General features: G+C 48.3%; 2 protein-coding genes and 1 long non-coding RNA gene across 3 annotated transcripts in view; 2 read left to right on the top strand and 1 right to left on the bottom strand.

Annotated features, from left to right (window-relative positions):
• Nucleotides 1-2485, top strand: part of LOC144161669 (uncharacterized) — a 4287-nt gene extending 1802 nt beyond the window's left edge. Inside the window, exon 2 of the mRNA XM_077692294.1 lies at nucleotides 1-2485. This exon is cut by the window's left edge and continues 353 nt beyond it. Within this exon, the coding sequence (XP_077548420.1) occupies nucleotides 1-2459 (2459 nt within the window). The 3' untranslated portion in view covers nucleotides 2460-2485.
• Nucleotides 2486-5797: 3312 nt separating this feature from the next.
• Nucleotides 5798-22386, top strand: LOC144162802 (E3 ubiquitin-protein ligase KCMF1-like). Its single transcript, XM_077693462.1, has 2 exons — nucleotides 5798-5955; nucleotides 20784-22386. The coding sequence occupies exons 1-2, from the start codon at nucleotides 5936-5938 to the stop codon at nucleotides 21937-21939; spliced, it is 1176 nt and encodes a 391-aa protein (XP_077549588.1). The 5' UTR covers nucleotides 5798-5935; the 3' UTR covers nucleotides 21940-22386.
• Nucleotides 22387-48315: 25929 nt separating this feature from the next.
• Nucleotides 48316-130374, bottom strand: LOC144162016 (uncharacterized). Its single transcript, XR_013320571.1, has 5 exons — nucleotides 130168-130374; nucleotides 96601-96752; nucleotides 74414-74523; nucleotides 50733-50816; nucleotides 48316-48467 (listed from the first exon to the last, which is right to left on the bottom strand). It is a non-coding gene; the product is annotated as an uncharacterized LOC144162016 (long non-coding RNA).
• Nucleotides 130375-144179: the final 13805 nt, after the last annotated feature.

Here is a 144179-nt window from a genome sequence, read left to right as displayed (position 1 = left end):
ACCCAGAATATCAGGGAACGGAAAACGCCGAAATAGACCGGGACATTGAAGAATGGGAGGTACGAAACGTCATGCAAGACCTCAATAGAAGATCGGCGGCGGGACCCGACCGAGTAAGCAACAAGGCACTACGAAACCTCAACGACGCAACGGTCGTGGCACTGACAGAGTACTTCAACAAATGTTGGAGGGCCGGAAAGCTACCGCGCCGATGGAAGGAAGCCAAAACGATTCTAATACCGAAGCCGGGCAAACCACCCGGCGTCGAGAACCTAAGACCGATATCGTTGACGTCGTGTGTAGGCAAACTGCTCGAACACGTACTCATGAACAGGTGGCAACACTACCTCGAAGAAGCAGAACTATACCCGGACTCGCTCATCGGGTTTCGGAGTAAGCTAGGGACCCAAGACGCTATGCTACAGCTCAAGAGAGAGATCGTAGACTACGACATAAACACCAACGACAACAGAGCAATACTGGGCTTGGAACTGCAGAGTGCCTTCGATAAAGTTCGGCACTCGGCGATCCTTGCCCAGGTATCGCGCCTGAATCTGGGAAAAAGATCGTTCAACTACATCAGAGACTTCCTTACCGACCGCACAACCCGAATCTGCGCGGGAGACCTACAACTACCAGAGAAGACACTAGGCAGCGAGGGAACGCCGCAGGGAGCGGTAATCTCACCGCTGCTCTTTAACCTAGTAATGATCGGGGTCGCCAACCGACTGCAGAGCGTCGAAGGGGTACGACATACAGTCTACGCCGACGACGTAACGCTATGGGTCACCGGCGGAAGCGACGGCCACATCGAGAGCAAACTACAAGAAGCACTGGAAGCAGTAGAAGACCAGCTGAGGGGCTCAGGACTGGTATGCTCCCCCGCAAAGTCGGAACTCCTAGTGATCCCGCCCAAGGGAGCGAGGCGCAACAAGCAGCCCACCAGAGACGGCGACAATATAACAGTAAGAACACAGGGGGGACACACCATTCCCCAAGTAAGCAGGATCAGAGTCCTAGGAATGCTCATCGAACGCAGTAGGGTCAACGGAGAGACGGTCTCCAAACTCGACGCCAAGACCGGCGCGGCGATGCGACTCATAAGAAGAGTGTCGAGCAGAAGAGGTGGGATGAAAGAGGAACGACTCGTAAGACTCGTTCAATCCTTCGTGGTCAGCCACGTCGCATACGTCGCCGCCTTTCACAATTGGCGGCAGTGCGAGCGGAAGAAAGTCGACGCGATGCTGCGCAAGGCATACAAGTCGGCGTTGGGGCTCCTAGGAGGCACGAGCACGCAGAAGCTCGAAGCCCTCGGACTCCACAACAGCCTGGAGGAAATAGCGGAAGCCCAGCAGACGGCGCAGTTCATAAGACTATCGGAAACCAAGACTGGCAGAGAAATACTACGACAACTAGGCGTCAGCGTCAGAGAAGATCTGCAGACGGGGGAGCAGATACCGCGGGAGACGAGCAAACGCATCGTCGTAAGCCCGATCCCACGGAACATGAACCCAACGTTCAACAAGGAAAGAAGACAAGCACGGGCTAAAGCGCTGATAGCACTTCACTCAAACGACGAAGGGGCGGTATTCGTGGACGCGGCCAGCTACAAAAACATCAACGGCGTCTTCAGCGTCAGCGTGGTCGAAGCCAAGACCGGCGAGACCAGGCTTGCGGCAAGTGTGAAGACCAAGTCGCCGAACCAAGCCGAGGAAGTGGCGGTGGCACTCGCCATCGCGGACCCAAGAACAAAGACGGTGCTGTGTGATTCGCGAACGGCAGTGCGCAATTTTGCGAAGAACCGGGTGAGCTGTGCGGCCGCGCGTATTCTACGCAAGGCCGAAACCAACAGCGACAACGACGGTGTGGTAATTAAGTGGTTCCCCGCACACGCGGGCGAAGGGGTGGCGAGCTCGCTGGGGCTCGCCAACCACAACGAGACGGCCAACGCCGTGGCGCGAGGATTAGCCGGCCGTGCCACGGGAACGACGGTCGCCGACGAAGTGGATCGCCCCGACAAGGACACCATGACCAGTTACAGCGAGGTGATCTCATGGTATAGACTAGGAAGACGAACGATGGCCCTGCCTCACCCCGGGCTGACTAGGGAAGAGGCGGTTGTGCTCCGTCAACTACAGACAAACTCAGTGATTACCCCAGTGCTAGCCAAGCACCTGTGGCCGGAGGTTTATGTGACTGATGTGTGCAGACTGTGCGGGAAGGAGCGGGCCACGCTGGCCCACATCCTAAAAGACTGCATAAGCGCGAACAATGCCAACAATGCCGACGTTCTCCCGCCCCACATAGAGGAGGCGAAGAGATCCAACGACTACGGCGTGCAACGCAAGGCCGTCCAGCAGATTCTAGCGGCCGTCGAGAGGCAGCGACCGGACGGGCCGGAGGCAGAAAGGGGGAACCCGAGTACGCCGAAGACCACCGGGAGCGACTCTCGCCGCTAAGAAGACGTCCGGCCTCGTCGACCCAAGACTCCATTCGAAGAGGGTGGGGTAGGGGTTACTGCAGGAAGCTTAATAAAGTTGTTTTCTCTCTCTCTCTCTCCCACAATCTAAAGAAAATTGGCGGGCGAGCCAATATCAAAGTTGTGTTTTCTGCGCCGGACAAATTGACTAAACTGTGTAAAGCCAGCAATCCTTTTAGAAAACCTCCCCTCCAATGTGCCAAAAAGCACGATACTAAATATGTCAAATGCGTGGGAAATGTTGTCTATGAAATACCCCTTTTATGTGGAAAACGGTACATAGGGCAGACGGGACGCTGCTTGAACGATAGGCTTCGTGAACACTGCGCTAATGTGAGGAATGGGAGTAGCGGATGGCTGGAGCACCACTGCAGCACGTGCGAGTGGGAAGGGGGGTGTGAAGCGGATTTTCAAAAATGTGTTGTAATCAGGAAAAAAGAGAAAAAATAACTCGCGATATCATAGAAGCAGATATGATAGATCGCTTAAAAGCAAACTGCGTAAGCACGCCTTCTGTATCATTGTGCGAAAAATAAATTTGTTTTTTACGGGATGTGTAAACGTGCGCATGCGCGATACTTCCTTGTGGTGAGAGCAAGTGTATAAAAGGGGTTCTTTCCGAAATACATTCTGTTGAAAGCTCGCGCTTGTGCTTCTGTATTCTCTCTTCGTCCTCGTCTTGTTAGCGCGTTTTGTCTCATTAGGCACGTGTAGCGGCCGTGTCCGCAAATTGAGCATGAGCTAGTACTTACAAAAATTAAAGGAGGCTCACACCACCGCATGCAATCTCCCTTCGGGTACGTAATATGCTAAAGCATGCGGCCTCCAGTGTTCACCTCAAAAATCAGAGCTCCTTGTCGTCCGCCTGCGCGCCAAACAACACATCAAGGAAGACACTCAAATACTCCCTGATGACCAGGCCATCACTCTAAGCCCCATCATCAAGATCCTGGGCCTGCATCTTCAGTCCAACGCCAAGAGTGACGATCCTTGCAGTGTCTCAAACACAGCATCAATCAAATCATACCCATGATCACGTAGTGTCCACCAAAAAGTGAGGCCTCAAGGAGGTCAAGACCCTTCGAATAATTCAAGCTTTTGTCCTCTAGAGAATCACTTACGTCACCCCCTCTCTTCTTCTCGGCAAAGAGAACATAAACATGACTGATACAATGATTACATATGTGATTAAGCGGGCCGTTGGTCTTCTTATGAGTGCGTCCACGGAGAGGCTGCTTAGGATGGGGCTCCACTACGCGGTATAGGATCTTACGGATGGCCATCTTTCTAACCAGAAGTTCCGATTGAACAGAACTGCACTAGGTCGCCGCATCCTTCCCCAGATTGGCTGGGCAGCGCAAAATGTCAGTCCACGTGATGTACTCCCGGGCTCTTGGCGACGAGAACTAAGATGATCCCTTCTTTACCTAGAAATATGAACCCCTTACGCCACGATTGTCGCCGACAAGCACGGGATCAAGTGCTCAGCACCACCCTCGGAAGGGATCATGCAGTTATCTACACAGACGCCTCCTAACCTCGAGGGTAGCAGTGCACCATCATCGTGGCTACCACCAGAACCAACCTCCTTGCGTGTGCCTCACTCAAGATCCAAGGCATGACGGCAGCAGGAGAGGCAGCCATCGCCTTGGCTCTCGCTCAACCATGGGTTCCGAAGGTAGTAACCGATTCCGAACTAGCCTAGCAGAATTACCATCGGGGTTAGTGTCCCGAGCTGCACTGCGTCTGCAAAAAAACTGCCCAACCGGTTCCATTCAGCTCATCTAGACGCCTGCTCACACGTCCACGGAGGGCAACGAATACGCCCACCAACAGGCCTGCGCTTTTACCCCCCCCCCTTCATGGTATAGAGCTGCACGAGGACAGTCACTCGCTTGCCACGTTCAGGGACATAACCCAGCATTATCGCCTTCCCCTACCTTGCCGACCCCTGAACTTTCAACGGAACAACTACCCTACGGCTCATACCATCCGACGCGTCTTTCTTCAATGATCGCTACGACGCTAAATGTAAATTTTGCTCACAAGTAGAAACACTACGCCACATAATCGAGGTGTGCGACTTTAGCCCTGAGCACCCTCCTCTCTTCCCGTCAACTACCCAACAAGAGCAATGGAAGATGCTGCTGTCCAGCCCCTCTCTGCCTACCTATCTTTAGCTAGTGGTCAGAGCTCAGGCGGCACGGAGTGCATATGGGCTCCAGTGAAAAAGGAACCACTCCCCTGGAACGCCCTTTGGGCCATTTAGAAACCTGGATAAAAGTATTTCCTCGTCCTTTTCTTCCTCCATCTCTTGCCGATTTCGTCGCCTCTGTCGGCGGCGGCAGAGACGGAGAAGTGAGATGGTCTAACTCCGGGTTTTGGCTTCCTTTAATTTTCTAAAAAAAAGTTTCCACTCATGTGTTTCCCCAATACAACTCAATCAAACACCGTTCATGACTCATGCATTGATTTAACCTTAGCAAAGATTATCTCTTTGAATTAATAAAGGGTGTGGTTAAGTGCATCTCACTTGTCTCTGGTTTCATTATTTGTAGAGCCACATGAGTGAATTTAAGTGATGTCGCATGGGTAATTGTTGTTGGAGCCGCTTACGGCTTTGCTTTCCAAGCACATCATTCACAGGGTGGATTGGCGTGCTTTTTTTTTTTCGTGCGTGGCTGGAGCCTTTATGCGGCATTTCGAACGCGCTACCAATGCCTCTTCTGACTGCACCAATGCGGTGACCTGCCTCTCAACTTCACATCTTTACTCTGGTAAATCCACACAGTCACGTGAAGCCAGCTAAAAGTGCGGTCAAGTCGACCAATGGGTGTATCTTTCAGGCTATGCCCACCGCATCAAAGAGAGCTACGAATAGGATTAGCAGAAAGGGGGACACATGTGAAAGACAACAACAATGTTTTCTTAAATGTCTGCCAGTGCGCCGGTCTTATCAGAATGCCGCCCAGTCCACTAGCAGATACCTAAGATTTCTGCCGATAACGGCGTTGCTGCTTTTGCCGTGTGTACGGCGCTTTACTAATCTGACATATTACTGTAAACAGGCCGCAAACAGATTAGCCTGGAATAAGTGACGTTTTGCACATAAAATTGCGGCTTGATTATAAGACTGCGTGTCAGTCCGTGGCCGGCTAATCAAATAAACGCAAGAGAATAAATCAAAATGATGCAGCCCAACGCTTGGATAAGAATGACTCAGTAAGACACAAAACTTAAGTAACGCATGCGAGTGAAGGACGACGAAATGGCTTACATTATCAGCATTGATGCTCCGATGTGGGCGTTTTGCTACGAATGAACAGGCAATGAACTGCGCATGGGCTGTCAACACATTGATACCCACGCACGGCCTCGAGCGCGGGCGGTTTTTAGTTGCCGCTGTCTTCACTGGGACCCAGGGTGTTCGAAGGCTTTGTAGAGAACCCGGAAACCATGCAGGGAACGGCTGCCCGGTGAGCAAGTTATTTTACGTTACTAGCCTTGTATATGCACATATCAGGCCATTGCGCTTAAGACCGAGGGCCGAGTGTTCCTTGTGGCTAGGTCGGATAGGATACTCAGCACCCTGGAATGGACGTCAATGAATAATGCACACAACACATCCCGTAGTACTGCCGGCAGTGGCTTAACGCACGACCGCACATTATCTTCAGCATCGATTACGAGAAGCTGTTTCGCTTCATGGCGTGGAGGTACTGCCTCCAACTTGTGTCTCGGGGTTCAAATTTACAATATTCCAGAATAGTTTTATTTTACCCAGTTTTATCCTGGCTAGCATTTCTACTGCCATCACTTGAGTTACATTTCTACGCATTGTTTTTCTTAGTTTGTGGTTTGTTTTAGGCCGCTTTAAGCTCAATGCAGGCAAGGCACTACTCCCCACTTCGAGAACTCATTTGTTTCGTAGCATTCGTTGGCTTTTTATACTTACGCATGCTACTTTTGGGAGGCTGGTGGCAAATGACACTTTTTAGGTCACTGCCACGGCAGCAGGCAAGAAAATATTGTTGATATTCTGTAACTACCAAAGTCGTCCGTATGGCTATTCGGGTTAGATTACACGACGCCGCGGGCACAGTCTCACCCGAAGACAAAAGTAAACGTGGCAAAAAGGCTTGTAAAACTTGCAAGCCTCCCTTTGCGTTACCTTGGACATGTCAGTAGGACTGCGGACGAGCAGTTTAATTTTCCTAGTGAATGTGAACTGTCATGGCTGTGAAGCTATGGTGAATGTAACGCTAACTCGATCCACTGATGAAAAAAAAATTATTTTTAGTTTTGCCGGAAACCGTAGTCAATCGCACGCTGACTGGTTCCCTCGCGATGTAACGCTTTCTTTTTGGTTTTGAGTAAAACCTGTAATTCATCACACGCTGAGCCGGTCCATTAATGCCAGAGCACCATATCTTAACGTTACCCAAAAGCCGTGATCAGTCACCTCCGCTGAGTGTACAGGGGGAATTAAAAGAAATACGAACAACGGACCACACAGCCTCCGACGCATTGCGCACCGTCTGGCTGCACTGTCAGTAAACTGCGCGCATTCGTAGTTCTTTCAGGGCGTTTGAGAGTGTGGCGTACTGTTAGGGGAAATGCTCGATAAAGAAGCGACACCGGTCATTTATTTTGAGGCGCCTTTTTATGCTCTGTCGCCACTGAGCACCCTGTTATCTAGTACTTTAGGGAGCCAAGCGCGCAGCAGGCTGATTGCAGCTAGCATGATGCCCTTCAAAGATCATCCTGCTTAGTGGCGACACAGCGGGAAAATGCACCTCGAAGTAAACAACTGGCGTCGCTTCTTGATCAAGCATTTCTTATAAATGTAGGCCACACTCTCAAATGCTCTCAAAGAAGTGCGCATGCGCGCAGTTTGTTGATTTGACAGCCAGACGGTGCGGCATGCGTTGGAGGCTGTGTGCTCCGTTGTTCGCATTTCTTTTAATCCCCTCTGTACGTTTAATAGACGCTATGGTAAAACAATTTATCATTTGCACCCTCCAATAAAGAAGTGCGTGTGTCTTCGCATTTTTGGAAACAGAGTAAAGAGTAGCGTTACTGCTAGTTAATGCGCAATATTGTTAATGTTTTCGACATGAGCCATGAGCTTCGCGCAATTATTGACAGAAAAAAAGACAAGCTTGGAGTGGAGGCTTTACTTCACTCGAACACAAAACGTGTGGCGCTCAATGGGGTTCCCTATGTTCAGCATTTTTTTGGTCCTTTAAGTCGCGTTTGTAAACACCTAGTTCAAACAATGTTACAGAAAAAACAGTGCAGTAATGTGGGCTTAGTCGGTTTCTTGAGAATTGAAACATATTTATTGACAGCGCAGTAAGTACTCGGCTCAAAGCAGAGGACTCACAGCATCAGCGCTGGTCCTGTGTCGTGGCCTTTAGTCTAGTCTTTAATGCACAATTTTTAATGTTTCACACACACAAAAAAACACGCATCGTAATGAAGAGCTACGATCCACTCGAACAAAAAACGTTTGCCTTTCGGCCGCATTTATATATGTAGCACTTATGAGGTTTGTGCAGCCGTATTTGTAAACTTCTCGTGAGTGATTCGACTCTAACGTCTTTTCAAGTGCTGTGCACTTAAGGGCTGAGCTTGTCGTAGCTCGTCCGCGGTCACGCTGTCTAGCCACCGAAGCCACATGGCGTTACGCACCCAAACAGAGACTTGGAAAATATACCCGCTTGTCCCTCGATCCAGCCTTCCGGACAAACGTTTAGAGGCTACTGGAACAAGAGTCATGATGGGAAACAGTGCAAAACAAGACTTGGACAAGAAAGACTACGGAGGTTTATAAGAACTGTTCAAGAGGTTTAGATATATATCAGAGGTTTATATATTAACAAGAGGTTTATATAAGAACTGTTCAAAACTAGTGGAACCGCTGGCACTGGTCATACATGCCCCCGTTATAGTTAGCGGGAAGGAAACTGCAGGTACAGGCGCTCCGATGACACGATGCGCGCGCTGAAAGCATAGCCTCACTCGGTAGGCACAGCGCATGCGTGATGCTTCGCGCAGCCCACGGTAGGCAGCTCGGATAGTACGGCGGCCACGCGCACCCGTGTTCACCCTGAGCGAGCTCACCGCTGTACATTTGAGGAAAAATATATGTACTTAACCGGCAGTCCCGGCGTTCATTTCGTTAGAATTGCTCGTTGGGTCGGTTTTTGCGATACTAAGCGAAAAAAGTGGCCGTGGAAGAAAAAATGGTCGCGTATCTGCTCCTTTCGTTGCAAATGTCGTCAAAAGACGATAGTCTTTGTAAGAAAATGCCCCCCTTTGCTTTCCCGCTCACCTGTCATGCTGTTCCTGTACCGTACGTACGCTCATCCGAAGGTAAACACAGTAAAGGTTTGCGCAAGGCTATTTGAATTTACCGCATTCCACTGCTACAGGCCGGGTTCCCCAATGCCAGCGCTGCAGTACGGTGGAGGCGCGCGTGAATGGAGGCGGCCGACTACAAGCTTTATAGAACCGCGTGGCCGTGCTCCACGTGCGTTCCAATCAAAACGTGGAACCTAGCTAGTAGAACCTTTCGTTGCTGTTGCCGCGTGATTTTTCATTTGCCGCCAGGAGGCGGCGGTTTTCTGCAGTAGATGTAGAATATCATTTGTTGTCGAAAAACCAAGCATCCATGAATTTTTTAATAAAAAACACTGTAAATATCTCTTGTGTACTAATTCTCTGTCTTATATTTGCGTAATGTCTTGTTCAACAAAGTTGACAAGTATAAACATATAAACCGGGCTCAGACGTTTACATTTGGCTGTGAGTATATACGACTATTGCGCAGTAAGCATTTTACTTTCGCCGGGTGGCTGAATCGAGTTACAGACAGACAGACAGACAGACAGACAGACAGACAGACCAAAATTTCTGGGTTTAAGTATCCCAGGAAAGACTATCGTCTTTAAAAAAAGACGCATTCACAATGGCGCAGTAAGGCTAGAGCCCGTACAGGGGGCATCAAAAGAAAGGGGAACAACGGAGCGCACAGCCTCCGACTCTAGCTGCACCATCTGGCTGCAAAGTCAGTAAACTGCGCGCATGCGCACTTCTTCGAGAACGTTTCAGAGTGTGGCCTATGTTTAATAGAAATGCTTGTTCAAGAAGTGACGCCGGTCGCTTACATTGAGGCGCCTTTTCACGCTGCGTCGCCACTGAGCAGGCCGATCGTTTAAGGACATCACTCTAGCTGCAATCAGCCTGCTGCGCGCTTGGCTGCCGAATGTAGTAGATAACAGTATGCTCAGTGGCGACAGAGCATAAAAATACGCCTCAAAACAAAATGACCCACGCCGCTTCTTTAACGAGTATTTCCCCTAACAGATGGAGGCGAAAAGCAAAAACGCCCGTGTGTACGAGTTTTCGGCGCACGTTAAAGATCCCCAGGTGGTCAAAATTAATCCGGAGCCCTCTACTACGGCGCGCCTCATCGCCTGCGTTGCGTCGGCGCGTTAAACCCTACAATCAATCATTTCCCCTAACAGTAAGTGGGCCGCGCTATACAGCGCTCTTAAAGAACTACGCATGCGCGCAGTTTACTGACAGTACAGCTAGACGGTGCGGCATGCGTCGGAGGATGTGTGCTCCGTTCGTATTTCTTTTAATACCCCATGTACGAGATGAAAGCAAGCCCAAAGAGAACCGAACTCCCGCTCCTCATGTTACAGGCAGAAAACCTGCCAGCACTGCGACCGCGGCAAAATTGAATTGCATTGAACAAACCTCTATTCAATTCATCAAGAGGAGTGAGACAGAGACGGCAAAATCGTGAGGGGTTGTGGCAAAGAGCGGAAAACAGCGCCACAGCCCCATGGAAAATCACGGGTGTCTACTTCCGGCAGCTTTCACGTTGTGTGGAACTACTTCAATATTTTTAGATATTAGCACGCCCGTCGTAACCGCTGCAGCTTGGTTTCTAGAGCACGTCACTTACAAATTACGCTTATTGGGCTTTGCCACCGCAAACTATTGCAAGAAGGGCGTGATCTAAATACCCGACCACGGACCAACCGGACATTCAATTTCCTGGCTCACACTTCCGGGTTTGCCTTTATTCCACGGGAATTTTCCAGTTATAACGCGCACACCGGCTAGCCACGGCCAATATTCTATTTCTTATCCAGTGAACCAAAGGCTGTATTTTTGTTCTCGGAATAGATTGTGTTGGTATATCTCATCGTCTGCTCAATATTTATTTCAGTTTACTTTGGTGCGTAAAGTATGCACTATCGTGATAAATTGAAATACAAACAACAGAGCACATGTCTTTCAGTAAATGCAGCGCATCCTGGTGACGCGGTGCGTTTTCGCGTGCGAACAAGTTACGAGAGTTCGTGACCAACCTTGATATGGAAAAACTATCGTATTTCCATCTTTTGTTCGCCGCTCCGCACGAAAGCAAAAATTAAATTAAAAAAAGGAATATAGCTGCGTGCGCCGTTTTCACTCATCGCAGCAATGAAGTTAGATAACGCTTACATGATCGGGCGCCGAACGCGGTGGGAAGACAAACCAAAACGCTCACACGCCGAACGACGCCGTTTCCCTATCAGCGTTCGAGACTCGTAACTTGTTAGCACTGCGCATACCCTTCTCGTAGCCAGGATGCGCGGCAGGTACTGAAAGCCACGCGCTCCATTTTTTTTCGTATTTCAATTGATCACGATAGCACGTGCTCCGAAATTGATCAGAAAAAAGTTAGAGTAAAATTTTGTCTTACTTCGTTCATTGTTTCCACTCCTAAGGTGAAGAGCCTTGCCGTGACCACTACTTGTGTGGCTAGAAGCGTGTGTGATAGACGTCGAAGTGGCATGCTATGACAGCAACAGATGAAACTCATTGATAAGCCAAGTGGGCGTTTATATTAAATGTTGTGTCATATCAATAGTACCAGCTCTCGAACGCCTATTTGCACTTCTTATTTTCTCTGTTACAAATATAAGACTGCCGTTCGCCTTTTTTTGCGCTGGATTGCATAAGGCGGTATCGTTTCTGGAACGGTTGTTGGCAAGCCCGTTCTAATTAAGGTTCAGGTGTTCGCAATAATTTTCCCTGATTAAAGAGACACATTTAGTGCCCCATCCTGCAGTAAAACCGTCGTCGTTATGCAGCAAAAAAAATGGCCGCTGCTCTAAAGAGAGAGAAAAAAAAAATTACACAATCTTCCCATAGGGGAACCCTGAGTAGTATGCGAAGCAGCCATGGGGTCGATTCAAGTGCCCATTAGTTTTCAGTTCGTCTTTTCCGTTAAGTTGAGGTACGTAGCTACCTTTATATTTACCGTTTGGTTTCCATGGTAACTAGCACTTTTTTCACTTACTGGAACTACGAAATGGGAAATTGCGTTGACCCCATGGCTATTTCACATACTACTCAGGGTTCCCCTACGGGAAGATGGTGTAATTTTATTGGAGGGGGGGGGGGTGTTAGAAAGGAGAGGCATTAAAGACAGAGAGAGAGAGAGAGAGAGAGAGAGAGAGAGAGAGAGAGAGAGAGGCATTGTAAGTGGTATGAGTTTCTCTTTATTTAGGCATTATCATCATCATGTTCAACGTAGGTGACGTCGAGCTGTGGTTGGCATTTCGCTTTGATTATGACCGCCTTATGGTCTGTGAAGTCTAAAGTCAAGGGCTGTTGTAGTGGATGAACCATAAAGTTGCTGAAGATGAGGTCTATGCACGTTCCCCGGGTGGCTGTGGGCTGTTGTAATCACGGCCCGCCGAGACTCGCCGACGCACGCCGCTGCCGACGACGATGAAACGTCGAAGGCGCATGAAGCGTGCTCGTCTCGTGCCGCCCCAGGAAGACACCGGCAACGCTGTTGCTCCAGGAGCCATTAAAGGGCAAGACACCACCGGGCCTTCAGCAAGCCGAGCATGCGCAGTGGGGGTGTGGACGGCGCAACAACAAGGGAGGAAAATAGCCCCGACCATGAGATGCTTCGCATCTAAGAGAGAGAGAGAGATAGAGAGAATAAACTTTCGTTATTGAGAAAAAAAATTAAAATGGAATCTTCGGGGTGGCTTCCCTAGTCCAGGACGCCTTGAGCTCGGGCCGCGTCCACAGCTTTCTCGACCAGCTGACGCTGATCCTCGAGGGTGGAGCTGGCCAAGGCTCTCTCCCAAAGCTCATGGGTGAGATAGGGATGGGGGCGGGGAAGCGGAGCTTGGTCGCAGCCTCCTACAATATGATAGTGTCCCGGGGGCCTCGCAGAAGCGGCACTGCGGGGGGAAACAGGTAGGGGCCAAAATGTGACTTCTGGTGGGGTGGGGGAAAGTATTCGTTTGAAGGGCACGTAGGAGTCGCTCCAGATCTCTGGGGAGTTGTTTGTGTGCTGGGGGGTAATGCTTTCGCTCTAGTCGGTAGTGTAGCGTGATTTCTCGGTACGTGACCATCAGGTGCATGCGCTCGGGCTCACTTCCGGCAACAGCGGCTCGGCGGGATGGCTCTCGAGCCAGGAGATGGGCGGTCTCCTTGCCAGGAACGTCGAGATGAGCGGGGGCCCAGATGATCTTGATGGAACGGATTGGGGGGCGTTGTGCAAGAATCTTGAGGGTTGTGCGGTGGATTCTTCCGTTAGCGAAATTTCGGCACGCCTGCTGCGAGTCCGTGATGATGACAGTAGCTGTGGTTTGACTCACGGCGAGGGCGACGGCCGCTTCCTCTGCTTGCAATGGGTTGTGGTGTGGTATAGTGAGACTGGTATGGTGGTGTTTATTCATGACTACAACAACGGTCGTGGCCTGAATCTCTGGGTATGTGGCAGCATCCGTGTAGGCCGTGTCGGATTCGTTTCCGTATCGCCTCGAAATGGGTCTCGCTCTGGCCTCTCGTCTCGCCACGTGGTGCACAGGGTTCATGTTGCGCGGTAGAGGGGGAACAATGACGCATTGGCGGATTGTGTGTGGGATGCTTCTTAGGTCAGGAGGTGAGTGTTGAAGTGGGACTGAAAGTCCCAGGCGGGAGAGAATGGCTCTGTCCGCTTCTCTGGCTCCCAGTCGCACTCTTTGGCTTGAGAGGTGGGCCTCGATTAATTCTTTGCGGTGTTATGGATTCCAAGCTGGAGAAGTCGGTCTCTGGAGGTGCTTGCTGGGAGTCCGATGGCTTGCTTGTAGGCTTTCCGGATTATCGTATCTACTTTCTTGAGTTCTGCCGCGGACAGAAGAGCATACGTTATAGCGTAGGTGATCCGGGATATTATGAACGCTTGGACTAGTCGAAGCGTGTCTGCCTCCCCCATACCTCGCGTTTTGGAGGCAATGCGTCTGATCATGTGGGTTACTTGTTCTGTGGTGTGTTTTAACTTGTTGATTAGAATGGAGGATGTGCGGTCTGCTTGAAATGTCATGCCAAGGATCTTGATGTGTTGAGAGGGGCTGATGGTATGGCGGTCCATGCGGATTTTGATCGTCGGAGATCCAGGTGTTTGGTTTTTTTGGCGGGAGAACAGTAGCAGTTCAGACTTCTGGGGGGCACAACTAAGACCGCACGATTGGGCGTAGTGGTTCACTACATCCGCCGCCATTTGCAAACGGTTCTCAACCTCTCCTATCGATCCTTCCTTCTCTCCTTCTCTTCTAAACGACATACCGGGTATCCGGCACGGCATCTAAAAGAAAACACGTGTGTTGTTCGACGGGATTTAAACCCGGACTGGAAGGTAGGTAGAAAACAAAGACCTCCACAGCAGCAGCTGAAAGCGCGACCATTGCTCTATACCAGCACGTTGCGAACGGTAAAACAAATGTTGTCGTTGTGGTTCCTATCTTTGCAGCACATGCCCACTTCAGAAGTTGACCAGGGATCGGGCAGTATGAGGGGATAATGCGCGCATTTCTCAAAATTAAAGGGAATAAACAACTCACAATGACGGAACAAAATAACCGTATGAAAGACACAGCCCCGACTCACAAGTAAAGTTCTCAACACAACGCAGCGCCTCGTCATGGCACGCACCTAGACAAAGGGAAAAGAAAAAAAAGAGCAGCCACCTATGATTTCTGCCGGTGAAGGTTAACAGATTTCTAAACACGGGAGCGCCACACACGGGAGCACTCTTCCACATTAAAGATAGCATCCAACTAGAACAGAATAGGGGTAAGTGACAAAACACATTGCACACGAAAGCAACACGGGCAACCAAAAGTTTGTTGGGAGTTAAGCTAGTAACTCTAAGAAATGCATTTCGTTTTTCTGTTTTTTGGAAGGGATAATGAGGCTAGGCTCTCTTTCGCCAAGTCGCCAATCGTCACCAAGTATATGAATTTTTGCTTCCTCCAAATGGTTCGTGAAATCTTGGAGGCAAAACAATTCGTAGACCTGGCACCTTCTAATTGTGATCTACGCTATGATCGCAACTGCCAATGTTTGAAGCCGTTTTTTGTGGTTCTACTAGCCGTTTCGAAGGTTTCGTGTTCCATCTGTGGATGGAAGTATCACCGTCGTTCCTGGGCACTGAAAATACATTGATTGATTGATTGATTGATTGATTGATTGATTGATTGATTGATTGATTTATTGATTTATTGATTTATTGATTTATTGATTTATTGATTTATTGATTGATTGATTGATTGATTGATTGATTGATTGATTGATTGATTGATTGATTGATTGATTGATTGATTGATTGATTGATTGATTGATTGATTGATTGATTATTAGACACAAAGGGACGTAATATCGACGCTCGCAGTCGCCAACCAAATGCTCGCAAATTCTATCAGCTGGGAATGGCTTACGAGATTCCCAGACACAAAAATATTTAACTCATTAGTAATAGTGGAAACAGACTGAAGTTTTATAACGGCAGTCTCACTCCAGCAATCGTAAGCTTTTTGCAGTAGGCCGCCGGGAAAATCGTAGGCGCATAAAACAGCGATCTGGGATCCCTCGATGGTTTACCGCCAACGACGAGGGCACTGCATATTCTTCATTACTTCCACGACTGCCATTCAGTTTCATCGGCGCTGCTTTTTTTTAATTAAAATCGTATCCCGCACGCTGACCAGTCTAACGAAACTGTCAACAACCGCTTAATTCACGCGGCACACACAGCCTATCCATTGCGTTCGCAGGCCCTGAAGGCATGGCCGTGTTGGAAACCGAAAGAACTTCGTTCCCGGCGTGCAATTAGAGTAAGAATGTGCCCAGTTCATGAACCACGAGTTCGTATGCGACATCACGAAGTCACCGTATCTCCGTGACAACTACAGGCCCGTCTGCTCGGCTGCCCCCCACGTGGTGTGGGAAGTACCCACGAGGGCGGCACCAGTGTTCTGTTTCAGGCTCCCTGCAGACACGTTGCACCACACAGAGGCCGCTGTGGGCGCAGCACTTTCCCTACTGAAGTTGTCTACAGCACACCCTAGGGCATGGATAAAGGAGCGGCGATTTCTCGAGCAGTTATCACCCACTGCCTGCAGCATGCCGTGCCAACAATCTGTGGCGTTGACACTGAGACACGGTGTAAAGAAAGACGGCCCTGATAAATGCATCGGTTCCTCCCGACCATTTGTATTATATGCAGTCTGAATGGTCAGCTACAATAGCCGCGACTGTCGTATTGTCGCCTGCACCACTTAAGCTGTTCGTTCTTCTCGGCCTTGTTACCGCCAACGTTACCAACGTTACCAAAGATGCCTTCTTTGTGTGGGCGCCCGTGCGTGACTCGTGATAATACCGGCTGTTTGTGTCTCGGACAGGGCACCGATACTTATGTAACATGAAGGCTACAAACCGAGCCCTTAATGTGCCTGCCATCTTTCACAGCAGAAATGACCCCCCGAACCACCAGGATACAGAAAACAGCGCTGCTGAACACTGTAGACATTACAACGATACCCTACACAGACCTCAAGCCACACATAAGACAACACCTGCGCAGAACATGGCAAACACACTGGGATGAACAGACAAACAACAAACTACATGTAATAAAGCCACACTTGGGACGGTACACAGCTGACTCACACAACAGACACAGGGAAGTCGCCTTGGGTAGGCTGCGGATAGGGCACACCCATGCAACGCACTCGTATCTGCTGACGGGATATTCTAGACCCCAGTGCAGCAGTGCGGAGAGGCCCTATCCGTAGTACACATACTAATCACATGCAAGGCACTTCACACAACACGACATAAACACTTCAGAGAACTCTACAGACAACATGTCCCACTACATCCATCGCTGTTTCTAGGTGACGATGCCATTGTTTCCGTGAAACGTGTGTTTGAGTATTTGTCGGACGTTAAGTTTTTTTACCTCATTTCCTATCACGCATAATCAAATCTGGCCATATATACACCAGCCATCACCATTATCTTTAATTGATTTTACTATGTTCGGTTGACACGTTTTTTTTTTTACCTACCTTTTACTGGTAACCACTTCACTTCATTAAATAACCTTTTCTCTGGCGCTCTTTGCCGTTGGCTTTACGCCATTAAACACTTACCATCATCAAAACAGCGCTGCTGCTTCGAGGCAAGGATCAGCGCAACGTGCCTATACTCTGTGCCCTTATCTGGTGACACTTGCCGAGCCCAAGCGACAAGCCCGCCGAGACGACGAGAAACATTTCATACTATCCTCCATCGCCCTTTGTTGGTGTTTACAACCGCTTTGCTGGACATCCACTTTTGCAGGGTGGGGTGGCGACCAATATTTTTTTCATTATTTGCCCTCCTCGCATCAGCACCGACCACTTTTACTCAGAGAACCTGCAATACATAATTTAGTGCTCAAGGGCACTAAATTATGGGCACAGGGAAGCTCGTCGTAAAACGTCGGTTTTACGAAAAAACGTCGGTAAAACGTGATAAAACGTCCTCTCCACAGGCTTTGCGGCTCTTGGTCGGTACCATGGGCGTCAGCACGGGGTGCAAAAGAGGCACTTCCCCCCCCCCCCTCCCAAGCCAAACCAGCACAATTGCCCTTTTCCTCCGCCATTTACCTCTCCCCCCCCCACTACAATGGGTTTGCCCCTCCAGACAATCCTGCCAACGCCCGTGGTCGGTACATCGACAGAGCGCGGTGTGGCTACACACAGAAGACAAATAGACCGGAATGGGAGTAAATGGCTTGTCGCGGTGCGGCTGCACACACAAGACAAATACACCGGAATGGGAGTAAATGGCTTGTCGCATAACTCGGTACCAATTCGGAGTTTTCAAAACACCTTCCAATGGGAGTTTCGCCTTACTCCCATTATTTCCGCAGATTTTTCAGTAGCATATGGGAGTTTCATTTTACTGCCACTACACTTAGAGTTTTCAGGGGTACCATTGGGAGTGTATTATTTCCTCCAACTGGGAGTTTTCAGGGGGCGCGTATGGAGCAGTGTTGGCCTGCATTCGAGGTAATTTTTTTTGTTTTTGTGCGTTTGATATAAGCGCTGTAGAGGAATTTATTACTGTATTTTGGAGCTCTTAATGAGCGCACAGACCACATTTTAATTTCTCGTTTAGGATTACGTATCTTTTTGTCTTTTTCCGCTTCAAACGTTGAATTCCGAAACGTTGAAAGTTTGTTTTCTGCACACAGTCAATTTATTGCATAAAAATTACATAAACACGATATTCGTGTGAACACGTTAATAACACAATAAAAAAGACAATCAACAAAATACCTACATCGAGAAAACAAGGTATCTTGGTGAGAACTTTATCTACTACAACACTCCTCGACGAAAAAAAAAATGTAAGCCCTTTGCAAACAGTGACGTCAGCACGTCGTCGATGCGCTGCTTGCTTCCACTTGCCTCCCAAACGCTGACGTTGCCGCGTTTCTTGGCACGTTCCCCAGAAAGCCACAGTGGCACATGCATTACAGGGATAACAAAACGCTTAAATCTACAGCGACAACAAATAGACGCATATTGGGCATCTGACCTGAAAAAAAATATAAAGAAACGGCATTGTAATGATGCCGCATTTTTCACTGTAGTGTCCAACTTTCTGTAATGGCTGAATGTTTATTCAAAACTACGCAAAATTGCGCTTCCGTCCGAGACACCTGCGCTCACTGAATGGTCAAAACGAAGTGCTGTTTCAAAGGGGAGCGCGACCCTTGTGGCGAGCAACTTCTGAAAATGCTTCTTTTCCCTCTTTTCCTCGCGTGTACTGTTCTGGGAGCGAGTTTCAGGTTTTACCACCCGCACTGCCACTCTCGGTCGGTGTGACGCCTGCGCCCCCCCCCCCCCCCTTTCTTCAAAAAAATAAAATAAAATAAGCAGTCGTCCGTCGACTCTACAGAATTCTCCCTCGAATGGCTTTTGCTGGTTATAGTTACACGCGCCTAGCGTGCGGAGAGCTCCCACGGGGCCCCCACCTTCCCCCTTTTTAGTGAAAGCAATTAATAACCGGCGGCACGCGGCAGTCACCCTCCTCGTGGCAGGCGCAGCGAGCAACGCGGCCGCCCTGCAGCGTTTGACCGGACTTCACCTTCGCCTGACAAACAGCCTAACAAAAACACGTAATAACCGCTCACACTGCGCACACTTGTCATTCTGCTCACGAGTATGAACGAGTGAGTGTTCTGCTCGAGAGCCACGCAAACAGGCATTGCTTTCGCACCGTCCGGCCTCCCAATGACGACCCGGGCATGGTGCCCTCTCTCAGCACAACGCCTCTCACCTCCACTGGCGCAGAATCACCCGTGCAGTGACACAAGAGGTACGATGAGTTTATTTGACACTACAAAGGGCACAACAAATCTCCCGAAATGTTGGTTACTATAAAAACGTGAAAATCTTACCTCCAACCACCTCGCAGAGGCACAACCGCGTTGTTTTTAACGAGCCACTCTCCGTTAGCGATCACTGCATTTAGGCCTCGCGTCGGCTCGCTGGGGTACTCCGTCGAGTAGAAGGTCGGTGACTCGGAGACGACGTTTCAGTGTGTCTCACGGTATTCTAGTCTGGTTCCACAATGTTCGCAACGAGCCTCGGTTGTCGGGAAGCACTTCACATCCATTCATGCGGCCGCAAGTTCATAGCGACAATATATTTTTGGGGACGCTAGAGCTCTCACGACACCAACTGGCAGCCATTTTGTAAGGAGGCGTAAAGGAGGAAGGGGTGAAGGAGTAGGAGGAGGCGTGAGTTTTTAAGGCTCCCATTAGGACAAACGTGTACGTTTTGTGAAGAGGTATATTCGTGGTAAATGCGCCTATTTACGACGGCTCGTGGCCCCCGGTGTAAAGTGGCAGTTTTTCCACCATCATACTGCCACACGTGGGAGCAGAACGCCTGCCGTGAGGAGTTTAAAAGACTTATTTCAGCCACAAAACTCCCATTGAGGCTAACTTGTGTTTTGTGTCTAGCTTTGAGGACAACTTTGTAATGTGTGTGTCCGCTTGGCAGAATCTTGGTCTTTTCTGTGTCTTTGGTCTTCTTGCGTGTGTCCAGAAGTTTTGCTGTGAAGTCGTAGACAAATTTCATGGCACTTTGCTTCAAAAATATTAATGAAGATTGTGCTACTTTACGGTGCAAGCGGGGCTGGACAACGAATCCAAACTAGTGCATGCCACTAAACACGATTGGCGTTAGCAAAGGTGAAGCGAGCGCAACAAACTAAAAACGATAGCAGGTACTTTACGATTAACTACAAACTTAGGAACCCTACAGTTTTTTTCATGCAAACAAATTTTGGGCTGTCCATCCCACAATGACATATTGCTTCTGGAATGGCAGAAGATTGGCGGATTCACATTACTTGCTTTAAAACTGCGACTATTAGCTACCCATCGTGGCTGCCGAGACAAAACTTTTTATGGTTGTGTAGTCATTTGAGCGCTCAAACGTCGTATAATTTGCATTTATAAAAATCGAGTTCGAGCCATTTCCTGTTACCATACGCCTTCCTTTAAAGCCCGTGTATTGACCTCACGCGGGAGGGAATTCAATGCTCATAGTTCTCCGATGAGCAACCTATTACAGGTAAATAAAATTCCGCCTAATTGTAGTCGTTTTCGTTGCCTAGTGAGGTATTAAATTTTTTCGAAGGTTACATTGAGGGCTACTTACCATTCGCGAAAAAGCTGCTTTCTTTCCAAACGTTCGAGTTTGCGGACGCAGTACGCGGCTAAGCCATGCTTATGGAGAGGAATACAGCGGCACAAAGCTTCATTGTAAAAACTCTGAATTGGGTCGTTTCTCTTGCCTTGCTATGCTTCCATCTCTCTTTCATGTCGCGTCACGCCTTGCACCGGCAAATCTGATTCTCTGAACACCTTTCTTTCTACCGTTTCATCCAGGACACATTTTCACGACGGGGTGACCTGCAACGCGTGCTCACGGTCCAACTTCCGAGGCAAGCGCTACAAGTGCCTCAACTGCTACCACTACAACCTCTGCGAGACATGTTATGACGCGGGAGCTCACGATCAGTTCCACAAACTCGAGCACGCCATGCAGTGCATACTGACCGCGATGGACTATAACCTCTACTTCGGCGGGGAAACGGCAACCCAGCCACAGTCGTTCACCTGTCCCATGTGCGCCACAATGGGATACACGCTTAATCAGCTCGGGACTCACGTGTGGTCCCAGCACAGCGGAAACGACCTTCACGTGGTGTGTCCGGTGTGCGCAGCGACTTCCGGCGGAGACCCGATCAACCTGAGGGGAGACTTGGCCACACACCTTACTTTCGACCACGCGACTAGCCTAGGCCACATGCTTGACCAGCCGCCTCGGCGGAGCCTTCAGCGAGCCGCTTTGACAGGCGTGCTCGGCAACGTAGAAGCCCCTGCTCGAGCTCTGCTTCCGCAAAGGCCGCCTCCGACAGCGAGCGCCCCACATGCTTCATCACCCGACGTGCAATCAGTAGGCACACTCACAGGCATGCTGTCCCGGATGTCGACAGGACCACTCGCCACATCGACACTGGCAGCGTCTCGCGCCGCAGTGGCTGAAATTGAAAGGATTAGAACGAGACTTCAAATTGCCCGGCAGGCGTTTCAGCGGCGGTCCCGTCCTCCTGCCCAGGAACCTCGACCGGCCCTCGAGCTCCCGTTGGAGCCCTTGCCAGAACCGGTTCCTGTGGCTCCTGAGCCGACCGTGGTCGAACCGCCAGCTACCGATACCTGTCGCTTCTTTCTCGCCGCGCTCACCGAGCCCCGTCTCCGCCATTCCCAGCAGCGGGCACTGGAATCGGAACGTGCTGACCGCAGCTTGTTTGTCCAAGAGCTCTTGCTCAGTGCGCTGTCCGAGCAGGCTCCGGCAGCTGCTCAAGGGCAGCGATGTGAGCCCGGGCCTACCGCAGCTGCATCGCGCGGTGACGATGAGGTTCCGGCAACCGGTCCAGTGCCAACAGCTGCGGCGAGCTCGGAGAACACTGCATCAACAAGCCCAGAGTCCGTGGACCCAGAGCCCACCGGGGTCACAGACCAGGAGCTTACTCCACCCTAAAGTCGGGGGCCCGCTGCGGCCAGAAGCTTTGGGCTCAGTGCACCTACTAGTCCCGAACCAACTGCTGGCACCAGGTCTGGACACGCTGCGGCCACAAGCCCGAGACATATTTCTAGCTCTGGCCACACACATACTGCAAGCGCTGTTCCAACAGCGGCCTCAACTTTGGACGCCACTGCATGTAAACGAGTGACCCAGGTCATCGAGGCTGACTAAGATTGTGGTCCTGTGGACAGCTGGGGTGTAGTTGCAGTTTTAACTCTGTTTTATTTTAGAACAAGGCCAGGCCATTTTACACCCCTGTGGTAGCATGTTGGTTGCCGGGCCGCTTCCTTTCAGCTTCCTCCACTCTACTGTTTTTATCAAAGCTTTCCTCTGTGCTGTCCGAAGGAAATAAAGCGCTATCACCTTTTGCAAGCTTATGGCTTGCAGATGAACGGGTATCAATTCTCTCGTGCTGACACTGTTATCTTGTCATGGTAATACTAGGAACTCCGGGAGTCAACATTTCCGTAGTATGGCAATATCGAGGCGTGGTCAGGCTTTTGTTTGTCTGAGTAAGACATCACGAATGCTCACATGGGACGCAACTATTTGACGTGAACAGCCAAGCGCTGCCGACACTCAAGGTTAGAATCCTTGTGCATTCTCGTAAAAAAACGACACCAGTGCAACATCTCAGGGCAACTAAAAGTACTTGCTTTGGCACTGCTCAGATATCAGTGGTGAGTCACATTCAGATATAAATTACCTACGTATACAGGGAAATGAAAGCGGGATGCGCTCGGTTATTGTCTTAAATGAGCATAAATATTAAAAAAGATAGATTACGGTATCGATAGACTACGGTGCCGGGAATCGGAACACACCATTCTCTCGACTAAGTTGCACCGCATAATGTGCCCCTCCGTATATTGTTTTCGTAGTTCCCTTTTGCATTGTTTCACGGAAAAGCGTGTGCAACATACGGTGTCATCAGGGTGCTTGAATTTATCTAACTACACTTGAGCACCTAACTAAAAGCTTAGCAAGCTTCCTAAAGCGATGCTGTGTGCAGCTTCGTTCGAATGACTGAGTCGTATCTGGCCTCCGCAAAGCAAAACGCTTCGGCGCGAAGCCAACTTTCTCGTGACGGCTTTCGAGATCCTAAATAAACCACGAATGCGAAGTGTAATTGCGGTTTATTAAAAAGCTTTCTTTGTCCTGACAACGAACATTCCAGATAATAAGGAAGACACCCTCCGGCGGCGTCATAGATACGTCGAAGAGTCACTTTTGTGTGAATGGTGACCAGCGACCTGACCCACCGCCAAGAGATGACAGGGTGACTGTAGAGGGGCCTTCAGTTTCCTTTCATTAAATCGCTTGAATATCACTTGCAGTAAACCGTTATATTAGAAGTTATATTTTCGACGTTTTTTTTTTAAGTAAACTAAAAGCGCGGTTCGCGGGTGAAATGAAGCTGTGCGACGTGATTGATTGCGGGGCCTAACGCGCCGGCGCTTCACCGGTGATGAAGATTGCTGTAATGGAGGGCTCCGGATTAATTTTACTCTACTGGGGATCTTTAACCCGCGCCGAAATCTCGAAGACACGGGCGTATTTGCTCTTCGCCTCCATCAGAAAAGCGGCCGCCGCGGACGGGAATCGAGCCCGCGTCCGAAGCTGTGTGACTAACCAGAGGCTATTTCCTCCAAATTGAACAGTTTTATTTTAGTTATGACCTCTGTAACAAGCCACCGCGAGAACGTGTACAGCAATTGACCGAGGTGACGACTCTGATTATGTTGAGAGAAATTTACTTGCCAGAATTAGTTCACCTTGCAGTTTTGAACATTTTATGCTTGTTTGCTTCAATAAAAAGAGCTTCATCGTGGGAGTATAGTTACCGGAAAATTATCCCTAATCTATCTACGGTGCGAACGTCGTTTGCCAAACGAGCTCGATAAAAAACACAAAACACTGCTGACTGGGATGCATTCGAAATGAGTGCAGGAAACAAGAACACGATAGTTTGTAATTTTCGGTTTAGCGTGCCTCTCAGATAGCCACCCTAAATAAACTGGTAAGAACAACAGTTTTATTCTAGAAAACAAAGACTAGGTTGCTCGTTTCACGTAAGCTGCGTGACGCTTCTGGGATGGCATAGAAGTGGCGGAGTCATGTTATTAGGGGGTGGGGCTGTTGCCGTCTCCTGCTGTCGTCGTAATTGTTGTAGTTGTAATCATTGTTTTATGTAGTCACGGTACTAAAACAAGAACGTAACGCCTACTAAAAAAAAACACCGAGACAATCGTTCACGCCTCGCGCTAAAGAGCTTCGTGCTTCAAAGACAAGTATTTTACAGAAAAACTATGTCTAACCCCAACGGTTGCATCTCCGTTGGCAAAAATTCCAACGAGTCAAGAATACTTATACACTGCATGCTTCGCCTCTCCCCAGGTTTTACGTTAGTGGACATTGTCCGGAATCTTTTGCGGTAAAACGTCGAGTGATAGCTATCTATGATACGTGCTTACATTAAATTTCGGACGATTATCTAAGCGTCTCAGCCGTTGAACATGATTTTATTTAGTTTCAGGTTAATCTTCGGACAGAGAATATCTTCATTGTTTGAGGGGCCCTGATGAAAGACAAGGACACTGAGTGAGGGATGATTGATGATATATCATAGTTCAAGATTACGCGGTTTGTGCAAGTTTGTGTGGTCACAAATTACTTGAATCGTTCGGATCATTTGGAAGTTTATGGTTCCCTGGAGATCATGTAGTGGTTCGTACGTTTCGTGAAGAGGCACGTGTGCGAAGAATGTTTGTCAGTGTTCGAGCCAGGTTATCCCACCAGCTTGCATAGGTCACCGGATAGTGCATATTCCTTTGCTTTCTCTAGCGATGACAGGTCTTCTCGAACGCGTTGCAAATGCGCTGCTTCGGCTGCAGGTGAATAACCTAGTTCCAACAGTGGCTCACGATTAGTAGGGAAGTGTGTGCAGTGGCATAGCAAATGCTATACATTAGGAATGCGTTATCGTCACAACACGGGTAGCGTTGGATGTGGAGCTCTCTCCGCGGGCACATTCTGGAACTACATGTCAGGTTAAAGTACAGCAGTTTTCTGTAATCGCACTGTAAAAAGCCATGGGTTGGCAGCGGGCGGCAATTCCCAAGTTTTTACAACTTCACGGTGAAACGGTTTGTTGCAAGAAGTGAAAATAGGCATAATGATAACTTTTACCCCTGGCAAAATGTATTCTCAGCATTGTATTTGCGTTTGAAAATGACGAAAGTGAAGCCGATCGGTGAAGCAGGTCGATGTAAGCTTCGTCTGTGTGAGCTGCCTTTCCACAGTGAAGCTTACTGTTAACGAACACTATAGGAATGACGGAAGAAGGAGAGGCCGACAGTGATCGAGCCGTGCACGTCAAGAGTAAGCGCGTTGCCCATAAGGACCTCGAATTGCACAGGGCGGAAAACGTAGACGTTGGCGTGGCTATAATCGCGCTGGACGCTTCCTCCTTGCGACGGGGATGTTTGAGCGGGAGTTTGTGGCCTACCAATTCGGCACCGGTTGTGCGGTGTGTGATGAATTGTGGTTTGCCGTGGATCTCATTCCCGTAACAATGGTAACCAACAAACAGCTCCGCCGGTCATCAACCTTCGCAGAGTAAAATGGTACTGAATTTTTTAAGATATTTTAACTAGGTGGATAGCCATAGATCATTCGAAAGAAAGGTGGTTTCACTGCAGACCGTTTTGGCGAGCGTACACCGGAAATGACTCAGGGTATCGCAATATGCAGCTTCAGTGTGAAGCGGGTGTACGTAAGTTTTATTAAATATTTCCGAACACCGTGTATTACAACTGACGCCTAAGATTATATAATTTCGCCAACTAACTCACTTGTCATAAACCTTAACTTTACTGTGTATAATAAAGAATGAGAAATTTCTGTCCGCTGTGTAGACACGAGGTCCTATGGGTAAAGTATGGGGATAGAAACCGTCTGTAACTCGTGTGTTGTGGGACCTATTCAAGAAGTACTTGCTTGACGTTGTATAGGCATGCACAGGAGACCGAATAGGAAAGGGTGCAAGGGAGCAATGGTACTCTCTGACTACTTGGGAAGGCCGCAAAATTTGTCATACCTATGTGAAAATATAGAGATAGAATGAGTGACGTCACGTAGATCTCCTGCCTGTACATTCTCATCCGACCGACCATGACGAGACTGCCTCTGGTCGATTGTTGGAAATCACTAGTTCACTAATCTCAAAAAGATCATGAAGACAAAATGCAAGTTTGGTTCATTTGGAGGCTTGCCTCATCGAAATAACACTGACAGCAGTTTTAACGCAAACTTCACTCAAATAGGCTGTGTAATTAAGAGAACCGAGAATGGGCATGCGGCACCCTAGATACTTTTCGGCACTGAGCCAACGACCTACTGCGGGCAGTTTGTTGCGATTGGCTGATGCCGACAAATTTCAAAGCAAACAAAACAGGAATTATAAGCTTGCAGAACGAGCTGTTGGGGCTTAAATTTAGTGCGCTTTATTTTTATAGAAGAATGTTGGGCTAAGCGATGTTATTTACGATAGAACACGCAAACTATAGTATAAGTGTGTAGGCGCCCACTATGCCTGCCGAAACTGCGCAGCCGTCGAGAGCATTGGCGTTGTCTGCCAGGACACCGGCCAATTGGCAGACGCAACACGGCCACTTACGTGACCCTCCCTCTCGATTCGTACACAATGTTTTGAAACAAGATTACCGTCAGCCGTAACAATAGAACAGGTACAAGTGCAGTTTAAAAAAACCTGTTCGGAAAGGGGTCGTTCAGCGGTACGCTTGCGCCATCTATGAAGGCAGACGGTAACCAGGCTAATAAAAAATGTTTTTGCAGTGGGCAGCAGTTAAGTGCAAGGAACATTGACTCCAGCCTCACCTCAAAGCCGCCGAGGAATGGAGAACTCATTGTACGTCTGCCAAGGTTAAACTGACCATAAAGTTCTGTACGCAAAGTTACTGAGAAGGATGCTAAATCAACACATTACAAGCAAGCATCTTGTGTTTCCTGCCCTCCGTGTACTGCGCCCTTAAAATACAGTTCTGTGTAGCGCATTCCTTAGGCATAGCTGCCAAACCACGTTCACAGTGTGGATTGCGGGCAATTTTTGTCCGATATAGTTCGTGAGCTACAGAGCATTCGCAAGAAAGTTGGCTCGGCTGGAAAGCTTTTGAGCCATAGGTTGAGGGTGCAGTAGTACACTGCTTCGCTGTGCAAACATGGGATACGTGTGCTACTCTCATAAAACGGTAACGGTATCTCCAACACTCGGGGAAAAGCTCTGGATTTATGTAAACACGTCGCCTCTTGTACGCATGCGTCGCCGTCGTTTGACGTGCATCGTCATCCCAGATATGCCACACACTCGGTGAAGAACGGCTGGCGCGTATGTATCCTCACCCGAAGAAACATCACCGCAATTCAACATACATTGTCGACAGATACACATGACCACATTCTCACTGAGCTAGTCCCTGAGAAAACCAAGCATAAAAGTATATTTGTCCTTAAAATCTACTGCCACCCGAAAAGCAAGGCTTCAGGCTTAGCCGACTTTTCTTCGGCTAGCAAAACGTTTAGCAGGCTCCATCCGAGTTATCGTAGTGGGGGACGTAAACGCAGCACATCAAGAATGGGACTACAGGTATCAAAACAAACGTGGTAGGGAGCCTTGAGATATCATGGACGAAATGGACATCCGCTGGCCTTTTCTCTGAGGCAGTGCGAGAGGGAGTACCAGTGCTCCTCAGCACGTTTGAAGCTTCACCTACCTCAGTCCATGATTGAATGGACCGAATCCTGTGGAGTAGCGATGGCGCTTGGCGTTAGCCCAGCAGCACTGGCAGCATTAAAGGGCTTGCGGTCTTCTCAGTTACAATCGCAGCCAGGCACGTAGGCAGGGGGGGGGGGGGGGCAGGGGGGCCCGGACCCCCCCGCCCCCTTCCCGAAATTCGTCCAGTCGTACAATTTCTTCGAAAAACGTTAGAAAGCGACAGGTTCCTTTCCCCAAGCAATTGCGCGCAGTCACGCAGCTGTTTCGCATGCGCAGGAAAACGGGAAAAAATAATGTTACTTTCGCTGATTTTTTAAATAAAGATACGTCGTCAGAGATAAACAGAAATAAGTCAAAAGTAAGTCGTCAGAGATAAAAAGAAATTATCAACCGTAGTATTACTAAAAAGCTACGCTTATTCCGGCTATTATCCCACAGCTAAATAGGACTTTATTTTGTAAGGCCGCATAACTTTCCACAGACTTAAAATAAAGCGGAATTAAGAGCAAGAGCATGTTGTTGCGACTGTGGGGTATCGTGGTCGAAGTGGACGAGGTTGGTGTCGTGCCGGGGCAGTCATCAGGACCAAGTCGATCGAGAACGAAAGCTTTATACTAGTATTTACATGTTCACGGTCTGAGTGAACAGGCATTGCGTTCCTGGTGGCGCGAGATTAAATAGACTTTGCTTGGCCAATCCCTGTTCTCCCTGTCTCCACGCTATGGTCAGGAGGCACCAATCAGGAAAAATTCCGAAAAGGTCAAAATGCACGCACGCGCGCGCAAACACACTGAAGGGGCATCTTTCCCCCTCTCGTAGCTGAAAGTCTGTCGCCTCCGGGGGCGCTTTCTGCGGAAGGTCGACGTCCCTGGGACCACCAATATCGAAGTCCCGGAAAAACGTCTCCTCCATTCCCACGTTCTGGGACTCGTTGAACAACAGCTTCTCGGGCGTCGGCCACATGCCGCCAATGAGGGAAACCGTCAGCACGCAGCACGCCGACGAAAGGGAGATGCCGCCCAGGGCTTTTGTCATCACCTGTGGTCGTTAGGGCCGCATTCGGCCCGCAGAGAGTATGGGTGCTCGAAGTCGCCGACAAGCGGATTAGCCACCGCAGCACGGATCGCCGCCGTGAGGTGGTGGCAACTTGGGGAGTATTCAAGTGCTTTGTTTGACTGATAGCTGCGCGGCGTGGGAACACGCACGCGTACGGCTTTGCTTTGCCGCAGACGCAGAGTTTTTCCGCGACCTGACGGCGGAAGCTAACCGAAACCTAAGAAAAGGGGACTTATGTCTGAAAAGCGACGTCTTGACGACCCATTAACCCGTTCGACCCCGCTGGCGCCTCTGCGAACGGCAAGCACCCGCGTGGCGGAAGGAGTAAACAGGAATGAGCGGAAATGCGGCTCTCCAGTAAGTGTACAGGGGCGGCGTCGTCTCCTCTTACTTTGTGCATGTGACCGCCTAAGTACGGCGGTAACTTCGCGACTGATTGCATCTTTAGTGGATGCACAACATGCCAAAGAAAGCAAAGTGCGATATTAGTTCTCAGCTGGGTGACTCCGTTGAATGCCGCGCCTCTGGGACGCGTCGTCGGCGCCCGGAAGTTCGTTTCAGCTGCAAGTCGGCGTGAGCAGTTCATATCTCTCCAAGTAGGACTCTCGACTGTCCGCAGTTTGAATTCGACGAACGGACTTGCTGGGGTCCGCCGAAGAGGGAGAAGGGAGGGCGACTCCTCGGCGCTCCTTCCCAGGTATGTATATAGAGGCATGTTCGCCGCGGGCTGGCAAAGCGAGGCATGATTCAGCCGATTCAGCACCTCTGTTCGGTGCTCCTTCAGACCAAGCAAATTTGTGTCGGGGCGCTCTGGCGCAACAGAACGCAGCCATGGGAAAAGAAGGTGCCAGCCAGGGTTCAACTTCAACGGCCAGGAAGCGACCAGGACAAACGATGAAATTGACAAGCTTCTTTGCTAAAGTTCCAAAGGTGGGTCCTGTGTTTCTAATTGTCTTTGCTGGTTACGCCCGCTTTAGCGAAGCGGCAACTTAGTAATTCCCAGCTTGTGAGCTTCTGAGCAATACTATGATACTGGTTTTGCCATAAATGTATATTTCTGAGATGATTATTTAAACACGATGCATCTGCCGAGGAGTGCAATTTTCCTCATATAGCGCGAGTGCAGTCATGGCTTTAAATATCTTGTATACTTGCTACAGGTATGACTGCACGACGCTTTTTTGTTTTCTTATCACTACAACCATGCCACTTTCTAATCGGGCCATCAGGAATGATGTCTCCATGACCGCAAACGATGGACCCGTTACGCCATCCGTAAAACACGCATTCTATTCCAGCCCAGACAGCCGAATTTACTCCAGTATAACGCAAACCAAATTTTTGCAGTTTCAATATAAAAATGATCTTGAACGTATTGGTAGCAGATTTTAAAAATAATACTGTACTATGCTCCTATGTTGACGATTGAAAAAGAAGACAAAGATGGAGAGACATGTACAGTTCGCCCCTCTTTGATTGAGCAGTTTTTCTCCTGGCAGTTAAATTTATTGTATTATACAGTTCGCGTGTTAATTCAAGGTCTTTTACCTTGACAGTTCCATCTCCACAGATGGCAAAAAGTCCGCTAGTGCGTTTGTGTTCGAGGCACGAATATCTGCTTTTGCGCTACTTACAGTCACCACGACGTCGGGCACGCAAAAACACGCGACGCAGCTGTATTCAACATGCTAAAGGTCTTTTCTTACACGACAGTTTTCATAATGAAAGCGGTGCACCACCGTTTACAGTTCATTGGAACACTAAACGACTGTTCGCGTACTCGCAAAAATAATCTCTGTCGCTTTTACGTAATGACAATGAGTCGATGACACTCCATTTGAACCCTTCGATGAGATCATGGGAGGCTGTTACAAAACCCGCGAACGTGGTTGCGGTTCAATATTCGGTTTCAAAGTGCAAGCAATTTTTGGACTTGTATAAATTGGAGAAAAGGTGCGCATTAGATTGGAGTAAGTTCAGTTCTAATAGCGAACCGCTAGGGAATGAAAAGGGTTCAATGCCATGATAATGATAAGACTGCGATTTCGCACCTTAGACTACAGATGACTTCCACAGGACTACAACGTCAATTCTATAAAATCGGGTTTGAATTAACGAGACTCGACTGCATCTAGTCTAAATCAAAGAGCACTATACACAGGCACATATGGCGTGAAAAATGAAATGTATTGAATGTACGGATACTCGGACTCATTTTTATTTAGGGTGCTTGTAAAAGCGGAACTTGGCATAAGTCCTACGACAATAATTAATTGAAACATGAAGTAAAAACTATTGTCAAAAAACTTATGTATTATTATTTTTTATTTCTATCTTGCATCTAGGAAGGCAGCCTTCTTTTATCAGAAGGCGGCTCTACCTCCGAAAACGTCACAGTACCTGCAGACTTGGATGCCGAGAGAACGGATGACTGCGAGGACAGTGTAGAAATGGTCAGCCTTCTTTTTCACAATAATATCGGAATGTTTGTCAATAACACTGACATACCCGATGACATCCGAGAACGGATATACTCTAACGTATGGCTGCCAACCCCGAGCTACAAGTTTGAAATCTCGGTCGGAAAAAACGGGAAAAGGCGCACGTTTCAGTTTCACTGGCTGCAGCGATATGAGTGGCTTGCATTTTCTCATGTGCGGAAGGGAGCTTTCTGCAAAACCTGCGTACTTTTTTTGTCGTAAGAGCGGAGCGGGTAAAGGCTCTCACCAGACATGTAAGAACCTCGTAACAGTTTACGAACCTCGGAACAGTTTACGTAACAGTTTACGAAGTGGAAGGATGCCCTTGAGACATTCGAGAATCATGCACGGACTGAATACCACAAGACGGCAACGGTTGACGCCGAATGCTTTCTCAGAGCCGCCAGAGGAAAATCAAGCTGTGTCCACGTACAGCTTAATCAGCAAGCAAAGGGCGAGCTCGAAGACAACAAGGCAAAGTGTCGCGCGATTGTCGAGACAGTTTTACTGTGCGGCCGTCAACACCTCGCGCTGAGAGGTGACAAGGATTCGGGGTGTCTTTCTCTTGAGGAACCCTTACAGAACGACGGCAACTTCAGGGCGCTCCTACGTTATAGAGCGAATGGCTTAGACATCATTTTGACCAATCACATTCGCACAGCAGGCAGTAATGCTCTTTACTCCATCCCGCACATTCAAAATGAAATTATTTCGATAATTGGTAAGCTTACACAAGATAAAATTGTAAGACAGGTAACCCAGGCCGGATTTTTTTCGGTGCTGGCAAATGAAACAACGGATGTATCACCAACCGAGCAATTCTCTTTGAGTGTACGCTACGTCGATCCTACTACTTCAAGCATTCGGGAATATTTCCTCTGCTTCGTACCTGTTGACGACGTCAGTGCGTCTAGCCTGGCTGACACACTGAAAAAGGAGCTGCTGAATCTTGGCCTGCACTTGGACATGATGAGAGGGCAAGGATACGATGGAGCAGCAGCGATGAGTGGCGCATTCAACGGCATGCAGGCGCTCATCCGGAACGACTTCCCAACGGCGTTGTACACGCATTGCTCGTCGCACTCCCTGAACCTTTGTTTGAGCGACACCTCAGCTGTCCAAGACATTCGACGGGCCTTTTGGAACAATTAGTGAGGTGTGCATTTTCTTTCGGCTATCACCCAAAAGGACAGTGGTCCTGAAAAAACATCTGGAAGCGTCTACAAAGTCTTTCCGCCGGCTGCGCCGATATTGTGAAACAAGGTGGGTGGAACGTCATGACTCAGTCGCCTTGTTTGGAGAAGCCCTTTCTGAGATAGTTCACTCACTTGAAGAGTTCATGGACACCTCCCCTGATAAAGCAACAGCGTCCACCACTCATTGCCTCCATCAGCGAATCTGTTCACTCAACTTTCTTTTATGCCTCGCTTTTAGTGAGACATTCCTAGGCCTCACACACCACTTGTCTGTGTATCTGCAGAGCCCAGCTATTGACATGAGCGTCGCCTTGGAGCAGGTTGACCTGATGCTGACTGAACTCGAAGAGATGGGCACTAACGCGGAGGCAGAATTCCACAAAATATTTTCTCTATGTCAAGATAGAGCGGCGGAGTTCGGAGTGAAGTGCGAGATTTCACGGGTGGTAGGAACACAGAGATACCGGGCAAACTACCATTGTAGTTCTGCGGAAGAGTACTACAGGCGAGCCACGTTCATTCCATACATAAATGACCTGAACGCTTCCCTCAAACGGCGCTTTGCAAACCATCGGAAAACACTGCAACGTTTGCTATTTGTATTGCCAAAGCACGCCTCCAAGCGCAAATTTGAATCTGTGCAGCCGGCCTTCGATTTTTACCTCAGAGATATGACAAAAACGCTTATCCTTACACTAAAAGGTGAATGGGAAATCTGGAAAACTAAATGGCAAGCCATGCAAGAGGAAGAACTTCCCCGCTTTGCGACGGACGCTTTAGCTGAATGCGACAAAAGCCTCTTCCCGAACGTTCACACACTCCTCAAGATATAGGCAACGCTCCCAGTGACTACAGCTGCTGCAGAACGCAGCTTCTCGACACTGAAAAGAGTGAAAACATATTTGACGAACCGGACGGCTGAAGAGCGGCTTAATGGCCAGGCCCTTATGTCCATTCACCGGATGCAAGTCAGGGTCGACGAAGTTATCGCTGTGTTTATGGAGAAACCACGACGTTTGAAAATTGCAGCGTGAACCGCTCTTTTCGGCCAAGCTACGTGTTCGTTTTTTTTTTCTTTTGCATTGACTTTTACTATATAGTAAAACAATCGCAATGCCTTTCTTTAAAATTGCTTGCTGTAGAAACAAATGTTAGCATTTTGCATCTTTTGTGATTATGAAAGAATCCGTGTTTTCGTTCTTTGTGTTCAATAAAACTAGTTTCCCAAATATGCCTGTTTTTGTTTAAGAATTGCTGTAATAAAATGGCTCACGTTCTTCTTGCCGGCCTGTTGTTGAGACACCGAGTGAGAATTCGGGTAGAGAAAACGTCCGACAATTTATTTTATTTGCTGCACATCTCCCTGAGTAGGCGCCTGATTCCGTTGCATCCCCCCCTTTTTTTGTCACTCCTCTTTTCGTCACTGTCTCTGTACGGCCCTTCTTGGTGGAGATTATTTGGATGGAAAGTGCACACGCACTATCTTTATTGCAGTGTCAAAAACTTGCTTTCCATCTCGTGTTAACTCGCCTCTTTCGCTGCATTCCCCTTTGTTGTCGTTCTCTTCTAATAATTACGTGCCTTCTATATTTCTGGGAAATTGTTTTTGTTTTTTTGCCATGTAAAGAGCTTGTTTCGAACAGTTAGGCCTTGGGGCCCCCCCGAAAAAAAATCCTGGCTACGTACCTGATCACAGCTTGTACGTCAATCCGATTTCACCATGAACCAGGGTGCGCTTGCTACTTTGTCATAATAGTGGATTATCGAGCGAATACCGGTACTGGTGAACAACACAAAGCGGCCGCAAATTTCAGCGGCAAAAATTTCACCGATGGTATGGCTGCAGGACGGCAAGGAAGAGAGCGAACACGCAAGAACACCGCCCTAGGTTGCACGTGGGGAGTTGTTTCCTTTCAAGGCCAACATTCCGCGTGGCCAGTTTAGTAGGTCGCGAAAAAACTCCCGGCCATCTCTACTAACGTGAAACCTGGGTAGGGGCGAAGCATCCAGTGTGCGTGCTTGTTTCCCACAGGAAAATCCCTGCTACTAAGCAATGACAGACAGAAGACGGTTTTGCTTCAACTGTACAGTCAAACCCGACTATAACGAACCCGGATAGAGAAAATTATGCTATATATCGAACAAAATAAATCAGTTACGGAAAAACACGGGAAACGTATTCCTTATAACGAACTTCACATCTGATATATCGAAGTTCGCGTGCCTAGAATGGCCGCCAAAATGCATGGTCTCGGAGCGGCGATTGAGATGTTGATTGTCCGCGACCACTGAGCAAAGGCCGCGACTGAGACATTCCGCCTCGTATGGAGTGACATGACGCCCGACACTTTCCGTAACTGTTTCCGACGAGCGGAACTCACGACGGAACCCGCCCAGTCAGTGAGTCCGGACCAAGACGGCAGCTCGGCAATGTTCTCGATGCTGTGCCGAAAGTAGTGTCCTTCCAAGATTTCCTGAGTGCCGACGACGACGTTGCCGGCACTGTAAGCCCCTCGGACGCGGGCGCCCTCAGCAGCCCCGTCGTAATGCTGATGAAAAGCATCGAGGAGGCAGAGGATGTCGCGAGTGAAAGCCGTCTGACGCTTAATGAAGTGCTTTCGGAAGTCGATGTCCTCCGCCAATATTTTTTTCGATATTGAAGGACACGGACTCGAACTGGTGCAAAAAATGTCTCGTGTAAAGAATGCTGTGCCAGTTGACGCTGCCAAAACGAAAGGGAAAACAAAAATCACCGCTTTCTTATTTTGGGAAGTCGGCAGTTACGGAGTTAAGGCGGAAAGTAGCTTTATTATTCGCAATAATTTGATTCTTTTGTGTATGGTAATGATATATTTTATTTTGTTCGTTTCTGCATGCGGGGATGGCAAGGAGATTCCCGTGTATTTCGAACTCGTAACAATGAACTCGTTATAGGCGGGTTCAGCTATATCGAACTATTGGATATATCGAACTAATCGTGGCACATATTGCAGTTCGCTATAACCGGATTTGACTGTATACATATGTACATTTATTATTTACAATCAGAAATCGCGTAGCGAATCCCGGTAGGTATGCATAGTGTATTCCTTGGGTTCCTCACCCTCGTCCGACTGCTCCTGGTGTTGATAAGGCTCCCAGCACCTCCAAGTCATAGATCGTGCCGAGTTCAGGTAGAAATATACAGTTTTGCTGTTAAAGCCTCGGGTCTTTGAAGGAGGAAGTGCTCTAGCGTGAGGCGCTGGTAAGCGAATGTCCCGATGTGTTCTTTTAGTGCGCGTTATGTTCTAGCTCGATGCACTGGAAAACGAGTGTACCGGTGCTTTAGTACCGTGACTACACGAGACGGCGGTGACGACGACGACAGGAGACGCCGACAGCCTGAGCCCCTAACTTGCTTCGCCCCTAAAATAGCAGAGTGATGTGGCGCACCACGTGACGACTACCTCCATGCAGGTCAGGGGTCATGTTGAACGGTATGGGGGAGGGTACCAAATCTGGAGCCTGGAGGTGTACTGATGGCGACAAAATCTGGAGAAAATCAGAGAATTGTACACCAATGCGCAGCATTGTTATGCCACTTGCCCTGAGTGATTTCTTCACAGCCAAATATGGGTATGGGTGCGGAAAGACATTGGGTTACTCTGTTATTTTTAAGTTTTCTTTTGTTTCTTTTCGCCAAAGACGTCATTTTATAACATTATAGCGATGAGGTGCCTTTACTTCACCAAATATGTTTTTTTTTGTTCTGAAGGTAAAAGGCGTACTGCAGAGTTGGGCCATTTACGCTATTTTTCATTAGAGTTTGCAAACTACTTTTCTTTAGCATTCCACTTTTTGACGATATGCGGAAGATGCATTTTTTTGTCAACATCTCGGAGAAAACTTTAGTTGCTTTTTATTTTTTTGGTTTTTAGAAGCTCCTTCGAAACAATTATCTTCATTTACGCTAAATAATGACTAACGATGTTACTCTTGCCAAATCTGAATTTTTAGTTGCGGAGTACCTTAGGACCGCACAATGTCCGTCCGTGTACCTGCGCACAGCAATTACAATCGCAAAAAACCCACAGAGGCACCGGCAGGATTCTAGGCTGTTTTTGGTAGACCAGACAGAGTTATTGTCAGACGTCTTACCCATTGGCCTGCGACCGTGAGTTGGTACCCGATAGTCAAACGGCTTACTCCCTCGCCTGTAACGGTACGGAGTGCCTAATGCCCTCCAAATGTCAGTCCTCGTCCATCCGTGCGCACACCACCATCAAGCGAAAATCAAGCGAAATTCGATTTGAGCCCTGAGTTGCAGTTTCATTTAGGGAATAATCAGGGTACAACTCACGGCTCAAATCGAATGACGCTCGGGGCGCAAATCGGTTGTCACTCGGGGCGCAACTGGGATGTCTCCTCAGTCCAATGGAAGGCGACATCATTACGGGTGAGGCAGGTTGAGGATGCCACGATGTTTGAAAAGTTTTCTACAAACATCCGGTAATAGGAAGAAAGGCCTAGAAATCGTCTAAAAGCCTTTTGTCCGCAGGGGTCTGAAATTTAGTCACCGCTGCTATCTTGTCAGGATCGGGCTTGACGCCGGCGTGGCTGACAACAAGGCCCAAGAAAAGTAGCTCCTGGTATCTAAAATTACATTTTTCCGCTTTCAGCGTGAGACCGGCCGATCAAATGGCGTGAAGAACGGAAGATAGCCGTCGCAAATGTTACTCAAATGTGGGTGCAAACACGATGACATCGTCGAGATAAACTAAGCTCGTCTGCCACTTCAAGTCGGATAAAACAGTGTCCATCATCCTTTGAAATGTGGCAGGTGTGGAACACAGCCCAAAAGGGAGAACCTTAAACTCATACAGACCTTCTCGCGGTCGCGCTCATCAACCTCGATTTGCCAATACCCACTTTTCAAATCCATCGATGAAAATTAACGAGCGTGACGAAGCCTGTCGAGGGAGTCGTCGATCCGCGGCAGCGAGTACACGTCCATTTTTGTGACTTGGTTCAGCTTCCTGTAGTCTACGCAGAGTCGCAACGTGCCGTTCTTCTTTTTTTGCTAAAACCTCGGGGGACGCCCACCGACCCCGAGATGGCTGGATGACGTTGTCTCGCAACATCTGTTCTACTTGGCTTCGGATGGCGTCGCACTCTTTGGTAGATAAACGATACGGTTTTTGGCGTCTCACAGCGTCGGCAGTAATGATGCGATGCTTCGTCAGTGGTGTATGACGCACAGAAGACTATGAACAAAAACAGTCTTTGAAGCTTATTAGCAACTCACGAAGGGCTCGTTGCTCCGCGTGCGGCAAGCTCGAATTCATGTCATGGATAGGATCAGGATCACTTTCATCAGGTTCAGTGCCTTCTGATACAAGACAGTCACCGTTGCCCGCGATTTCTTCGAAGTAAGCAACGGCGGCACCCTTAGTGATGTGGTGGTGTTCCTTGCCAAAATTTGTCAGAAATTATTCCGCACGGCCCTCGGTGAGGTGCAGCATGCTTCGAGCAACTGCGATGTCGTGATCCAGCAGGAGGGCGTCCATACGCTCGGCGATACCATCGATGGTACAGCGGACATCACACATCACAGAAACTATCCTGCAGGAGCGCGGCGGTACGTTCCTATCATCGTCGATATCATGCAAAGGCGAACGGTGTACTCCATGTTCTCGACGGCAATGGCTCGTGGCAAATTTAATAGAGTGCTACCCTACGTTGATTACTGCGTTGTGCTCACTTGAGAAGTCAATTCCTAGAATTAAATCCTTTCAGCACTCGGGGAGGACGACAAAATTTGCGATGAACTAGCAGTCCCCGATACCAATCCTGGCGGTGCATTTCCCCACAGGCGTCATCAGGTGACCACCAGCCGATCTAATCTGTAGCCCGAACCACGGTGTCTTCACTTTTCTTAGGCGATCAGCGAGTGTTTGGCTAACAACGGAGTAGTCCGCACCACTGTCGGCTCAGTCACTTGGTGCCGGTCTATGCAGATTAAAATGTCTGCACTGGCAGTTTCGCCGGTACCTTTTCTATTCGCCGTTCGATCAGACGGTGACGTCGTGGCTCCGGTTGGCGGAATCGTGGGTACCGTCGGCAAGGTCGCGTGTTCTGCTGGGTACGCTGCGTATTCTGTCGACGAGGTCATCGTGTTGTATCGGCGAGGTCGTGTGTTCGGTCGGCGGCGTAGTCGGTTCACGAAGGTCTTGCAAAGGTATGCCGGTAGCAACCTTCCCTCCTGAGGTTGCGGCGCCTAGTTTCCTCGCCCAGGGCTGGGGGATCTTCCACGTGGCGGTCCTCGGTGGTCTCGACGGTCAGTTGACGAGCCTGTAGACAGTGACTGTGAACATGGGAGGATCAGCGGGGGAGGGGATTGTGAACGTCGGAGGTTCGGCGAAGGACTTTGTCTGGCAGCGAGGTAAGCTTCGATTTCTGGAGGTCTTTGGCCAAAGCGAGGTCGGGAGGCGGCGGGTGAAAAGCCACGAAGCGCAATTTTGCGGTACGGGCAACGGCGGCAAACGTTACCTGCTTCGCCACAATGATAGAACAGTGGCTGGTTGTCATGGCGCCACACGTTCGTCTTGCGCACCTGCGTTCCATATGAATTCTGTTGTTGGGACCGAGATTACAAGCAGAATCTGCTCTCTGGAGTCGGGGGTCGGTTCGAAGCGACAGGGGCGGCCGTGGTTTGGTTGCGATGGGCAGCTGGTGACGGAGAGCTGTTACATAACTCACTCATGGCGGTTATATCTGCTGCTCCACGATCTAGAGCGCTTGTCGGTTCTCTTGGTGAACCACACCAGCAACCGAGGCCGGCGCAGGTTTCAGCCCACCAATGCCACTCCATTGCAGCTCTTTTCGTGCACTTGAGCGAATGGTGTCCCGAAGGGCTGTGTCGTTGGCCATATTTGTTAGGGAGCCAGCAGTACCGGATGAAATGTCTTTCACGCGGTTGTACCGCCGGCATCTCTCTTGCAGGGCTCGCTTGATGGCTGTTGCCTCTTTGCCGAAGTCTTTCACCGTGCGAGGAGGGTTTCGTACGAGACCGGCGAAGAGCTGTTCTTTGACACCGCGCATCAGGTAGCACAGCTTCCTCGGTCCCGAAATTTCATGGTCTGCCCTCTTGAACAACCGCGCCAAGTCCTCCGAAAACATATTCACGGTTTCATTGGGTTTCTGAATCCGCGACTCAAAAGCCAGTGTGCATGGTCCCGACGGTCTGTGGTGGCGAACGTTTCTAGAAGCTCCTGCCGGAATTCGTCCCACGTAGACAACCTCGCCTCGCGGTTCTCGAACCACGTCCTTGCACCGTGTTCGAGTGAGTAATAGACATGACGCAGCTTTTGACGAGAGTCCCACTGGTTGAACGATGCGAAATGCTCAAACTGCTCCAGCCAGCGTCCTCAAAACACCTCACCGTGCAAGATGGCCGGAGTACGTGGCTGTTGGAGAGTTACCTGGGGGATAAGTGCATGCGCCATTCCTGGGGTTCCGGGCTTGACGTCTAGGTGCGGTGAAGTTAAGGTAACCGCACTCTGGAGACATTACACGTTGCCGGTGTCCAGCCCGATGGATAGGTGGACAGGGCGAGGCCGTTCCGGACTGGCCGAAGGGGTCCTTTGCATGGGGTAGTCGTAAATCGCACCGCCACCAAATATTTGCGTCGCGATAAGGTAAAGATTCGACGAATATTGGACGATGAAGCAGCGATGTATTTAATGATGAACTATGTACAACCGGCCATGGCAACTCAAGCTGAGCCAGCGCACCCACTGCTTCATCGTCGTCATCGTGGATCCTCTGGAGCTATGGGCCAGTGTCCTGTTTCTGCTTACCGTAACAATATGTTGAGGCCCATGCCCGTCATATAGGACATTGCGACATAGTTTCCGCGCTGAAAATAGATGAACACAAGAAAGAGGACAGGACAGGCGCTTCCAACATTGCATCGGACATTGCTGTTTACTTGTTGGATTGCAGTATTTTGAGCTGCTAAGCTGAGCATTTCTTGAATAACGTTTGTGCAGTAGGCACGCTAGCACCCGATGAGCAGCTACTATGTTTTTTTCTGGCCGTATTATGCAACGGAAATGTGTGGTCGTGCTGAAGACCGGTCTGCTATTTTACCTTGCGAAATGGTTTTACGGTTCACAATAAAAAATTCAGTTTGTTTCATTTCTTTATTACGTATATTACTTCGCTTTTAATTCACATTAGATTTTCTACGGGCGTCACCGTCGCACAGGCATATGAAGCTTACGGTGAAGCGTTATAGTACGTCATGAAACAATACTTTCTCCCTAGAAATGGTCAGCATCATCATTATCATCATCATCATAATCATAAACCTACTAAGGTCCACTGCAGGACGAAGGCCTCTCCCAATGACCTCAAACCACTCCTGTCCTGCTCTGCTCGAGTCCACAGTTTACCCTCGAATTTCTCTATTTTATCCGGTTTATCCTATCTGTTTCTGAAGTCAAAAACATGTGACCAGGAGGTCATGTTGACTCCTAAAGTATGGCTAATGCACGATCACAAATATCGTTGGAAGCTATGGGCGTCTTACACGGCAAAACCAAAAACGAAACTAGTTCGAACTCTCCGAAAATAAACCACAATAACTTCATTCCGACACATGTTCCGAATTGCACACAAGTATTTCCTAAAAGACATGCTTTACACAATCGCACGTGCGCAGGAATGAACTCTAAAATCTTGGTCGTCGTGACGCGAACTCAATCAGTTTCCGTCATTTCGCGTTACTGCTGCAGTTGTTGCGGCCACCGCAGACCTCGCAGGGTATTCTTTCCTTCTTTAGGGGTTTAAAACTTAAATACGGTATCACCGACTGCATAAATGAAGAAAACCATGTTTATTTGTATCTGTCTATACAACGCAAACACAAACACAAGTTCAACAGATAAAAAAGCGGTAAGTTGCAACTTAGCAATGAATTAACCAGGGTGTGTAGTATTCTTAAAATTCCACCTCGATTGTTTTTTCTTGGATTGTGCAATCTTCACAGTAATCTTCGTGGGCTCCACTTTTGCCAAGCAGTTCAATGATTGGCGAAAAATGGAGAAAGTCACACATCACTGCGATGATTCGGTGCGGAGCTCAGAATAGGCAAACGGTATTATGGCCTTTGCAAACATTGATATTAGAAAAGTATTTATATAACATTCTCCTCTTAAACCATTTTATCGCTTGAATATGGCAGGTCAGTGCACGAATAAGGTACTGTGCTAGTGAAATGAAGTTTAGGCTTGTTTCCGGCAACGACAGTCGCCTTTTCCAAGTAAAAAGAAGGCAGGAGAACGATAAAGTCGCAAAATGAAAAACGTATATGTACCTAGAGTGGCACACATGTGCAAATCGAGTGCTGCGCGAAGTCTCACAGTATCTTTTGCTCACACATTTCCAGTTTCAACTGAATTTCAACACTTCGAAACTGTTTGTCTTCTTCAGATCCCTTCTCGCCTTCCGCCCATGTCCTACACTACAAGTGTACAATAATGAACGGCTTTATTTGAAACAACGAGCGACAGAGTAACAGGGCTGGTTGCCGATGCTGAACCGATTCGATTATGCATTCTGCTGTCTGTCGAGCTGATTTTGTCTGCACGTTTATTCCCGCAAAGCTTAACTTGTACCAAGTTTTCTAGTGCGCCGCCCAACTCAGTATAAGATAGATCATGCCTTGATTTCAACGAAAATGGCAAGTGCAAGAAGTTTATTTTTCTAGCCTACGAGTAATTATAAAAATATGATTTTCTGACGACAAACTTTAGAGAGAGAGAGCTCTTTATTAGATGAAAGCATAGAGGTTTGCCGGCATGTTCCCGCCTGCATGCTACTCTGCGGGGATGGGGAGAAGGCAGTAAAGGCCCTAAAAGAAGTAGGGCAGAAGAAAGAGGGGAAAAGAAGAGATTAAAAGAAAAAGTGAACACGAAGCTTTGCGTGGTGACTTAAAAGTCCACACGATCTCACATGTAAAGTTCTAAATTGTCTCTACGAGGACGATTCCGTGTAAATAGTCAAATAAAGCAACCAAAACTTTTCTCTGGGACGATGGAGAGGGCCAGGGTCCAAGGAGACCTTTCAAAGATATAGATGCGTTGTTGAGGCACTCAATCTTTTCTGCGAGGTGATTTCTTTCTTGGATGTATGCCAGACACTCTAGAAGGACGTGCTCTACTGCTTCGGGCAATCCACAATTATCGCAATAGGGGTTTGCAGTTAGACCGAGGCAATGGCGGTAAGAGTTCGTGAGCGCTGCGTTGAGACGCAACCCGTGGTACAGGGTTTCAAGCTTACGTGGAATCCGCTCTGGTAGCCTCATTCTGAGTCCAGGGTCTATATGGCGCAGGAAAGGGTGCCGAGTTTCAGGACAAGACCAGAGGCGGCTTCGCTCGTCTAAGGCAAGCTCCTTCGCTAGCGCCACGGCCTCATGTTTTGTGAAAAAAATCTTTCTTACGTTTCGCAGCTGTAGGCCTCTCCGAGCTGCCTCATCCGCTTTCTCGTTGTCGAGAATGCCGCAATGTGCAGACATCCATTGTAGGGTCACTCGGTGACCGGTGACGTAGGCGAGAAGGTGCAGGTACGTGACGTCACGGGATACATGCTCGTGAAGGCTGAAGCAGCTGGCACGCCGTAAGGTTTGCAATGCCGCCTTCGAGTCCGTGAATATAGCCCATTCGGCTGGTGGCTGACGAAGAATGTAGCGCAGGGCTTGTTTAAGTGCATGGAGCTCAGCAGACGTGGATGATGTTCGTTCCAGGCGGTAGGACAAGGCTTTGCCGGTTGACGAAATGAAGGCGTAGTTGAGCCGTCAGTAAAAAAGTGGGCCATATGTGAATATCGGGCATTGATGTAGGCAAGCGCGAGTTGTAGGAGGCAAAATTGTGGCAGAGTTTTCTTGGAGTTGAGACCAGGTATGCTAATGATTATGCAAAGGGGTGAGAGAGTCCAGGGAGGGAAATCAGACGGCGTGGTTTCTCGTGCTTGAGGGGTTACAGAAATGTTTATAGAGTTTATCGCTTCTGCGAAGCTGGAATTTTCGTTGCTCTGTACATTACGGGCCACGACATTGGTTTGTGAGTGCAACCGATGCTTCAGGTATATTCGAACTGTTTCCTGCAGCCGGAGAACATCCAAGGGCAAGCAATCAGCCTCCGCAACTGTACCAGTGCACGAAGTGCCCTTAGGCAGACTAAGACAGGCACGCAGACAATTATTTCTTGCTCCGTCAAGCTGCTTTTTGCTTGAAGTCGACAGCCGCTGTAAAACTGGTAGGCTGTAACGTAGCATGCCATCGACATAAGCCTTGCAGAGCAGCACCATCGATCGACAGTCACTTCCCCAGCGACTGCCAGCAAGGTACCCAATAACTTGCGACACTGCAGAAACTCGAGTACGTAGTCTGTGGACCTCAGGGGCCCACGAGAAGTTCCTGTCCAGAGTTATCCCGAGGTATCTTTGGGTGCGCACATAATGCAGTCGATGACCCCCAAGGATTAACCGGAATTGAGTCATCCGCTTGCGGGTGAATGCCATGGCTACTCTTTTTTCAGGCGATAGACGGAGACACTTGGGCGCAAGGTAGTCAGATATATTTTTTAGAGCTTTCTGGAGCCTCGTTTGTGTATGGCGACGAGACCTTGCTGCACTCCAAATGCAAATGTCATCGGCGTAAATTGTTAATTTCACGCCAGGAGGCAGGGCACGCTTTAAGTTGATTAGCACAATGTTGAACAGCAGAGGGCTCTAAAGTGCTCCTCTCGGTACTCCTTTCTCGATAATGTGACACGAAGTAGGGCCTTCCGGTGTACTCATAAAAACTTGTCGTCGTTCCGTGTAGCTTGAAACCCATGCATACAGCCTCCCACCAAAACCAATACCACCAAGGGACTCAAGAATGGCTGTATGAAAAACCGAATCAAATGCAGCCTTTATGTCTAAAAAGAGCACAGTTGGTATGTGCCCGCGGTGTAATTCTTGTTCTAGTGACGCCACAAGAGCAAGGATGCTATCGATGGCAGACCGGTTTTGACAGAAGCCATTCATCTCAGGCGGATAAAGCTTCCTGCTTTCGATGTGCCAGTTCATTCTTTTAAAGTTCATTTTTTCCATAAGTTTTCCTATACAGCTTAGTAGGGCTATGGGATGAAAAGATTCGTATCGAGTTGGTTGTTTTCCGAGTTTTAAGATGGCTGTAATTTTGGCTGTTTTTCATTCTGCAGGTACAGTACCACGCAGCCAGGTTGCGTTGTAATACTCCAGAAGGCCTAAGCGCGAGTGATGAGAGAGGTGGGAAACTGCTTCATATGTTATGCCGTCGTAACCTGGAGAACACCGTTTCTTCACGTTTGAGATGGCCGTGTTCAACTCGCCTATCGAAAATGGAAGGTCCAGGGCGGGCAGAGAGGTTGGTGGCGCTGCGTCAGGAACACGCTGAGGAGACACTTGAGGCGTAGACATCGTAGACAGGAGCCTACAATACCCTTCAGCCGCTTCTTTCTGGGAAATTCCCTCGTGTAGTGACAGCGCCCTGAATGGAAATAGCTGCTGGCTGTCTTTCCGCATGCCCTTTAGGAACCGCCATATCCGGGGGAGAGGCTGGTGCACATCTAATTTAGTGCAGAAATCGCGCCACCGTTGTCGACTTAACTTTTCCAAGTAGCGTCTCACAAGTCTTTGAGCTTTGCGAGCCTGCCTCAGATCCTCTAATTCTTTTGTACGGCGAGCCTTCCGCTCAGCGCGCCTACGGATAGCACGCAGCCGTTTGTATTCTTCGTCTTTGTTGACATATAAGCGCCTCCTCACACGCGCGAGGACTCTTTCAGACAACTAGCCATAGTTGGTATTATAATTTGTCGGAGGTTGTGGCGGTGAACTCCTCGTCGACGCGGTTCTTGAAAACTTCCCAGTCTGTGCGCGTGAATTTTATTTCACGTCTAGATACAGCTACGTCTTGGTAAGATATTAAAATTGGGAAGTGATCGCTGCCTGGTGTCTCCAGGTCAGTTCAACAAGTAAACTTTGGGATGAAGCTGTTGGAGCCAAACGAAAGATCAATGCAGCTGCTGAGTGTGGGATTGTTTAGATAAGTAATGCTGCCGTCATTTAGTGGTTCAATACCCCTTTTTGTAAGTAGTTCCGCAAGCCTTGCTGCACGAGAATTTGTTCGTGCACTTCCCTGTATTTCTTTGTGGGCGTTGAAGTCTCCACAGATTATATGGGGTGGGCATGTACTAGCGATAACGTTTTCAAGCCTGCGAACATCAAAGGCTGCACCTGGTTCCGGGGCAATCTTTACGTGTATTTAGTGATGGAACGATACTGTGTGTGAGGAACCCAGCGGATTAGGCCTTGACAAATTTCCGTACCCAAAACGAAACTTTATTGCTTGTTTTATTGAGAGACGATTTTGCTGAAATTGACCAGTGCATCGCGGGACAATACGCTACCGTTTGTGCTGCTGAGCCCGAGGTCGCGGGTTAGATTTCCGGCCACGGCGGCCGCTTTTCAGATGTAGGCGAAAAGTGAAAACGCCCGTGAGTTCGAGATTTCGGCGCACGCTAAAGATCCCCAGGTAGTCAAAATTAATCCGGAGTCCTCCTCTACGGGACGCCTCATCGCCTGTGGAGCGTCGCCGCATTAAACCCAACAACCAATCAATCAAGCAATCAATCAATACGATAACGGGAAACAGGTTACATGGACGCAAAACTGAGTCCTACATGCATACGACTAACAAAATTGTCAAAACGGTCAGTCAAGATTGATGGGGCAAAATTTTACACAACTGATTCAAACCCGTTCCTATCCGCTTTATTCGAATCAGCGCACTAAACTTATCTTTTTTGTTGGGCCTTTCGTGTCGGTGGATCTTTCATCTCAATGGACATTCAGGCTCGATTGGACCTTCCATCTCGGTGAATCTTTCGTCTGGTTGTACATTCAGGATCGATTGGATCTTCCGTCTCGGCGGATCTGTCGTCTCGGCGATCACGTGACGGGTTGGACCTTCCGACTCGGTGGATCTTTCGTCTCGTTCGACATTCAGAACACTAGTGCACCCAAGGGAGCATTATCGTGCGCTTTCTGCCACCAAAAAAGCTGTGATTTTGTGTACGTGCACGGTTTACCTTGTGTCTACTACTGGGACCAAGGTAGCGCGTTTTGGTGGGATAGCAGACTCGCAGTTATAGTGTTATTACTTTTGCTTTGCAATTTCTCGATCTAAGACTGCTCAGAAGCATTAGTCAGTGACACCTGTAGAGAACCCGGGCACCCGCAGCTAAACAGCTCCAGACGTGTCTTGTCTGTGATCTGGGCGATGACCTGTTCCTTTATCGCCCAATTAACTTTCTTACTCACCTGTATATATTTTCCTAGGATGCTTCAGGAGATGAGTGAGCACGAACTGGTCCTATCCTTCCTGCTATTTTAGCCCAGTTTATCTTTATGTTGTTATCATTTAGTTCTTTAGCGATGTGGCATATGATCCTCCTCAATTTCTAGTCCCTTCAGAAGAACTGAGGAGGTGAAGGAGTAAACTTTATTTGCACCAGAAATTAGATCGTATCTGAAATACGGTGATAAAAGTTCTCAGATAAGAAGTCCCTGGCACTCGCTGGCCCTTTCGATGAGCCTAAGTTGAACAGCGGGGTCTGGGTTGGCTAATATGCCTTCCCACTGCTTATTGCTGCTGGAGGGGTTGGGGTGAGAGAAGGGGGGAGCGCGCCCGGATTAGGTGGTAATGTGTGCAGGGTTGGAGACAGTACTTGCAGTTGGCGGAGTAGGAGGTGGAGTGGATGGCGTGGAGGAGGGTGCCTGTGGGTATGCATTCATATGAAGGAGGTGGCAATGAATGGCGTTATGGTGACCTTGTTGTGGGGCGAAGGTAGGATAAGGCGTTTGAGGCGGTAGCTGTCGGTATGTCTTTATGTGTCTGAGGCACGGTGTGGTCTTCTTCTGACGGTGACAGTGAGGTTGTAAAGGTGAATTATCGTTATTAATGCGTGCGGGAAGCAGCATGAGCTTATGTCTCCAGATACGCATGCCCCTGGGTCCAGGGAATTGAGAGGTTAGGGTGATTTTGGGTGGATTTAATGACTCGGAGTACTAAGGGAGCAAGGCGTTTGGCGGCATAATGAGGGTGACAGGCTGCTTCAGAATCCGTGACTACAGCGAGGAAGTCTTGAGTTGTAGTGGCTGTGAGGGGTATGGACGTTTCTGGTGCGGTTGTGGATTCATTGGCTATTAATGTTGCGGAAGTCAGTCTATCTCCTTGGTGGTCTACAGTGGTGACCGCGAAAGCTTGTTTACAGTGATACTTGGCTGCGTTAACGTATCGGATATGTTGGGGATTATCTTGGAGCATCTTGAGAAACATTCGAATGCGTGCTTTTTGGTGTCCTTAGTTATGAATGGGGTGCACAGTTTCGGGGATTTGGGTGATGGAGACATAAGTGTGGAGGTCCAGTGGGATGCGTTCGAGGTGGTTTTCGGTGTCCAGAAGTTGAGAGCAAGGCGGCGGCAGAGGACATGACAGCCAGTGTGTGTGCGTCAACTTCAGCAGTTCAGAAGTATCTTTATCTTTTGTTTATTTGTTTACTTTCCTGATGTCACCTCCTCCCACCTTTTTTTTGTGCCATGTTCATCACTTTTCACAAGCCTGACAAACTTCTGTGATGCTTCTTAATTTATAGGGTAGCGAAACAGCCATGTCAATGTTTCGTTGTAAATAACAGAAACTTCACAATAACAAAGAAGAAAAAATTCAGCTCAGAGCTTTATTTTTTTGTTCAGTTAAATTTACACAACTACTGTTATAAAATACCTCTAATGGGTAGCGAGTGCTGCAACTGATGTTAAACATTCTTGCGCATTCTGGTGGCATGGTACCGTTAGCTCCATCAGTGATGAAAACAAGGCACCCCCAACCTGAAAAAGTAATAAAATGACAATGTCTCTCTCCCATAATGCGTGCAAAAGAGGCATTTAGTTACTATTGCGTGATTATCAGCAATTAATTTGTTTAGAACACTTCCAGAAACCTCAAATTATCACAATTGAACTACATGTATGCAAGCTGCAAGTTGCCAATAGCACAAAAATTAGTACAAAGGTCCGCCACAGAAGAAGGCCACGTGAAGAAAAAAGCTGTCTCCACTCAACGGGAAAGCTGTCGGAAGTGCAGAGCAATGATTCGCCATAATGGGCTGTGGCGCCGTTATCCGCTCACTGATACCACCCATTACGCTCTTCGCCGTCCTGCCTCACTTCTCTCCTGATGAAGTGAACGGAGGTTTGTCCGACGCATTTGCAGTTTCACGCCTTCGCACTGCTTGCGCGCCCTCAAGTGCTTGGTTGTCATCCCGCACGGGCCGGCGCCTTATGGCGAATGTTGGAATGCGCCATTTGTTTCTTGCAATGCCACTTCTTCCGCTTGCTATCGTAAAAACCAACCTCACGAGCGTTTCTAACAAAACGAACGCGGGGCTGCCGATAAATTACGTATATTTTGCCTCAAATCTATCTACAGTTTTCTTTGCGCTAAACAACGGGGAGATATACGACAGGCGCCAGCGCTTCACGAGTTTCGAGCGGTTATGACTTTATAAACCACTTGTTTTACGGTGCTTGTCTGGGACGCTGTGACGACGGCTACGCCGTGGGGATCTACTTGGATCCGGAATCTCGCTGCGCCGCCTCATTCCGGCAGTCGCTTGACATCAGAGTGTTACAATGAGGTGCAACGATAAGGTGAACCCCTAAAATTCTCTACACTTAAAACAGAATAAGGAGGCCCAAAGCACGCGGCACCAAGGTCATTAGCCCGTTGTACAGCGCTAGCGGTCAAGTGCAAGGCGACGGCCACCCGCCGCGGTGGCTCAGTGGCTAAGGCGTTGCGCTGCTGAGCACGAGGTCGCGGGTTCGATTCCCGGCCGCGGCGGCCGCTTTTCTGATGGAGGCGAAAAGCAAAAACGTCCGTGTGTACGAGATTTCGGCGCACGTTAAAGATCCCCAGGTGGTCAAAATTAATCCGGAGCACTCCACTACGGCGCTTCTCATCGCCTGCGTTGCGTCGGCGCGTTAAACCCCACAATCAAATCAAAATCAAGGCGACCGCCAATCGGAAGCAGCCAGAGCCGCGGCGGCGAAGTATGCGAACCCGGGATGGACAAACAACAGAAAGGCCCTGTTGAGCGAGGTCGATACACATGGCTGTCGAGCGTCCGGAACCGTACACGTACCACTGGTCAATCAACAACGGCAACTGCTATGCCTTTCCATCGACAACCAATTCGTCTCTCGCGGCCTCGAAAGAGAACAGCGACGCGTTCAAGAGAGCTGCATTCGGAACTCGGGCAGAAGCTCAGAACATGTCGTATCACCGTGGACCCGGGCGGGTGACCTGGCCGCGCAACATAGCACGCCACGACTGTGCTCCGGGGATAAGAAATACCTCAGGGATGAACCGGTGGCAGTGACAAACACATACTATGAATTTCACCTTTACTTTAACTCGGTCATTTTTTCCAAAGCATAGCCCTGCTTTACCTTTTTGGGTCTTTTGTCTGCGCCTGCTGTGTTTATATCTTGTTGTTTTGCGTGACATAAACGTACAGTCTCGTTCGGTTGTTTCTTCTCTTTAGTTATTATTGTTTAATGACGGACAAAGTTTTGGAATTTGTGAAAATATGAATTGATGTAGTATTCTTTCCTGTACCAGGAGAACATCAGAGCTCCGTTAGTACTACAAAGTTTCCCAACTACCTTAGTGGAGGAAATCATGTGATAATTTTCTAACATCGTGAAACAACGTTTCGCGGTTATATGAATAAAACCAGCTGTTTTCTATTATTCAAACACTTTCTCCGTGTGTCACACGATCTCGATCTTCAAACAAATTTCTATTGCCGATATTTATGCTCGAAAAAGTCATACATTTGCATGATTTTTTTCTCAGTATCGCCGCGTTGGCAAAAACTTTCAAGTGGGTGGGTGCGAACACACTCAGTATAATTTTGAAAGACCTTATGTTTTTTTATCTATAAAGTTTTATTTCTGCGAAGTTTTGTCAGCTGTGTTGTTCGTCATGCCGGATTGAAAATTATTGATTTGATTTGTACAGAAAATTATCGGTAAGTAGTATGTTTGCCATCGGGAGGTTTTAACGCAGTTGCACAAACAATTTAGACCTACCTGCTTTTCCCGGAGGCACACGAAAAACTGAACAGTTTTGATAATCTGAGTAGATAAGAGTAACATTTACTCCACCTTCCAATCCTAAAAGAATAAGAAAACATACGTTAAAATATGCCTCCATCCAACTTTAAAAGCATGAATACGGTAAGGAGAATTCAACTGTTTACAAAGACATGTCGGAATTTAAGCGATAAAAAGCGAGTAAAACTGGCGAAAAAAGCGGGCTCTAATGTTCGCTATGAATCCGGCTTCACAGCAAATCTCTGGGTATCAAATGCAACCAGTTTCCCCAATGCACTATACCTACTGGTTTTACCAAATAGAAGTAAATAAAGTTCAAAAATCCTAAATCGTATTTCAGAACTTCTTCCACCGCTGCTAAAAATTGAAATGGGGATAAAAGGCTGGCCGTAGTGCAGGGCTCCGGATTAATTTCTGCGCCCTGGGGATTTTTAACAAGCACCCAAATCTCCGCACAAGGGTGTTTTAGCTTTTCGCCTCCACCTGAAAAGCGGCCAGTGCGACTAGAAATGAACGCCAGTCATTGAGCTCATGAGCACAGCCCCTTAGGCATTAGGCCACAGCAGTGGGGATGCTCCTCGTACCGCCGTCGTCATCCGGAGTGCTGACTTTTGGTTGCCTTCGAAAAGCACTTTCTAAGCCGATAAAACCACGTGACCGATACATTGACTGCCTGACACTTATTTTTAACGACCTGCCAAAGCTACTAGAACTGGAGACTTCCAATTTGGCAGCACATTCCTATAACGACGTAAGGGCTGGATGGGCGGGAGTTTGGGAAATTTAACTTGTATCAGACGAAAAAATGGAAATTGTTTGTGTTTTCGAAAATTTCTGAGCACCTCTTTCGCCCCTGCGCATATTGAAGTTTTTTAATGTATGTAGCCTGTAAGGTTCTCAAAAATAGCCTGGCGGTTTGCCCTAGGCAGCACTCATGGTATGAATCTGCATTTCGGAACAAGTGGTTTTTTTAAGATTCCCCCAAAAATCAGTCACTGGTTGATACATTCAATTGATCTTTGCTAATAACGTAAACTCCCAAAACAACGCATTTTTTTAAGAATTTTGTCCTGCGACGCCTCTAAAACGGCAAAAAAGATTTTTTTTTTAAATTACATGCCTGATGAGCCGAAAAGTCGCCACAGGTGATGTCAACGCCAAGCCAAACTGTTTGTCTGAACGGCTTCAAATTTCACGAGCAAATACTGGTTATGGCGTAGGAGCTGAAAGAGTAAACAGCGCTGAAATGTTTTTTTTTTTCGGAAATGCCTTTTTATCGCACGCCAGTTCAGATATTAAACAGGTTTGCGTTGACAGAGGTGATTTATACATAAATGCGTGAGCCCTTCATACCCTTCCCTTGCGTTTGCATTCCCTTTTTTATACTGCACATGGTGTCAAAAATTGATGTTTGGCTTCAGCGAAATCTGCATATTTTTGTGGTTCCTGTTCCTAATTGTTGCTGTGATTACGTTGTCCTTTTTACATGTGTTTGTTTTATCTGCTACATAATTATAAGTGTAAAGTATGTGCTCGCTTGTTTTGTGTATCCCAGATTACGTTCATTTTTGTGTTTCGTTGAGTCATAATTATTGTCTATATTTCTGGATAATATTGATTATACGTGAAGAATTTCATGTCTTGTATTTCATTTGTAATCATTGTAGTTTTTCTAGTTTGTGCATTTCTGCAACTAGTTGTTCATTTGCTATATTGTATATGATAAATCACCCCCCTCTCTCCCTCCATAATACCCTCCTGTGAAGGGGCCCTTAAGGGTATTCTAAATAAATAAATAATACGTGAATTAATTTATAAATAAATAAATAAATAAATAAATAAATATACAGACTATCTTAAAAGATTTCGCCATACAGACACCCTTTAAAAACAATCAGGATTTTGAGAAAATTACGTGGTTTTACAGATTTCCTCAGTGGCTCTGCAACACAATGATATAAAATTCAAATCCCCTTTGTTTAACGACGACGGTGGCTGACACGCGACGCTTTTTTGCGACAGAAAATCAAATGGTAAAATGCCAAATTCAAAGCCGCAGCAATCAAAATCAAAGTGTCTGTGATCAAAGTGCCAACCACTTGAGAGTCAAAGTCCAAACGTCAACGATCAAAATTCAAACTGCCTGCGCGATAAGGCCCAAACTCAGATGGCAGGTATCGAATCCATCACGAGAAAGCTAAGCGCCCACCCCATCATCCCCGTTAGACCATTGTCATCTGGAACTCATTGTCCACTTCAATTTAGTCAAAGTCGAAAGCCAACGCCCGCGCAACGGCCCCAAAGGAAATGATGAGCGGCGCGATTGCGGCGATGGCGCCATCGGATATACGTTGGCTTCATAACGCAAGCGACCAAGATTCGATTCCGGCCACAGGAAGCGTTATTTGTTGTTTCACCATCATCAATATCATTCCGTGCCCTCCCATTGTGTAAAATTAGATTTTCTGCCGTGTTTTCTGCAGTGCGTTTCGGTTACGACACCGCCATCAGTGAGAGCAAGGAAGCTTATCTTAATTATACACTTCGTTTTCGCTTACAAATTCTACCCGAACAAAGACCTAAAAAATAATTTGACAATTTTGTTTTAAAAAAAGCGTAGATGGGTGAGCGGGATTTTTCCCATTACAGTGGTGTAATGACTTAAGGGCAATCCCCGCAATGAAGCCCAAGATAAGAAAGTCGAAGAAGAAAAGACGGAGAGCTGCGGTGCGAAGACACCGGGCATCCGCGCGCTCTGGAAGCCTTGTCCATGTCCCTTAGCTGTGCCGCCACTTGCTGAACGTCTCAGCCAGGCGTTCGCTTCCTACGCGGGGTTTTGGTCAGTTTTAGGTTATTTTGTCACCTCTTTCTTTTTAGGGGCGAAGCTCCTTAAGGCGTGGGTCTGTCCATCCTCGACGTATGTATGTAGCCACCTCTAGTTTAGTTCTAGGATTGTTTACTAGATGGCGTGGCTACCTCTAGTTTAGTTCTTGGATTGTTTACTAGATGGCGGTACTTGTATATGATGAAAAGATGCGCTTGGATTGTTTACTAGATGGCGTGGCTACCTCTAGTTTAGTTCTTGGATTGTTTACTAGATGGCGGGGAGCGTTGTAATAAAATCCGTTCGCTGTTGGCGCGCGCTCGGAGTCGCCCGATGGATAAGGCTGCAGATGTGCGAGCCCGCGAGGCAGAAGCGCTCCGTGAAGCTGCGCGACGCCGCCGCCAAGATGCTGCCGTAAGAGAGCGGGAGGCCGAAGCGTGTCGTCTGGCTGCGCGACGACGCCGCCAAGATCCCAGCGTTCGAGAACGAGAGGCCCAAGCGTCACAGCAACGGCGCGAGGACCCTGCCGTACGCGAAGCGGCACGGCCCGCGGCGCGAAGAGGATCTCCAAAACGTCAGATAACGGGAAGCGGCGAGAAAGCGCGCGTATCGGCAGGCAGACCCCGATGCAGTGAGAGCTCGTGGGGCGTCTGCAAAACGCATCAGGCGAGCTCGGCCCCAAGGTGCTGACGCGCGGTTTAAGCGAGACTTTCTGGACGTTACGTTCGGACACAGATGTAGTGGGCGAACTTTCACTGAAGAGTCACGGTTTTACCGATGATTTCCCCTCAGGAGCTTCGCCCACTCATCATCATTCACCCCGTGGATATGCTGTGAATTTTTTTTCACCCGTTTTTTCAGGTTGTACTGAGGGTGGGCGCTATTGTGCCGAATGGCGACTAACTCTCCTGGCCGGGGGTCTTCCCTTTCCCCTTGTCGGCCAGTCTTACACCGCAGAAGCTTTCTTTGCAGGCTTTCCTCCGCCACGGGGTTAACGACATCCCTGTGGCTCTTGTTCCCACGAATGGGGGCGCAATACGGCACAACAATCCCGGAAAATGCAAGGCGCCCTTCGTGCTGCTACGGAGCGCTACCAGAAAATCACCAGCGTGGGTCCCTTAGGGAAAGGAGGCGCCGTGATCCAATCGCCTGACAAAGAGTGCGTGCAGGACGTACTGCAGTGTTCAACCTTTGCCCCTTTCCCGGTGAGCCCATTTGGCCTGCACATCTTGCCTGCTCGAGGGCATCATTCACGGAGTTTACCCAGATATGTCCGTGTCAGATATGCTTCAGTAGTTTGCTTCGGCTGGTGTCATTACTGTGCATCGCTTTAGCCGAGTGGAGAACGATGTCCACTATCCGACCGAGCCAGCATTGTCACCTTCACTGGTGTGCCTGTCTCTGGGGAGTTAAAGGCATTGCGTCTAATCTTCAAGGTGAGCCGATTTCCTTTCGCCCACTACAGTGCCGAAAATATTGGCGATTCAGCCACAGTGTTGGGGGCTGTAAGTCGTCCGCTGGTTGTTGTACTTGTGGAGGCGATCACCACCCTGCTCCATGCCAGACAGATCTGGAAACTTGCTGCCTATGTGGAAACTCACACCGTGCGGACTACTCCAACTCTCCGGTTCGAGCACAAGACGTGAAAATCCTTAAGATAATTGAAAAGCGCCGGTTTATGCGGAGTGAGGCGATGGCTGTAGTTGAAGATAGATCGTCAGGCTATGTCTCAGTTATGGCACGTGGACCCGCTACGGTGGACGCATCTCTTGTTGATTTGATCGCGTCAGCAATCGAAAAAAGTCAGTCCAAGCTGATGGATTTCTACTAGCATGCTATGGCACAGCTCCTAACAGCTCATGCAGCACACATCACACAGTCTGTGTTTGCGTTGTGTGGCATAGCTGTGGAAACCGATTTAGCATGTGGTTTCAATACTATGGCTGTTGGGTCACTCAACCAACCACCTTTGGATGAGGTTGATCCCGCCTGAGGTTGATCCCGCCTTATTGTACTGGAGGGAACTTAGCTGGCTTCTGGTAGGCCATTGAGATTCCAGAATTACCGAACGTTCCGTTTAGACCGTCCAACTAAAGAAGGGGTATTGCTAACTTAAGTATCCCCTCAATTTTGCCGTAAAGCCCATATTTCATTTCGATTAATATGCGTGGAATCGAAAATTCTGGCAGTGACGTTTAACCTTCCAGGTTGCGTTGCATTTTCTATAGTAACGCGTACTTTCCGGGTGGATTAACTTCCACCTCTTCACTCGATGCTGTCGTGTCGGCGTGTGAAAAGCGAGTTGTTCTTTGTGGGGATTTCAATTCGCACCACGTATCATGGGGTTTCCGCACAGATTCCTGTAGCACGCGTCTTTGCGGCTGGATGCGGGACAACAATTCGTACTGTCTTAACGCTGGATCTGCGAACTTTTTTCGATGGCAGACAAGTTTTGTTCTTGATTTGACCTTCTCTACCCCGGGAAGTATATCTTCATGGTGTACTTGGGACCAGGCTACAAGTAGTGATCACATCCCAATTACATATGAGTTTTTATGCCCTTCCAACCCACCGCGAGCCCAAATAGTTCGGAATATAAATTTTCATCACATTGAAAAGGAAATAAAGGCAGCACTTAGCTTTATTCCGTCGGGAGACGAGGACCTCCGGGCCGGTCAAGTGACATCAATCCTTTCAGAATCTCTTAAAAAATCCCACTTTATTGTTTGTTCACATAAAGATGGCGGCTCTAGTCCATGGTGAAATGAAGAATGGACTCGTGCGCATAGTCAGAGAGAAGCGGCTTGGAAGAAAGTTCTTAAAAACCAATGGCCATCCAATTGGTCCAGTTTCCGGCTGCCATATCCAAGCGGATTGTATTGAAACCAAAAGAAAATTATAACACCGAAAAGTTTGCCTCTCTATCAAAGTCCACAAATAGGCGCACGTTCCATAGATTCCTTCGTTCAAGGTCGTACAAGATCAGGATAACGGCAAGTCAATCGTTCAGTCAACAAGTGAATCTATGGGAACATTGGAACGAATTGCATGGGAACTGGAATCTCGTTTTTCTTCTCCTTTTGTGTGCAAGGTTTCAAATGAAGGCTTTACTCCTGTGACAAGGGCTGAATTAGCTGATATTGTTTTGCAGCTGTCTGAGTCTGCTCTAGGGTCAGATGGCGTTACGGTGCCAACGCTAAAATTTCTGTTTGAGGAGCCTCCTGATGATTTGCTAAACATTGTCAACATGTCGTTAAAATACAGCTAGATACCATCGGAATGTAAACTTGCTAAGATAGTACCATTGTTGAAAAACTAAAGTTTGGGCTTCACCGAAGACAACATTAGGCCGATTTCATTGACTCGTAACCTGGTAAAGCTGGTTGAAAGGTTATTGCATGGTCAGCCTATGCGGTTTATGAATAGTAATCGCATTCTAAGCCCCGTCCAAATTGGCTTCAGACTTGGGAATTCTATTTGGAAGGCCCACGTTGACATCGAGAGCCTTAATAAAATAGCTCGTCGACTACAACATGTCAGTTCACTTGTAACCCTAGATATAGCAAAGGCCTACGACAGCGTGGAATACAGCACGTTGATGTCACCTCTTGCATCTAGCGAGATTCCAGGGTGCATCCGATCCTGGATTGGTGAGTTTTTAAAGGGAAGGAAATTCTTTTGTTCTAAGGGTGGTTTATCGACATCCCAGTATCACAAATTTCGTAGAATTCCTCGGGGATAAGTTCTTTCTCCTGTTATTTTTAACTTGCTCGTAAGTTCTATCCCAATGTAGAACGGCATATCGGCTTATGTGTATGCCGATGATATTTCTTTTTTCTCGTCTGATAGGGACATCCAAGCGTTGTATCAGAGACTGCAGGACTAGGTGGTTGTCCTAGATAATTGGCTCAGCACGTTACACCTCTCGCTAAATGTCAGGAAATGTGCCGTTATAGCATTTCCCTGCAATAACCTTATATCAATATGTCTAACATACTGCTTGCAATCCATCCCTCAGGTCACGGAAATGAAATATTTGGGTGTAATTCATGACGACAACCTCACATGGGGTCCTCTAATTTTTCACATTGCTGCCAAAGGTGAAAAAGCTGCTGGAGTGCTGCGTAGGCTATGCAATCATAAATTCGGTATGCGTAGAGACGCCCTGCTAATGATTTATCGTTGCCATGGTCGCCTTGTAATGGAATTTGGTTGCGTGTTATTTTCTGCCTGCGCGACGTACAAACTTCATCCCCTATTTCTGATTGAGAGATTGCCTTTGCGTTGATGTTTAGGGTTGCCAAAGTACGTAGCTAACTCTGTATTGTTGAGGCGCGGTTGCCTTCACTTCTGTATTGATTTAAATTGCTAACTGTAATAACATTTCTAAAAACTGTTTGAATCTCCATTGTACGAGGCTCAACAAATTTTCCTCGCGACGCCTGACCTTTTTCGAGTATTTACGTGGCCCCGATTTGAGCTTCCTCAATTGGATTGCGTACAGGCATGGCTGCAGCCTTTTCATGCAAATCTTTTTCTACTACAGCCTTATTCTGATCATTTGTCGCCTGTCGACATAAGCTTGGACATTTTTCCTCCGTATGCGAAAGAATTGCCGGCCCGATTACTCAACAATTTACTTGAAGATCATTTGGCTACTTTTCATACCCATGTATTCATTGCCACAGATGGCTCGCAAAGTGATGAGAAGGCTGGGGTAGGAATATATTCTTAGTCTCTAGATTGGTCCTTCACAATCATGCGGCCAGACTATACCCCAATTTTTCAGGCAGAATTATTGGCGGTAATCTTAGCCCTTAATAAACTATAGCATAGATTTGCGGGGGTGGTTACCCTTTCGGATTCTCTCTCCGTGTGCACCGCTTTAACAAATGATAAAGATTCTTCCCTTCTCGGGTCATTCCGTTCATTTGTTCCTTACCAGCTTCGCGGGATCCGGTTAGTGTGGGTCCCTGGTCACGCAGGGATAATCGTGAATTAACTGGCAGACCATTTAGCCAATTTCGCTCTTGGGGGTCCTGCCGTCGTGAATTGCCCAATTGACAGTTTTCTGTTGGGGGCGAGGTTCAGGCGCCTTCAAGTTTTACAATTAATTGGCAGCATGCCCTTCGTTCATACTCCGACTATATTCACCTCTCTCCCTTATGGAAGCTTAAATTGGGGGAATCACGTAAATGTGAGGTGGCAATCACAAAATTTCGCTGCAGAGTCCCCCCTTTAAATGTTATCCACAAAAAGCTAGTCAAGGTGTATCTCCTCAATGCCCTTTCTGCAAAGTCCCCGAAACTATAAAACACTTTCTTTTAAATTGCCGCAGCTTTTCCTCGATGCGACGCACGCACCTTGAATACACGTTAATTCGTCCAAATCTCCCATTACTTAACTGTTATTTTTTCCCTGGGTGCTAGCGTATTGGTCTAGGATATGGCCACAGAAGTGTTGTAATCACCTTTCACTCCTTTGTTGCGGCGACAGGCCGGATGCCCTGTTCGACAGCTATGTCTTCATTCGTAATTTTTTTCTTCGCAATCCTGTTCTATCCAACGATTTTTTTTTCTCTCAATCTTTTTCACGTACTTCACTTTTTTTTTCTCTCTAATGTAAACCTCTAATATAAACCTCTCTCGTGATGACGCTACTACCTTTCGACGACTACAGACTAAATCCTACCCACATAACACCCTGCTATATGCCATGTATCCCACCCTATACCCTGCAACATGCAAATCCTGCCCCCCAACCAGGCACCCTGTGCCACATTTTATGGGAGTGCCAGAAACCCCCTTCCCTCACCCCTAACCCCAACCCTACCTATGAGCAGTGGGTGGAGCTGCTGACCAGCTCCTACCTTCCACACCAGCGACGATTGGTGGAGAGGGCACGGATGGCCAGCATAGCCCAAGGCATCCCGGACTAAGGAAGCCTCCCACCGAGCGGGTGCCCTAACATCAGCACCTGGTCTCCAATAAAGTTTATTCATCATAATCTAGTATAAACCGGGTTACAGCCTAATCATTACAGGCAGCTTCTTTGCCAATCCCCCGAGTGAGTACGCGCCATGACTTAAGGATCCAACCAACCAACCGGGTTCCGGAACAGAAAAGCCAGAGATGCCTCGAACCAAGGCACCGACGTCGCTACACAAACCTGTGCGAGATCAGGCCGACTATGCATCGGCTCCAGTCGCCCGACGCACCGCCAACCCAAGCCTTGGCCGCTCCAGCGACGACGGGCACATGTCTTCTGGAAGCGGCCTCGAGCCGTGGTACTACGTTACGACTGCCCCCACGAAGACGACGTTTTCGAATCGTATCGCACATCATCGAAACGACAGAGCGTCTACAGCTTCCACCTCTCCACTGCAACTCTGTCCTTTCAATTCAGCGCCCGTCATTGGGTAGACCGGTTTATGAACTCTTTGTGTGGCACCGTGTAGATTATAGAAGGAGATTAATCAATAGACCTCAGGACGTGATTCTGTTTTTCTCATTAGCTCTTCTTTTTCTTGTGGGGCTTTGTTTGCTGTGCTTTGTTTATTTACGGATGTGCTTTGCTTGTGATAAATATCTTCTGTCAAGACTGCTTGCTTTCCCATGTCCATCTTCGCCGGTCGAGTCAGGTGACAAAATAATTAGAGAGCCTGCCAGGACTCGAACCTGGAATTTTCTGGAATCTTATGATGCCAATCGGCTATTCAATTCAGTTTTCGATCCTTCACACAGCCAGCACGCATTTGTTATCACATCTTGCAACCGCACGCCTCCCATAGGAGCCCATGGGATTTGTTATAAAACTGTGGCTGATATTCATCCATTACGCTTGCTGAGACCAACACTTCTCATCGCAAGAAGTCGGTTGAACACACTGTCGCCATACAATTGCGCAACCCGGGCAGCACCGGATACTGCCGCTAGATTGTGTCCAAGTACAAATTCAACAGAAAAGCCAGACACGAATACAATGAAAGCCAAAATACTACTCACATGTCCCCCGGAGAACAGGATAAAAAAACAAGAGAATGAACACGATACAGCTCACCACGTGCTATTAAATGTCAGCAACGACGCCTCCCTATTCCCCTGCCGGAAAGAAAGCACATGAACCTCCGGAACACAAATCCTCCGAAGTCAAGCCCCAAACAGACGCAGTGCCAGCCGCCAATCACGTTTGCACCGAAGAACGGCACAACGCAGTAGGTGTAAGACGATGGAGGAACAGAGACGGAAGGTTCGAAGGAGCAGCTTTGTTAACCGCATGGCTCTCCAACTTCTTTTCCTTATTTGCCCTTCGTTGAATGGTGCCTCAATTTTTCACTGCTGTGATCACAACCCAGGGACTGCTGTAAATGAACTCTCATTTCATTTTTCGTTTTCGTTTATTTCCACTTTAAGAGCCCTCATGGCATTACACAAGGGGCGTGCGGAAACGTATGACATAGCGTTTTGAAAAAAAAAATTAAATGCAACAGAGAAGACAGAAAAAGAACAAATTACATAGGTACAGCAATAATAGCAGGAAATACAAAATTACAGTACAAAAAATACAGTTCAAAACAGAAAAGAAAACACAGGGGGCACATTTGATACGCACGTATTATGGAACATGGTTGAGCAATTTTTCGCGGAATAATTAGCGTTGGGCGCATGAGGCTATTGTATTGGGCAAATGGTTCCAGAGGGTTATTGCTTCAGGGAAGAATGAGTTGGGCATTGATGAAGCACGGCTGGTTAGTCGTGCTATGGCGTTGCTGTGGCTACTAAGGAACAAGGTTCGGTGTGGCGGTTTTAAGAGAGGGTGTCTGGATTTCGGGTGATAATAACAGACATGAAGAAGGCAGAGGCATGATAAAACCAGCGTGACTCAAGGGAATTCAGGTTCACAGATTGCGTTAGTGCAGTGACGCTGGTTTTAGTGGAGTACTGTGAGCAAATAAAGCCGGCGGCATGATTCTCTATGGCTTATAACTTGTGGTTGAGGTATGCCTGTGATGGATGCCAAATTGATGATGCATATTCCAGTTTTGGTCGTACGAACGTTGGATAGGCTAGTGTTTTTATGTCCGAAGATGAAAGTTCTAGATTCCGGCAATGGTAGCCGAGCGTGCGCGCTGCGTCTGAGCAAATGGTTTGTATTTGTAATGTCCATGGTAGGGATGGTGAGACATGAACCCCGAGGTATTTGTGGGATGCTGCAGCTGCAATCGGGAATGAGTTTATTAGGTTGGAGAACTACGTGTTACGGTGTTTTTACAAGTGAATGATACCAGTTCACATTTTTCTGTGTTTAGTGGCATTGGTGATTGATCACACCATGCTGCGATATGGTTGAGATCATGTTTCAGAGCAACGCTGTCTTCAGGGTTGTAGATGGTAGTAAATAAATGCCGCAGTCGTTGGCGAATAGCCTTAACTGGTTAACAATATTATTCGGTAGGTCGTTAATCTAAATTAGGAAAAGCAGTGCTGAGAGGCCCTCACCTTGTGGGGTCCCGGACGTCACATCAGTGAGAGACGAATGATGGTCATTCACAGTTCTGAATTGTTCACGATTGGTGAGGAAATTTTAAAACCAGGAAATTTTGTTAGAAGGAATCCGAAGGTTAGAACGTTTAGCGAGCAGTCAGTTGTGGGGAACCTAGTTAAATGCCTCAGAGAAGTTTAAGAAGACGGCATCAATCTAAGGATTGGCGTCTATATATTGTAATAAGTTATTTGTGAAGTGTGCTAATTGCGATTCGCACGAGAATTTTCGAAGCCATGCGGGTGCGGGTAAAAAAAGTTGATCCACTCTAGATGGGTAATTATGTTGGAGACCCCGCACGGGGCACCTTGATCAATCTTGGTGACGGTGTTGGTGACACCGCGGACCCCGAGCCCCCATTCTCACGCTGTAACCGACCGTGGTAATGAGAGTTAAGTTGAAGGGTAGAAACCTCAAATGGTAGCCGTCGGAGCCCAGGTCAAGCTCCGGCGGATGGGCTCCCTGTCTGTTTATCAGGCAGGGAGCTCCAGGATCTCATCAGCTATTAGGGTAAGGCTGACAAAAAAGTACCCCCATCTCCCTGCTTTTTTACTATGCTATATGGTATTTTCTGACCCCCCCCCCCCCCCCCAAACGTGATCGGTCCCTGAAAAGGGGCCGCACCGAAGTTTCATTCCCACCTCTCTCAACAACTGTCTTGTTAACAACCGTGAACAGCAATTCTCGTTTCCTCGTTATCGAATCTCTTGACACAGCCCGCCCTCTTGCTTCACAATCAGTATTTTTGATTACAAAATACCTTGACGGACTAATTTGGAAAACCTACATTGCCAAAAACAACGCACAGGTGAAGTCCTTGTTGAGGTAAAAAACAAGCAGCAGGCAACCACACTTCTTGGACAGACGAAAATGGTCGATCTTGACATCAAGGTCACACCCCACCGCAGCCTGAATAGCTCGCAGGGTGTGATCTTTGAGCCAGATCTCCTTAACAAGACAGGTGCCGACCTTCTTGAAGGTCTAAAGGATCAGGGTGTCACAGCCGTACGCCGCATCACGATGCGTAGAGATGATAAGATAATCCCCGCGAAACATATTATCCTGACCTTCAACTGCTCCTCACTTCCTGACCATATCAATGCAGGCTTCATTCGATGCTCCATTCGTCCTTACATTCCGAAGCAGCGCTGCTGCTTTAAGTGCCAGCGGTTCGGGCACGGAACCAACTCCTGCCATGGCCGTATGACCTGAGCCAAGTGCGCCCAGCATGATCACCAATCTGACAATTGTCCATCATCAACCCCCACCTGCGCCAAATTCCAGGGACCCCATGCCACCTACTCTAGAAAATGTGAGAATTTTAAGCAGGAGAAGTAGATCATAAATGTGAAGGTAACTGAAAACATCACCTTCCCAGAGGCGCGAAAGAGGTTCGCCTCTTTCCCCTGGGGAGGCACGCCGACGCAGCTCGCCGGGGGGTGGAGCAGCGTCCGGTGTCCACAGGGACCCAGTTCAGCGAGTCTGACCTGGTCCCGCCCCCGCCCCCCGCTGGGTTGCCTCACGCAGAAATTCCTTTTCATGAAGTGCCACCGACGCGTGGCTGACACACTTATCATCGTGCTTTCTCATATAAAAAGCTCAATTACCTCGCGTGTCAATTGGTGATTGTGTCGGCACAACACGCTGGTGTTTTCAAAAAGGGGACAGCATTGCGCCTGGGCCTCATCTTTGTGGGTCGCGCAATGTCGAGTGATATGTGCATTAGGGTTGTTTTTGAGCGAATTCCGGTGTGGCATCAGTCAGTTCCATCAGGAGGAGTCAGTTGTGAGTTAGCGTCATCGTGTGTCTTCCCTTCTGTGTCCCGTTTCAAGCGCTACTCACGATGAAGTTAGTAAAGAAGTTTTGGGAATCCGGTTACTACCAGATAAAGTACATTGACGAATGCTAAAAACGTGCGGGTTGGTTCGGTCACAAGTTGTGAAAAACAAAAATTTCAGCATAAATCAAGAAACTGAGCAGTCTCGCAGGATGAGCCTAAAACACTAGGGCAATTTTGTGTACATACTACCTTGGGATAGAGCCGGTCTTCCAAAGATAGTTGTGTTTCTTGTAGACTTCCGTCGCGCATTTTCGTACAAACTCGGAAAGTGTTAATGTACTCAAAAGGTACTACGCTTTACGGATACGGGCCCGCGAAGAATAGTTTCGAGTTTTGCCCAATTAAGCCTGGCATTAAACATTGAACAGCGCTGTAACTGTTTCATTGAGAAAAGGTTTCAGCTAACTGGTTTCTATATCCGATTCAAAACGATTTCCAATACACCTAAAAAATGATTCATGCGTCACCAGACACATTTGACTTCTCCTAAATAAAGAGCATTGCCGTCTTTGCAGCTATACAGCTTATAGGAATAAACAGTTATTATTCACTCTTCATGCCCGAGAAAAGAAATAAGGCCAAAGATCAATGCAGCAAAAGATGCGTTTGTTTATCGTTGGGAGGCAAGCATAAACAACGCCCTAAAAATATGGTGTAGTTTGTTAAATCAATAAGCAGGGAGGAAGGTTAAATACCATCACTATCTGGTTCCGTGAAGGCATCAGGGGTGGTGTTCAGACAGCGGATCTCATCAATGACTGCTGTAAGGCAGTATTTTCGGCCCCTGTGAATGATGTCCATGTTTTACGAGATCACAGTTATATCAATGTAATAACCGAAGTCTTGCTCCTATGAGGAAGTGTGTAAACTTCTGTGCAGGCGAAAGCCAAACTCTGCTACTGGACACAACCTCAATCGCATGCTTTGTTCTCAAAAGATGAGCTTCTGTTGTTTCTGGATACTTTTTTGTGTTATTAAGATTGTCGCTTCCTTCAAATAACAACTTTTACGCCTGGCACATCACAATTGTTACCGCAGTACATAAAACGGGTAACCGTAAACATGTACAAGAAATTACAGACATTTATTCCTTGCTAGTGTGTGTTCCAAATCATTGAAAAACGCATTATACTGTCTTATTTCTGACCATTCATACGGGAACAATTTCCTTAGCCCTGCGTAGCATAGATTCCCGGTGGGCTTTTTGCGTATCAGCCAGCTAATTGCCTTATCTCCTTTTTTTTTCATTTTATGCCGTACAACTGGTCCATTGCATTTTATTACACTTTAAATGACGTTTGATACTGTTCGCCATTCATGTTTCCTCGTTAAGACGACCGGCCATGAGCGTCCTAACTCGGTTCTTGCCTAGTTGCAAAATTTTCTGTCAGGTAGCTTGCAGAATTCATTTATCAGTGGCTTTGGATCAAAACATGCGGCAGTCACATCGGGGTCCCACAGAGGTCTGTGTAAGGACCGCTTTTATTTCTCATATGCATTATTCACCTTGAAACTTGCATGTAAATGAAATTATACGCGTACGAGTGTGCGGTTTTTAGCGACATATACAGCGAAGTTGATACTTCCACCCTGCAGTGCAACCTTGACTGAATTCTTGTTTGCGGCCGTAAATGATACATGAACCTTAATTTCGCGAAATGTAGTCATATTACTTTTCTTCGAAACGGGTTGCCATTCTCCAGCGCTACTATTTAGACGAGGTTCCAATCTAAAAAGTACATCACATGAAAGACCGCGTTGTTTTTTTTTTCCTGATCATACTTTGCGTGAAACAAATTTGTGGAGCCCACCAACATAAAAGCCGGATCTTAATCTTTAATAAAAAGAATTCTAATGAAGCTCTCATGACGTCAATCAAATTTTGTACTTTTCTTACGAACGTTCGATTCTTCAATATGTTACGGTGGTTTCGAATCCGAACAATAGCATTTTCTTAACGAAATTCAAAGTAACTCGAAGTCTTACTGTGTTCGTTTGTTCCTAACTTGTATAGATATATGATATTAGCATTATACGTTTAATACTCTCTGTTTCATGAGACGTTTTCCTAGGTGTTTTTGTTAAGCCAATTTTATGTGATCAGATTTCAACAGGTCGACATCAGAACCTTCAGCCTCCCACGTATCTTTCAAGGCGAAAGAATAGCGGCAAGAAAACTGGGGAATATTTATGGCGTGCGTCTACTTTTCAAGAGTCAGTTTTTTCCATACTATTACAGAGTGAAACACCCCTCCCCACACTGTTGTTACTGCCCCACTGGAATGGTTTGCGCAACATTTGCACGCTACCGCCGCATGATTTGAGCCATTTTTATGGAGTGTGCCGCTTCATCTGCTGTTTTCGCTACAATCTGTCTATGCAGCTTTAATCACACAAAACACTGCTTTTTGTTAATATTAGCAGAGCCTATCAATTGTCGCGTTTATTTGTGAAAGCACCACCTTGAAACAACGCATAAGGGTGGCCGTAGGTTGGGTATAATTTATTTATAAAAAATTGGCCGCGTATCTGCTCCTTTCGTTGCAAATGTCGTCAAAAGACGATAGTCCTTGTAGGCATTTGCCAAGGAAATTCCCCCTTCGCTTTCCAGCTCACCTCTCATGCTGTTCCTGTTCCGTCGCGCTCATCCCAAAGTAAACACACTAAAGGTTTGCTCAAGGCGATTTGAATTTACTGCGTTACACCGCTACAGGCGGGGTTCCTCGATGCCAGCGCTGCAGTACGGCGGAGACGCGCGTGAATCGATGTGGCCGACTACAAGGTTTATAGAACCGCGTGGCCGTGCTCCACGCGCGTTCCAAGCAGAACGTGGAACCTAGTTAGTGAAACCTTTCGTTGCTGTTGCCACGTGATTTTTCGTATGCCGCCAGGAGGCGGCGGTTTTCTGCAGTAGATGTAGAATATCATTTTCTATCGAAAAACCAAGCATCCATAAATTTTGTAATAAAGGAACACTGTAAATATCCCTTGTGTACTAATTTCCTGTCTTATATTTGCGTAATGCCTTGTTCTTGTTCGACAAAGTTGACAAGTATGAACATATAAACCGGGCTTAGACGTTTACATTTGGCTATGAGTATATAGGACTATTGCGCAGTAAGCATTTTAGTTTGGCCGGGTGGCTGAATCGTGTTACAGACAGACAGACGGACAGACAGACAGAAAGACAGACACACAGACAGACCAAAATTTCTGGGTTTAAGTAGCCCAAGAAAGACTATCGTCTTTAAAATTAAAATGCAGCAGAAATGACCCTTCAACAGTTGGTGAATCGAATGCCATGGGTTTCGATCTGCGTTCGTTCTATCGTATAGGGCGCAACTATTTCGGGAAATATCCGATTCGTCGAAAAAAATTGCTGATGAAACATATACAATCAATAATGGGTGACTCTCTTTTGCTTTCATAGCAGACAGCCATACGTTCCCGGCGTACAGCTATCTAGAGTGAACGGGCGTTCCGTATTTAACACAGAATTAGATAACCGTGCAAAGATGTGAGCTGGCAACATATCATACACTCACAATTAAAAAGCACGGTTCGCGGCATTATGATGACAGCTGATGGTTCAAATACTACCCAGGTTAGACGCAAATGACTCTCATGATTGTTCAGTAAAGGATTCCGCGAAGTTTAACTCGCCCTTTCTTGAGGGACTGGTGCGTCTATCACATCACCACTCTATGACACACGATCCCTTAGCAACAACTGCAGCATTATTAGCCTTCTCATTGAGAGTTCCTTGATTGATTTTAGGGTTTAACGCGCCGACGCCGCAACACAGGCGATGAGGCGCACCGTAGTGGAGGGCTCCAGGTTGATTTTGACCTCCTGGGGATTTTTGACGTGTGCCGAAACCTCGTACAAACGGGCATGTTTGCTTTTCGCCTCCATCGTTGAGAGTTCCTGAGAAGCTTCTAAACCTAACATTGGTGAATTTTTGTCTTACTCCCCCTTTACTACCGGAATGTGCTACCCAAAAAACTTCCTTTTGACCGTTAATATTTCCGTTAGGATCGCGCAAAGAGTACATTTAATGCAGACTTCTGGGGAAATCGCTTTTGCATTGCTGACGAGTAAAGTGAGAAAAATAAAGTAAAGGGCTTGTAAAGGGCTAGAAAAGGGCGTTAGTTGTCCTCCTTGGTCCCTTGTGTAATTTTTTGTACTTTAGTCGCCAGCTATGGAGTACATCTAATAACAATTTTGTTGAATAGGGCCATAAGGAAACAAATGCAAATTTCGTTCATTAGGAAGGCTGCCTTGTTAGAATAACACTGACACCACGTTTAATACAAACTTCACGCAAACCAATTACATGACTACGAAAACCCAGAAAGACAGACCCACTAGCTCGTTTACCACTGGAAACCTGTGAGGTATTACGGTTATTCCACGCGATACGTCCCAGCCAAGAAATCTACTATCGCCAATTTCACTGAAACAATTTGTGATAGTTGCCAGTTAAGTGTATCTCCCGGTTTGTTGAAATAAATATTTCCGCCATGTGAGCGCTCCCTGAAGTTTCGCAAACACGCAAAATAAGGTTGAAGATAATAAATTTTAAATAAAGGGTGAAAATATGTAGGATGAGAATTATTATTTTAGAACCTTCTGCTTCCGTTGTTCTTTGATATGGGACCATGGTTGGAGCCATGTAAAGATTTTGGTGTCGTATTAGCTAAGTAAAAACGCAAGAAATGCTGCGTTTTCCGGACTTTTTTGCAAAACCAGCGTGAAAGCTTCAACCATAATATTTAAATTGTGCATTTATATGGTCTTTGAGTGTCACGTAAATTATTCAATTCAGTTACGGGGCGTACGTTCTAGGCAAATTATTTATAAAGTTGCAAAAATGGGTTTTGCCAAATTTCAGACATACAGAAAGTACCAAGGCCGTCGAGGTAAAATTACAAGAAATGGCTGAGTATACGCATCAACACTTTAGCGTCTAATTTAGAAATTTCCTTCGAGTAAAGTTTGGTTGAGGCGAGAGAAAAATTTCGGAGTTTCCAATCAGCCGCACTTGTGTCCATTAGAAAACTGCCTCCAACTCATAGCGCGTACCTGCCGCTGGCCTGCTTCTGTGGCAGGCATGTGCACAGCTGACCCTGTGCTAAACGAAGATTGTTTGTGTCGCTTGACATCACAAAAAATACACCGTAAACGGCATACTCCAGTCCGTCACTTTAATGCGTAGCATTCCTTGCACAGCACCCTCACAGCAAGGACTGAGTAACGCCCTGCATTTCCACAAAAAATACAGATTTGGCGGAAGTAACACATGTAAAGGTATAATAGCGTAAATTTAGATGACTGGGCGGACAGAATTTTAAAAAACCAAAGATTGTTACTGCAAAGAACTCAGACTCTAGACAAGTGGCATTCGAGTTCTGCGCAATAGTAACAATCCTCTGAATTTCTGCAGATTTTTTTTTTAGTTTGGCGTCTTCGCACCGTCACCCAAGGGAACACAGCAAGTGTGCGTTTTGTAGTAACAGATATCAGTGAGATTAACCTGACTCTGTCAGAGGCGGATGAAGAATGGTCACAGAATTGTTTTTCCCGGCGCGCAGCACTTCACCTGGCCCGAAGAAATTCACCGCAGGATACGTATTACTACAACCATGAAATTTCTTGCCACTTATTTTTTTTTTTTTTGCCTCCCGTATTTTATCCACCGGTGTTCAGCTCTCCACCTGTTGAATAGTCAGCCTCAAAGAATGCTGCCTAGTTGTTCATTTTTATTTTGTGCCTGAATTTGATTGAATGCAATGCCAACGCAATGTGTTGAAAGTGTAGCTGGTCTGAAGTGGTTTAATTGTCGTGCTCTATTGACTGGGATTACCATGACAAATTTCTAACCAGCTGGTGCCCTTCTTTCTTGCATTCTATAACTTGTAACCCAGATTACTGTTATTTATTTGATATTGTTTTCACCCCAGCCACACAGGTCCTTTGAGACTTGCAATTTCGCCTGACGTTTACGAGTGCCGCCGAGGCCGTCCCATGCGCTTTTGCCCAGTGAAGTGGCAAAAACTTCCCTGCTGCGACAGTTTATGGTCCTCCTCATGGTAGCAGAGATTCATGAAGTTCTTGTTTTTGTTCTATTGCGAGGAAACTCTGTAAGAGAAATAAATAATTTCTATCTTGTTTCTGTATTCCGAACACTGCGCTCTGAAATATGTAAACTGCAACTGCGCGAGGTGACTGTGTGAAGACCCAAAAATAAAAAGAAGTGGGCTGAAATATACGCTGTGAAGGTGTTTAAACTGCGAAGCTGTAAACGACACCCACAACGATTACTCATGCGGCATCACGTGAATTTACACACGTTGCGTTAGAAAGAGTGAAACCACAGACTCTGCCCGCCGTTACCTGGGATTCGCGGGGGGCGGCGTCCCGAACGCAGCAGCATCGGCGGAAAGCAAACGGAGAGGAGCGTTTTTCGAAGGGTGAGGTGGAGGGCTGCACGCGCGGCTATGGCGTCATCTCTCTCCCTGCCTGTCCCTCTGTCTTGTTTCATGCGTCGCCTCCAAAAAGCACCCTACCCACACGCTGAATCCAAACCACCGTCTGTCCCCCGTCTCCACGTGTGGACGTAGCTTAGACAGCAAGACGACGGGCTGGCGCTCCGTTTGTCTATTTGGGCCCAGGTTCCATCCTTAGCAGTGCCAGTAGTTTGTTTGTGTAGCCTGGGTGTGGCTAGCAGACTGTAGTAGTCAAGGATGTCAGTTTGTGCAGCCAGTAGTAGCCTGGAAGTTTTCTGCTGACGTGGACACGAAAATTTTCTTGGTTGTGATGGACTCGAGTATGCTGTTTAGGCTGTGTTTTTTGTGATGTCAACGAGACAAACAATGTTCGTTTAGCACCGAGCCAGGCGTCCACATGTACGCGCTCGTACGCACGTATGCGCTCCGAGATGGGGACACAGTTTTCTAACGGACACAAGTGCGGCTCATTATGAACATTCAATATTTTTTTCTATCCTCAAACAAAATTTCCTCGAAAGACATTTTCTAAACTACATGCTATGTAGTTCTTATGGGTATAATGAGCCGTCCCATGTAATTTTACCTCGAAGAGCTTTGTGCCTTTTGCATGTCTGAAGTTTGGCAAACAGTCATTTTTTTGCAAATTTGTAAGCAATTTTCTTGAAAGGTACGCTCTGTAATTGACTTGAATTATTTTTAGTAGACACTCAAAGACCATATCAACGCAACATTGAATTATTGGGGTTGAAGATTTCACGGTGCCTTTACGAAAAATGTGTATAACCGCACCATTTCTTGCGTGTTTACTTAACTAACACAACACCAAAAATATGTTAACGGCTTCAGTCATGGTCCCACATCAAAGAAGAACGCAAGCGGAGTGTTCAAAAATAATATTTGTCGTTCTATGTAGTTTCACTTATATTAAAAATGTATTATCTGCAGCCACACTTTGCGTGTTTGCAGGAACTTCAAGAAGCGCTTACACGACGGGAATTTTTTTTGACAAATATACTCCTTGCAGACTTTCCAAACTTATTCCGCAACTAGCACAACTTTTTTCAATGAAATTGGCGACGGTCTATGTTAGGGCTCGAACGCTTCGTGTGGAATGACCCACTATTGACAGCTGTGCGATTGGCTGGGCCGGAAAAAAGCAAACGCAAGTTAGGCAGGAGAACAATAAGTTTCCGCGAAAATTTAATACATATTTCTCACATACCAATAATAATGGTGGGATAAACAATGGGAGTTTCGAACGCCCATGTAGAAATAGGAGCCCCCGTGTGTACTGCGGCCACTATGCCGGTTGTAGCTGCACACCCGTGCGGCGTGTTGAGCTTACATTGGCCAACTGGCATAAACGACATTCTCTTCTGTGGCACTGTTCGTCGACCATGCCCAATGTTTGACGAAATGATTACTAGCAATCATAACAAAAATTAGCCAGGTGCAGATGCGATGAAAAACAAAGCGGGTGTGGACAGTGGTCTACGGGACAGTGGCTCCATCTAGGAGGACTGACGGTAACAAAGAAGTTTCATCGTTCACTACAACCCTACACTCTAAGAAAAAAGGGTGTGGTAGTTTCTCCCTTAAGGGTGAAACAGGAATGTATCATATATTGCTCCCTAAAAGATAGAAAGATTCTCCCTTTAACAGGGAGGATCGCGTTTCTCGCCCTAGGAATGGAGGAAGATTTCCCCCTTTCGTGAGCTAATAAAGGAGAGTTCCTGCCTTGGCGGCGGTACCCGAGCAATGCTTTTTATGCGAGAAAGGCCTAGCGAGCTGATCGATTTGAGCATCGAGGAAGTACAAATAGGTAGGTACTGTGGTTGTGTGCGCTTAAAATGCGCCTAAAATACCCAAAACATTACCTACCGCCCACCAGAACTCCGGTTAGCAAGCCATGACGCCAGTCGTATATGCGCGACTTGCATGCGTCCCGCTAAGCGCTCCGTCTACGGGTTTAGCGCGAACGCGCCGCTGTAAACAGAGCAGAAGTCATAACTATTGCATTCAAAATGCTGCCTTTATTTCCCAAACGCTTGTAATCCTGCCGTTCAGCGACTCACGAGATCACGAACATCCAATGCGGCCGTTAGAGGACGACTAGTTGTTGTTAGTCGCCTTACCTTGCTACAGCCGATTCATGAAAGCGCAGATCGTCTGCAATCGTGCACCTCAGCGCAAAGGCGGTGCAGGTGGCTCAAAAAACGGATCCGCCGCAGGAGCAAAGAGATGACACTGCTCGCCATCTAGCGAGCTCGAAAGCCAACATAGCTCGAATAACGTTTAAAAATGACCGAAAGATGACGCAAAAAAACAGTTGGGGAGGAGGAGGGGCAGCTACTAAGCATCACTATCAGTGGGCGCGCTTATATGCTAACGTAATATAGCAACATTACAAAGGCCGCAGGCTGGCGGGCACAAATTGGGAAGAAACATAGCACAACACAACAACATACTCTTCGTTGAAGGCATTGTCAACGCACAATACATGCAATAGACAACAGCGCAAGCATAATACACGTATACATACACATTGCACAACACATAGTACAATACACATATACATACACATTGCACAACACATAGTACACTTTTCACGTGTCCGCAAAGCACATAGCACAACTACACCTTAAACGGCCACAAAGTATTTATACCACTGATTGCAGAGCGTGCTATTAGGAACACTGAGCTTGTTGTCTGTTTCGAATAACCCACAGCAATGCGTGAGCCTCAGCTTTGTTTTGTTGTTTCGTCAAATGTAACTCGTGCAATTGCAACCTTTTATTAGTTTCAGGTTTTGTAAGTAGTAGAATAGCTCAAAGAAGAAGAAAAAAAACGTGTAACGAAATAGTATGGCGCGTATGTTTGAGTTGCCTTGCTTTCGCTCTTTTAGCGAAGAGCGCACCACTGGTCTGGCAACTATTCAGAGACGCCAGCCGAAACGCTACCATGGCTACTGCAGGGCTCCTTTTGTTGTTGGTCACTGATGCATCAATATGCTGCTGTCCGTGTTTGTTGATGAAGAAAGGGGCAGTTTAGTATAATCGCTGCCCACTTTTACCCTTGGGAGTGAGTAGAAAGCGTCCACAAATGCGGTGGTAACTTTGAACTGGGCCCAGGCGAGTCGCATCCAGCACACATGTAGCGGCTACCACAGAATGTGCGCGAAACACACGTCTGGAGAACCGTGCGCTTGCGTGGCGAGAACATGGTGATAAAAAAAAAGTGAGCGGACAAGGAAGTACCACATTGCAGGGGCGATGCTGCACAGAATATTCGCGTACGCTTGATCGGTGAAAGCCGTTGTGCAACGAAGAATGGTTTCGTTATCGGCGTCGGCGCCGACGGCAGATCGCAGACGACAGAGGAGAACGTATGCTCCCCGTGTCCGTGTTTCATAGATGCCGTACGGAGGGCGCTACGTGTAATGAGCTAAAGGGAGAAACTATCTGGGCTGGGGGAGAAAACCCGCATTTTCCTCCTTTTTTCTACCCTTTTTCCTTAGAGTGTAGTCAGCACACGAGCGTTCGCTTAAGTACCCGCCCTGGGTACGTCGTCGCAGACGTCACTATACACGCTACCCAGCGGGAGGATGAGAATTTTGTCTGGAATTGTTTAATTTCTCAGTGAATAAAGCATTGTTTGCTGCTAGACAATCATGGGGACCGCTATAAATCACTTAATCTTTCAAATAAAACAAGATTTAATTTTGTCTTCAAGGCTCTTTTTACGAAACCTGCACATAGGTACTGATGTCTGAATGTATTACACAGTACAGGTTACGTTGCTGCTGTCCACGCCAACAAGCATAGCCTCACCTTCATTAGATCCACAATCTATAGTGAACCTGGCCACAGTGTAAACATAAACTATGTCGACAACAGTCCGGGATGCATCGTTGGCCTGAGAATATTTCCTAATAGCGTACCTGGTTTACTCCGCAGAGTGACACCGTTTGGCCGTTGACGCTCTTGGTCTTCACTGCTTAGATCATCACCAGGTGTAGAGAAGAACGTTCCATACTTCGGCACCTGGAATCTATTTAGAGAAAATCAGTAGTAATAATTTTGTTACAATGAACACCACCTCAAAATTGGGGACAATTAAGGTGACAATCAGCAATATGCGGGCGACTGGGAAGGGGAAACTGAAGGAGCGCTTAAGTGCTTATTCATAATTATGATTAGAAAAACATGTACTGTAAGGTCTTGTTGAAGTTTCGCTTTCCATATTTAAGCTACTAGTCACCAAGTACGACCTTTAAAACTGAGAAAACTGTTCTCCAATAAATAAATAAATGCATTTTTCCTAGGCGTCCAGCACATGCTGGTAGAGAGGACCCCTTGCGCCAGCAAGCATCAAGGCATTCTGAACTGAGGACACATATAACCTGGAAAGTTCCTCAAGATAGCGCTTGATGTGTCAAAAAGTTTATTCGCTCACTTGTATCAATTTAATGAATTCCGCTCGTTCTCCGAATATTGAAATACAATCGCTGAAATCGGGAAGAAGATTTAGTGCACAAGTTGGGAACTATGGTGGAACTTCGTGCCTAGCGTCTGAAGCTGTGGGACGCGCTGTCTGCGCCACGACACCACATTGAACACCTTCCACAACAACCATGGTGACACCTGTAGCAGTTTATACTTTGCCTCTTGACCAACCTACTGCGCCAACGATGACCATCACCATATTCATTGCTAATGATCATTGCCATTACCATCATCGGAATGGTAATGGCAGAGATCATTAGCGATGAATATGGTAATTTATATTATTTTACAAAAAAATCTTCAGCCTCGACGATCCTGACGACTGACAGAAACATGGAAGATAATTTTGGCTACTATGTAGGCCACATTGATGAAGATAGTGGAGGAAATTGTAATAAGTCGATTTATTGTCTCGTCGATTTCCAGCTGGGACGTGGACATCAACGTGAATTACGGCAAGCATTTCCCCTACCTCTTTGCGCTTTTGTGTTCCAGAAATAATTCAACGAATCTCCTGTAATGTTCGGAAGATTGTAAGCTTTCTTGGCCTAGAAGATACTAAAAATTTCATCGCTCATTCTCTTTTATATTAATCGTGTCATGTTTCAGGAGGCCATTCACGAAGGGGGCTGAAATATTGATATATTTAGAAGGAATGGAAAACGAAGACGAAGGGGAAGAACTTTAAATTTGCCTCCAAGAACGGACCTACAGGAGAAAGCCCCGACAAGGAGACGGTACCTAGCAGCGAGTGGAGAAGGGACTCGCGGGGCGTAATGAGATTATCCAATTCGAAAATGCAGTGACCACCGGGAGAAAGTCTTTAAACACGAGACAAGCAGGCTTGGGAGCAGCGCAGAGTCACCGCACGAGCAGGAAGCACGAGAGGCGGACGGTGTTGGAGGAGCAAGCCAGGGGGGCGCCGCCAGGCCACCGACTACGCAATGCAAGCCTGGGTAGAGTGTACTAGCCTGGGAGACAGAAGCCAAGCCAAGGCTGCGAACGCACACGTTTTGCATCGCTCTGCCCTTGACGCCGTATGTTGTTCTAGCAGGCATCCTGCCTGTTATGCGCTTTTGCAAACAGTCACGAACCACCCCTGCGCCGACTCATAAGGTGCGTCGTCCCCTGAATCCTCCTGCCTCGTCGCCCGGCCGATCGTCTTCTTCGGTCCATCAAATAGGCCTAGCCCGCTGGCAAGAACGGTGGCGGCAGCACGTTGCCGCTGCGCTGCTGCCCCGCACGTGGAGACAGCGGAGCAGTCAAGGCAGCTCCATCGTTGCGCCGAGAGTTCTTTTACCACCGGGTCGCGAGCCCTGCCATGGCAACGCAGTTACAATGGACACATCTCAACCACAAGGGAGTACTCCGATTCCGCCGTCAAGCGCGGTTCAGAGGCCACCCAAATCTACCGGCCCGAGATAAAATGCAGCGCAGGACGAGTCAAAACGCTCCCGCCCGTCGCCAATGTCAACAATAGCTTCGCTGTCACCTGAGACTTCATCGTATAGGGTTGTCATCAAACCCCGAACTAACTTCGACATGTTCACCATACTCAATCGGCTGATTCAAGCGGCAGTCGCCACCTGTCTCAACGTCCCAGGATTTCCTGGTTTTGCCGTGCACAACCCTACCAATACCCTATTGGTATGGGTGCCCTCTTTGGATCAAGCCACTATGCTCCAGACGCTAAACGGCTTACAGGTCTCACAGTCTCACTACATACATATTCAAGCATACCTGGAAGCTGGAACCTACTTAATACGAAATGTGGTGTCTGGCGTAGACTCCAGTGAGGCACCTGCACAGTTTCAGGAGCTCTACTGCCGTACTCACGAAGTGGTCATCATCCAATACATAAACAGAAGCCGCACCTCTCTCGTGATCCTGCAGGGCCCACCTACTCCTCCGGACCGTATCATCTATATTGGTCGAATCTTGCGCCCTCGGCCGTTTAAGTTATCAGTTCTGTACTGCTCATTTACAAACAACGACACATTCCTCCTGCCCTTACCAGCCGAAGGAAGCCCTGTGGAAGCCACGGCTCCACAGACTTTCCGATGTGGCCTCTGTAAGTCAGATGACCACGAGATCACTTCCTGGAAGTGCCCTACGAAGTTAGAGGCAAGCAAGGAAATTCACGAGCGCCGTTCAAAGCGAAACGAAATTCACCGTGAATATCCACTGTCTGCTTATGTGCCGATTTCTAATCGATACGCTGTCTTGGCGTCCTTAAAGGAAGACGCTGGCGCAGCTGAACCTCCAGCGTCAGAGACGATGACGTATAATGCAGCGGTTAAAACGCCTCGTGCTGGCCGTCGACGTTCGTCACCCGTACAAGAACGACCTACTTATGATATGGAGAAAGAATGGGAAAGTGATAACACCCTGGCTACATTACAAAAAGGAATTTAGCGTCTTAAGCAAAGCCGCGCAATTCAGCGCCAGCGCGTGAAGAACCGCTCCACTGACACCCAATAGGCGACCCTGTCGGCGCCTTCAGTTATCCAGGCTTCCACGTCGACAACAGTGTCACCACAAGAACTCCTGTTTCGTCGCGAAACAACTCCAGACTCACCTCGGTATTGTTGGCTAACATCCACCTGTGATGGTATATACCTATATTTGCAGGCTCGTCGCAAGGCGTTCTGCAATGAAACTGTCTGGGTATATAGGGCAAAGTTGGAGAACTTCGACTACGCATTCTGTACGGGCAGCTACATGTTTGGGCACTACTACTCCAGGAAATAAAAAAAATGGCCTCCCTTCCCTTCCTGGATATGTGGCTTATTCATCTCCGTCCATTCTGGATCGTCGAACCACTATGCCTGATGTCTTTCCAGGAAAGGTAGCTGTATATACCCGGTCAATTTGCCCTCAAACCCGCATGGACTTGGCGCGATGGTGTACACTATGGCAGGAAGTCGTCGCTGTGCTCGTTCGCCTCCCCCGTACGGACGTCATCATAGTGTCATACTATGCTCGCCCCTACAATGGCCGTACAGCTAAACTATACCTGGGCTGGCTTTCCCAATGACGTCGACAGCATCCCGGCTGTCCAATTTTGGTGGTGGGCGATTTCAACGCTCCACACAAGACATGGGGCTACGCCACTTCCAGTGCATGTGGTGCGTGTGTGTACGACACATTTACGGATGCTCAGTTTGTTCTCCTAAATGACCTGTCAGTGTCTACACGACGCCGTGAGCATCCACGGGCTTCTACAAGCTCACCTGACATCTTGGCGGTTAGGAAGTGCATCAGTGTCCGGGATGTGTGAGCCAGACTGCTGGGGGAGTGACCACCATCTGATTTATCTCAACCTTTCTCCCGGCCGGGCGACTCGTCTTCAAAGACAGTGTCGGGTGGTACACTGGACCTCGATCGATCGACAGCAGCTACGATCGTCTCCAGCATCTTACCTGACCCGTGCCCGAGTCTCCGCGTGGCTTTGGAAGCAGTGACTCGTGCAACGTTGGTCGAGGAATCGCGGGCTGCCCCTGACCTACAACTTTGTCAACTGTGGGCCGCGCGCCGTCAAGCTGAACTAACGTCAATGCGGAATCCCGCATCAATTGATGCATGTCTGGACCTTCACCGCCTCACAGCAGCTGCCCGTCGACTTGAACGACGACAGTCACGAGGCCGCTGGCTAGACTGGTGCGCCTCGCTTGGCCCTTCGTCGTCTAATAGCCCTGTTTGGCGAACATTCCAAGCAGTAGAACGTGGTCACCGTTCGCCAGATCCAGCAGCAAGAGAACTTCTAGCATCGGGCCATGCACCATCGGCTTTTTCCTCTCTCGCTGCAAATACCTTCTTTCCCGCCTTTGACAATCCACCAGCTGTCTTTACGATTCCAAACTGCCTACCGGCATCCGCCGGTTCATTGCCTCCATGCAACGACATAAAAGAGATTCAGGCCCCTTTACAGTGGCGGAATTTTTGGCAGCCATCGACCAAGCCAGGCCGCGCACTCCAACGGGACCTGATGGCATCACTTATGAGCTATTCAACAAAACAAAATGCACTACACTTGACGTCTTACTTGCAGCCATAAATTCAGCGTGGACTTCAGCCGCGATTCCTGACTCCTGACGTCACGCAGAAATCGTTGCTATCCCGAAGCCTGGCGAAACACCAGACCGGATTTCTAACCTTGGGCCAATAGCTCTAACATCAACGATTTGTAAGCTGATGGAACGCATGCTAGCTACACGTCTTGGTGGCTTGAGCGATATTCCTGGTATCATCCCGGCCAAATTGGATTCTGACCACAGTTCGGGGTCAAAGATGAACTGCAGCACATTTCTAATATGATCCTGATCGGAGGATGCTCTCGCCGGATTCGGACCATGCTTTCAATGGATATTAAGAAGGCCTATGTAATGCCGGCCATGAAGCCATTGTTCGGATCCTAGAGTGGATTAAACTCCCCGGCCACATCTGCACATTTCTGAACGACTTTTTTCGGGACCGCACCTTCGCCCTTCGCTTGGGCGGGACGGCTACAGGACACTTCACATCGCACCGTGGTGTTCCACAGGGCTCTGTGTTGGCGCCGGTATTGTTCAATATCGCCTTGCTTTCCCTCGCTTGGCGGTTGCAGAGATACCTGACGCCTATTACAACATGTATGCTGACGACATTACTGTGGGGTCTGTGCACGCTGACATCTCTGTCCAAGAAAACGCGCTACAAACTGCGTTAAACATGACCGATTCCTGGTGCGCCCAAGTAGGACTTGAACTATCGGAAGAAAGAACTTCATACATGTCAGTGGCTAACAAACATGGGCGACGCCGACTTGAGGAACGACCTGTCCCGTTGTTTATTCATCAACAAACTCGACTCGAGGCCCCCACTAATATTGTGCTGGGCCTTGATGCTGCCTCGTCTGGGTCCGCGGCTCCATGGGTGAAGAGTGCGAAGGATCGTTCCGCACGGACCATACACCTGATACGCCGAATGGCGATGAAGGCTGGCGGGCCGCGCACCAGCGTTCCTCGCCTCCTTGTGCGGTCAGTGTTGCAACCCAGACTCATGTACCAGGCTCAATTCCACTATCTCACGATGAGGGACTGGGATCGCATCGAAGCCATCAACCGGGATGCCATGCGGGCCATTACTGGACTACCCCGAATGACCCCGATGCCAACTCTGCAGGGGGAGGCCCAACTCAACACGATTGATAAGCTGGTGCACCAACGCCGTTCTGCCCGTGCCTGTAAAGTCGCGATGATCGGTGCAGCCGCTGCGCTAGCCCGGTACATGGGGTACGTCGTTCGTACCACTGTGAAAGGATCAAACATTCCTCCGTGGCAGCGAGTACAGTTAATAGACAACAAACCAATCGGTGACCTCCGTCACACAGTTCCTCGATAGGCCATGGCCGAAGTTTCTCGCCTCATTAGCCCAGACACGGAAACGGCAATTTCCTATGTAGACACCAGCCTAAAAACGGCATGGTGCACACTGCACCCATCTGCCCCCAGCTACCAGAGGTGCGCCAATCTTGTTTTTATAAGGCTAATTCGTTGCCACCAGCGTATCTTGCTGAACTTGCAGCGGTACACGATAAGATCCAGGCAGGGCCATACTGTCGACTATTATTACGCACTGACTCTACGCAAGCCATCCGCGACATCCGCCGCTTAACACAAGCTACACTATTCGCGGATGCCAGTCACCACTTAGCACGAAGCACTATACTGCAGATCCGAGTAGAATGGGTACCCCGTTCAGCTGTACCCGGCAAAGGGAGGAAGACACGGCTAGACGCCCGCATACCTTGATGCAACTTTTACCACTTTTCCCCGAAGATCCAAGTGGAAACTTGGCACAACAGAAGGAAATTCTCCGGCACACCACGCGAGCCCTCATACCCCCCTTGAAGTTCAAGCCTCCCTGGTGACGTAACTGACCGAGAGGAGGTTGCGCTGCGGAGAATACGCGTTTGGATAGCCCTTACGCCGTCTGTGACTGCCTGTATCCCCATTTTAAAATAAAATAGAATAGAAAATTGTAATAGAATAATTTCATACTTTATTCCGAAACGTTTTATTTTAAAAGTAGAATTTTGTTTTCAACTTGGCAGATAAATGCAATAAATTATGTTAATAATTTTAGAAACTGCTGTGGCAATTATTCAAAGTTTCGTTTTGTTACTTTCTCTTGGCCATCGCAGTACCGCGGCCCATTCGACTCTACCTGCCCATTCTGCGACTCCGCTGTACAGAATGTGAATGTGCAGCATCTGCTGTGGACCTGCCCGGGACTGCATCAGATCCGATTACGGCACCTTCGTGAAACTGCCGGGCCACACTGGCCGCCCTCCCGATTTCCCGCCCTGCAGCGCTGGGTTCATGGACCATTTCATCGGCTACTTCTGGACTTTATACACCAAGCAAACTTGTCCGTGGATATGTGAATCATGCACCGTTATGCCGCAGGGCAAACTTTCGAATAAAAAAGCATCGCAGCGGCTCCGCCTTCCTATCCGCACCACAAACATGTGCTTCGACAGCCTGAGCTGTGACGATCGAATGCTTGCGTCTAATGTCAACGCGCGTACGTTGACGGCCCCCACACGGAAACGCTTACAGGCCCTCCGGTGGCCCCTTCTGACACAGTGACGGTCCCCAGGCCAAGGGCTGCCTCCTGCCGTTAAAGCAACACCCACGTTAAAGAGTGCCCACAAAGGACCTACGTCGGGGCGTGTGGCGGCAGCGACGACGCCGTCTCAGTAACTACAGGGCACAGCGACGCCCGCACCACCACCACCACACGAGACTACAGCCACGTATACGCCACGTGAGCGCCAGTGACCGGCATAGCCCCATCCCATAGGGAACCATAGTCGTAGGACATAATTATAGGATTGTTGCAAAGGACCTTGTAAACATTGTACGTACGACTGGGTTAGATGTGCATGTTTAGGCGTTTTTTAGTATGGACCCTTAAGTGCCGTTATTTTAGTCGCTTTTGGCTTTAATAGTATTTGTCTTGTATGGATTGTGAAGGGGATGTTGAGTTTCCCGCGGGAAGAAGTGGCGGGAAGCGCCATGCGCCTCGCGGCTCAACCACAGAAGAAGACGAAGAGGGCGGCAGCGGGGGCATGCGCGTGAGCACGCAATAAAGAAAGAAGAGAACGACCAGGAGGTGTTCGATCTGGTAACGCGGGTGTCGGTCTCTTCGCTGTCGCAACATTTCTGGTGCCGTAAAACCCGGGAGACGGCCGGCACGGAGAAGCTGCGCAGGCAGCGAGGCATCCTTCGTGGTTCTACCACCCGACTTCTGACCGTGGCCAGCGATATCCTGCGGGAGGACACTCAACCGTCATTGGGCGACCTCCAGGAAATTATCGACGGGCTTCGCTCTAAAGAGTCCGCGCTCGCTGAGATGGACAGCCAGATCGCCGACTCCCTTGACGGTGAGGCGTTTGATGAAGAAGTCGCGGGTGCTATAGATTAGCGTGAGAAGAGCGTCAACGCGATGAACAGGCTTCGTTTCGCCATGAACGCGCGCGCTACGGCTGGTGCTCCTGTCAGTGAAGGCCAGCTACAGAGGCTTGCGGGGACTAGCAACGAGTCCAGCAACGCCATCGGAGCTGCTCACACCGAGCTCATCAGCGAAAATACCGCCGCTCACGGTAGACCACGAGCACAGGGTCTGCGCGTGAATTTGCCAAAGCTTCAAATACCCGTCTTTGCCGGTGAGACCCGTGAATGGCAGGGCTTCTGGGAGCACTATGAGGCCACCATACACTCTCACCCCGATCTCGCCGACATTGAAAAGTTCCAGTATTTGAAGTCTTACCTGGCCGGCGCTGCAAAGCGAGCAGTCGAAGGTATACGCCTGACTGACGCAAATTATAAGATTACCGTCAAGGTGCTCACTGAGCGCTATGGCCGAAAGGATGTCCTCATCTATAACCACATAGACAGCCTGCTTTCCATCGAGCCAATCGAGTCATCGTCTCAAGTTTCACGTCTGCGAGGACTCTATGAGCAGATCCAATTCCGGACCGGCTGTTTGGATAGCCTTGGCCTGCCGTCTGCAGAGTACGCGGTTGTTCTACACCGGGTGCTGATGCGCTCATTGCCAGAGGATCTGGCAATTCTGTACCGCAAGCGCACGAAGACCGACATGGCCGGAGCGGACGCAGCAGCGGAATCACGAGAAAGCAAGTCAAGGCCATCCTGAAGTTCCTGCAAGTGGAGGTTGAAAGCAGAGAGGAGAGTCGAGTGTCACGCGAGAAACCCACTTCAAGGAGGTTGCCAGCTAACCGCAACGCAACACCGCCTCGAATACCATCCGCCCTAGCACTGGCAGCACGGTCCCCATCGCCAGGTGCCGATCCGTCCATGGCTTCGCAGACTAAGTGATCCCTCTGCGACGTTCCAGGACACGCGACACGTAGGTGCCAGGCCACACTGTCAGCGGAGGAAAAGCGCCGACGGCTGTCCAGGAAGCATTGCTGTTTCAAGTGTGGGAAAAGGGGCCACACTGCCCGTGATTGCCGAGCCGCAGCAGGGCTCAGGTGCGACCACTGCTCAGGACGCCATATTTCTACACTGTGCGGCATTTGGGGAAGAGCAGCAACGGGCATTCCACGACCACCTACTCCTATCGGAGCTGAAAACCGAGAGGTGGAAACACAACGATGAAGGCAGGTGACAACAGCTCCTGCAAGCAGCACGTCCTCGTCACCCGTATTGCTCCAAACCGCCACGGTGTGGGCGTCCGGAAACCGCGACCGCGTGCCGGTACGGATACTGCTTGATACCGGAAGCCAACGGTCCTTCGTCCGTCAAGACGTGTCGCAGCAACTGTCTCTACCCAGCACTGGAACTGAGGATCTGGCAGTGTTCACATTGGGCAAGTGCAACCGCCCACGCCAGTACAAATGCCGAAGGGTGAACATAACTCTCTGTGGCCGCTTTGAATCAAATGAGCTGACCCTCCAAGCTCTGGAAGTGCCAGAGGTCTGTACAGTGAGGGGCCCGGCCATAGAGAGCACCGTTATTGCAATGCTGCGTGACCGGAATTTACCCTTAGCCGACGATCCCCAAGACGATAAACCTCAGGACTCCGTGATAAGCGTGTTGATCGGCTCTGACAATTACTGGAGGGTTGTAACCGGACGTGTCGAGCGCTTCCCCGACACCCTGTGCGCCGTGGAAACAATATTCGGTTGGGTCGTTCAAGGAACCTACACTGACGTCTGCCATCGTCTGACACCACGTACCACCAGTGCAAATGCATTATTCCTGGCTTGTACTGACGATTGGCGCATGGAGTTCCGACCGGGAGACCCGTCGGAGATGTGGCGGTTGGACGCCATCGGTATAAGCGATGCAGGTGAGGAGCACGACGTCAACAAACACCCGGCGCTCCTACAGTTTAGTAGCGCAGTACACAAGAGCGAAGGTCGCTCCGTAGTACCGCTCATGATTAAGACACCTAGGCTCACGTCATCCATGAACCGAACTGTAGCCGAATGCAGGCTGAAAAGGCAGCTTCAGCGATTTGAACATCAGCCAGAACTGCTGCAGGAGTACGACGCCGCCATCAGCGAGTACTTCAAGGAAGGCCATGCTGAGAGAGTAGTACCGTCTGAAACCACCGGACAGACTGTCTACTACCTACCTCATCATGCGGTAGTCCGACGCGAAGCCGTGACTACCAAGGTCCGCGTCGTGTTTGATGCCTCATCGCATGAGTACCGGAAACCGTCTTTAAACGAAATGCTTGATAAGGGCTTCAAGCTTGGTCCTGATCTCCTACAGCTTCTCCTGCAGTTTAGGTGCAGCCCCATCGTTCTTACTGCGGATATCCGGAAGGCCTTTCTCCAGATAAGCATTCAACCGGAAGACAGAGAAGCGCTCCGTTTCTTGTGGATTGACCGATTACCGACCTGTGACCATACCGTCCCGACAATCGTCGTATGGCGTATGACCAGGGTTCCTTTCGGAGCGTCGTCTAGCCCGTTCTTGCTGTCAGCCACTCTGCAGCACCACCTGGAAACGTGGAAGACAACTCACCCGGACATTGCAGCTCGCCTGCAACGGTCATTCTACGTGGACGACTTAGTCATAGGCGCGTCTTCCGAAGAGGATGCATTGGAGATTTACCGGGAAGCAAATGCCATTATTACCGATGCAGGAATGGAGCTTCGAAAATGGTGCTCGAATTCGCCCTTGCTCTGCACCCGATTCTTGAACGACGGGCTCTCACTTGAGAACGTTACTGAGCCGAGCTCCAAATCCAAGGCACTTGGTTTGCTATGGGACCGCTCATCAGATGAGATCGTCATCACCACGCAAGGCGTTCTGTCGTACCTTTCCACCCAACCATCGACGAAGCGAACCGTTTTGCAAGCCTCAGCCAGGCTCTTCGATCCGTTGGGCTTCATCGCTCCGTTTCACGTGAGAGCTAGACGGCTGTTTCAACGGCTCTGGCGACAGGGAATCGCTTGGGACGAGTCTCTCCCACCAGACATCGAGGACTTGTGGACAAAATGGGTATCAGAGCTCCCGGTCCTATCCGCCCTGCGCATTCCACGTTGTTTGTTACTGGCATCGCAAGGTCATGACAGTGCGACGATACATTTGTTCGCTGATGCCAGCCCTCATGCATACGGCGTCGTCGCAGTGTTCGTACGTCAGCCAGTCGTCGATGGCAGCTTTACCGTTCGGCTACTTATGAGCAAGACTCGCATTGCACCACTGAAGACGGTTTCTCTACCGCGTTTAGAACTTCTGGCATGCCTTCTAGCTGCGAGGTTATGGCACTACATTCGTAAAATGCCAGAGTTCTCATCCTGTGTCGCCTATTTTTGGACTGACCCAACCGTAGCATTGCATTGGATTGCTGGCGACGAAAACCGCTTGGAGACCTTTGTGAGGAACCGTGTTCGTGAAATTCAGCAGTTGACCCAAGGTTTCATCTGGCGGCACTGTTCGAGTGTGGACAACCCGGCGGACCTTTTGACGCGCGGAGTACCAGCAGTAGTTCTAACACGAAAACCGACGTGGTGGACTGGACCTCTGTGGCTGGCGGAACCAGAACGCAACTGGCCTTCGACCTCTTGTGCTGCGATAGCAGTGAGTGAGCTGACCACCGAACTTGAGTCCGTGTGCCCAACCGCAATCTCGCAGCAATCTGCACGTCCACCCACTCCACTGCTGGACATCAAGAACTACGGCTCGCTCTCCAGACTCCTCAGAGTAACCGCCTGGATTTTGAGGTTTGTTTGCAATGCTACCCGAAGGTAACCAACCTTTTCTGGGCCACTGACGTCACTTGAACTAGATCAGGCGGAGCGGTATTGGCTCCAGCTGGTTCAGAAAACCGCCTTCCCATCCGAGATCGCCGCACGTAAAGCTGGCCAGCCGTTGCCATCATGCTCCAGCGTTCTGACCCTACGGCCAGATATTGGCCTGGATGGCTTGCTTAGAGTTGGAGGCCGCTTACAGGAACTTGATGGGTCAGAGGAAGTTAAGCATCCAATCCTTTTGCCAAGTGACCACGTGTTTACGCGACTCTTGGTAGCCGCGACACATGTCCGGCTTCTGCACGCCGGAGTTCAAGTTACGCTTCCTGACCTTCGATCAAAGTTTTGGATCTTAAAAGGAAGGCGAACCGTCAGGAAGGTGCTCCTGTCATGCTTACCGTGTCGCCGTCGACGTTTACTTCCCGCGTCTGTCCCGGTGGCACCGTTACCGAAAGACCGCATAGCAGAGACGTCACCGTTCGATGTCGTGGGAGTAGACTTCTGCGGACCCCTTTACTGCCGCTCTACGCAACAGTCTGTGAAGCTGTATATTGCCGTTTTCTCCTGTGCAGTGACGCGAGCAGTTCACTTAGAAATTACTTCAGACATGACGGCACAAGCATTCCTCCTCGCCTTTCGTCGTTTTACGTCCAGACGAGGCATCCCGTCTACAGTATATTCTGATAACGCCAAGGCATTTCGCAGCTGTTCAAAACAGTTGCGCTCGCTGCTCTCGGACGCTGTCCAGGACCATGCAAGTGCTCACCGCATCAACTGGAAATTCATCGCTGAACGAGCTCCGTGGTGGGGTGGCTTCTGGGAGCGCATCATCCGGACAGTCAAGGATGCGTTGAAGCGCTGCCTTGGACGAAGCAGCCTGAGTTACGAAGAGCTGATCACTGTACTGGCCGAGGTAGAAGCGATTGTCAACTGCCGCCCTCTAACACAACTCTGCGAGGATTGCGATGATGCAGTTGCGCTGACGCCATCGCACTTTTTAACCGGCAAGCGCACTGTGGGACTACCACCACGAACTGCCGACTGTTTCCCTAGCTCCACCGCGCATGACTTGCGACGAAGGGTGAACTACAGAGACGAGCTTCTGCGCCGACTATGGAAGCGTTGGAAGGAAGAATATTTGCTTCTTCTACGCTCCGCTCATCACTGCCCGCCTTCGTCATCATCCCGACTACGTGTTGGCGACTTGGTGATTGTCAAGGACGACAACGTGCCGGCGCTGCAATGGAAGCTCGGCAGAGTGGTTGAGGCGTTTACTGGTAGGGACGGCATCGACAGATACTTTACAGTCACCTTCCCAAATGGCCAACAAGTACGGCGGGCTGCTCAGCGGTTATACCCCTTGGAGGCGGGTGACCACTCCGCGGGCCCGGGAGGATGTTGAGTTTCCCGCGGGAAGCAGTGGCGGGAAGCGCCATGCGCCTCGCGGCTCAACCACAGAAGAAGACGAAGAGGGCGGCAGCGGGGGCATGCGCGTGAGCACGCAATAAAGAAAGAAGAGAACGACCAGGAGGTGTTCGATCTGGTAACGCGGGTGTCGGTCTCTTCACTGTCGCAACAGGGGGTCTAGCGCTGTTGTATTACATGTTATTTTGTTGGTAGTCTCTTTGGTGAGGTTTTTTGTGTAGAATTGATGGGCGCTTTCTACTAACTACTGGCTATCCGCTACTGGCGGTCTTCTCACCGTTTCTCTGAGCAGGTCGAGACATCACGCGACACGTCTGTCTGTCTGTCTGTCTGTCTGTCTGTCTGTCTGTCTGTCTGTCTGTCTGTCTGTCTGTCTGTCTGTCTGTCTGTCTGTCCGTCTGTCTGTCTGGCTGTCTGTTTGTCGCTTGAATTAGCCCGCAAAAAAACTTACAAGTCAGCTATTAGTGAACCTCCATGGGCAGCTAGTGATGCCTCGCCGTTAATAGAACTACAAGTGGGTAACCAAACTCCGTCTCGCAAGCTGTCGGCAGAAGGTTTGAGGCGGTGGTTTAGGCTACGAAGCGTGCTGTGGCGGTGTTCCTGCGCGGCGCCATGTAGTTTCCGCATTGTACCTTTTTTTTCTTTATTCCATTACCTAAATAAACATTCTTGATCTAATTGCGGTAATTTAACACTTACTAGGAATACCTCATTTTGGTTGTTTCAAGATCTCCGGCTTTAGTACGGCGACCTATCTCTAACTGGCTGCCTATGTAAAAAACATTATCCCATCTTCCCGAGGGGAACCCTGAGTAGGATGCGGAGCGTCGCGGGGTTCACCTACATTTCCCCCAAACCCAACAACTAACACAACGGAACGCAACGGAACCCCCGATGGGAATGTAGACGTTGTTGACGTTTACAAACGGCTTCCCGTTCTCGAAGGTTCGGTTCCGCTGCTCGCTTCGTACGTTTGCGTTCCACTTCACGTTGTCGAAGTTCCGGTACCACCGCTCGACGTTCTCGAACCGACGCTTCTTGACGTTGCCGAAGCTCAGGATCCGCTGCTCGACGTTGACGCTTCGAAGCTGCTTCGCGCTGACGAAGTTCAGGGTCCGCCGCTCGCTTCAAGCTTTTGCGTTCAGCGTCGCGTGCCCTTCGCTTCGCAGCTTTCTCTTGAGTGGACTTAACGTTGCTATTAGTGTTTGGGCTGATGCTGACGCGTGCTTGCGTCAGCCCACTCACTGACGGGACTGTTGCTTTCATCACACTTCATCGGAAGCATCAACGGTGTCAACCGAAGCAAGCGCTGCACGGAACGCGCGCAGCCCTCTACCCGCTTTATATTCACACTTGAAGGAGAGGAGACGAGAGGAGGAGAGTAGCGCATGCGCCGCGAGAGCAGAAGCGAGAACACAGGAGAAGCGCAAGCAGGTGGTAGGAGAGAAGTGGAGAGAGTAACGCGCAGCTGTTGGAGAGCGGGAAGGAGGAGAGTTGCGCATGCGTAGTGTGAGTGAGGTCGCCGACGCCGCGGGACATACCCCCGAGCAAGAGATGCTCCGCATCTAAAAGATCCTAGCGCGGGACATTGTTACCCTAAGCGCAAAGTGCTACCGCGGCACTATTTTTGTGAGGAGGAAAGACAAATTATAGTACTAAAGCAAACAGCCCGAAAATAACTAACTCTAAGGCCCACTTGTGAGCGCTACATTACAACAGTGCGCACAACAATATCTGATTAAGGGATGCAAGCCAGCATGAAAAATGAGTATAAGGCGTTACCCGCAGAGCCATGGGTCGGAAAAGTGCCACATCGGCCGAGTTCCCTATACAGATGCTGCTGTACTGCCGCGCGTGTGCCCGCTGCAGACAAGGTTGAACCTAAATATAAAGCATTTCATACTGTCGAGATATAAAATAGAAAGCCAAATTAGGGCATGGAATGTTTAATTTGGAAGAATGGTCGGATCGATGTTGTAATTTGTCATTTCAACCGGGAGTATAACTGCTCAGTTCTTTTACTAATGCATAGTTCATCATCCTTTTTTTATTTTTCAGTAATCTGCACAAAGGTGCCCGCTATCTATGGTAAAGAGATTTCGTCACCAAGAAAGAAAGTCCAGGATACTTGCTTACCAGCAGCATGCAAACAACATAAATTTACGGCGCGTCGCCTAATATACACCCGCGGAGGAGTGTTTCTAAACGCTTCGCTGCACAGAGCACCCATGTGACATCTGAGATCACTGCGCGCGCTATTCTTTTGAGCGCCTGCGAATGCGAGCGCAAAGTTCGGGCTCAGTGGCCTCGATGTGGAGTACTCAGTACTGGCGCTGATGGCATGGGTTCGAACCCCAGCAGGTCTATTTCTGCATTTTTTTTTCATTGCCGATTCTTTTTCTCAATTATATATTTTTTTAGAACTCAAACTTCCGCATTGTTTTTGTTAATAAAGATGATCTGGGACGTTTTAGGTCGCTTTAGGTTTGGGGGGCAGACAATGACCACGTTAAATTACCGTTCTCCATCGCGCGAATAGAGAAGTCACGTAGGTGCTCTGTGCAGCGAAGCGTTCGGAGATACGCCGCCCGACGGCAAAATAGGCCGAGGAACGTGAGTGCGTGGTAAAATGCAATGCCGCGACATCTGACATTGCGCTTCTGGTGTCGAGACACCGCTGTGCGCGTGCGCGTCCAACCCCGGTATACTAACTCCGCCTTTTCTTCCGCTTCGAGTGGAAAAGCTGATCGCATTGAGCGCTTGGCGCGAGGGGGAAATCTTTATGTTAAACACGTCTCGCTGGCACACGCTTCGCCGGCGAACGGCGAGGGTGAAGCCTGCTTTACTCTATCTTCCTTGCTCTGATAAAGGACGCATGGCAACGAGATTTTACTACCTCAGTTTTAAGGGCGATGGCATTTGTTTCGCTGTCTAAACGAGAAACGTTGGTCTGTGTCTGGGTTAATCAATTCAACGTGTATTGTAACCTATTACTATTTTTGTTCTTTTTTGGCAAACCTATGACCGCGCCGATCTCTGTTCGTTTTTTTTTTCTCATCAATACACGCTTTAGAACTTGTGCAAGTTGTGGCCTTATCACACCTTATTGAAATAATCTGGTTTTTCCTCATTTTTTTTCCTGTGGGGGTGCTCATTTTTACTTACTAACCAACTGCATTTTTCGGCAATAAATGCAAACACACGATGGGATATATGTGGCACGAGATCGTCACCGAGGCGCGCAAGACCTTTTATCTGTTGGATCAGGGCAGAGCGAGTCAGGCACACTTCACCGCCACCCACCGCGGTGTCACAGTGGCTAGGGCGTTGTGCTGCTGAACACGAGGACGTGGGTTCGACTGCCAGCCGCGGCGGCCGCGTTTCTGATGGAGGCGAAAAGCAAAAACTCCCGTGTGTACGAGATTTCGGCGCACGTTAAAGGTCCCCAGGTGGACAAAAGTAATATCATCGCCTGCGTTGCGTCGGCGCGTTAAACCCTACAATCAATCAATCACACTTCACCCCCGAATCGTGTGCGAGCGAGCCATGTTGGCGAAGTAACCTCTACAGGTACAGGTGCCGTCATAAGTAATTGGAGCACGGGAGCTGTGGCCGAACTGTATCGGAGCGCCGTGTAGCTTGCACCGGCGGTAAATGAAAGGACGAGAACACGCATGCGCGCCTGCCGACGGCGATAGCCCACCTATGCATGTCAAAACACTTCTTTTAACCTGGTTTCAAGCATTTCTCGCAGCATACTGGTCTCGGCGATGGCGCTGATAGCGTACACACGTAAAAATATTTGAACTAAAAACTCACTACGAATTCCTGGGACAGCGCGCCGCTTCTCCGGCAGCTGGAAGTGCGCCAGAGACGCTGCCAGAATCGTCTCTGCTATCAGCGCCGTCACCGAGAGCGCTGTGCTGCGAGCAATGCTCGAAGCAAAATTTAAAAAGTGGGTTTAGAGGTATAGATGGGCTATCGCCGTCGGCAGGCGCGCATGCGTGTGTTCTCGTCCTTTCATTTACTGCCGGTACAGCTACACGGCGCTCCGATACAGTTCAGCCACAGCTCCCGTCCTCCAATCACTTATGATGGCACTATGGCGCCTGTACGTCCTCACTTGCGGCACCGCGCGCGCGCAGCGCCGCGCCCGCAGAAACGCCGCCGCTTTTTGAAGGCCACACTACTGGGAGCGCGTACGCGCAAAAGCGGAGGCGGTGCAAACCGGTCCTCGCCCTCTCTGACGAGGGAGCAGGTATACTCGGTGACAACTTAAAGGGACCCTGCAACACTTGCTATCGACTACTAGTAATGTATTTTGGGATAAAGTCTATTGTCCCAGAAATCTCCTCCCGCAAGAATTATGAAAATCCGTTCACAATTAACGAAACTACGCGCGATGAGAAATCGCGCATAATCGTTCCCTCTCAACTCGACCGCGGGCAACGCGACGAAAGCTGCGCGCTCTCTCCCGGAGAGGGGGGTGGCTCGCGGCGTTCTCTTCGGCGGCCTTCGATATATCCCATGCCGGGTAGTTTTCTCCTTTTCTCCGCAACGCGGAGCGGCCTATTTCCGGTCTGGTGCCACAAAAAAGCAGGCATGGGTGCCTTCTCGCAAGTGCGCGCTCGGGCTGGTAGGGCGTTTTTGAAGCAATAAACGTTTGTAGTCGGGTGGTCCCGCTGAAAGGGAAGTATTGAGCTCATCACTCAAACTCCGCGCGCATTCAAAACACAAAAGAAACGGCAAAACTGTGCCTACAGGTTCAGGCATAGAAGAGGTTCGTACACAGCGATGACGACGACGGAAATGGGAGAATCTACCCGCGAAGTTGACCAGTGACAGCCGATCGGGCAGCCATGGCCTATGTGACGTCCCTCGGGCCATGCATAATGAGGACAACTGAAGAAAGAGCGGTTTGTTTTTCCGCGTCTTTCACATCGATTTTCGCGCTCACCGCTTCACGTGCACGTGTAATATTTGGCTCAGTTATTCCTGGCAGTGTAATCTAAACGTCGCGCAGGTTTACTTGCACTGTTCAAATAGTGTTGCAGGGTCCCTTTAAAGGAGCCATGAAGAGAAAATGCAAGTTGGTATTATTCGAAAGATTTCGTGTTTTATAGTGCCCCAGCGCTTGTCCGGATACAAACGATGCTTTATTCACTGTAAATTAAACAATTTAAGTTAAAATTTTGATTTTGCCGCTAAATCGTTTGTCTTCGGGGTCTGCAATGACATCACAGGAACCGACCGCTCTGCAGCCTAGAGTACCTTCATTCACGCATCCGCCGTACAGGGTAGAGACACGTATACGCTGGCGCCGCCATTTTCGGTTGCTCGCTCGCCGCCGAAGCAAGTCATTGTGTCAAAACCGCGCTAAAATTATCGCCGCAACGCGGTTTACAGAAGAAGTTTGAATTATATTGTCTGTTTCGCGTTGCTAGGTCTCGTGGGAAACGAAAAGAATAACGCGTTGAGCCCGTTGGCCCAATTGCGGCGGCACGGGACCGTTCAAAGGTTGTCTCCACCCTGTACAGCGGTGTTTGTTTGTTCCCGCGTTTCTTTACGTTCCATAACCTAGATGGCGCCAACATACCGTGGTAAGCGTTTGATTTGTTTTTGCCCGCATTTAAACCTGGCTTGTTTTTGTTCTGGGAGAAAATATTCGTTCCCTGAAACAGTGCTCGCTCGACAAATGGGGTCACGTAAGACACCGTTGCTTGCGTCAATCGGCCAGTGTCGTCTGAGACAACCCCAAGCCCCGTAGTGCTGTGCAGCTAAACCAAGCATGCTGTGCGCAGTACGAACAGCAGAACGCATCAGTACTTCTATGTTTATATGTGCTTTCGTAACTTCCACTGTTTGTCCCATCATTCTTATTGCTTTGTAAAGAATGTGCCCTTAATTTAGGCGCAAATCGCTCGTTCGTCTAGTTTGTATGCTCTACCTAATTTGCGTCTGCTTCTGCCAGCCTCCGCCAATCGCAGAGCTTAGCTCATGTGACATCATAAGTTCTGTTGCGGAAATGAGCTGGTGGGTCGCATGACCGTTCCCGTTTTTCCTAATTATGTAGCTTATTTGAGCGAAGTTTACGTTAAAAGTGGTGTCAGTATGATTTTAACGAGACAATGTTTTGAATGAACCAAACTTGTGTTCTCTTCATGGCTCCTTTAAGAACGGCACTGATGATGATGATGATGATTTCTATTGGTTTCCCCTTTGTATCGGGGTGATGACATGTCATCTTACCAAAAAAGACTAATATACCTATGTTTTACACTTTTGGTTCAATACTAGCGCTGCTTAGGGCAGGCACAAAAAGCTTATTAGGCACAAAATACTTTTTTTTTTCTGTTACAAGTGGTAACTGTCCTAGGCAATATACCCCTCTCTGCTTTTCGTCCACCAGCATTCTAATCTTCTTTTCGTCCCCTCGACAGCCTTGAAGTTCACTTCCTCTGTGATACCTTTAAATCCTAGGGCTTCTGACAGCCCAATATTCCCTTCATGTAGATTTGGATGGATACCCTCACATTCTAGCACGATGTGCCGCATAGTTTCTGTTTCTTTTCCGCAGACCACGCATACCCCATCATTTTGTGAATACTTCCCCACAAAACTCTTAGTTCGCAGGCAACCTGCTCTAGCCTCAAAAAGCAAAGCACTGCCCTGGGAATTATCGTAGAAATTTTCCTTTCTGATGTTCATCTTCTCAGCCCTGTACATCTCTAACGACGTTTTGGCTTCCATTTTTTCCCTCCATTTATTCGTTTCAATCTGCCTTGCCTCTTTTTTGGTTACCTTGGTTGTTTTGGATTCCCCACTGTTCTTTCCGTATTTCATCGTTAGCCTTCTAGTCTTTCTTAACCACTGCGTGTCCACGCTTTTCAAGTATAGGTACCTAAAAACCTTAGCTGCCCACCTTCGTTGATCCATTGCCCTCAACCTCATCTCAAAGCATATTTTACTCTGAGCTTCTCTAACTTCAAACGACGCCCAGCCCATATCTCCCTGAACTGCTTCGTTAGTTGTTTTTCCATGCGCGCCTAAGGCCAGACGTCCTACCGTTCTCTGGTTTACTTCAAGGCGTGATAGAACGTCTGATTTTAAGCAGAGTACAGCATTCGCAAACGTGAGACCCGGAACCATTACTCCTTTCCACATTCCTCTTACTACTTCATATTTGTTATACCCCCACAGAGCTCTATGCTTCATTATAGCTGCGTTTCGCTTTCCCTTAACCTTAAGTTGCTCCTCGTGAGTACTTAAGTAGCTATCCCCTTCGTTTATCCACACTCCCAAATATTTATATTCCTTGACTCTAGGTAATTCGCCTTGCTGGATAGACACTACGTCTGTGGTAGCGTCATTGAAAACCATTATTCCTGATTTTTCTGCACTGAAATTTAATCCGAGGTCAGTGGCTTCCTGGCCGCAAATATTTATTAGCCGCTGTATATCGGTTTGGTTATCAGCTAAAAGAACAATGTCGTCTGCGTATAACATTCCCGGAATATGCTGTTGTACCACTTCGCCTTGCAGCATATGGGTTAGGCTAAACCCTACTTGACTTTCTTCCAGTTTCTTTTCTAACCCTGCCATGTAAAGCATGAACAGTATTGGGCTCAAAGGGCATCCCTGTTTCAGTCCCCGATGGATGTTGACCTGCCATCCGGAAGTTGCCGGAAGTTGCCGCTGTGCCTTATCACCGTAGCCGGATGTTTCTCCGCGCGGCGCAAGTAGGGCGTTACTGGGAATATTTTGAACATGGCGTAAGCCGTTCCCGTGATTTTTTGGACTTGACATGCTTATAAACGACTCCAGTGACGACAAACAAACTGCGTGAGACAAGGCAGACGATATCACGCATCCATAGCAAACCCCTTTCAAAACGCGCGCGCACTGACGTCACGGGTCCGGCGCTTTGGCGGAGTGATACACTACATGAGGTGGTGCCGTTCTTGAGTTGTAACCGAGTGTAAGAACGTATCTGCCCGCACGCCGGCTCCTCGCGCCGGCCAAGCTCCCCGAGGAGAGCACTGACCTCGCAGCTCACGTGACGCGGGCGCTGATTGGTTCGTTGAGTTTGGCGCAAAGCTTCCTGCCGCAAGAATGGGTCCAAGACCTATCCGTGCGCGGCAGAGGAATCTTGCCACAAAAGGGGGTTTTGCGGCGCGCGCACGGCGCCGCAGGTGAGGACGTACCTTACGGCCAAACGCTTTTAATGAGATCAGCTTGGCTGCTCCATAGAGTTTCATACTAGGTAGAGTGGAATCTGTCGCTGCAGTCGCGGTCCGTCGTGCGCGGCGCCATTGCCGCTAGCGACGTTCCTCGCCTACTTGGCTTAGCTAACCACATGGCTTGATTTTTCTCTCAAAGCCAAAATCAACAAAAAAGGGGAAAATTTATTTCTTCATCATGCATGAAGCTTCTGCATAATCACTGACAAATTCAAATTTTTCAAGGTTCAATTTTATAATAACAAAACAAATTTCATGAACCTTCTACAGTAATATTGTTGCTTTTTTGGAGTCAGAGCCAACTTTTCCGCCTGTTTATGAGCCATGCCAAGGACAAGTGGAACGTGCCTGCCCGGTGCATGACGGAACGCTTGCCGAAACGCGGCTCCCCTAGACAGTGGCGCCAGATTTCCCTCTAGTGTATATTAGTATGAAACTCTATAGGCTGCTCGAAGTGAAAGAAAATACAAGGCACAGAGAGTGGTTGGATGCGCACGCGCACGTGGATGTCTCGACACCAGAAGAGCAACGTCCGAGGCCGCGGCAAGGTGTTTTGCCACGCGCTCGCATGCCCCGGCCTATTTTGCTGCCGGCTGCACAGTGGGCTTCATGCGCTGTACATATTTTTGCAGTCTATGCTGGGTATAATTCTGAATGCATGATCAAAGGCTGTGCTACTTACGTTCTGTTGTTTATCACAACGTACACGGTGAAGTTGACCTGCAATTCTGAGATTTTATCGGTCACCATCCTCGTGCAGTTTCCGGGTACCTTTTTTTTGTCCATTTCGCCATTGAGCCCGTAAAACCACCGTTTCGCACTCGTGTTGAAATCCTGAAAGCATATAATTTCCAACGGTCAGCAAGCACATTTAGGCTCGTTGTTTCAATGCCGATATATACACATCCGGCCACTTTTCATAGTGTCTCGGCGCTGTTGATTGGCGGGTGGGTCAGCCCCTTGAAAAATGAAGTAAGCTCCCACTAAAGCGTAAGACTTGAAGGTAACTAAGCTGTACGCAACCTGCACGACCATCACGAAGGTTTAGGTCCATGATTACAGTCCATTTGCTTCTTCTTCGCTGACGCAACGACCTTTACTACGCAATTGTAGCTTACAAGAGTCAGCTTCTTTCATTTTTTGTGGCAGTGATAATCTTTGGAAATCCCTTTTTATGGGCGTACGCTACTACGGGTCTTTTTAATTTGATTGTAAGATTTAACACGCCGACGCAACCCGGGCGCTGAGGCGCGCCGTAGTGGAGGGCTCCGGATTAATTTTGACCACCTGGTGATCTTTAACGTGCGCCGAAATCTCGTACACATGGGCATTTTTTTATTTTTGCCTCCATCAGAAAAGCGGCCGCCATGGCCGGCAGTCGAACCCGTGATCTCATGCTCAGCAGCCTTAGCCATTCAGCCACCGTGGCGGGTACGGGTCTTTCCCGTTCCCAGCAATTTTTTCCACAATTACGACGAACGCTCTAGTCTTTTTAGTTCCCAGCAAGTGTTGCCATTATTACGGCGAGCGCTGGAGATCTTTTTTCGGCCAATCGTGGGCCATCTCCTTGAGTGGGAATTCTGGCTTGACAAACGTGCGCCGGGAACGCTGGCCGGTCCCTGCGGGCCACGCACACATGAGCGCTTTTTGTTTTTTACATGCTAGGCGGCCACCGAGAGGCAAGCGCTCACGTGAGCTCGGCATTTTTTTTGTATTTTTGACTGCGGACACGAAAAATTACAATTTGCTAAACAGCTTCGCTGTTAAAATATCGTAAATAGCAGCCAAATGAGCGATAGTAGTTTTATGTAAAGAACGAACACGGCAATATGATAGTTGTTAGCTAAGCTTTTCCAAGGGCGATGCAATCCGTTTGGTTAGTGGCCGGAATGCTCGCTGAAGTTTATACTCGTAATTAGCAGTTATCGTGCCTTCCTTTTCTCTTCCCTAGCTTCTATTTACTGAGTTAAGTGATAGCCTGGTACAGGTTGTGAAAAGGATACACTCTTCTTAACGTTAGATAAAAACTGGTTCGCTGAGGCCTGCTATTGATTATTTAATTTTTAAGTTGCCTATTTTCACAGCGAAGCTCTTTTAACAACGAAACTCTTTCTATGGACTTCCCATCCTTGCACCGGAAGTCATAGTAGTTTGGATTTATCCAGTAATACCATGCTGGTAACCCTATTACTGTTTTATTTATGAAGTTATGTTGGATTCTTGGTACAATGGCTAGGTTGATGCTTTCACGGTGAAGGTTGAAGTTCCCGGGGAAAGGGCGCCTCCTCAGGGTTCTGAGAGCACCGGAAGCAAAGGGAACACCAGTCGCCAGTACGGCCTTGACAGGTCATAGTCATGCAGAAAGAGAGAGAGAGAGAGAGAGAGAGAGAGAGAGAGAGAGAGAGAGAGAGAGAGAGAGAGAGAGAGAGAGAAATATTCGTCAACTTTTTTTGTGTGAGTGTGTGTGTGGTGGGGGGGGGGGTCAACTTTTAAGTCGAGCCTTGACTTTCGCTCCCATATATAGGTGATATGAAGACTAACAAAACGAAAGTTACCCTGCTTGACAGTCATTGTTTCTCAACAGGAATGAAAACAACAGATCAAAATACTAAAAAGCGAGAACACAGAACGAAATCGCAAATCCGAATACAGCGCCGTCACTTAATTACCAAAATAAAAAAACGTATTAGAAAAAAACAAAACGGGCAAACGAAATCTAATATAAATGACTCACGTCATTAGCTACACACAGAAAAAAAAAGATACGCTGTCTGGCTGGCGCGTTCCTGGAAGGCGACAAAGGAAACATTAAGGGTGGTGAATAGATGGAAGAGTGTAAGAATGTTTACGACTAAGATGAGAATTATACAAGCTTCTGTACTCTCTCTTTGAACATGATAGACGAAAAACGTAAATTGTGACGAGTTGGCCGAGTGTCCAGTTGCCCTAGGTTACGAGTTTCCCTAGTGCGAGATGGCCTATGACGACTTGCCCTATGTGACGAGTTCACCTATGACGAGTTGGCTGCGACGAGTTCACTTTTGACGAGTTCTCCTAGACCCGCACGACATAGGCGTAGAGTTTTCAATTTCCCGGTGGGGGCAAATACACGTGTATATATATATATATATATATATATATATATATATATATATATATATATATATATATATATATATATATATATATATATATATATATATATATATATATATATATATATATGTCACGAAGCCAAGGACGACGCAGTTGTCTTGCAGGAGAAACAAGTTTATTGGAGCGAACTTGTGCTCCCCTAACAACTTAAAAGAATACAGAGGCGGCGAAGCAGCGGTCAACAAAGTGACTTGCGTCAGCGAGCGTCGCAGAATCGAATGCCCCGGCGTCCGCACTGCAGGCTTTTTATCTTTTGGCGCGCGTGGTTCTCGAAACGTCGATTCGCATTGAGAACATAGTAGACCCAAGAAGATTATTCTGGGCTGTTCACGTTAGATCGGAATGCTCTCCCTATCACAACAGATAACACATGCGGCACAGAAAGAAAGAATTGAACACGCGCTTTCCTTGGCGCAGAGATAACACAGACCGGCACAGCCGGGCGGTAAAAGCAAAACACAAATAAACAAACCCAATGTATGGTTCGCGGCATTACCCCCCCTCTAAGAGTGCATCGACCCGATGCTAACATAAGCGACAGTCCGAACAAATGAAAATAAAAGTTCGTCATCGTTCGTAGAAAGGCTTTAAGCGAACCACGTGGACGACTTCAGGCCGCGTGCGTCGTCGTGATGTGCCGGAGTCAACATCGGGGATCACTTCGTAGGTAAGTTGGCCAACACGTCGTAGAATCTGGTAGGGTCCGAAATACCGTCGCAGGAGCTTCTCACTGAGTCCGCGTCGTCGGATGGGAGTCCAAACCCACACACGATCCCCTGGTTGGTACTCGGCGTCTCGGCGTCGGAGGTTGTAGCGGCCGGCATCCACCAGCTGCTGGTCCCTTATACGAACTCGAGCGAGCTGGCGGGCCTCCTCCGCACGTTGAAGATATCCGTGGACGTCGGCGTTGAGGTCGTCGTCTTCTACGTGCGGAAGCATGGCGTCGAGCATCGTAGTCGGCCTTCTACCGTAGACAAGCTCGAACGGCGTCAGCTGCGTCGTCTCCTGGATAGCCGTGTTGTACGCAAACGTGACATACGGGAGAACTTCGTCCCAAGTCTTATGTTCAACGTCAACGTACATTGACAGCATATCTGCGATTGTCTTGTTCAGACGTTCTGTTAGTCCGTTCGTTTGGGGGTGGTACGCGGTCGTTCTTCGGTGATCCGTGTTGCTGTAGCGTAATACTCCTTGCATCAGCTCTGCAGTAAATGCCGTTCCGCGGTCTGTGATTAGGACTTCCGGGGCTCCATGTCGTAGCACAACTTGGCTTATAAAGAACTTCGCCACTTCTTGTGCAGTCCCCCTCGGAAGAGCGGCGGTCTCTGCGTAGCGCGTCATGTAGTCTGTCGCTACGACAATCCACTTGTTGTGTGATCGTGACGTAGGGAACGGGCCTAAAAGGTCCATTCCAATCTGTTGAAATGGTCTCGATGGGACGGCGATCGGTTGCAGAAGTCCGGCGGGTCTTGTCGGCGGCGTTTTTCGTCGCTGACAGTCACGGCAGCTCCGGACGTAGTGGGTGACGTCAGAGGTAAGGCCGGGCCAGTAGTACCTCGCCTTGATTTTTCCAATAGTGCGGGCTGTGCCCAGATGTCCGGAAGACGGGTCGTCGTGGCACGCTTCCAAAATTTCGTCACGAAGGTCCGCGGGGATGACGAGGAGGTAATTCGCTCTTGTTCCGGGGCAGAAATTCTTCTTCACAAGGACGGAGTTTCTCAGGCTGAATGCTGGTAAGCTGCGTTTGAAGGTCCTAGGAACGGCAACGTTGCATCCCTCGAGGTACTCGATTATGACGCGTAAGTCGGGGTCGGCACGCTGCTGGGCGGCTAGGTCGCTCTCCGTCACGATCCCGAAGAACGCGCTGTCTTCATCAGAGTCTTGTGGTGGGTCGACGGGGGCGCGGGACAGGCAGTCGGCGTCGGAGTGTTTCCTGCCGGATTTATAAACGACGCTAACGTCGAACTCCTGCAGGCGCAAGCTCCACCGCCCAAGACGGCCAGAGGGGTCCTTCAAATTGGCGAGCCAACACAGCGCATGGTGGTCTGTTACAACCTTGAATGGCCTTCCATACACGTATGGGCGAAATTTTGAAATCGCCCATATAATAGCCAGGCACTCTTTCTCAGAGGCAGAATAGTTTTTCTCCTCCTTCGACAGACCACGGCTGGCATAGGCGATTACCCTTTCGCAGCCGCTTTGCTTTTGGACAAGGACGGCACCCAAGCCGATATCACTGGCGTCCGTGTGCATTTCCGTTTCGGCATTTTCGTCGAAATGAGCGAGCACGGGCGGGCTTTGCAGGCGTATTTGCAGCTCGCAGAATGCTTTTTCTTGGTCGTTTTCCCAGCTGAAAGGGGTGCTATCTTTCGTCAAGCGTGTGAGTGGCTCTGCAATGCGTGCGAAGTTTGCCACGAAGCGCCGGTAGTATGCGCACAGCCCGAGAAATCTTCGCACGCCCTTCTTGTCTTTCGGCCTTGGGAAGTTCGCAATCGCTGAAGTTTTTGCCGGGTCAGGTAGGACTCCCGCGGCGTTGACGACGTGGCCCAAGAACTTGAGTTCCCCGTATGCGAAACGGCACTTTTCAGGCTTTAGCGTCAACCCCGACGTACGAATGGCCTCGAGTACAGACTCCAACCTTGCAAGGTGTTCGTCGAAAGTCCGGGCGAATACCACTACGTCGTCGAGGTATACGAGGCAGGTGTGCCACTTAAGGCCAGCTAGCACAGTGTCCATGACTCTTTGAAACGTCGCTGGTGCTGTGCACAGCCCAAACGGCATCACCTTGAACTCGTATAGGCCGTCTGGGGTTATAAATGCAGTCTTCTCTCGGTCTCTCTCGTCCACTTCGATTTGCCAGTAGCCGGTCTTCAGGTCCATCGATGAGAAGTACTTCGCGTGGCAGAGGTGGTCGAGGGCGTCGTCGATTCGGGGAAGGGGGTACACGTCCTTTTTCGTGATTTTGTTCAGTCGCCGGTAGTCAACGCAAAACCTTAATGTGCCGTCTTTTTTCTTTACGAGTACGACGGGCGCAGCCCAGGGGCTTTTCGATGGCTGTATAATGTCATCGCTCAGCATGTCGTCGACTTGAGTCCGGATGGCTTCCCGTTCGTGTGAAGAGACGCGGTACGGTGACTGTCTGGTAGGTCGGGCTCCATCTTCGGTTATTATTCGGTGCTTCGCTAGAGGGGTCTGACGTAGTTTTGCGCTCGACGAAAAACATTCGCTGTAGCGACGCAGCAAGGCCAATAATTTTTTCCGTTGTTCTTGCGGTAGCGCCGGATTCACGTCGAATGGCTGCGGGAGCTTGAAGGTTTCTACGGGTGTGCGTTCAAAGTCGGCGACTGCGATCACATCACTTGCTTCTTGCGTTTCTTCGAGGAACGCAATTGCAGCTCCCTTGTTTAAATGCTGGTACTCTTCGGTGAAATTAGTGACCAAAACGTGAGATTGGCGTTGCTTAAAGTGCGCAATGCCTCTTGCGACGGAGACGCCGCGGTCGAGAAGCAACCTTCGATCACTCTCTACGATAGCGTCGATGTCAGAAGCAGCATCCTCACAGTAGACGGCGATCATCAAGCTTGCGCGGGGTGGCAGGGTGATGTGATCGTCGGCGATCCTGACAGCAGCACGGTGATCGGGGTTCGGTTGCGGCGTCGTGGAGTGATCGGAGGAAAATGTTATCGACTTGGTCTGCAGATCAATTATTGCGCCGTTGTCCGTCAAAAAGTCAATTCCGAGAATCACGTCGCGGGAGCAGTTAGGCAGAACGACGAACGCCGCAGGGTACGTTGTGCCGTCTATGGTGACGCGCGATGTGCACATTCCACTTGGCGTCACGAGGTGGCCTCCTGCTGTGCGTATGTGCGGACCGTCCCATCTGGTCATAACTTTCTTCAGTTTAGACGCAAATGGTCCGCTCATTACCGAATAGTCGGCTCCCGTGTCTACGAGGGCGACTACGTCAAAGCCGTCGATGGACACCTTGACGTCGGATGCCGCCTTCCTCGAGTTCCGGGTGCGTCGGGGCGTCGCATCTCGGCTTGTGCGTGTTGACGGTCGGGCACTGTGCGTCGTCGTTGTCATCGTCTTCTCAGCGGACGTCTCGTCGTGTACGGGAGTCTCGTCAGGTCTGGGTCGGGTCGTCGGGATGAGGGCATGTTGTGAGTCACTGTCTTCCGCGAGTCGTTGCGTCGTTGGAGGGTTTTCATTTTTCCGCGATCGTGCAACTTTACCTCCAGAAGTTGCTGCTTTTAGTTTCCCCCGCGTGGGCTGGGGGACCTTCCACGTGAGAACTCAGCATTGCTACGGCGGTTCGGCGACTGGTATGGGTAGGGTGACGGCGAACGGTTGAAACGGGCTGGTCGACGGCTGGTGTTGGACAGGTACTCTTCGATCTCCGATGGGTGCTGACCAGTTCGGGGGCGGGGTGCGTCGACGGAGAACCCTCGCAAACCGAGCCTCCTGTAGGGGCAGCGACGGTAGACGTGGTCGGCCTCTCCGCAGTGGTAGCACAGCGGACGATTGTCGGACGTTCGCCACACGTCGGTCTTCCTTGGGGCAGGGGGTTGCGCCGCAGGTGGTCGGGCCGGCGAGAGGGGACGACGGTACGGAGCCTCGGGACGATAGGGTGCAGGTGGGCGAGGGCGATGTACAGCAGCCGCGTAGGTCATGGCTTGCGGCTCGCGAGGTGCTACTGGCGTCGTTGAAGTTCCCAGCGCTTGCTGCACTTCTTCTCTAATGACGTCGGTAAGAGAAGCGACTTGTGGTTGCGGCGTCGTCGGGAGCAGTTTCCGCAGCTCCTCCCTCACTATTTCGCGGATAGCCTCGCGTAGGCTATCAGCCGGAACCCGCATGTTGTCGATGTAGTTCGCACTGGCCGCGCCAACAAAGTTCCGGTCATACTGCTTAGCACGCATTTCGAGAGCCTTCTCAATCGTGCTGGCTTCGGTCACGAATTCAGCGATGGTTTTGGGCGGGTTGCGGACAAGTCCAGCAAACAGCTCCTCCTTCACACCGCGCATCAAGAAGCGTAACTTCTTTTCTTCCGTCATTTCAGGGTCCGCGCGGCGAAATAATTGCTTCATCTCCTCAACGAAGATCACGACCCCTTCGTTGGGGTGTTGTGTCCGAGTTTCAAGCAAAAGCGCAGCTCGCTCTTTTCTCACAACAGTAGTGAATGTCTTCAGGAACTCCCTTTTGAAGTGAGTCCAGTCGGTCAAAGAACTCTCATGGTTCTCGAACCAAGTTCGAGCAGCATCTTCTAAGTAAAAGAAGACATGCCGGAAAGTTTCTTCGTCGTCCCACCTGTTGAAGATGCGGACGCGCTCCAGCTTCTCCAACCATTCTTCGGGGTCTTCAGCGGGGGCTCCCCGGAACGATGGCGGTTCCCGGGGCTGCTGCAGGACGATTGGCGATGTTGTTTCTTGCACCATGGTGTTGGTTGCAGCGTTCTTTTTCTTGGGCCCTTCTGGCATCAAACCGAACTCGGGTGGTAAATTTTGCAGGCGGGGGCTGGCTCTTGTTGGACTGGCTTGGCGGCTTCTCGAGGTTGTAGTGGGCATGAAGGGTGCGTACCCAGCACCTCCACCAGATGTCACGAAGCCAAGGACGACGCAGTTGTCTTGCAGGAGAAACAAGTTTATTGGAGCGAACTTGTGCTCCCCTAACAACTTAAAAGAATACAGAGGCGGCGAAGCAGCGGTCAACAAAGTGACTTGCGTCAGCGAGCGTCGCAGAATCGAATGCCCCGGCGTCCGCACTGCAGGCTTTTTATCTTTTGGCGCGCGTGGTTCTCGAAACGTCGATTCGCATTGAGAACATAGTAGACCCAAGAAGATTATTCTGGGCTGTTCACGTTAGATCGGAATGCTCTCCCTATCACAACAGATAACACATGCGGCACAGAAAGAAAGAATTGAACACGCGCTTTCCTTGGCGCAGAGATAACACCGACCGGCATAGCCGGGCGGTAAAAGCAAAACACAAATAAACAAACCCAATGTATGGTTCGAGGCAATATATATATATATATATATATATATATATATATATATATATAAATAACTGGCATGCTGGCGATGGGGCCGAAGGCGTCGTGAACACAAAGTAAGAAACCTCGGTAACAGCAACAGCGGAGGGTTTATTTCGACGTTTCGACTTCGAGACAAGTCTTCTACGGGAATGATGGCTTCGGTCGCTTCGGAAGAGAGCATATATGTCGAGAGTGGAAAGCGGGTTTACGAATGGAAAACGATACCACACCCAAACATAAGTGAATAACACAAACACGAAACGGGAATCTTCCTTATTAGAAGAAGGAACAAAAAATTAACAAAAAATGAAGAATGGAGAGAGGCGCCACAACAGCTGAAAAAAAAAAAAGGAAGGAAGGAAGGGAGGGAGGCGAAAGAACACTGAACAGGAATTCGAGTGGTGGCGGAAACGCGAAAAGATCAACAGCGCCCGAAAGTGGGGTCGTAGAACAAAGGAGAGAAGGCAATATATCTTCCAGCGCTAGCCGTCACCATGCAAACGCCCAGACGCTCGGAGGGATCGCGTTTCCGTTGATTGAAAGCGAGTCTCCCGCCATATGTTCGGAAAGTGCGAACAAGGCATTTTACAGCCCGTTTATGGGCCCTTTCCCGGAGCTGAGACAATTAAAGGACGTTTTGTGGTCGTGCAGAAGGAAACGGTCTGCCACCATTCCACCGTTCCCTCGCCGGACGGACGCCTTCCGAGAACGGGGCGCTAGGCCGAGTTTTCAGGTCTTTGTTAAGAGCTGCCACTTTGCAGCTCAGCGACAACCCGTGCGTCGTCGGTGTCTCCCCTCCTCTGAGTGGGGGATGCGGGAGGAGGGGGGGGGGGGGGGGAACAGCCAAACCAGAACGCAAGCTGCTCAACGGGATGGAGGGGAAAACGGAGAAAATAAACCCCGATGGTTCGGTCACGGCCGCTGGATGAAAGGCGCACTCATCCAGCGGCCGTGGTTCGGTAGCCCGGCTTAGAAGACGACTGTAGGTGCAAGGGAGGGAAAAATAGATTTGCAAGCCGTCAAAAATGTAACCAGTCCGCGGGGGCGAATAGTGATAACAGCGGCAAAGATATGTGCGCTCGAGAGAATTGTATTGCTTATTTTCCGTGTTATGCGCCATATCCAATTGAACGTTCAAATCTCCCAACCAATTTTTGAACACGTGTTTTGGGGAGAAGGTAAACAGAAGTTATTGCTGAAACAGCACCGGCACTAAGCAACATTACTTAATTGTAAGATTGTGATGGAGATTTAGAAAAGGTTTCCAAAGTTATAACACAATATTATAAAAGAGAGAATTAAAAAAAACGAGAAAAGGATAGGAGTGAACACGAAGAGCGGAAAAGGAGAGAAGGAAGAAAAATGAAAACAAAAACGGAAAGACATCAGCAATGTGGGAAAAATCCACTGAACAAACGCTCACGTGCATGTGATTTCGCGAATCCGGTTCCGGCTACATACACAGCGCCACTGATACGGTTAGGTAGATGACAATGTTTTAATCGCTGCAAGAGTGCCTGGGTCCTCATTTATACCTTTTTTGATTGTATTGAATCGGTATATGAGGTATGATTCACGTTGTTTTCGTTCCCGGTTTGACCTGAACCCCGTCTCTAAGAGCGTGACGCTTAGTTTATCGAAAGAATGATCTGGAAGGCTGAGGTGTCTGGAGAGGGGCAGGGTCGGGCGCGTTTTGGCATGCGCTTTGTGATTATTGAACCGGAGCCTGAAAGAGGTCCCTGTTTGCCCTATATATTGCATTCGACACACATTGCATTCAATCAAATAAATCACATTGGAAGTGTCGCACGTCATGTTCCCGCGAATTTTTAAAGAGTACTCTGAGTTGGAGCTTTGAGCAGTGCTTGTCTATTGCATTGTCTTGCAGAAAAGGCACCGCGGTTTCAGGCATGGCCGGCATTCATTATGCGCGGACAATGAATTTGTCCTTGCGTTCACGAGTGTGTCTTTGAGGTTCCGGGATCGTCGGTAGACGACGCCTGGAACGGACGGAAACGCCCGTTTGAGGCGTTCACTTTGTTCGAGAATGTTGTTGTTTTTTTACGTTAGGGAAGTTGGTGCTGTACGTTAAGCATAGGTCTGTTCGTTGTAAGTCGCGTTGTGGGGGACGGTTCGCAATTAGGTCCACGCGGTTGAGTGCTTCGGCCTTTTTTATGGCGTCATCAGTTACACGCGCTGGGTACCCCTGCCCCTCCAGCATGGTTTTTAAATTTTTGGCGTTGGTAGTGAAATCTTCCGATTTTGAGCAGATTCGCTTGAAACGGTGGGCCTGGCTATAAGGAATGCTATTTTTACAGTGACGTGGGTGGTCGCTTTGGCAATGCAGATATTGCTGGCGATCCGTTGGCTTCCGATACAGCTTTGTCGTGAGTTCACCGACGGCCGTGGCCGCCGAACTACGTGCACTTGTTTCAAAGAAGTCGCTTCCTTTACTAGTTGCTGACGACTGGGGCGTCCGCAGAACAGCCGGCCGGCCCCATTTTCCGCCTTTGCCGATGCCTACACTGCGTGGAGGCTGGAGCGTTGGGTTACTGCGGCTTCCCTGTGTCCCACTGGATTGAAGGCCGCACGCTTCCCCACCGGTCGCCTCCTTTCCAGCTTCCTCGCCGTTTCTACGAACAGTGTGTGTGCGTGCGCGCGCGGCTCAGGACGCATTCCGAGAACAGTGCACCGGCAGCTTCCGAGGCATCACGGGTGTGTGTTCGTTTGCCGTTTGGGTATCGGAGGGTCCTGTCAGCATGCGACATTTCGGGACGTTCCGCGTGCGTCACGACGAACGGTTTTAGGCCATCGACTGATTTGTAGTGGGGGTGCGACCTTTGACGTCACGTTTATGCGCGGAGCGCAGGCTTGGGAACAAGTCAAAGATCCTCAGAGGTGCAATAAAGCCTCTTCGCCCCTAACTGATTTCGGAAAAGGGGACCGCTACACCTGCATGCTGCGGAGCATCGAATAATAACGACGAGTGCCCTCTTATTTCTTCTTTACTGTCTTTTTTTACTGTTTTTTCGGTATCAAAATTCGCACCCCCCCCCCCCCCCAAAAAAAAAAAGAGAGAGAAAAAAAAAACAGTCTCTGGGACCGCTTATGCACCCAGCCAGGGTTGTGTGGAAGACGTTCACGCTTTCATTGTTTTTCTGGGAAAACCAAGATGTCGCGAATTTAATTAAGCGCACAACGGGCGGAGAGCCGCACCTTTGCGGTCTTGCCAGCAGAAAGGCCGATAATTTGTATGGGAGTATTGAAAGACGCGTTTTCCTGTGCGACTGCGTCGAAGGGGCCTGAGAGACGTCGATGTTTCTCTTGTAACGCCGGCGAAATGTCAGTTGTCAGGGGTAGTTGCCGCTTTAGAGCGTGCAAAGAGCGGGTGCGTACTGGTCGGTATAGTTACACTAGGTGCGAGGTCATTACAGGTTTCACCAACTATCAATAGAATGGCCCCGGCCGGCCGGACGGAGAGACTTCCACACGAACTTCCCCGGTGGGGGCGACGCCCCCACCGGGGAAGCTCGGTGGGGGCACGCGCCCCGTTGCCCCCACGTAGTTGACGCCTATGCCGCACGATATACCGGCTATTTGCGCGTACGGTGTCGCACTACAATTAATGGACGTGTGTTTGCCTTGCAATCGAAGAGCTCTAATGCCCTGTATGAAATCCGCACGTGGTTGTTAAGCTTACCTTCACCTGCGAGCAAGATTTAATACCGTAACTACGCCGTGCAAGGGAATGTACTCACAAATCAACGACAGCAAGAAGACGTAAAAAAAATGGATTTTAGTGCTTTCCTTTTCGCGCGTAATTTTTAGCTCGAGCCCTGCTGAGTGGACGGGGGATTGTTGCTACGAGTTTCCTTGTAGATCGAGTTATTCCGTTCTAAACTTATTGAGGACTTGTTAACACTTGCATTAAACACATAACAGCCTGTTCACAGAAAGTACGCCGTCCATGTTTACACGCTTGAGAAATTTGCGAAGTGTATCCAGGGACGCAGCTTTCTTTTTGTTTCTGTTCGCAGCAGCCGCTCACAGCTGCGCATGTTCACAGCAGCCGCCGCACGGGGAAGGAACCCAGTTTGTGGCATACATGCATCCGACTAATGCGCATGGCCGGACCATACGGCGAGAATCCGAGCAGCCTTCGCGATTTTTGTCGGTCGCATGTCGCCATTCTGTCAACTAAAGCCATGGAAAGGGTTATGCCGTCTGTTTTGATGTGACCCAAAGTGTTAAAAGCGACCCACGTAATCTTCGGTGCAAGTGGCAGTAGCGAAAGTGCTTCATGCCCAGGGACTACAAATGATTTGTCCATCTTAGACAAACTGTATGAGAGTAGCCGCTAAGTTACAATCAGTTTCTGTTCCTACCGCCCCCCAGAACCAAGAACGAGCAAAGGAAGGAAGGAGAAGGAATGCGGGTGGGGAGGGGGACTTCGAGGGAGGCAACCAGTTCCCCGCACGAGACCTCTCGGTTCCCGGAACGGGTCCCCCGGGAGGGTTCGTCTCCTTTTGTTCCTTGCATTGCTCCCCCAAAACTTCGCGAGACTTCAGGACGTTGGACCCTTCCTCTTTTGTGTCTCCTAGCAACTTTTTCACTCCTTGCTGTATTCATTTCGTAGCGCATTCACGAACACGTGTGCGCGTTCCGTGAGGACCTTCGGCCGCTCGTGGTCGAGTGACAGACACGCGGAACCCGACGCGCTACCGCTGGACCACACCATCGGATAATTTCAAAAATGTGCCCAAAGGCACCGAAAACAGCGTGGGCTGCTTGGCGGTTGTGTGTGTTTAGAAGCCGCAATTGCCCATTTGCGTCTAAAGGGTGTACTAAACGAGTTTCTTTTAGGTGTCACGAGTATTTATGAAGCAACTACTTTTTATTTGATGGTCCCTGACGCTAACAGGTGTTTATCTTTTTTTTGTATGTTAGAGACGCGAGCATTTACAATTATTTTCCGCGTTCCTTCCTAATTAAATGATGACGTTGTTTGTGTAAAGCAACAGTATAAAATTACCTGCCGGTGATGTGCGGCGGAGAGCAAAAAAATTACATGTGTGTGCAAGCACAAATACACGTTTTCTGGCGTTGCTTGTTTTAATCGCTTCGGTTAGGTGCCTACGATATAAGAGCTTGTTATTTTAAGGACGGCGTGAAATTTTTCTTGTTTTTCGAAATAACCTTACTTTTCCATTCCTTAGAAAGCATTGTTGAGTGCACATACCAATCTAATGACTTTTATGTAAGCTTTCTACTGCGATCCTGCCCATGCATTTTTAAAGGAGCACTGACACGAAAATTTTATGTTACACTTTTATTGCTTTTATCGATGCTTCATATTCTGACGAACGTGAAACAGCACTTCAAATACTTCAGCGCGCGATAGTTAATTACATTGAACGGCCTGAAAATCATTCGTTTCAAATTCCCGCGCTTTCATCCCGAACGGCACATATGACAGCCTCCCGGTTTGACCTCACCGCTTTGTGTGGACGTCACCGGCGCACGCTTGAGAGGGTGTTGCGCCCGCTCGCCACTCGTGGGGCCGCGCGCGTGTAATGACGTCACGAGTTTTTGACGAGCGCTGTCGCGTCACTTCTTTTTCCTCTCCTGGAGTGATGTCACGCTGATGTCCATTTGCTGAGTGCCGCTCCGCGCCCTGCTCCGTCGGCGCGATAAATGCGATCCAATTGAACTATGTTCTTCGCGTCGCAGGCCACTCATATTTCAGCCAGGGTATTCTGTTGAGTGAAGGAAGCGAACTGTGCAATAATATTAACGCCGAAAATTGGTGTCAGTGCTCCTTTAAATTGTTTCGCTGCGCACTATTTTTTTAGAACGTAATTTCCGAAGAAGATGACGCCGAAATATAGAACACATACAATAATTGTAGTTAATAAGAGTACTGCTTATCTTATTTTATTGGCGTCCTGTGAGGTCACAGACCAGTTTTGTCCAAGTTAGTTCAAAAACTAGAATTGCCACCATTTCAAGTTAACTCAAGCGCCTAAGAAAGAGAAGTAGCATAACTCTAAGAACTCTGTTGCATGTTTGGTAACGTTGTTATCTTAGCTCTGTCTTTTTTCCCCCTAATTTTCGCTAATTTGTATCCCTAGACAATGTCCAAACATAAGCCTCCCGCCCCCCCACCCACCATTCTTTCTTAAAAATGGTATTGAAGACCCGATGGCGCATGACAATATAAACTATGCTTACCATTACATAACTTGTCTTACGTCCTTCAAAGGAGCATTGTTTTCACGGCGGGTTTTTTTTTTTTTTTTTTCTCTGAAGGGGAAACTAAAAAAATCCTCGCTCGCGAGGGACGTTGGCACGGCTAGGGAAAAGGCCTGGTTGATTTGACATTTATTTGCCTCTAAAAAAAGTGTTTCACTAATATTTTCCCATTTTCTTTTCACTGCAGGTGCTGGTGAAATTTCCCGCGTGGAGAATCCGAAGTACGAAGACTGATGCACAACGCTTCATCTGCGCTGGCTACCGAGGTGGCTGAAGGGCATTCATTCCTGCTGCTAATGGCAATATTGGCCACTCGATTGAGGTGTACAATAAACAACTTTCAAACTGCCAATTTGTGCGCATACACGCTGTTCTTTTCAGTCATTTGCTGGCCCGCATTCCGAGCATGGCCGGTTTACATTTTCACAATGGAGCATATCTTTAGCGTAGTGCCTATTAAAATTTTTGAAACCACAATATGATAGTTTCTAGTTTAACGTTAACAATTCCTCCTAAGACACATTGCCATGGCATCTCTCAATGTATTTAGGTTTTATTTAGTATACACTAGTAACACATTTTGAGTATATTTGAAGCAGTATTTTCTGTGCATTTAAAATGCATTACTAATACATTTTGCACGTATTTAAAATTACATTTTCTGAGCATTTTTAATGCATTTAAAATGCATTAAATATATATTTTTCATGCACTGCTCATGTATTTTTGAGGTACATTTTAAATACATTGTAAATGCATTCGAAATGCATTTGGAATGTGGACAAAATAATGAAGAATAAATACAAAGTTAATATATGTATTAAATGCATTCAAAATACATTAAAAATACGGCATCTTTTCGCTAAGGGAGTCTACGCGAACACTAACTTGTGCGGGGGGGCAGGTACAATTCAGATTCGGAGCCAATTCGGAGAATATCAGCGCACCCGGAAACGAGAACGGGCGACAAATGCTGCTATCGGAAGACACTCAGAAAACCGCAATTTACTGCCACAGCCGCACCGAGAAGCCCTGAGCTCCCCGTGATCCCGACGTGGTCCAGGCTTCGTTGTTTTATTCCATAGAACAAGTAGAGACGCCAGAAGCAACGCGAGTGCTTACGTCCCGCTTCAGGTGCCAGCTCTATCCCCTGATATGGCTTCATCAAGTTTGGCAATAATGAAAATCCATCGTCTTTAGACTATGACTGAAGCGACCTGCAGGCCTCAGGATGCCGCTATGATTTCGGGTACTTGCGCTTTTTTTTCCAGTGATGGCCTTGTAAAGTGGTGTGTTTTACCACACTAATCCATCACCTTTCAAACAGGACTTCCAAGATAAATTTACCCAAATTTGCACTCTGCATCAACTAGGGCGAACAAGAATAAAGTGAAGGCTTTTTTGTAATTGAAGTACAGTGACCCTAACTTCGCTGGCCTTCCGTCGATAGCTACTACACAGTTTGGAAATTGCCACTGTTTTCTGTAACCTTTGGCAACTGCAAAGCAGTCGCCGTCACTCTTTAATGCTCGCACCATTTGTTTCTTCAATTCTTCCGAAATGAATTGGCATGTCGTTTGCATTATTCCATTTACAGAACTTTGCCAGACACGAAAGTGACAGCTGAGTGAGAACTGGCTTATTTTGGGAAAAAATTAGGGGTGTAATGCTTGGCTCATTTCAGAACACGGCTGATAATTGCAGTGCAGCAGACATTTTATCGTTAAAAGGAATATTCAGTATTCGTATTTCATCAAAATATACCGAATGAGCTTCACAATTACCCTGCACGCCGAAAAATGAACATCAATAGTACCAACACTACATTTATGTTACGGTAGTTCCCAGGCAGTTTCGATATCAAGAGTCATTTATCGAATGTCGCTTTGATGAAGATGCCCGTTTCATTGAATCGCCAACATTCATTTCATATAAGCGTTTTTATCAGCTTTCATAACTGTTTTATTCCTGTAATTACTGGTTATTCAGCCACTCTTCATTTGAACGCTAAATTTGACTGAGGGCATTTATACGTTTGTTTCGTTTACTTGCATTCTTAATTCACCACAAAGATTTCCGAACACAGTTCTTACTTTTCTTGTGCTGTAAGGTTTCTGATATATTCACCCATTAATTTTACGCAGTAACACTGTCTCGAGTGTGTTACATGAAATTCAACTGTATGTTAAATCTCTGTAGCCGCATTACAAGTCATGGGAACGAAGCAGTCGACCCCCCCCCCCCCCCCCCCACCCCCTATAGTTTTTTTCCTATAGTTGAAAATATCTTTGCACTGCAACCAACCGTAATACGTTTGTGCGACTTCACATGTTAAGCTGAAAAAGCATTCAGCCGGCCATTTTTTTTTCTACAATGCAAACATCGCCAGTTGCAGGTGGAAAAAATAACATTGAGTGAGTGAGATGCAGCCATTCCGGCGTAGCGACGTTTCATGGCGACGTCCACGTTGTGCGTCGGGGGCTGGGAAGAGCGCATTTTTTGAACTCTGATATCCATCCTTCAATCGCGACCGCTGTGTGAGCAAAGGAGGTGGCGGAGCGGAGGTTCGCCTACGGTGACGTCACCATCTCTCTGATTTCTCCGCTGAAAATCTCCCTCGCGTGAATACCACTTCATATGAAGTGGGGGAGAAGTAAACTTTGTGTGCCACCTTTCCTTCCCCCTCCAACTCTCCATTTAGAATCCTTAAATGATAAGGATATAGCGGGCCGCAGAAAATATAGGACAAAGTTTGCCCTCCAGTCTAATCATGGCACCATTTTCCCACCACCTTTTCATCCGCCATTTCGTCTACAAGGAAAGGCATCTAGCTATGCCTTTGAAAAACAATGGTATTTGGGAATAGTGCCTTCTTAAAGCTGCTATCTGTGCGTCGTCCCAAACTACTTCTACGAACGGAGATAGTTTGCTTTAAGGAAGGTCCGGTAAGGCTTCACCTTTCATGAAGCCGGGAACAAAGATGGACTCGAACCCATATGGTAGACGTTCTACCTTTTCTTTCACATTCTCGACCTCACGTTTTCGGTCCTCTGCTCGGGTTGCTGTCGCTGAACCTTTCTTGACTGTGACGGGCCCTTGATCATGTTCGCCACGCTTGCCGTTTCTTCGCACGCTCTAATGTGCCTTATTTCGGAAAAGTGAGGCTTCGGCTGTTACGATGTCTTGTTCCTTGACGAACAATTCAGGGGCGCTTGTGGACGAAATGCTCACGGTATTGGTCTCTATCGTATTCTCCCGTTCTCGTAGGGGCAAAAAAAGCTTCCGCTCGCGTTGGACTGCCTCGCAGGGCTGAACCGGTTTTTGCACTGCCGTTCCGGAGCAGTTTTTCTGCGGACGAGCTCTTCGCCTCCTGTTATTAAAAGTCGAGGATTCCGGCATCGCGATGTACGGGAAATGGCAGAATGGGTTCTCGCTAGATTTTCCTCGCGTGATGGGCGTGAACGTCAAGCCTCTGGCCGCTGCATGTCGGACAGCACTGTGTGGTCACGGGACGTCGCCTGGAAATGATTCCCAAGCCTCTGCTGTTCAGGCAGCGCACCCTTAACCCTGCAAACCTGCAGCGTTGGTGGGACAACATGCAAGGTTGATGTATGTAAGTGGACGTGAGTGGGGTCGCCTCGACGCGTTGCCGTGCGAACGCCCTTAGACATGATGGTCAAATGTCGAAAGGAACCTGGGTGGACGAACGCGCTGCTGATGTCGACGGTCATGCCGGACGACTTTGTGACTTTCAAAGCATCGCACAGCACATGAGGGTATGGCATATCTTTCCTCGGTACGCCAACGTGTCAAAGCAGCCCTGGTACACTTAGTCACGTTCAAGCAGTTCAAAGATTCTCCTTTCGATCTCGTACAGTGTGGCGTCTTTGCTTGGAAGGAGGCAATGGCCTCTCGCAAATCATGCGAAGATGGAGAGAGGGCTTCCAGAAGCTCATTCGCTGCCTTGAGCAGTCTCGCAGTAGGGCCGCGAAGGGTGAATTGCCGCCGGCGCAGCTTATCCATTTCCTACTTACTGACGGTAATCACTGGACGGCCAGGGTCAGCCATGCCTACATCCTAGTGAGGGCGGGGCTGATCAGCGGAAACAACATTCAAAATCGCGGGGCTCAAGGAACCTCATGGCAGCGGGGACGTAGGTGGTCTTCGTCTCGTGCAGTCATCCTCCCGGGTTTAACGGCACCGAAAAATGCAGCGGAAGAACGACATAAGCGAGACAGGGGCCATGGCTGCCCTTAACGGGGGCGATAACTTTAATGACACGGGTGCTTTCATGATGACAATGGTAATGACTGGGTCATACCCATCGAAAAATTGAACACCCCCAGCCGGCTTTACGATCAGTTGAGCAACCGGGATTATGTTGGCGGTACCTTTTTTCAAGATCGCACGTGTTCTCAGAGCGATACTTCGAGGGGGCATATAATGACCGAGAGGGGGGGGGGGGGGGGGGGTTCTGTTGCCAGAGAAGTAGGCATAATATCGCTAGGAAGCACTGCGTTGTTTTGTTTTTATTCTAAGTAATTCGCAGGCGGTGCTTCTTACTTCTTGCAACTGGGCAACTTTGTGTTCAGCTAAAACAAAATTATATGACTTGGCGGTATTCCGTCACGATTCTGCACTACCTTATAGCGACAAAAAGATATGCGGGCGGGAAAAAGAAAAGCCGCAAGGTCTGTTCTACGAGAACCAAGCGAATTGATATTTCAAAGTGCTGCGTTTAGCGCCTTTTTAGCATAATTACTATAAAGTCTTTGTCGTTTCATGACCCTGGGCGGCTTCGCTTGCAATTGTGGAGGAGTGAAGGCAAGTTGGACGTATATAATTAAGACTTTAAGCGGTCTTACAGTGAGAATAAGCTCTGCGGGCGGCCAAAACTAGCGACCGGTGCTGTTGTCCACGCCCGCGGCCCGTGTTATAACTGCCATACGTTAACCGGTGCGTCCTCTAGAAAATGATATCACACGCAGCTTTGTAAGTAATGGCTTCGCGGATTTCCAACAAAAATGAGACGGAATGCCGTACCTTTTGCAGGCGACGGATGGACGCGTGAGGCGGCAACCATTCAGCGACAACTCCCAAAAAGTATTTTGACTTAGTGCTGCAGGCTGGAGGCCGAAACACTTCGGAAAGATTCTCCCATCCACAATGAAGAAAGCTCATGTCATCACGCGGACCCCTGAACACGAGAGTCTGTCAGAAATTCAGGCAGCTGATCAACAAGCACTGCCACTCACACTCACACACCTTCTTCCTCTTCGCTACCCCAGGACCGTAAGCATGCCCTTTCAGAAAATATAAAGAACGTCTCCTCATCTTACGCCTAGGAACACGACCCTTCCCCGTGCCTCAAGGGCAAAGAATCGCACATCCTCAGCAGGAACAACCATCACAAATGTTTAAACATCTAGATTGTCCAACATTCTTGCTGCAAACATGAAACATTAACTTCAAAATGTGCTAAATGCGAAAAAAAAAACATCCAACTTTCTATGCCCGATTTGCGTATGTACAATGGGGTTCTCAGGTGAAATAAGTGGAACTTTACATATTCCACCTTATAGAGACACGGGACACAGCTTTGACATGTTTGTTACCTCAAGGTCACCTTGAGATGATTGCGAGGGCATAGTAAGGAGTTGCTGCTGCGAGGGCTTGGACTTCAGGTTCCACCTTTGAACTCCCTTTGGTTTTTATGCCGTTTGGAGTAGGGCCATGAGGAGGTCTTTGTCTTTCTGTCTGTACAGCTGGCGGTATTGAGTCAAAAGGCGCCGATGCCATGTCACGTAGCAGCGGATGTAGAGATAGTATACACCAGCGTGCAGCTGAGTATGCTACCTTGTTTCTCAGTGATGATTCCTCGTGTCAAGGCGACCAGTTCATGTGAATATGAATGCCGCTAGATTTCAGGATGGAGATCTGATTAAAGATTTTGTTACCAATAGGATTGATTGATGTGACTTTTTTTATCATCGGTAGACATTTAAACCAGTTCGCCAACATGCGTACCTGGCAAGTGACTGAGGAGTGAATGTCTAACATGAGGAAGTTTGTGGTTTGAAGGATTGCATATGGAGTTCCGCTTCCAGGATCGTAGCACATGGTATAATAAGGAATCATTTGCCTTGCAAGGAAAAAAAACAGCGCAATAGTTTGACAGGCTGGGCATCCTTCTCTTATCTCTTTGTGCGCACTTGTTGCATTTTTCCCCCTGTAACTGTGCTATTTATTTTCCGCAGCTTGCAATAAAGCCATCAGTTGATAGTCAGCGCTTGTGGTGTGTTACTCTGTCGTCCTTTGTTAGAATGTGCGCTGTTTTTTCCCTTGCATCTGAAAACCACCAACTAGCCCAACATGCCACCCTTTTGCATTTGCCTTGGATGGAGGTGCGATGAGGGTAGGTACATGCGATGCCAACTGGGTACGTCGGTGTAAATGTGGACTTCGTGGAGCGTTTGCTGTTACGAAGGGCGTTGATGCCGGAAGCGTGGACAAGGCGGACGTTACGCGGGACAGGATGGGTGGCCGGAGAGTCTGTGAAAGAAGGGCGGTGGCAGGGAGCCAAAGGCGGGCGATGTCGGGCGGTTGTCGTGGCTTGAGATCGTCCCAGGCGATGATGGATAAGACTTGATCAGTTAAGGAGTGTAGCAGGAGTGCAGCCCCAGAATGAGATTAGGGGGAAAAGAGCAACTTCAGCTTAAACGTTTTCTAGACGAGTGTGTATTGTTGCCCGGTTATGGGGCGAGGGGTAGCTCTTTAGATAAAGCTGCTTACATGGGTCCTGCGTGGCGTTTTGAGCAGACTAAATTGACAAGCACAGTCGTTAGGTTGGCTGGTGAACGTCATCTATACGAAGTATAAATGCTTTACGGGCATCGGTAAGACCCTAACTGTCATTTCAATGTTTGTTGCCCGTTTCCCACCATTTTCTGGGTGTTTTTGAACACTGCCATTTGCACGCACGTACGTCATCAATTTTCCCATGTGCGGCACGAAGCAGTGATTACGCTATTGGGCTGTTTTTTTCTCTCACTTTCGGCGAAAAGAAGCGTCGCCTGCACAGCGTCGGCGTGTTGCGGCGGCACCTTTGTTTAATTAGTGCTTCATGCAGCAATCTCACAGGCAATCATGTTTGTCGATATTTACCTTCTTTGCTCTGTTACCACGTTTCTCGTTACAAGACATGAGGGCAGCTTGCCAAAACACACGTGAACTCTGCTTGGGTGCGCCACTGGTTTACTGTGTGCCTTCTCAGGAAGGTCATTCTTCGTGACAGATAAATCGATCCAGACCGGTGCGTTTCGTGCACATGTTCTCTGTCGCTCGCAAGTTTTTTTTTTTTTACATGCCGCTGACAGGAATTATCGCAACATGTCAAAACAAGGCCGGCTCATGCTAGGGGATATGTGAGCACGCGCTTTTCGGATACACAGTGTTGGCGCTGCATGAAAGCGAATGAGACACGTACGACCTACCTCGTGCGGCTGATGAAGCATTCGCAATCACGAGTTCTGCACCACTTTAAAGCGTTTTTAAAGACGATAGCCTTTCTTGGGCAACTTGAACCCAGAAATTTTGGTTTGTCTCTATGTCTCTCGGTCTGTATTCTGTCTGTAACTCGATTCAGCCACCCGGCCACAGTGAAAGAAAGTCTGCGCAATAGTCATATATACTCACAGCGAAATCGAAATGTCTAAGCCCTGTTTATATGTATATACTTGTCAACATTGTTGAACAACAACAAGACATTACGGAAATATAAGGCAGAAAATTTACACACAAGGGATATCTACAATGCTCCTTTATAAAACCATTCCTAGATGTTTGATTTTTGCGAGATGAAATAGTACATCTACTGCAGAAAAAAAATCACACTGTCGCCTGCTGTCGCCCGCGCCACTATAGCTTGTGGCGGCATTTTAAGAATTCAAGCGGCAGCAGTTACGAAAGGTACCACCAAATAGGTTCCACGATCTGCTTGGAACGTACGTGAACTAGGGCAGCACGGTTCTATAAACGTTGAAGTAGGACGCCTTGATTCACGCGAGTCTCCGTCGTACGGCAGCGCTGGCATCAAGGCATCCGGCCTGGATCAGTGGAACGCGGTAAATTTAAGTTCACTTTAGCAAACCTTTAGCGTGTTTACCTCGGAAGGAGCGCGACGCAAGAGGGACAAAATGAGTGGTGAGCGGGAAAGTAAAGTGGAATATTTACTTGGCAAATGTCGACATATCTATAGACTATCGTCTTGTGTCGACATTTGCGAAGAAAGAAGCAGATACGCGGCTTTTTCTTTTTTTTTTTTTTTTTTTTTTTGACGTGCCGCCGATTGTAACCAACCTAACGGCCAGTCAGAGGAGCACTAAATCCAAAATAGTTGAAGACGTCCCCACTGCAGCCCATTCCACGTGGTGCGATTTTCCTTCCGAATTTGTAATGGCGGCGCTGCTCGTGCGGCAAACCAATCTATTAGGGCGAAGCCAGAGCCTTCTATATAATAGAAGGCTCTGGGCGAAGCCCCTTAGGGGCGCGGTCTGTCGGCGTCTCCTCGTCGTCGTCTCATGTGTCAACGTCGTCAATGAAGGTAACGCGCAATAAAAGAAATGGTATAATGGATGAAACTGGTTCAAAATAAACTACATAATTTAATGATTTCTGGAGCACTCCCTGTCTGCTTCAGCAATCGTCAGGCAGAAGCGAAAGTTGTTTCTAGACAGGTTATAATTTTTGTTACACTCAAATACCCCCCGGCTCCCGCCGCTAGGCCTGATGGGGTCGGGTGGTCGGTAGAAGCGAGGAAAGGCATACTTATCCGGTGCCGGGTAGTGCGATGCCCGCGAGGCGCAGGCATTCCACTGGGTTTGCGTTGCCCCTGCCACTACCCCAGATTGGGCATGCACAATGGTTAAATCCCGACCACGACCCCAGAAAGCGCGCGATTTCTCCCCTCACTGGCTCTTATTCGGCGCTCAATAAGCGCGCGCTGTGTGGCAAGAGAGAGACTGACAATCTTTGTATACACTTATATACTACATGCCTCACCCATCTCCGGGTTTGAGGATTGCGCGGGATTTTTTCTTTCTACTACCAACTGCGGGCCCAGACTTTACAACTACGTCGCGGCATTTCTTAGCAACCGAACCGCCACTGTACGCATCGGCCATCTGCGATCCGACACTTTTTCAGCAATTCCCCGAGGAACACCTCAAGGCTCGGTTATTTCACCCCTACTCTTTAACCTTGCCATGAAGGACCTCCCACCCCTGCTCCAAGATATTCTGCATCTCCGACACGCTTTCTATGCGGTGACCTCACGCTATGGACACCCATGATCAATCGGAGATCAAGAAGAGGTACTTCAAATGGCAATTGACACCGCCCAACGATATCTCCAATCCAGAGGACTGGAGTGCGCCCCCGAAAAGTCTGGGTTACTAACGCTCAGCAAGAGATCTACCCGCAAGACCGCACACAGTATACCAGAACCAGAATTATGCATAAATAATCACCCTGTCCCTAATGTCCCTTACCTTCGGATATTGGGCCTCATTATACCTAGAGATGGATCTGGCTTACAAGCCCTACCACCATTACAGCGTACACTCAACCAGCTCATGCACATCATCCGCCGCGTCTCCAATCGTCGCTTCGGACTTCGTGAACACGACACCCTACGCATGGTCCAAGCCATTCTCATCAGCAGGATAGCGTATGGCACGCCATACCTGGCCCTGAGACCACAAGAAATACGGAAACTCGACGCCACCATACGCCAGGCCTACAAGACCGCTATTGGGCTCCCAATCAGCACGGCAACCAAAACACTTTTGCAGCTAGGGGTCCACAACACCTGGCAGGAAATACAAGAGGCCCACCACGCATCTCAGATACGCCGACTACTGATAACGCCCGCGGGAAGAGCAACACTTCTCCGTCTACACTACAACATCCCACCACGAGAAGAGGAGAAAATTCGAATCCCAGCAGACATTCGGCAACACATCCGCGTAGCCCCCATACCCCGAAATATGCACCCGGTTTTCAACAAACAGCGGCGCAATGCACGAGCTCGCTTGATTCATAAGGACAATCACCATTTACCATGCACTCGGTACACAGATGCATCGCCGTACCCTCATCAGAAAGCACATGCAGCCTGTGTCGTTAGCACGCAAGGCACAGAACTGGCAGCAGCGACCGTTCTCACCCACTTCCATCGAGACTGCTGAGGAGTGTGCCATCGCCCTTGCCGCTACAACAGGCGAGGAATTTCTTACAGTTATAACCGATTCACAGACCGCCTGCAGAAACTTTCTCATTGGCCGCATCTCTCAACCAGCACTGCACCTTCTACGCCAACTAAAAAGACTACCAGAAATTAACATCATCTGGTCACCCGGCCACCAGTCCCTCGAAGGGGACGAGGCGGCACCCGCCGCTGCCCGTGCTCATACACACCGGGCCGTTACCCCAGAGGGAGAAAACAACGACCGAAGCGCCTCAAAGCCAGCACCAATCCATACATACACCGAAATCTTATCCCACTACAAAAACGACCGCCGTCGCTTCCCGCCACCTCATGCACAACTAACACGCGACGAAGAAACCACTTTCCGGCGCCTCCAAACCAATTCGTATCCTCATAACACCCTACTGAACGCTATGTACCCCACCCAATACCCTGCCACCTGTAACTTTTGCCCTGTTGCTGGCACCCTATACCACGTGGTATGGGAGTGCCAACGGACCCCCACTCTAACCCCAAATCCCAACCCTACCTATGAGCAGTGGGTGGAGCAGCTGACCAGCTCCGAGCTCTCGGACCAGCGCCGACTGGTGGAACGGGCCCGGACGGCCAGCCAGCTCCAAGGCATCTTGGAATAAGGATGCCTCTCACTGGGTGGAGGCCCTAAGAACATCCTCCTGCTCATTACTAAAATAAATGTTTGTCTCTCTCTCTCTCTGGTTACTTCCGAACCTACGAGGGTAGCTCGTTTTTCTGTACGAGCGGTGCTGCAGCTGCGAATTCACAGGCAAATTCGCACCATGTTGAAGGGACTTGAGGAGCGAAGCATCATGTGAGGGAACGCTGGCGTGCCGTCAACAGCGGGGAGAAAGTTGAAAAGAGGAATAAATGCACCGCGGGGACAATGGGCGATTTTTTTATTTACAATTTCTGAGCTAATACTTAACGCTTTAACAAAATTCTTGAAGAAGGTTATTACTAATACATTGCTTCATTTCGCAATATCTACATTCATGTATTGGCGAAGGGTACAATAGAAAAAAGCAAAGCTGGGCGAGTTGGTAAGGGTGCGTGGTGAAACGAAGCGCGAAAAAAACAACGACAAACCGGTGGGAGCAAAGGAAATTTAGTATATTTTTAAGTATTTATCGAGGTATTTTAGTACCCTCTAGGTGAGGGTGCCAATGGCGACAGGGCAAGCTAAAGCCTGAATTGCCTTCTGCCTTGCTCCACCGAATTTCTTGGGGAGGCGATGTATGGCGTGTAAAATTGTTTTCGATGTAGCTTTGAGTTGTGGGAGCCATATTGACGGACTATTTTTGTGTCCGAGTTGGATTACGCGCGATTGTTTTAGTTGGAATGTAGCGGTTACAAGAGTACCGGTGTGAAGAAGAGTTGGCAATAGTGCAGAGGGGGTGTCCGGGCAAATAGGGGTAAGGGTTCGGTCTCTCAGGAGCTTCTTGGAAGCCAAGGCAGGTCAAGAAGGATTTTAGGCTATTTGCTGCAGCTTAAGGTGAGTTTGCATGTCTAAGGGGCATATTTGGCTGATTCAGTTGTAATGGTTATCTGCACATATTGTGAAGAGCGCAGCAGAGCCACGTTCCAGGTTTCGAGATATTTTCGCAATGGCGAAGTTAAACAGGACTGAAAATAGTATGGATGTCTGAGGCACCCCGCGATCAATTTAGTAAGTGCGAGGAACCCAGCCTGACTGGGATCATTGAATACTTGTTGGTCCGGCGTTCAGAAAATTGGTTGACGTGATCTTGTCCTTGCGGAGGTCAATTGCTAGCATCACGCCTGTAGGATTGCTATGGTACAAGCGGTTGATCACTCGCCGTAACTGCCAGGGGAGAAAAAGGTGCAGGGCAGCATCGGGAAAACGGAGATGTGGAAGACAGTGTGCTGTCGAACGTGACACAGCCACTGCGGCTGTCCATCACGTGAAAACGGGCAGCCAGCAAAACGCAGCAGTTTCGTGCCCTCTTTGTGACTTCGCCATGATGAATATTGTTCGTTATGGATGTGTGCAACTCAATGAAACGACACCACCTTGTCTGGGTAATCCGCCACTATATGAATGCTTTGGCCTAGGTCTTGTTTTCTTTATGGAAATAGAAATATTTCGAAATGTTTGAACAGAAATAAGTGGAGAAAGCCTGCCCGCGGTGTTATGAGAAAACCTATGACTGCCGGTTTACGCATGCTCAGCCTTGCGAACGCAGCCAGATGGGTGGCTGAATTTATTTTTCGGAACAAGATATTATTTCCTTGGCAACCTCAAACCCGAAAATTTTCGTGTCTGTCAGTCCCACGATTCATCCGCCTGACAAAAACATCACAGAATTCTGAAACGGAAAGTTTATATGAGCAAAACCTCCCCAAACTACTAAATCTGGTACCATACATCTAACTTTCAACAAGGAAACATTAGGAAATTTGAGGCAAAACATGAATACATAACTAATACTACGCAGGGTTCTTATAATTTAAAATAGACGCGCGCTTGATATTCGCGAAAGCACACAAAAAAGTACGCGTTGAAAGACACATTTTGAACAAAAATGAAAACACAACTCGTGCCACAGGCTAGACCTCGTGGCGGCATGGTTCAACAGCAACCAAATGTACCAACCAATTGCGCGCCAGAAGTGGAACGCGTGAAAAATGAATTGCCTTTAGCAAACATCCACTTGTTCATTGTGGGCGGAGTGAGGCGGGTGGGAAGAGCGTGAGAGCTGGACGGGGAAGATGAGAGGCATTTACATGGCAGAGGTGGCAGAAGACACCCTTCATTCGACGACATTTACAGCGAAGGAAGCAGATACGTTGCCAATTTTTAGCCTCAGCTCTACCTGTCACCACGTGAACGCCTAAGGACGCCACGTGTGGGACACACGACCATGTGAAATGACGACCATGCCGACGAATCTTTTTAGGCCGTTTTTGTAACAAAGAATACCACCTGCATTGCAAACAAAAAAATTCGGGGGCACTCGTAATGGGTTGTGAAAGGAAAAGAGTGAAGGTTTTTTAATTGTTTGAGAGGCTGAGACACTTTGCTGCCGCCTCGTCTTCTAGAGTGTTTTTTAATGCGTTTGTATATCTTTAAAATCCGCCTTTAAGCTTTCTAATGGCTTCCATCTGAATCCTACAATTTGAATCGCTCCTCGTTAAGGCCACCGTGTAATGGGATCATATTTTCGCTGCTTTTAAGTTTCCTCGTAAGGCTTCGTTCTTCCGTTCTATCTATCTTACGCTCTATCTACCACCTCCCGGTACAAAACGCATCACAAGAAGCCGTTTTGCTGCCCCAGACACCGGCGCCGTTTCTTTCCGCTCCATTAGCCATTTCATGCTTTCCCATTAAAGTACTGGAAAGTTGTGATTTGTGATGTGTACGTGCATTTTGCACTGCATTTGTCCTGAGATACTTCTCCGCTAAACAATTTTTACAAGCATTCAGCGGTCCCCTCGCGGCAGCGGTTTGAAAAGTTTCTGCGTTTATATTTCCTCGTTTTCAAGCTCGCTATCAGGAAATGTGCATAAACGCGGTTTTTCTCAGCCCAAAAAAAGCGTAGTCTATCCCAACTTCTTTTACTTCCGGAAAACTACGAAGAAATAAGAAACTATGCTACACAAAGAGCGGGGTTGCAACCTACAACAGTCATAAAGGCTCGATATCACCCCGTTGCAGTCGTCCCTAGCTACGGCTCGGGGGTTGCTCCTGCCGCCCTCTTGTCGTACCGTTACAACATGATTCACCACCACTAATATATTTTCGAACATGCTTTAGGTATTTCAATGCTCTAACCTTGGGTGGATAACGCTGGACACAGCTGATTAGTTTGCAAACAGAAACTCAGCCGTGATACTTACGCTTAGACGTAGACAAATATAATAATTTGCGTTAGTGATATGCAAGAGGTCTTTGCTTATACAGTGAAATCTATTTGATACGTTTTTCCCTGTAACCGGCACATAAAACGCATTATGCGAAAATTGTATTATCCAAAAGAATGAGGAAAATAAGCATACTCCGTAAGTAACTCACTTTTATGGAGAAACAATAAAATAGCTGGTCAATTTGTACTGCATTCTTTTTTCAACAATGTCCAGGCGTAAATTCTTCTGAAACGTAAAAAAGCAAGCGGCCGGTATTTTTCTCGTCGCTAGACCCGGTTTTGCACGACAATGCGTGTCGTTCCTTAAATCGGTGAATCCAGCCGCTGAATGCTTGTAAGTTTTCTATGTCCAAGAAGAGCGCAATGTTGTCAGCCTTTTCGCGTAGGACTGACCCGTCGACGTTAACTGATACCGCCCTAACGTCATTGACTCATGCAGTTAGATTTCGCATCTCCATCGTCTTGGTGACTGATGAAGACGAAATAATGAGGTTCTTGAGGAAGCTCGACCCGAGATGACGATCTGGACTCGCTGCGATGACCGACGTCTGATGCTTGAAGCAGGGGAGGGATGAGGACTGCCTTTCTTGCTGGATATTAGGTTTATGTACACTATTTACGTGACTCCAATTATTTACATCAGGACAGAATTACCGTTACGTTGTCACTAGTCCCGCAGCATCCTGTTCAGCAAAGATCTATACTGAACTAGATCCCTCTCGACCGACCCCGGAAAAAACCCTACCCCCCGGTTTTGATCCCAAAAACCACGCATCCAAAGGGGACGTTCAACCAAGAGTGAAAATCCTTTCTAACATGATTCATATGGACCGATGATTGGCCACAAGGACCAACCAATCCTAAACATGTCCCCATCGCGGTCACATGACCCAACATTCTCTCTCATGCAACTCCTAGTACGTTTCCCGCTTACGTCATTGCAACCGACAAGCAAAGACAAGACATCTGCTTTACAACGTCACTGACCGCGCCGAGTGGCCACACCATTACCTTAAGTGGGCGGCACCTGCTCAAAGCCGAAGCCGAACGCTTAGAGCGGTCTTCGCGCGGCTAACATCTTAGTGTCCTCGCCTTATCGCCCCGCATTTGTCCGCGCTCGATCGCCGGCACAATGAGGGAGTCGTGGCTAATCCCCTCCCCAGACTGAGGACGCCGCTGCCCGACGCCTGACTCGCGGGAAAAGCTGCTCTAAACCCAGGCGAGCATTCTCGAGGCGAATGACCCATAAGCGAACAGCACCTACGGCGGCTTTGCAAATCCTCAAAGACAACGCCGCGCGCCTTATCGACAAAGCCCCGTTTACATTGACCCGACGAGGGCGCGTTGAGTCGAAATAAACAGGTTTTTTGGACTCGACCCCCCCATGTATAAGCGGACGGGGTGGGTCAGAGAGCCGTCGCGGCGAGTCCAGTCAACTCGGAGGCAGGGGGTGGGTTAGCTCTCTCGTCGGGCTGAGTCGGCGGGCCGCGACAGCAGAATACCGTATTTGCGCGGTTCTAACGCGCCCCCAATCGTAACGCGCGGGTAACTTCCCGCAGGAAAATTCGAAAAAAAAAAATGTGACACTGACGGTACTGCGGAGATGGAAAAGACATTACACCACGTAACTGGAAGAGGGAGATTTTATTTGGCGTATGCAGCTCTGGAAGCCAAAAATGAATTGTGCTTCACAAGGTTGCTTATCCAGCTGCTGCTGGAAATATAGTTATAGCGGGGAGCACTGAAGCTGCTTGCGATTTCAAGTGCCTTGATCTTCATAATTCTAAGCGTTAGGGGCTAAGCAGAAGCACAAAAAAAATGTGCAACAGCTGATCAGGGTATGCGGCATGCCATTGAGGAATCAGTGCGCCGAAATTCACTCACGTGGTGTTGACGGATTGTTTTTATTGGATTGAGTTGGATTTTGCGGGTACTTAGTGTATGTTGCGCATGGGAATGCTGCTGGCCACTTTAAAGCCTATTTCGGTTTTGAGCCCGATTGTAACGCGCACACAAATATTAAGCTACCTTTTAGCAAGAGAGGGTGCGCGTTAGAATCGTGAAAATACGGTAGCCCCTTTTCCGGGAACCCCGCCGCTCCCCTCACCTCGATTCTTTGGACGGGGTCATATAAACTCGGACGCGTCGAGGTAAGCTGAACCCGCCACTCAACTCACCCCGCCCCCGTCGCGTCCATGTACACGGGGCTTAATAAAAGATGGCATCCTTTCGCTTCCCGTCAGCTCGTCAATCTTGACAACAGAGCCACTTTCCAATGTCGGCAAGCCATAATAGCGGCGTGCGCGCCGCGCGAGAGAGAAACCCGCGCCGAAACTGTTTTCACTGCTGTACACCCATCCGCTGTTCACTGACACCTCCTGGTCTAGCTGACCTCGTACCAACGCAACAAAGCTACTCAGGCTAAGCACCCCCGTCTGTTGCCGCACAAAAGGAAGGAACCCAAAGCATGCACTCGGCGGCCCCCAACTTCTCGTCCCTTCGGTTGCATGAAAGAAACGCAGCACGACAGTTACAAGCGGTGGCAATGCTGATACATGAGCCACCGGCGGCTTTCATTAATTAGATGAGCATCCCGAACAAAGTACATGCAACTAGAACTTCTTCCATTTGCTGATACATCTATCTCGCGTTTGTTTTACACCGGGGCCGAAACCCTTTAGCTCCTTTCGAAATTACTCTTCACGACTGACAATAGTGTTGAACGTTGACACTGAAAAACTGAGCTGGCGTGATACGACCATGCGCTTCCTCTAGGGGTTCTGTCCGAATTTCCTTACTAATTTGTTTAAGTGGCGTGTCTTGAGTTTACTCGACGTCGTCACAAGCCTGGAAGCACCATCGCGCATAGCAACGAGGCTGCCAGAGGAGAAAAAAGAAAATTAAAGCCGTTCCACTCAACGTGAAAGCTGTCGTAAATGCGGAGCAGTGATTCGCCATAACGGCCTGTGGCACCGTTATCCGCTTACTGCTACTACCCATCACGCTCTTCGCCTCCCTGTCTCACTTCTCTCTTGATGAATTGAACGGAGGTTTGTCCAAAGCAGTTCAAATTTCCCGCCTTCGCATTGCTCGCGCGCCCCCTGCCTGGAACGAACAGCGCGAGCGGTTCCCGCACGTGCCGGCACCTTACTGCGCAGTCCACAACGCGTTGTTTTTGGCGGTCCCATCTCCCCGCGAGGGGGACTCTCGAGTAAATGCGTCGCATAGGGGTGGGTGTATTGCGTTAACGTTTAGTGTTTGGGGAGTTGGTGGTAGTGAATGCGTTGTATCAGCAGCTTCTTGACGTAGTTTGAATGAGTCAAGGATATAAGGCGCGTTCGTAGCCTCCCATTCTGTGTCGGCTTTGTGGCGCAGTGGGTAGAGCACCATGTACATTGCGTTCCGCCCGCAGGGTCGAGGGATCGAAACCAGGCGCCGGATAGTATATTTTTAATATAGTGTAGGGGGAGGGGTGCGGACAACGACGGTGCGGACTACGACGGACGTCAACGCGGGTGACATCGTGAGTTACTGAAATGCTCTGCATTTAAAAAAAGTTAGCCTCAGAACCGCAGCAGCAGCACCGAACACAGCAACAAGGCGGAAAGAGAAAACCGAACAGCATGGGAAGCACGGAGCATAGTGAAATGTCTGGCAGGGAAGTCACTGCCGGCCGAGAGCATTTCCTGGCGTATCATCTTCATTGGATGGAGGGCCCACTCCTGGCAGCAATGTTTTCACCACAAAACAGCGCTGCCGCGGCCCCAGCGGCTCTGTAACGTGCAGATTGTGGCTTGTTGTAAAGCTGTTTAGGCCTCTATAGGGATTCATAAACGTAAGATGTCTTGAAATGTCGGTCAAGATCCACTTTCGCTATTGTAATATCCAACTTCCGGCAAAAGTGTGACCCTATTAAACGCATGGAAATGCATTCTTTCTGAGGGATGTCGGCCGGGAATGAAACGAAAAACGTACTACACGGGAAAACGCGCTATGCCGAATCGTGTCAACGAGATTTCAGTGTAAATTGTTCCTATTGAGGGAATGTTATCGCTATTTTTGAGGCGCCACGCCTGCATTAAAGGCCGCATTGATTGGTCCGATTTTTTTATTAGTGTGGAATCACACGAAGTTGTTCATAAGTTGGTAAAGTTGAGGCACGAATGAACGCAAAACCAGTTGCTAAGGTTTGATTGCATGTGGGTTTTTCATGATTTCTGTTACACTCGGGGACTTTCAGGCAGGGTTTACTCTGATTCAAGCACAACAAGGCGGTATGCGCAAAAGCAGAGAAATTGCGTTTCTCTAGCTAAAAATTTGCTGTTTATAACGAAATTCTCACCGCACGTTTTCTCTCAACGAATGTTTCATAATCGCAAAATACTTCATGGAAGCAATTTTTCTCTTGCAAAATACTAACGACATAAGTTTTTGCTGTGAAATGCTTCATGTTTTTAGATGTTTCTTATCATCTATTTGTTATGATTGCAACTAGATGGCATTGCATGTTAACCGCAAACATTCACACGTATTTTAAAGCGAAATTGACATAAAAGTCGCTGCGGATTTCTACTATTTTCCCGATAAGTACATGTCAAACCAGTGAGTTTGATCAAATTTTCAGAAAGAAGGCTTTACCTTTATGATGTCTTGGTAATTGAAGCACTGATAGCTTGTATCGATGGTTGTGTCTCCGTAGTCGTTACCCTGACAAAAAATGTGCATAGCATACAGAGCGCATGCAACCAAAACATTGCGGATTCGCATAGCACAATTATCTATTTTCGATTCCGGCTGAAAATATGTCGGTTCGAAGGCTCCGCTTTTTTATTTCTGTATGGTCCTGAAAATAGAGGATGGCCACCAATGGGGGTGATAATTATACATATGCAGTTGATACCAAAATAAATGCCACCTACATGACACGAACTCTAATTGGCTTGCCCTTTCTGGAAACACTCTACGCGCCTCAAAGATTTCATATCCTTACCGGCTGCAAAAAGGTATTAGCGTGCAAGTAAATAAATAGATCTGTTATCTAGTAGAGACGTTTTGCCATGTACTCTTATTTTACCCATCTCTTGTAGGTAAGAAGTGTTTGTGCTTGCCATTTAAGATCTGCTCTACAAACAGTGTGTGCACGAACTTCTTGCCCGAAAATTGGATGACAAGAACGAGAAATTGTTCGCCACGCGATATGAAGGATTTTCACATTATTTGGCAGTTTCTATGCGCATTGGAAAGTTTCAGTAACACGTGTATTCGACGAAGGAATCATTTTAATTAAAATAGTTCACCGACAAAACCAGAAATGCAGAAGTCCTAACTGGGAGCAGTTAAAACGCAATACAGGATCACCTGATTACAAGCGCTTTTTTTCGGAGCGATTTCCCAGTATTCGCATTGTTTCCAAAATATTAGAAAATAGAAAGGGACCACGTATTATTCCTTCGGCTTCCGAGCATTTCAAAACAGCTCACCATAATGGAGGTTCGAAGAGGCGCACGATGCATCGCGCTTAAACGGACACTGCGGTGTTATTTTTGGCTTTTTTTGTTTAGTCTGACTTGTTTTAACTAATTCTGCCACCATGCAGCGGTACTCTCAAGCCTTAATTTAATCATGATGAGTGACAGAAGAGGAAACAGCGTTCCCCATTGTTCTAGCCGCTCCGCGAGCCACCAAGAAGACGCCATACCTTCTGCGATCTGGTGCCTGAAATGTTTATTTTATTTTCCCCATTCTCGTGTTTACTATCGACATTTCGGGTGCAAAAGCTGGGCCTAGATCTCGTTAAATTGGGTGTGTCGGTGTAAATTATGTAAACGGTCCCAGAACAGCGGTGGATGTAAATACTTCTTAGGGGGGTAAGCTGGTAGGACTGCTGATGATGACGTCGATGTTCTTGTTGGTGTTCACGGTAATGGCACTAACAGCGTACGGGTCTTTGTAGAACTATACTGTTTTTGCTACCGACAAGCCCTCTTAAGCGAAATTTGCCATATTAAGCAACGCTTACAATGGTTGTTTTAGGTAACGTTTGGATAAACGACGCTGGCCCATCTCCTTGATATCGTTCTAACTGCCTGACCATACTGAGGGTAACAAGACTGAATGTAGCGCAAATATGAAGCGATAGAAGATGATTTATTAAGGGGAGCTTGAGCCTCCAAGTACTTAGCCTAAAAATACTTGCCCGGAACAGCCCGAGCTAAACGGACGATCTTATCTAGCTGGCTCGCTACACACGCTCACGCGTTGAACAACGGCTAGAGCCATTTCGTTCACTGAATATTTTATGGTGAAAGCCATATTGGCCTAGCCCGAGGAGTTTCGCCGTGCGTAAGAGCAGAGTCCTTCAATGAAGGACTCTGGTGAGAGTTTGACGTTGAAGTGATTCGATGTGACTCGCCGCCGAGACAAGTGCCACCCATCCATCATGTCGGAATAGCGTAAAGGAGGGGAGTTAGGGAGGGCATTTCCGGCACCATTTGAAACTCTGGCGTCATTATGTCACGCTCCCCACCTGGTGACGTCACTTTGTCGGCGTTCCGGCATGCCTCGGCTAGCCTATTCTAGTACACTGTACCTCGGCAAAACGACGACGCGAGGATTCCCAAGGCCGCGTCGAAGGGCCGCCGGACCAGACTGGCAAGTAAATCTGCGGAACTGGGCGTGCTCGCGTTTCCGTTCCTGCGTTCCTTGCTCGCTCGTTCGTAGTGTAGCTTCAGAACCCCATCTGTCTGCAGTGAGCCATTGTTAGTGCAATATTTGAGCTAAGGCGATGCTGGGGGAATTGCTAAAGTGTTGACATTAGCGGGAACCGCGTTAGTTTTTTGGGTGCGCGAACTGCCTCGTTCAATGTTTTGTCACATTATCAACGGTTCAAGTCTATGCGATTACAGAGGGCTTATTCAACAAGAAACAGTTATCCTATCTGAGAAAAGCTAAGCTTCGTTCAAACGTTACAGCTGCTTATATATATTAAAATTCTTTGTGCGTAAACACTCCAGGGGTTATGGTTTCCTCTAACAGCAGCTGGGTTGTGCTTGGTTCGTTATTTCAAGATGCACGGTGTTCTTCGTGTAACACATGTTAAATTTATTTTAAATCACCTCCGTATGGGTATTTGTCTTTTCTAGCACTCCGCGACTTCGACGTTTTCTTGGGTCAAAATAGCCTGGCCTAAAATCTGCACAATCGTCAAGGGGAACTCAATATTCATGTATTGCGTGTTATCACCAGATGCTGTGGTGGTGGTGCAAGAAGGTCACCCCGCAGAAGAGCTTTTTGGTTTGCAGAGCACCAAAGCTTTTAAATAAAAGCGAAACGCCCAAAATGGCATACGTCTGGCTTAACGGCATGAGCTGAATTTCTTGACAATATATAACGTGAAAAATGTCCTTGCCCGCCAGAGCATGTTAGGGAATGGCCAGATTGAACGGAAACAGGGCATATGGCAAACATGAGAAGGCTGCATAAATAATTTAGTGAAACATTACGTTTTTCGTAGTGGGTTTTGTAAAGTGATTAACGGTGTTTGGTTTGTTCAGAAATACATACTTGAAGCTGAAGTTTTTTTTTTCTGTATTCCACTTTTTTTGGCATGAGTCAAAAAGTCTCACAGTGCACCATCATTCTTGCCTGGAGCTGAGACCTCTGAGGCAGTGTATAATTATCCCGCACGGCAGCTGCAGTCCTGCTACACGGCAGGATGCGTAGAAAATATGTGAACTGGCTAAGAGAAAAGCTGACAGCCAGCTTGTACTGCAGGTACACCGAGCAAATTGTGTCACATTTTACAGTACAAGAGAATTGCGCAAAAGCATATTAAAGAGAGTGGATAAAACTGTGCTCTTATAACTGAACCACGGCTCGAGGTAGCTCATATTAAGGGGTACTGATTTGATTGATTGATTGCAGGGTTTAACGCGCCGACGCAACGCAGGCGATGAGGCGGGCCGTAGTGGAGGACTCCGGATTAATTTTTACCACCTCGGGATCTTTAACGTGCACCTAAATCTCGAACAGACGGGCGCTTTTGCTTTTCACCTCCATCAGAAAAGCGGCCGTCGCGGTCGGGAATCGAACCCGCGACCTCGTAAGTGCTATTGAAAGAAAAGTGAAATACCTCTGCACTCTGTGTACCAAGTGAGGCGTGTTAAAGCCAGCTGAGCTATGTTTATCGCCCAACGAAGAAGGCGCCCCGTGCTGTGGCTACAGAAAAGAATTTCGCCTTGTCGAGGATCGGCTACACTTAGTGATGATCCGTTTGCATGCCGGCGGGCCGTGATCTGTTGAAAGCCACGGACGCAATAAAATCGCTTGACGCTTACGTGGTTGTGCTACACTAGTGTCCTGAAGCTTTTTTTTAGCGTTGGCGTGATTGGAAAACTAACACATGATGCCCCATGCCCAGCGCCCCCCCCCCACGCACTTTTTTAGATGCGATGCTCAGAGGAGCATCTCTTGCCGGCGGTCCTGTCCTGCGTGCGTCCGTCGCCCGCGTCCGCACAGCTGCGTCTCTCCTCCGCTCGCCTCCTTCCTCTCTCCGATAGCGAACACTCTCTCCCAACATCTGCGGTCGCGCTGCGCACTGTGCGCATGTGCAGTACTCTCTCTCTCTCTCCGCGGTCTCCTCTCTTCGGGCGCGCTGCGCATAGAAGCGGAGTGCCGTGCTCCGGCCGGTCTCTCAGTCGACGGTCGTCCGCGTTTGCGCTCGCGCTGGCTCTCTTGCCGTACCCGACGATTGCTTGATGCGACGCCAATGGAACCCCCTTCAGCGTCGCATCACACCAGGGTTCCCGCGAGGGGAGGTGGGCGTAATTTTTTTCCTTTATTGCGCGATTCAGTGACCGAAATATTTAATGAAACTAACCTGATGGCTTCGGCATGCACGTACAGTAAGCAGCATAAAACCGTATGTTTTGCGCTGCCTGCATGGTTCTGTATACCATTGCGGCTTGCCAACCAATCAATGATACGTTTTGATGAAGCCCACAAAGGCGAAAATTGTGGAAGAACAGATTCATGCGAAATACGTTTAGCAACTGTAGATTAAACCCCTAAGCTATGTGTCATTTAGGCATGCAGAAGTGCTATGTAATTAATGTGCATACGTTCGTTTACTGTTTATTTGAAATATCATAGCAGCTCATAGAATACAGACAGCAAGTGTGCTAGCCAGTGACATAATGTAACACAATTCTTTCCTGGCAGTAAAAAGTAGTAGAAGTGAAATTCGCGACAATGCATCAAAGTATGTAAGCGATGAGTTCGATATATATCGATTGGACAAAGTTTTGGCACCTATACTTTTTCGGAGGCATCATGTGGCATATTTTGCGTTTTACTTCTCGACGCCCCTATACAGGGTGGTGCGGCAATAATTGGAACAATTTAAAACTTTTTCCTGGACGAACCGCTGCCCTGTTCGTGCTCAAACTTCACACGAAGGTCGCATTTTGTGGTCTAGTTTGCGTGACACCAGAAACATGACGGTACTTATTTGCTTATTCTGAAAATAAATAAAAATGGTTTCCGCCCATGGGAAAATGGCGGCCGATTTGGACGTGCGAGCCAGCTCAAGTTGATCTTGGAACGAAGGTCGTTCCAAGATCAACTTGCGCTGGCTCGCACGTAAGTAGTTTGACAACTACCTATAGTGAGCAGTCTTATGCAGAAACAATAGACACAATTTACGAGTTGCGCATTATCACAGAACTGTTCTTCTAGTGCAGGAATAAATAACTGCACTTCTGCTCATACTAAAAATCCTTCTGTTCACGCTGAGTACAAAAAAAGAAGTAACTGCCTGTTTTAACTCTAAAGGTGACAGTACCACGGGGGTTTATGATACCATGAAACCTGAGCGTATGAAAGCTGTAGCATGTTTTCGTCCCGTACTTGCCCCATAATACTTTCCCAGAAAGTACAAAAGCTGCACATGCGGCTTTATTACATAAAATCTGCTCCTTAGACAATAGCAAAAACTACAAACCAATATCTGTTGCATCGCCTCCATCAAAGGTGTAAGAATATTGAATAAAGACAGAGCCAACCAATTTTAAAGCGAGAATGCAGCTACCATGAAAAACGATCACCTTAAATAACGTTGAATGCCGCTGCAGCTTCAATCTTTTAAGGATACTTATTAGTCATTGTGCCGTCTAAAAAAGCACGAAAAATAAAGTTATTCGATTCCAGATGGTACTTCAGCGTGAATATTGTGACGCATAAATGAGAAAACAGTAAAATACGCAACACAGGACGGTGAAGTTGATCCTTTGTAATTTCAAACAGAAGCTTTATGGCTAGGATCTGGGAGCTTGGGACAGTACGTGATTTCGGGTCAAGTGGGCAACAAAGAGCCCCTGCGTAGCTTACTTGTGGTTCCTCCACACCAAGTCCTGATGGGACGAGTGTGTCTGTGGGAGTTGCCTGGCATAATTTTGGCGATCAAAGAAGTGTACGCGATCGCCATCTCAGGGGAGCTCACCTTTGATTTTAGATGCGACTGCACCTCATTCACTCGCCTTGTCCCTCCATACGGCGTTGTTGTCTGTCCACACCCCTCCCCCTAGACTATAAAAAAAATAATAGTTAGCGGCTCCCGGTTTCGATCCCACGACCCTGTGGGCGGAACGCGAGGTACATGGTGCTCTTCCCACTGCGCCACAAAACCGAGACAGAATCAAATGCTACGAACGCGCCTTATATCCTTGACTCATTCATCATTCAAACTACGTCAAGAAGCTACTGATACAACGCATGATGGGGCAATGATTAACACTTGCAATAAAAGAAAAGAAGCTCCCACTTACAGCAACAATGATGGAGTAAAGGTCGTTGCGACAGCGAAGCCCCAAGCATACCACTTAGAGAGATTGACCAAGATTGGCCAATAAAACATAATAATAATCATAAAACACAATAATCATACGCGTTCCCTACACGTTTCATGCGATTTCAGAATCAATCCAATGGAAACACCAAGTGAACCCCACCATGCGTCGCATCTACACAGGGTTTCCCTCGCGAGGTGGGCGCAATTTTATTCGTAGTTCTTCTTTTACAATGATGCACGAGGTTACGCAGACGGGTCTTGCTCATAGTCGGCAAGGTGGCCACGCTGTTCGCCTGCTTGTCGCTTAGCCTGTTTATCTGGCGGCACCACACTTGAAGAGCAAGTTCAACGAAGCAGCTCTCTTAATAAATGCACGCACCGTCTTTGGAGAATTCCGTATCAATCCAGCGGAAAGTTGCGTCTTTAAGCCGTGAATCGAGTAGGGCCACTTTTTTACTTTGGCCATGTCGAGATCACCCATCGGTGCAGACGAGTCCCATTTTCGGGGAACACCGCAACGCGTTCCTTTGGTTTTTAACCAAGCTGGACTAATATCGTCCAGCAGTTTCGCCGTCGTACGCAAGTTGACCTTCATTTGACCTCAGTGACGACACACCCCTTGCACCGTATCACGTCACTCGCCGGTCCCGCTTTCAGTGCTGCGCACAAGACACCGTTTTCAGTCCGTTCTGCTCAAATGAGCGGCGGCGGCTGCGATGGGAGTAGCCGCTCAGCTGATCACAAGCGGACTGCCCACGCTGCCTTCTGCCCCGCAGCTGCTGGCACATGCATGCGCCGCTGGATCGTTTCGGGCTTCGTGACTCGTCTTGCGCTCGGCGAAGAGGAACGCTGCGCTCGCCATGAATGAAAGCGGGGCCGGGTCTACTTCTGTGAGCGCTGCACGGGACCGGAAGGCTTTGAGCTGTGGTCGGCAACCGGTATCTGACGACCGGCCGGATATTGCTCGGCGAGCTGCTTTACTAGAGACGAGAAAAAATTCTGCTGAAATCCCGAGAATTATCTACTGATGCGTACCGTTCATATGCCGCTTCTCTTGTGTGTCAGTTTTTTCTAGCCAATTTTTTTTTTGGCTTTTCTAAATCCTGTCCAACATATTTCTCTCCAATTACTCTACTATAAAAAACAGGTGGAAATTTTGCGAAATCGGCGTTATTGTGGGAATGCAGGGCGTTACACGGTTCGCCTTTTTTTTTGTTATTTTTTAGTGTTTCAAGATTTCTTTCTACCAGTTACCTCATTTACGCTAATAGAATGATTACAGTTGGAACTTCCGAAAAATCTGCATTATTGTTGAAAATGCAGGTCGTTATAGGATTTGCCATTTTTCTTAATTTTAATATTTTTGTTATTTATTATTTCTTCAAAATTTCGTTCCACCAATGATCTCTATTTACGCTATTATAACGGCAGCAGATGGAACTTCCAGAAATCTGCATTTTTTCTAGAAATTCACGGCCTTACACGGTTTGCCATATTCCGTAATTATTTTATATTTTTCTTAGTGTTTTATTTTTCAAAATTTTGTTTTACCAGTTATCTCAATTTACGCTATTATAACGATTACAGGTGGAACTTTCGCGAAATATGCATTATTGGAGAAATGCCATGCGTGATACGTTTTGCCATTTTTCGTATGTTTAACTATTTATTTCGTTCGACCAATTATCTCCAGTTACTCTATTATAACGACTACAGGTGGAACTTCGCGAAATCCGAATTATTGTGGAAATGCAGGGTGTTACGTGATTCACCAGTCTCCGCAATTTTTTTATACTTTCCTTATATTTTAGTTTTTCAAAATTTCGTGGGACCAGTTACCTCCATTTACGCCATTATAGCAATTACAGGTAGACCTTCTGCGATATCTGCCTTTTTGTGGAAATGCAGGGCGTTACTCGGTCCCGGCTGTGGTGATACTCGGCAAAGAATGCTGCGCATTAATACCAACCTGGCAAAGCTAGCGTCGCCAACTGAGGAAGAGAGGGCCGTTCGACGCCGCGTTCGCAATGATAGCGCGGCCTGACCTTCTGCGAGCTTTGCGTGGAACCAACAGCTTTGAGTCGTGCTCGGGAAGCGGCGGCTAACCACGCGGCGGGTATTGCCCGGCGAGCTGCTTTACTGAAAGGCAGCGATATATCAACCGGTAAAAGTTAGCGTCGCAGACTGAGCAAGACCTAGCCGCTCGACGCCGAGTTCGCCGTGAACGAAAGCGAGGCCAGGCTGAGATTGTGATGGTTGCACAGGACGGAACGGCTTTGAGCCGGGCTCGGCAGCGGCATCTGACCACCCTGCGTGTGCCTAACGATACGCGTGTACCCAAGCCTAATCACAGTCATGTCGAGTTCATGACCTATACCTATACCAGGCGCCATACCTTGCTTAACGATGAATGTATACGTAAGTATTATAATTACACGTAAATGAAAGGTTCACCCAATAAAACCACACCTAACCAGGCTGCGCCAAGCTTTCGCTTTGCATATACAGCGTTAGCTTTACTACGCCACAAACATTTTTAATGCGCGAGTAGGCGCATGGCATGGTGACGTCAACTTGTACTTGAAAACGTATTATGAATCTATTCATGAAAGTCTTCCTGCGGTCTCAAACTCGTCTCGCGATTTTGAAACCATGTCCTTGCCGGCGCCGTCTTCAAGAGGAAAGTAAACATTATCCCGGTTTTTGGTCGCTGTCCCACTGGTGAAATCTGACGACGTGTTCAATTGTTTCAACCAATCCTTCATATCCTGAAAGGCATCGCCGTAAAAGCAGAACTGTACACGACGTTGCCGGAATATCACCAGGACACCATGGCTTCAAGACCACGAGCAAAGGCTAACACTGGTGTTCAGGAACATCGTCGGTCTCAGTAGAAAAGCCTAAGGAACGCCGGCGGCGGCGGCGCTGAACTACGGCGTGAGCAGGAGAATACCTCTTTTGGCTGGACTGATGAACGACAGGTGGGGTCCTGGGCACCAGATGGCTCAGCCCACACCTCAATCACTAAGGCGTAGAAGGAACGTAGGTGGAGTAGTTTGGCAAAGTAAGGAAATTCCAGATAATTTATAAAGACGAACTTATGCCCCCCAGAAATCCGCGTAGAATTAGTGGACAAGGACAGCGTACTTTGCTTACGTTGCTGCCCACCTGACTCATTGGACGTGCTCGCGCGTTCAAGGGCTGAAGGCATTCCATTCAACGCCACAGTTTTTTTAAATATCGGGGTATGGAGCAGGCGCGCACCGGCCAATAGTGTCTGCTGCTTCCTCAAGCAATATTAACATTTTTTTCCTGATGGGCAATGTGTGCGACGATGACATCCCACCAAATAAGGAAGAAAAATATGGCCGCAAAGAAAAGTCCACTTTAAGTGCCGGAAAATAAAAACATTATTGTGATTGTACAGAAATAAGGCACAGCCTTCACGCATATATTTTCTAAATATAACCTGAAAAAGGGGACAGCACAAAACCTATATCCTTAGTGGCAGAATTTATTTAGATGTATACTATAGAACTACGGTGGAGCTTCATCAGGGGTACATATAGAATCATTCCAAGCCGATTTGCTATTGTTAACCGCGCAGCCACGACTGATACCATAGAAAGCGCGTATTTAGACTGCCAATCCGTGTCTTCAATGTTTTTGAATATGCCCGAAACCATTATGTACGAAATACGTGAGCGCACAAGTGTTTCCGTGCCAAATATTTCCGCAGTCGAACATTAACTGAACGGAACATCCGTTTCAATCTTGAAAGCTCACGGCTTATATCATAAAAACTGGCCGTGGGCTACCTGAGATTACAAACTTGTGGTACTAGAAGGTACGAGTAACGTTCAAGTCAATTTCAATCCGGTGAACGCATTTTTTCGGAATTTAATTATGTATGCCATTGGTAAATATACCATGCGCGTCGTACGTTTTGTAACGAACAGTGAAATCGATCGACATTACTCTACCGGTGATTCGAGGGCGGCCCTCAAAAAATAGGAAGAAAGATCAGCAAATAGAAATTACTGTCCCTTGCATTCCCTCTGTCTCTGGGGGGTGGGCTTAACTTCGAAGAAACCTTTGAACTTCTGAGGGCTGTCGACACTGCAGGCTATTCGATTGCTGTCTGAGAGAAGAAAATACCAGGGTGATTTTCGGCACGTGGAATGGGCATGTCCTATCTATTTTTTTAGGTCGCCTAAAAACATTTATACTTAGCGACTCTCTGGCGTATGTTAGGCTATCGTCAAAGCTTCCATTCCCAAAATAAACATTATTTATATATATTTAAGGCAGTCGCGCAAATATAATCACCTCGTAAAAATAGAAGAGATGACGGTTCTCAAACACTTTGTTGAGAAGGGCTTTGACGATGTCTTCATTCCGCTACAAGTGAAAGCTGTGCATTAATTTTGTGCCAGGATAAGAAACCACACTTTTCACAGTTCCTACTTGACTTCATAGGCTCGGTGTCAATATCAATGTCAGCGTGCCGAGGCACGATGGCTGCTTTAAAAAGGTTCTGTTCACAAATACAATTGCTTTAGGGCGAAGCCCCTTTGGGGTTCGGGCTGTCGGCGTCTCATGTCGTCGCAGTATCATGTAGTCACGCTACTAAAACACCAGGACACTCGTTTTCCAAAGGCTCGTGCTGGAACGTAACGCGTATTAAAGGAACACACCGGGACACTCGTTTTGCGACGCCACAGGCTAGAAAGTTTCGTCTCCGTGGGCAAATCGCGTACTAAAAGAACACACCGGGACACTCGTTTTCCAACGTCTTGTGGTAGAACGATTCGCGCTTCAAAGACACGAGACTTACAGCAAAGCTATATTCCCCTCTTCCCCCCCAGCGGGTTCATATGCGTGGGCTAGAACGCCAAGGCGCCAAGAATACAGTTATCGACTGCATCATTCGCCCCTCCCAAGTTTCACGGTAATAGAGATGGCCCGGGATTTTTCCAAGTCATAACTGGACGATGATTTTGTTTCTTCTTCTTCGCCGTTTTATCTGAGTAGCACCAACAGAAGAGTGTCCTCGCTTGTAAAACACGTGACAATATAAACGGTTACTGCGATTATCCAACGACGTGTTGCTGCAGCTGTTGGCGCGTACTGAATCCCGGCTACTGAAACAGGTCATAAACATGCGGCTCCCCATAAGCCCGACCACTCTGGCAACCCGTGGGTACATTTTTGCAGCGTAAGCTACACTGGCCGAGGTTGAGCAGTTTCACGTGGACCTTGAAGGGCCGTGCTGCGCAAGCGCGAGGAGCATTGGATTGGATTGGGTTTGGGTAGGATTGGATAGAATTGGATTTAATTTGGATTGGATTGGATTGCACTGGACAGGATCAGATCGGATTGTAATTCGGAGTACGGGTGTGTAGAGAATTGGGTCTGCACATTCGCCGGTCTGCGCATTCCAGAGTAGTGACGTCATAGCCGCGGCAGACGCACTGGCACTGGTGCGTGCCCAGCTGTGCGCCTTCGTTGAGCAGTAGCCAAGTCTGACGCTGCCCCGGAGCCGTTTCATAGCCGTTTCGCGTGGCTCCTGAAGAGCCGTGCACCGCATGCGCGAGGAGCAGTGACTGGACCGGATTTGACTGGATTGGATTGGATTAGGCTGGACTGGACTGGACTGGACTGGATTGGATTGGATTGGACTGGACTGGATTGGATTGGATTGGATTGGATTGGATTGGATTGGATTGGATTGGATTGGATTGGATTGGATTGGATTGGATTGGAAATCGTTTTAGCAGCAGTAAGCATGATAATCAGCTAATCCTAGACAACTAGGAAACCTAAGTATAACCAGCTGAACCTTAGCTCACGTTACGTATATTTTGGCATAGCTGAGCTAAGCCAATGCTAATTTTTACGATATTGCAGCATATCAGTGCGGTGACCGACAGGAAATAACGAACTGCCTTTTATTGTCGTAAAGAGGGGGTCTGTATGGTTTATCAAACGCCGTTTTAACAAGTTCTTTTTAAGGAGTTGAGGATGAATAATCCCGGAGATTCCCTCCTACAATGTCGCTCACTCCATTGTTTTTTCAGCTGCTGCATCTGGCCATGTTTTTGTTGCAGGAAGATTGATTGAAGGAATGCTTTTTCAGCGTAACTTGTGATGTCGTACGAACGTATTAAAGCTGGCTGCAGGGCACGATGTTTTTTATTATAGAAAAAATATAATGGGTGAGGGGGATTCACTGCTTTTCAGCATAATTTGTAATGTAGTAAATGAGATTCAACATGTATCCAAATATCAATCGAATTTTGGAAATACACTGGGTACACCGTTGCTGCATCAAATATATCGGTGCATAGATCGCAAATTTTACCGTACGAGAGAAAACTAAGAAATGTGTTCGCATTTTTTAGTGTTGTAAAAAAAGAAAGGAAGTAATGAAACAAATGTCCAAATGCTCTTTGCCTAATTGTTTAAGTAAAGATATGCTGAATAGCCAATATTTACAGTAGAAAACAGCTGTGAAAGCTTATAAAAACACTTCTATCAAATGAATGTTGGCGATTCAATGAAATGGGCATCTGAAACAAAGCGACTTTTGATAAAACAGCTCTCAATATCGGAACTGCCAGGGGACCGTTCTAACATAAATGTAGTGTTGTTATCATTGTTGTTCATTTTTTTGCCTGCAGGTTCACTGTGAAGCTCGCTCGAAATAATCTGATGATCTACACGTAGTTATCATTCATTGTAACACTGACACTTCTGACGCACTGCGAGTATTAGCCTATCAAACTAAATCAAATCAAGCCTATCAAATCAAACTAAAAATTAATCCCGTAAGTCTTTTTTACTTTTAGGTTAAAGCTAGTATTGCAGCCTATCATTTCGCGTCGGGCACAGTTTAGTAAATTACATAATATATACGACGTACCTAGTCAAGTACGAAGAGTTGAAGACAAAACGCTGCGAGCACTAAACAGCGGGAGGGGACTGGTTTGCCCTTGCCAAAGGTTGTGAAAAACGAAGGCAATTTCCCAACTGTGTAGGAGCTGTTGAAATTTTACGATTAAATCTTTTTTAACCCGTAATACTTTTTTGCCACGGCAATGGTGTCTAGTGTATTATTCCGCTTAATGGATGGATGAATAAAACTTGACTTTCGTCAAAAGGGGCCAAAGGAGGGTGGGTTATATTTCACTGGCTGTAGCGACCAGATCATGGCTTCTAGTAACCTCAAGCGCTCTTTTCACGGCCCAAACTTGCATCGACAGGTCGGTGCTCAGCACAGCATCCTGCCACTCCTCGGAATTAGGTAGCTGCAGACTGCTATTAGGAACGGGTATACTCGGGGTAGCCATACAAAATATGAGCTAAATCTGCTCTTTCTGGTTTACATGGCCAGCATGAGGGCTGTTAACCTTTTCGACAATACAGTAACAATGTACAGGGGGTATAACTGATTAGTTTGGAGCTGCCTCCAGGTGTCTTCCTAAGTATTGTTGAGAGATTTATCAAATAGAGGTAATGTATGTTTCTTGGGTCTAGTGCATAATTATCTCATAATACGTTTTCAGGCGTTCCTTGGCCGATCTGAGGGAGTAGTCACCCTCTGCGTGGTTGCCAAAAATCCCGTGTAATAAAAAATTTTAGAGGACCGGCTGACCACCAGATTGCTGCTCCGCTAAACAGCGAGTCACACCCAAAAAGATGATATGTACTTGTTACATTTTGTCATTCCTGGGTATGCGAAGGGATGCATGGTGCTGCCATACTGTGACATTAAACTGCTTACATTACTCTTGGTGAAAAG

The sequence above is a fragment of the Haemaphysalis longicornis genome, unplaced genomic scaffold (genome assembly GCF_048455015.1).
Source record: "Haemaphysalis longicornis isolate Haplotype H1 unplaced genomic scaffold, Haemaphysalis longicornis Haplotype H1 scaffold_12, whole genome shotgun sequence".
Lineage (NCBI taxonomy): Eukaryota > Metazoa > Arthropoda > Arachnida > Ixodida > Ixodidae > Haemaphysalis > Haemaphysalis longicornis.
Note: the sequence above shows the minus strand (reverse complement) of the source record. Positions and strands in the feature narration are given on the sequence as shown.

Coding starts and splice junctions, on each gene's coding strand:
- LOC144162802 (XM_077693462.1), top strand. CDS start 5,936: ATGCAGGGAACGGCTGCCCG. Junction 5,956..20,783: donor ATGCAGGGAACGGCTGCCCG/GTGAGCAAGTTA, acceptor CGTTTCATCCAG/GACACATTTTCACGACGGGG.